The sequence below is a fragment of the Budorcas taxicolor genome, chromosome 6, assembly GCF_023091745.1.
Source record: "Budorcas taxicolor isolate Tak-1 chromosome 6, Takin1.1, whole genome shotgun sequence".
Taxonomy (NCBI): Eukaryota; Metazoa; Chordata; class Mammalia; order Artiodactyla; family Bovidae; genus Budorcas; species Budorcas taxicolor.
Window position 1 is genome coordinate 26,255,534 of NC_068915.1, and position 144,179 is coordinate 26,399,712.

General features: G+C 38.9%; 1 protein-coding gene across 1 annotated transcript; it reads left to right on the top strand.

The window, feature by feature from the left end:
• The first annotated feature begins 20,581 nt into the window (after window positions 1–20,581).
• EIF4E (eukaryotic translation initiation factor 4E) lies at window positions 20,582–60,161 on the top strand. Its single transcript, XM_052641854.1, has 7 exons — window positions 20,582–20,717; window positions 44,782–44,888; window positions 50,219–50,314; window positions 53,111–53,174; window positions 53,876–53,989; window positions 56,652–56,791; window positions 58,880–60,161. The coding sequence occupies exons 1-7, from the start codon at window positions 20,700–20,702 to the stop codon at window positions 58,992–58,994; spliced, it is 654 nt and encodes a 217-aa protein (XP_052497814.1). The 5' UTR covers window positions 20,582–20,699; the 3' UTR covers window positions 58,995–60,161.
• Window positions 60,162–144,179: the final 84,018 nt, after the last annotated feature.

The window sequence follows — 144,179 nt, forward strand, 5'->3', positions numbered from 1 at the left end:
GTAGCCGAAAATAAATAAATAAATAAATTTTTTAAAAAGGAATTGGGACTACCTCATGGCTTTCTAGATGTAGAAAATGGGAGAGAGACTGTCATTGGAGGGATGTTAAGATTTATAGAAAAGACTAACTGGAAAGTGATTTTACTATTAACCAGAATAGAAAATTCAGGAAAAGAAACATGTGTGGTGAGGTACAAGGGAGATTAAGTGCTGTTTTAGGCTCGGCTTGCCTTTGTCAGCATTCCTCTGGAAAGCAATTATCAGGATTAATTTTATAGGGCTGTTTTTGAGTGTTATATACTATTCAATACTATGTGTCAACAATTTTGTAAGCCTGATACAGGGTGGTTCTTGGCTGGCAAGTCAGCTACCCTATTGTGTTCCTGGGCCCTGAATTTGCAAACAATACCCAGTCAAATTTATCTTTCTGGACTTTGCTTTTAATGATGACTGAGAGGCCACTACCAACTCCCACTCCTTTGTTGAATCACAGCAGTTGTTGTTCAGGCAGGATCTATTGCAACTACTTGGTTCTAAGTTTCTTGGGCAAAATCCCAGTCCAGTTGTGCCTCTCTGATTATACCTAAGCCATCTTGATTGATTTTGGTAGTTTCTACTCAGTATTGGGGAAATAGGCTTTGTTTGGGCATTTTCCTCTGACTTATTAAAAAATACTTTGAAACTTACTGAGTCCAAGGAGACCTGTTCTTTTTTTATTTTTTTCAGAATTTTTCTATTTATTTTTCTTCTGATGTATAGTTGATTTACAATGTTGTCTTAGTTTCATGTGTACATCACAGTGATTCAGTTTCATATCTGTATTGTTTTTCAGATTCTTTTCCCTTGTAGTTTATTACAAAGCATTGAGTATAGTTCCCCGTGCTATACAGAAGGTCCTTGCTGGTTATCTGTTCTATGTTTCAGTCGTGTCCAAATCTTTGTGACCCCATGCGCTGTAGCCCACCAGGCTTCTCTGTCCATGGGATTTTTCAGGCAAGAAAAACTGGAATGGGTTGCATTTCCTTCACCAAGGGATCTTCCCAGCCCAGGAATCAAACCCGTGTCTCCTGTGTCTCCTGCACTGCAGTCAGATCCCTTACCCACTGAACCCTCTAGTGTCTAGGTTAATCCCAAACTCGCCAAGGGGGCATGTCCTAATTCCAAACTGTTTAGCTACTGAAGAAGAATTAGAGAAATGGCCCAGTTCACTAACAGTTGTAGTTCAGGGGTGTTATTTTGTCTACTAACAGCAATGATAATCTTGATGGTCCAAATGGAGACAAAATACCTTCTGTGTAGGCCCCAAAGCTATAGCATTTTAACTTATATTTGGGAACACATCCTCCAAAACAAGTGAAAGGTAAAGGGGTAAGGGGGAAAGATTCCTGGGGAGCCACACACTATGCCATGTAGGGCTTGGTTCCTATCCGCAGATGCCCCTTTTCTTCATGGCTAATTTCTGGTGTCCTTCACTGCCAGGGCATCAGTTGAGACAGGCTCAATCCATTAAATAGATGGTAATAAATTGGAATAGTAAAACAGGAGAGGTCAAGGTCTTGGTTCCTTTCTACCCGGGAGACTCCTTTTGCTTTCTATGGAAATTTGCATATGAAGAGGCATTAGGAAGGGCAGGCTTTATCAAGCCACAAAATAAAGGGTAAAGGGTGCCTATATTCTTATATTTACATAACTGAGAGCAGTCACTCCAGCAGTTCCTCTCAGAAAAAGATATGCTCTAAAGGGAAATTCTGTGTTCACACAGAGTAGCAGCTGGCCAATTTTTAAATTTTTTTTTTTTTTGAAAAAAAAATCAAGTTCTACCTAATCAGGCAACATGCTATTCTTCCTCATTCCGTTCTCTCATCATTGATGAGCAAACTCATCATTTCATAACATTCCTTGCTTTTAGATCTTTGAACCACGGACATGTACCCCCTACCCCGTTTTGTTATATTTTAAATTATTGGTTACAGTTCTACCTTAACAATCTAGGTCTTAGAAATATTTGAACTAGTCCTTACCAACTTTCTCTTGCCTCAGATTCCTCTAATTATTTATTTTTCTTTCTTACCTATCTAGAATCCAGATCACTTAGTGACCTTCTATCAGTATCTTGCTCTTCCCAGGTGGTGAAGAACCCACCTGCCAATGCAGGACGTAAGAGGCGTGTGTTTGATCCCTGAGTCAGGAAGATCCCCTGGAGGAAGGCATGGCAACCCACTCCAGTATCCTTGCCTGGAGGATCTCATGGACAGAGGAGCCTGGTGGGCTACAGTCTGTCAGGACACGACTGAACAACTTAGGACATCAGTATCCTATCAACTGCGTCAGTTTGGATTTCATTTCTCTTGCAGATGTTCTTCTCGCAGAGAGTAAACGTCTATTCTTTCTTCATTTCAAATCTACGGAATCAGTTTCTCTTACAGTCTATGGATTCTTTTTTTTTTTTTTTTAATCACAGATGGCACCTCTTTTAGTTTCTGAGTATTTATCATTCCCCTATTTCTGTTGCTTAAAGGACTTTTAAGGAATCTTAGGTCTTCTCTCTTTTCTCTATATTCAAAAGTTTTGGTGCACTACAAATGTAGTCACATTTATAAAAAAATTTCAAACACCGTTTAAGTTAGAAAGTCCTCCCGCAACCTTGATCCCTTCCCCTTGCACATTCTCCAGAAATAACCACTGTTAATATAGTGATATCTATCCCTCTAGATATTTTCAAATTATCTTTCTTTCAAAATGTGCTTTAGTTTTTACTCTTTTATTAGAGATTATACGTTTTATAAGCCTATTTTGGCCAACCTGGATAGTTATTCATCTCTGTATGATATTAAGCTCTTGACTTCTCCTATACTACACACTCTCTTGGTAGCACATCACTCCTCCCTCTTGTCTGTAACCTACTCTTCCCACTCCTCCAACCCTCTGGCTCACACAGTCGTCACATTGTTACACATCCTACCCCTTCCTCTAGGCAGAGTTGACTGGCCCAAGAGTGACTTTATAACCCAAGTTAGAATACCCCAGCACTGCTGAACTTTGTTGATTGCCAGATGTGGGCACCTGACTTAAAACTTACAAGCTTTCACACAGCAAAGGATACCATTTTAAAAACTGAAAGACAACCTATGGAATGGGAGAAAATATTTGCAAATTATGTGACTGACAAGGGCTTAGTCTCCAAAGTATAAAAACAGCTCATATAACTCAACAAAAAAACAATCAACTCAAGCAAAAAAATGAGCTGAACACCTTAAAAGACATTTCTCCAAAGAAGACCTGCAGATGGCCAGTAGGCACATGAAAAGTTGCTCAACATCACTAATTATCAGAGAAATGCAAATCAAAACTATAATGAGGTACCACCTGATACCAGTCAGAATGGCTATCATCAAAAAGTATATAAATAACAAATGCTGCAAAGGGTGTGGAGAAATGGGAACTCTGTTGGTGAGAATGTAAATTTGTGCAGCCACGATAGAAAACAGTATGGAGGTTCCTTAGAAAACTAAAAATAAAGAATTCCCTGGTGGTCCAGTGGTTAAGATTCCAGGCTTTCACTGCCAAGAGCATGGGTTAGATCCCGATTGGGGAACTAAGATCCTGCAAGCCAAAGATTGTGGCAAGAAGGAAAGGAAGGGAGGAAGAAAGAAAACTAAAATAGAATTACCATATGAGCCAGCAATCCCACTCTGAGGCATATATTTGAACAAAACTCTAATTCAAAGAGACACATACACCCATATGTTCATAGCAGCACTGTTCACAACAGCCAAAACATGAAGAGAGCCTAAACGTCCACTGATAGATTAGTGGATAAAGAAGATGTGGACATACATATAATGGAACACTACTCAGCCATAAAAAAGAATGAAATAATGCCATTTGCAGCAACATGGATGCGACTAGAGGTTATCATACTCTGTGAAGTCATAAGTGTTAGTTGCTCAGTTGTGTCCTACTCTTTGCAACCCCATGTAGCCCATCAGGCTCCACTGTCTATGGGATTCTCCAGACAAGAATACTGGAGTCGGATGCCATGCCCTTCTCTAGGGGATCTTCCTGACTCAGGGATCAAACCTGGGTCTCCTGCATTGCAGGCAGATTCTTTACTGTCTGAGCCACCAGGGAAGTCATAAAGAGAAAAGCAAATACCATGTGGGATCACTTATAAAGCGAATCTAAAGTATGGCACAAATGAACCCACTTATTAGATAGACGTATACTCACAGACATAGAGCTCAGACTTGTGATTGCCAGAGTGATGGGGGGTAGGGAGGATGGACTGGGAGTTTGGAGTTGGTATAAATGCAAACTGTTACATTTAGAATGGATAAATGTAACAACAAAGTTCTACTGTACTGTAAATAGAAGGGAACTATATTCAGTCTCCTGGGATAAACCATAATGGAAAAGAATATTTTTTAAAATGTATATATGTGTATAACTGAGTCACTTTGCTGTACAACAGAGATTGGCACAACATTGTAAATCAACTATACTTCAAATTAAAAAAAAAATTCGTGTGCCCCTTGACTAGGCTAAAGAATTCCTAGATAGCTGGTAAAACATTATTTCTAGAAATGTCTGTGAGGGTGTTTCTGGAAGAGATTAGTGTTTGAATGGTATGCCCATTTATGTGGGTGGGCGTCATCCAATCTGCTCAGGGGCTGAATAGAACAAAAAAGTGGAGGAAGGGTGAATTTGCTCTTTATTTGCTTTGAGACATCCATCTTCTCCAGCCTTTGCACTAGGACCCAGACTTAACATCAACTTCTCAATTCTCGGACCTTTGGACGTGGACTGGAACACACAACATTTGCTGCTCTGGTTCTTAGGCCTTCAGAGTAAGAGTGAATTACTCCAGTGGCTTTCCTAATTTTTCAGCTTGCAGACCACAGATTGTGGATCTTCTTGGCCTACATAACTGTGTGAGCTGATTCCTATTATATATATATATATAAATCCCACTCCAATATTCTTGCCTGGAGAATTCCCATGGACAGAGGAGCCTGGCCGGCTATGGTCCATAGAATCGCAGAGTCAGACATGACTGAAGTGACTGAGTATGTGTATATATTCCTGTTTGTATCTCCTATTGATTCTATTTCTCTGGAGAACCCTGACTAATAATCACATAATGTCACTTAGTGGGAAGGTCTGGCCTTCCAGGGTCCAGAATTTGGTGTTGAGGATTGGAGACTATAAGATCAGTTTGTTTAAATGCTGAATTTTTACCAAGCAAAAATAGCAGGGACATTAGAAATAACATTTCAGGATTTTAGCATTTCTAAATATAGATGTAAGTAAGGTATCTATCTAAGTATAATAACATTCAGCCACATTCTCAAACTGTATTATCCTAAATGGAAATAGTAATCCTTCAGGTCATGACATGGGTTATTTACAAGCAATTTCTAAAAAATATGTAAATCACAACTTAAGTTTCCAGATGTGTCATTTTGCAAGTTAATACTTTTCATCTTCATTTACATATTCAGCTTAATATATGTATTCAGAGTGTTATGACAAATTATGCCATTATATCTTTTCTAATTCATTCTTGAATTATAACAAATTATAAACTTCTCCAAATCAATTCAAATGCCAGTACATGTTCTTTTAAGTTTTTTAAAAATATGCTAAATATAGGTGTTCTTCTATACCTGTGTTTCAAACTATAATTATTCAAAATTTCAAACTGTCATCTATGTATATTGATTGTTACTGGTTGGGTTCCCTGGGAAGCAGACTCTGACACAGAGCTTGCGGCAACAAGCCATTCATTAAGTTGAACCTTGGTGGCTCACCATTATGTTGACAGCAGTTTAACCCTTGTGCTGCTTAGATCCACTTCTTCTCATACATTCTGGAACACCTCCTCCCGGATCCAGTAGACCTATTTTTTAGGAGAAATTCAGAAGTGGAAAGAATTACAGCCCTGATGTCAGGGCCATGACTGAGTTCATCTTGCCTCTCCTCCACTATCCGCTGAAGATTCTTGTCATTCTCTGAGAATACCTTTGCTGGTCTCGGCAGTTTGCCTCCTGGTTTGGCTCAGGTCCTTATACTACAAGTCTGATTCCCAGGGAACCACATCTTCTTTGGTACATAATAATTTGTATACTTGTCCATTTGCCACCACAATTGGGCAGGATGTATCAAGAGGTACCCAAGTGGATTTTCTCGGGCACCAAGCATATCTGCCCTTCCGGGTTGGTCATCAGAGTCAGTTACTTCTGACAGAATGATGATTCCTCTCTTTGTCTACTAAGTTGGATTTTGCCGATGATGGAGAAGAAAATGGCAACCCACTCCAGTGTTCTTGCCTGGAGAATCCCAGGGACGGCAGAGCCTGGTGGGCTGCCGTCTGTGGGGTCACACAGAGTTGGATACGACTGAAGCGACTTAGCAGCAGTAGCAGCAGCAGTAGATGGATCAGCCTTGGTAAATGAAATTCATCTTTTTGGGTCCATGTGCAGCCACCATGCATATTCTATTCAAGCACCCACTGGTCAAGCACTGAAGTGGCTGATGACAGAGGCTGACTACTATCAAGTGGCCAAGTCATTTTGTTTCTTAGTTGCTTACATTTCTTCCATGATGGATGCTGTCTGGTGGAGATTAACATAGGATACAAAGATCCTCATATTTTGTGTACACTCTCATCTGTTTATCCATTCTACCCTAGACCTACTCTATTCTAATTTTGTAATCTTCCTTCACCTCTCTGGCCAGTTCGCCAAGCCATTCACCATTGACATGAGTTTATATATGTTCTAACCGTGGGCCACTTACCTTTCCACACAAAGTAAAGGAGCCAGGACACAATGTACCCTTGGGGAGGAAATTCACTCAACACCTTTTTTTTTATTGAGGCCACACTTACGTGGGGCTGTAGTGACTCTTCTCTTTTCAGCTTGCATCCACATATTAAGTTAACCCAGCCATGGTTCAAGCTTGAATCTTTCTCCTCCATAAGCTCTTCCTGGGGAATTTCCCATATAGCCATAGTGAAAATGGAAGGAAAGATGCTGGTGCAACCTGCTTGTGCCCGTTGGTCCTATTTATGCTGAATCCTAGATGTACCACTTTCATCTTGTAATGAATCATTGCTAGCCTGCCTAAGCTTGGACTTGGTGAAGTAGGTCTCACAGAACCCACCTCACCAGGGTAGTTATAACCATATGGTTACTTGGTGTCCAGTAACCATGAGTAAACCCCTTTTGGGACTTCCCTGGTTGTCCAGTGCACTCTGAACTCTCAGTGCAGGGGCACAGGTTTGATCCCTGGTCGAGAAACTAAGATCCCTCCTACCAGACGGTGCAGCCTAAAAAAGCAATAACAAACAAAATAGACCCCTTTCTTCTACCAGGGTCTTATAACAGGCCAGAATTTTTTTTTCAAGAGTAAAATTTTCTGCTGAAAATGTTGTGGCCTTGCTCTAGAACCCTGGAGGCCTGCATTGTGATTATTCCACTGGGGTTTGAAAAAAGTCCGCATACTTTCACCACCATTGACACATCTAACATCATATGTCTTCCAGGCAGTATAGCCCAAGGCCTGATTGCACCGTAGTCTGATACTACTTCAAAGTCCTTTCTCCTCTGGGCCCTACTCAAAGCTAGCAGCCTTTCTTATCTCTTGAACCCACATGTAGAATATGCTGCCTTTAAAGCCTGAAGAGACATATTTGATGTTGGGCTTCCTTTTTCACTGTGGGGAAATGTGAGATACCATGATTGATCCTTTAGTTTGGAAGGCATATCCTGACATGCCCTTGACTAAAAAATTGTATTTTCATGTTTGAAAGAAAACAACAAAATTCTGTAAAGCAATTATCCTTCAATTAAAAAATAAATAAGATTTTTAAAAGTTATATTTTCAGGGACTTACCTGGTGGTCCAGTGGCTGAGACTCTCTGTGCAGGGAGGGGGTGGAAATGGAGCCTGGATTTGACCCCTGGTCAGGGAACTAGGGAGAAGGCAATGGCAACCCACTCCAGTACTCTTGCCTGGCAAATCCCATGGACAGAGGAGCCTGGTAGGCTGCAGTCCATTGGGGTCGCTAGGAGTCAGACATGACTGAGCGACTTCACTTTCACTTTTCATTTTCATGCATTGGAGAAGGCAATGGCAACCCACTCCAGTGTTCTTGCCTGGAGAATCCCAGGGACGGGGGAGCCTGGTGGGCTGCCATCTCTGGGGTCGCACAGAGTCGGACATGACTAAAACGACTTAGCAGCAGCAGCAGCAGCAGGGAACTAGATCCCATGTGCCACAACCTAAGACTCGGCACAGCCTAAATAAATATATGTATTTTAAAAAACTGTATTTTCATAGCAGGCTCCCGAATCTTAGTACATTTTATTCTCCACTCTTTGATTGCACATATGTCCTGTCAAAGTCTCCAATATTGTAGCCCTTTCGTGCTTAACCAGTTTGATTAGAATGATGTCATTGATACAGTGGGTCAATATGATGTTTGCAGGATTTTCAGACATTCAAAACCTCACTGGGGGAATTCCCTGGTTGTCTAGTGGTTATGACTCTGTGCTTTCACTGCCAGGGCCCAGGTTCGTTCCCTGGTCCGGGAAGATTGCACAAGCTGTACAGTGTGGCCAAAAAACAAACAAAACACCTCATGGGATTATACTAATGCTGTTTTTTGTTGTTGTTGTACAGTCACTAAATTGTGTCCCACTCTTTGCAACTTCGTGGACTGCAGAAGGCCAAGTTTTCCTGTCTTTCACTATCTCCCGGAGTTTGCTGAAACTCATGTCCATTGAGTCAGTGGTGCCATCCACTCGTCTCATCCTCTGTTACCCCATTCTCTTCCTGCCCTCAGTCTTTCCCAGCATCAGAGTCTTTTCCAATGAGTTGGCTCTTTACATCAGGTGGCCAAAGTATTGGAGCTTTAGCTTCAGCATCAGTCCTTCCAGTGAATACTCAGGGTTGATTTCCTTTAGGATTGACTGGTTTGACCTCCTTGCAGTCCAAGGGACTCTGAAGAGTCTTTTCCAGCGCCACAATTCAAGAGCACCAATTATATGATGTTTGTTATATTGTATTTAAAATGAAACTATTATAAGATTAAATGCATTTTAAAAAGTTACCAAGGGGTAAAAAAGAAAAAAAATAATCATCAAGCTGAAGAACAGTATAAAATAAAACAATAAAAATAAAATAATTGTTTAAAGAGCTTTTTTTAGTGTGGACCATTTTTAAAGTCTTTATTGAATTTGTTATAATATTGCTTCTGTTTTATGTTTTGGCCCAGAAACAACTGGGATCTTAGCTACCTTGCCCAGGGATGGAACCCACACCCTCCTGCATTGGAAGGGGAAGACCTAACCACTGGACTGCCAGGGAAGTAATAAAATAACTTTTTAAATTCCAGTTTTACTCCAAAATTCCTTAAAATTTTTTTTTCCTTGGCCATGTGTCTTCAGGGCCCTTAGTTCCTCAACCAGAAATCAAACCTGGGCCTTTGGCAATGGAAGCAGGAGTCCTAACCACTGGAAAGCCAGGGAATTCCTTCCTTAAACATTTTGAAGGACAAAAGTTTAATTTATAGATTCAAGCCAATTTAAGCTGTTGTCCCATCCCAGCTTCAAATTAAAAAGCAAGTAGAAACATTCCCCTCTGGAAGTAGGTGTGATTTTTTTTTTAATGAAGCTAAGCACCAGACGTAGACAAAGACTAACAGTTTCGCCAAGAGAACGCACTGGTCATAGCAAACACTCTCATCCAATAACACAAGAGATGACTCTACACATGGACAACACCAGACGGTCAATACTGAAATCATATCGATTATATTCTTTGCAGCCGAAAATGGAGACACTATATACAGTCAGCAAAAACAAGACTGGGAGTTGACTGTGGCTCAGATCATGAACTCCTTATACAAAATTCAGACTTAAATTGAAGAAAGTAGGACAATCCCCTAGGCCATTTGGGTATGACCTAAATAAAACCCCTTATGATTATGCAGTGGAGGTGACAAATAGATTCAAGGGATTCGATCTGATAGAGTGCCTGAAGGAACTATGGACAGAGATTCACAACATTGTACAGGAGGTGGTGATCAAAACCATTCCCAAGAAGAAGAAATGCAAAAAGGCAAGATGGTTGTCTGAGGAGGCCTTACAAATAGCTGAGAAAAGAAGAGATGCTAAAGGCAAAGGAGAAAAGGAAAGATAGATATACCCATTTGAATGCAGAGTTCCAAAGAATAGCAAGAAAAGATAAGAAAGACTTCCTAAGTGAACAATGCAAAGAAATAGAATAAAATGATAGAATGGGAAAGACTAGAGAACTTTTCAGAGAGAAAGAAATGGCAACCCACTCCAGTGTTCTTGCCTGGAGAATCCCAGGGACGGGGGAGCCTGGTGGGCTGCCATCTATGGGGTTGCACAGAGTCGGACATGACTGACATGACTTCGCAGCAGCAGCAGAGAACTTTTCAAGAAAATTAGAGATACCAATGGAACATTTCATGCAAAGATTGGCACAATAAAGGACAGAAATGGTATGAACCTAACAGAAGCAGAAAATACTAGGAAAAGGTGGCAAGAATACACAGAAGAACTATTTAGAAAGAAGTCTTAATGACCCGGATAACCATGATGGTGTGATCACTCACCTGGAGCAGACATCCTGGAATGCGAGGTCAAGTGGGCCTTAGGAAGCAGCACTAGGAACAAAGCTAGTGGAGGTGATGGAATTCCAGCTGAGCTATTTCAGATCCTAAAAGATGGTGCTTTTGAAGTGTTGCACTCAAAATGCCAGAAATTTGAAAAACTCATCAGTGACCACAGGACTGAGAAGGTGTTTTCATTCCAATCCCAAAGAATGGCAGTGCCAAAGAGGATGTTCAAACTACTGCACAGTTGCACTCATTTCACATGCTAGCAAGGTAATGCTCAAAATCCTTCAAGCTAAGCTTCAACAGTACGTGAACAAAGAACTTCCAGATGTGCAATTTGGATTTAGAAAAGGCAGAGGAGCCAGAGATCAAATTGCCATCATCTGTTGGATCATAGAAAAAGCAAGGGAATTTCAGAAAAATATCTACTTCTGTTTCACTGACTATGCTAAAGCCTTTGACTGTGTGGATCACAACAAACTAGGGGAAATTCTTAAAGAGATGGGAATACCAGACTACCTTACCTGCCTCCTGAGAAATCTGTATTCAGGTCAAGAAGCAGCAGTTAGAACTGGACATGGAACAACAGACTGATTCCAAATTGGGAAAGGAGTACATCAAGGCTATATATTGCCACCCTGCTTATTTAACTTATATGCAGAGTACCTCATGCAAAATGCTGGGCTGGATGAAGCTCAAGCTGGAATCAAGATTGCTGTGAGAAATATCAATAACCTTGGATATGCCACCACCCTAATGGCAGAAGGTGAAGAAGAACTAAAGAGCCTCTTGATGAAGGTGAAAGAGCAGAGTGAAAAAGCTGACTTTAAAGCCACTTCGAAAAACTAAGATCATGGCATCAAGTCCTGTCACTTCATGACAAATCAATGGGGAAATGATGGAAACAGTGATAGACTATATTTTATTGGGCTCCACAATCACTGCAGATGGAGACTGCACCCCTGACATTAAAAGATGCTTGCTCCTTGAAGGAAAAGCTATGGAAAACCTAGACAGCATATTAAAAAGCAGAGACATCCCTTTGCCCACAAAGATCTACATAAGTCAAAGCTGTGGTTTTTCCAGTAGTCATGTGTGAATGTGAGAACTGGACTATAAAGAAGGCAGAGCGCCAAAGAATTAATGCTTTTGAACTGTGGTGTTGAAAAAGACTCTTGAGAGTCCTTTGGATGGCAAGGAGATCAAATCAGTCAATATTACAGGAAATCAACCCTGAATATTCATTGGAAGGACTGAAGCTGAAGCTCCAATACTTTGGCCACCTGATGTAAAGAAAGAGCCGACTCATTTAAAAAGACCCTGATGCTGGGAAAAATGGAAGGCAGGAGGAGAAAGGGAGGACATAGGATGAGATGGTTGGATGGCATCACTAACTCAATGGACATGAGTTTGAGCAAACTCTAAGAGACAGTAAAGGACAGGGAAGCCTAGGAGTCCATGGGCTCATTGCAAAAAGTCAGACATGATTTAGCAACTGAGCAACAATGTCTTCTATCAGATATGTGATTTAATCTCCCAAAATAATGATACAGTTAAGTTGTAGTGTGGTACAGTTGACATATAATGTAACATTGCTTTTTAAGACAAAAAAATGTTATTGAGTCACATTTAAATGTTTTCACTCAAATATTTTCAGTCAAGTACTATTGATTGATTTGCTCTTGAAGTATTAATTACATTTAGCTAATCTTTTTTTTTGTTACCTAACAAAACAGTAGTTCCCCTTTAGTTTTTCAGTTTCAACAATGACTGCTGACATTTTCCTATATATTTCTAAAATATATTTCAGAATATAAAAATTAAGCTCTAATAAAGGAATAAGATCATGTTTACTTGCCATCTTATTTTATTGAAAAATAAAATAGATATCCCATTTGACTATGACTATCATATGAACCTATTTTCTTACCTTTCAGGAGGGAAAAACATATAGACATAAATGGAAAAATTTTTAAGCGAGGTCAGATTTTTTTTAAGGTTCCATCTCCATAAATTGCCTCACAATTAAACTAACAGGTTTCATAAATCTGCCTAGCATGGTATTTTTTTTTTTTTTCATTTCCCAGAAGTCCCTTTTTGTAAACTAAGTATATCCAGAGGAAAAGACCCTGATCCTGGGAAAGACTGAAGGCAAGAGAAGAGAGTGGCAGAGGATGATTGGATAGCATTACCAACTCAACGGACATGAACTTGGGAAAACTCCAGGAGATAGTCAGGGACAGGGAGTCCTGGTATGCCGCAGTCCATGGAGTCAAGAAGAGTCGGACACGTCTTAGTGACTGAACAGCAACAACGGCAACATCCAGTCTGCTAGTATGCATATCAGGGTCAAATCCTTTTCCCTTTCTTAAGACCTGATAATCTCAGGCACTGATGTGAGAAAGTGTGGGCCTTTGTTTCCCAACTTTCCATTTCAGAGCTGTGAATGCTGTCACATTTGTACTGAATGCATCCACAGACCTGACAAATGCCCTCCCCAAATACCAAGTCTTTAATAGTGATTTCTCACTTTTTTAAAAAAGATATAAATGGCTTTCTGGGAGTATAATTATGATTATTTTATTTATTTCTACAAAACAGTAATCACGGTTTTCTGTTAACTACTTGAAACATAGAGGGTAATATCTGAGAATTTCTAGTACATCTCCTGTTTTTAAGAATTTAGAGGCAGATGAATTTAAAATTTTATAATTCACAAGTCTCCAAAGATGCTGTTGGAGAAGAACACTTGACAAGCCCTAGGGAGGGTAGCCATCCAGACAGTTCCTGTAGATTGGCACTTCAACAGAGAATCATCACAGTCTGAGGACACATAGAAAATCCAGTCCACAGGGGTAGTTTTGTTTTAGCCAAGCTACTAGAGCATAAGTAAAACAAGCTAAAAAACTTAATGCTATTTTTAAAATGGACTCTGAGCAATGTAACTATTGTGGCCTAGACATTCATGTATCCATATCAACCCTACATATATACAAAACAATACCAGAAGATATGTTTATCATATGGTTGCTTGGTAAATCTGGAATCAAAACAAGGCAATTGTATAGTTGTGGTGTCCCCAAGAAACCGTTCCCATTGGGGGCCAATGGACCAGAGTTCTTATTTTTGTGCCAGGGTACTCTGTGCCCTCAACCCTGAATATTCATTGAAAGGACTGATGCTGAAGCTGAAGCTCCAATACTTGGGCCACCTGATGCGAAAAACTGACTCATTGGAAAAGACCCCGATGCTGGGAAAAATTAAGGGCAAGAGGAGAAGGGGGCACCAGAGGGTGAGATGGTTGGATGGCATCGCTGACTCAATGGACATGAGTTTGAGGAAACTCAGAGAGATAGTGATGGACTGAAAAGCCTGGCATGCTGTAGTTCACAGGGTAGCAAAGAGTCAGACAGGATTTAGCGACTGAACAACAACAACTACTCTGTCCCCAGAACAATGCTAGATCATCAAATTTTGTTATCCTGGATTCTTCTGTTACACATGGCAAGCAGATCAACTTCCACCCATTAATACATTTCTTTCTCTAGGCGAGTTCAGTGTAAGCAGTTAACTCAGGCATGTAGCAATGAAAATGCAGTCATGGATTTTCAGAAAATCCTCTCTGAAGTTCCACCCAAATTTATGAATTTTGGGTGTTTACAATCATGTGGGTTATTTCTATAGACTGCTGATTGCATCCCATACATTTAAATTTTTTTCTAATTTCAATTTTAAAAGGTACATTAAGTGTATTTATAGTAATTGTTGGTACTAAACATGAATTTTTCACATCCTCTTTGCATGTTATTTCTCATTGTTTCCAGTGTCTGACTTTCTTATTAGGCAGTCCAATTACAATCTAGTCAATATCATATATTGTTAATAGCCCTGAAGGCAGAGCTGTGTTTCTGGGAAAGTTATTTAATCTCAGTTTCATTATCTCAGAAAGTTCTTTTGAAGATAAAATGAGGTATCATCAACACATGTAAACTGCTTAACATCATGCCTGGACATAGAAATTTTTTCTATTGCATTATTAGTCCTGAGGCCAGACTTTGGTGAAGTTTTATTTATTTTTTTTAACATGATTAGTCTTTTATTTGATAATTTTAGTTTATAATTCTCCCCATTTTTTAGTTACTTAGTACTTGATTTTTAAAAGTACACATTAAAAAAAATGATTACTCAGAAAATGAGAGTTGAATACAGGACTTTGGAATAAAGAGCTCAGGAACACCAAATAAATGGAGTCTGTTTTTAGTTTAGTTCATGATAATCAAAGATGATTCCGTAACTATGGCCATTTTATCCAGCTCATTCAGGGGGGCTTCTAGTACACCCAAGTGCATGAACTTGATACAGAGGAAGATTTCACAAAGTTTCAGTGATGACTAGAAATATCATAAGGCAATTACAATCTATAAACACCTATTGCTGTCGTTGGACAGAGAAGGCTTCTAGTTTTCCAATTCACACATGGAACCAAGCTCTTGGGTCTTCTCCTTGTCTTCACAGGCCAATAAGAAAAGTTCACAATGGCTGATATTTTTTCTTACAGTTTCAACGAAACCTTAGATTGGATCACATGAAAACACCTTCCCGTATCTTCCAGAACTCCCCAATACTTTCTTTTATTGCATACTCAGCACAGCTCTTGCACTCTTGGGGTGTAAATCCAATTAATGCTCTCCCTATCGTACCAATTCCTCGATCACTTGCCAATTTTTTAACTTGAGCTTCTATGTAATGAGGAGATAAATAATAAAAATGGTCCCCAAGGACACTGTAAGCCATGTATTGAGAGCCTTCGGAGGTTTCTGTAACTTCTTGATCTTCATAACTCTCTACATTGCAAGCTATCTCAATTTTCCCTTCATGAGGAAAAGCCATTGTTTGGACGCCCTTCAGTCCATTCACATTCGAGCCCCGAATGGCACTAGCAATTTCTTTTCCCAGAGCCAAGTCTTGAGAATCTATGGTAACATTGCAGTTCATCACGTATGGGCTAGCGCCGATGCCTGTCAAACCACATCTTCTGGCAGGTGGAGGTCCCAGGTCAGGTTTAAGAGCGCTGAAATCCCTCCTTGTGAACCAGCCCAGCTGCTTCCTTCTCTGGACAAGAGGGCGCTTCTCAGGCAGGTCGGCCTCACCAAAGAGAAACACACTGCAGCCAGGAACACTGAGGACCAGATTCTCAGCGAGGCTTCTGGCCACAGCTCCACATTCTTCCGCTCCGACACCAGAAAGAGGGTAAATGGGAATCAGGTCCACTGCTCCCAGGCAAGGATGGATCCCCTCCTGAATCTCCATATCGATAGACTGGAAGGCTTCCAAGCAGGCAGCCAGAACGGAATTGCCTAACTCATCAGTAGAAGCTGCTATTGTAATGACTGATCTATTGTACTCTGGATCAGAAAATATATTGAGCACTGATACTTCAGGATGTCTCTGTCCATTTCTTTCAAGAAGAGCAGCTTTTGCTATGTTCTCAACAACGTACTTTTTTCTGGCTTCTGAAATGTTTAATAAACAGGCAGCCAAACGGAGTCCCACTCGGCAAGAAGACATGGTGATTTCCTTCTCATGTGAAGTTCATTCCTCTCAATGTCCAGTTTTGGTAGAAGCTTATTAAAACACACCAGAAAACACCTGAAAGTTGAGCCTAGCGAAATGGGAACACCGTTTACTCCAATCTCTCTACCCCATTACTGGAAGCGACCCCCTGCTGCAGCTCTGGTATCACAACTGTTACCATTTTTGCCCGGGGTTCTGGGCTCATTTCCTCTCCTTTGCTCTTCTCAGGCCTTTTTTTTTCTGGTGAAGTTTTAAAAATCAGACTTGGGTTTTTCCCAAATATTGATTAGCAATCTACCTGCAAATCATCAAGGAGCTAATATTTTGCTAGTGGAGACAACAGACAATTAAATAATATTTAGTATAATATTGGGTTTAAAGCAAGGGTTACAAAGTGGTCTGATAAAGCAGTGCAAGGGGATAAATAGTAATATACTTCCTTCAGGGGACAGCACTGGAACAGAGATCTGAATGCAATAAGGGAAGAAGCTAAGTGACTGTCTCTATCATTAGGTGAATGAGTGTTTATTATGCTGCTTGTTAGCTGCACCCTTTCGGTTCTTAGTCACACTTCTTTATATGGGTAGTGAACTATTTATATACCCATGACTTAGGATGGCAAACAGATTTTACAGGCCAGAAAGGAAGTGCCTGGGCGTCCCATGTCCTTTCAATATCCTTCAAATATTACACATTTCCCATTACTAACATAGTACTTCTTGAATTGTCAAGTTTTGTAGTTGAACTTAGTATTAAAAGTTCTTCAAAGAGACCTAGGCATTTTGGAAGACCCTGTTGGAGGAAAGCAGCTCTGGTATGGAGGAAAAAATATCTTAGAGTCGAGAGAACTGGGTTTGGATTCCGGCTCACCATTGCCTGGGTGGACTTGCCTGTGTCCCCTAACTTTACTGAGTCTGTCTGTCTATAAGATGGAGGTGATAATGTTTAATTATGCTTAAAGACAGTGAGTGGGGGTTGGTTCTCTGCATAAAATAATTTTTAAGCATATTATACTATACAAAAAGTAGAAATAAGAAATTTATATTCATGTGATATTTTATCATGGTAATTATAGTTAACATAGAGTGCTTACTATGTTCTAAGAACTATTCTAAGCATGTTAATGGGTTAATTTATTTCTCACACTGATCATGCAAGGTAAATACTATTATTGCCCCATCTAACTCATGACAAAAAATGAGGCAGAAAGAGACAGATATCTCCGTATGGTCACACAGTAAATGGTAGAATGAGGATTATGAACCAAGAAAATTTGACATTGGAGCTCATGCTCACAAATACTAAACTGATTGTAATTTAAAAGATTATTCATCATGTTAGAAGCCATCATTTTAGGTCCTTCCTAAAGTAATATCATTGTAGAAAGTGACAATAGCAATTTAAAAAATAGACTGTCAAGTATAACCAAGTTTGAGAGTGAAAAAAGTGAAAAAAAAAGTGAAACGGTTTTTTAAAAAGTGTTAACTAGAGGTTGATTTAGATTATCTCTAAAATTAATACCCAACATTAAAATATTAAGAGTCATTTACTTTATTATGGAATTTCATATCTTCAGTCTCAAAACCTACTCATTTTAAGACAAATGATTGCTTTGTACTAGTCAGAGTCTAAGAAAGGGATCTAATTTAAATAGACTGTCTAAAATTCCAAGGCCTATTTAAAAAAATTTCTAGACCGTGTTGCAGTAATATTTTTGAGGGATTGATCATGGCAGATGTGATTAGTTTGAACCAGAGTTAAACAGTGCCCAGTAAAACAATGACTTTGGTTATCTAGAAAATCTAAATAAAATTTGAATGACAAAATACATGATAAAAATGATGTGGTTTTTATTATGTATTTTATGAAATTATTTAAAGTCTTTTTACCAAGAGTTAAATCTATAAAGACTAGTAATGTATCAGCTTCAGGAATATACTATGCAAAGAAAAGATCATGACTAATTACAGATGTTAAATGATAACCAATTATTCCAGGCTTTTAAAACAATAGTTTCACTTCACTTCACCATGATACTGTGCTGGGTCATTAGTTATGTATTAATTATATAACCCCAATAAGTATAAAAGTATTTTAATACCATATCCCATAATAAATATCCTGTTATTACGATTTAAGTACAAGCACAATAATGTACTTTTTCTGTGGATTAAAAGATAAAGTATAAAATTTCTGCTCTGTGTATTTCAGGTTGCTAAAACAAAACAACCATACAGATACATAGATTAAAAACCTAATCACCAAGTCTTTGACATGGCAGAATCTGATGGTAATATTAGGCAAAGACATATGAATGTGCCATAAAACACATGCAACAAAGCTCATACAAAATAGAAATTAGCTGCAAAGAATAGGAGTATATACACATATATTGTAGAAGCACTAAGATGATTGATAAAAGTGAGGTGTGTTTTATCAAGAGCAAAGCTAATAAAATGGAAGCTATCATTAAACACAAGTTTTAAAAACATCACTGGTTTTCAATCCCACATGGGGACTAAAATCTCTTTAAATTTTAAATCTCTTTTGTTCTGTTATCTTGTAACACTGGGAAAATAATACATCTATACTATATAGTCAGAGCGGGTAACAGGATACTAATTTTAAACAACAGAAAGTAAGACAGATCAACTGTAATTACTTTGCATAGGCTAAAAGTAGATAGTCTCTGTAAATAGAAATCCATATTATCCATTTATTTTTTCAGAATTCTACTTTAAACCTACTAAAGCTAAACTGACTGGTCAGAAGCTTTCATTAATTGTCTCTGACATCCAGGTAAACCAAAGCATATGAACAGGTCATGGTTTTTGAGTTCTTATTACAGCCTCAATTATGTGTTAGTCAACTCAAGCAACCATTATGTACTCAATAATAGGTATGACACAGTCAAGAACATCAGCAACACTATAAGCAGGCAGGCACAGGCAACCTGCTTATACTTATTTTTCTGGTGTGAACATTCTTAAAAAGCATGGAAAGTATCATTAAACCTTAGAGTAGCACTCTACTAGATATCTTTACCTCTATTTATAACCGTGCAGAGTAACACTGTCTTGAGAAATGACAGCACAGTACCCTACATGGAAAGGAAATGTAGGATGCCATAGTGGGGATGAATTTCTAATTGCCAGTGATTATTGTGAATATAACAATATTTTCCTGAACATTAAAGTCTCTGTGGAGGGTAGCTACAGTTAAAAAGTGGGGGGGGGGGGGGGGGGCTTGTCTTGAAACTTTAAAATTGCGTTGGTGTATATGATAATGAAACAAAATACACAAAAGAAAAAAATTTTAATTGTTTTTAAAAAAAAAAACATTAAGGGAAGCCGCTGATCCTTAGGAAGACACGAGGTTGCTTATAGTGAAGCATTTATAGAGTCCGATGCATCTTCAAAACTGGTTACAATCACTAGCACAGCAAACCCTTGTGAGGTAAGTGTATTATTATCTGTGGTTCATAAATGAAAAAGCTGAGGCACTGACTAAGTCGCTTGCCTAACGAGAATGAGTCAACGTCAAGAGTCATAGTTGACCTAGCCTAACGACTCCTGACGGTCAGTCCAGGGCTTAGTCAGCGGGGGCCGGAGTGGCTTCCCTGGCTGGCACCTGGACTTGGGCTGTTTCCGTTCACGTTAAAGCAGAACAGTGGAAGCGAGAGGACACAACTTGCAAATCATTTTTACTTCCACTCAAGATTTAACCCTGAAGTCTTAATTTCAGGAGTTGAAACAGGAAAAGCTGTCGGGTGCATTCCCCCTCCCCCAACCTGTGGCAAGTGGGTACTGTGGGCGGTTCCGCCACCCCCTTTTCGCAGTGATGGCAATGAGTGACCACCAGTGTTAGCGGAGCCAAGGGACCGGGGAGGGTTGAATAATAGTTGCTCAAACAACTATTCTCCATCACCAACTCTTTTTAAAACTAAGAGAAAATGGTGAGAAGTCAAAAGAAAATTAAATAAACACACAGGCAACTCGTCCTAGGACCTCAACTAAGCAAATGAAGCCTTATTGAGCGTGCTGAGGCTTCGGTTCTCAACCTTCCGGGGAAGATGGGAGGACAGGGCGACAAAGGGCACAGTAGGCATGCCTGGCAGTAAGTGCGACAGCATCTATCCAGGCGGAAGACCAGAGGACTGAAAACCACCCTGCAGAACGCAAGTGTCCGCCGCTCCGAGAACCGCGAACCGTACCCATCGACCACGTGAACAGTTCTTTTTTTTTTTTTTTTAACTTCTTTGCCTAAAAGAAAAAAAAAAGGAGGGAGCGTGAGAGACTTCACTTCCCAGAAGCCTCTCGTTAAACACGCAGCCGCAGTCTTGCGCAGGCGCCGCCAGGGCCAAACGGATACGTCCGTCACGTGAACAGTAGCCGGCCAATCCGGTTTGAATCTCCTTTTTTTCCTCTCACCCCCCTCCCCCTTCAGGAGCGGTTGTGCGATCAGATCGATCTAAGATGGCGACTGTGGAACCGGTGAGTACTGCCTTTGGCCCCCACCCCCACCGGTCCCCGCGCTCGGTCTCCCTTCGGACTGGGGGACCCCGCGGGACGGCGTTCCCGGCGCGCATGCTACCCCTTGCCGCCCCCTCCCCCTCTTCTTGGGCCTGACCTCCCCGCGGACAACTGGGGGCGCCCCGGAGGTTGGCCGCTACGGCGTGTGGAGCACACGTTCTGGTGGGGGCCCGAGAGCTCGGGGAGAGGAGTGGGGGAGGGGCGGCGCGGCGCCTCCGGCGGAGCCTTGAGGGGGCCACGAGGATGGAGGGTGTTCGGGGCCCTGGGCTAGGGTTGTGGGAATTGTGTTTTCGGGATAGGAGGGCGCGGGGCCGGCTCCGAGCAGGCGTCGGGATCCGCAGGGAGGGTGGGCGGCGAGCCGGCCTGGAATGAGATGGAGGAGGGCGCCCCGGGGCAGCCTTTCCCTCTCTCCCTCCCGAGCCCCTCTCTAGCCCAGGGACTCGGGTGCGGCGCGCGTGCCGGGGTTCATTAGACCGGTGGGCCGGGAGGCCGGTGGGCTCGCGTTGCCAGAGGGTGGGTTGGGCGGGAGTGGTGCCGCGGCACGCGCGGAGAAGCTTCGACCTCGCCGAGGGGAGCCGAGAGGGGCGAGCGCATGTTACTCCAGCGCGTCGGAGAGTTGCCGGGGTTGGCGGCAGGGGAGGCGAGAAAGGTTTGGAGTGGGGAGGCGAACCCCGTGCTGCGCGGTAAACCTCTGAGAGGAGGATGAAAGTTGGGGGGTGGTTAGAAGGGGGACCACATTGTCCTCGCCCCTCCGTGCTCGAGACCGGGCTGTCATGGAGGAGGGAAGGGGGAGGAGCGAGGCCTACGGAGAGCTGCTGCCGGTCTGGTTGCCGGCCGGACCGGCTGCATTTCACACGCGCGTGTCTTCCATTCATTCATCCTTCCGCGCTGTGCGCACGCCTCAGAGAATGTGACTGGGTCTAGATCCGTCTGTTCTTCCGAGTCTTTATCGTCTGGAAGATATCACAGAGCAGTTTATTGGAAATAGAAACTTAACTTTTCGAGTTAATTTTCCATTTGATTTTCTCTTTATCCGTTCTACTGGTTTCCCTCCCAATTTAGGTACCATCTTAAACTTCTCTGAAGCAAGTTGATCCCAGAGCACAAAGTTACCGCTCAAAGGAGAGAGTATCTTTGTCATAGTTTGGTTTTGCCTACACTGGCTCACTAAAACTTCCAGGCTTATGTTGCCGTTTTAGGAATGTCGCCATCTAAGTGATAATTTAGAGGCGTAATACATTCACCAGAAAACCTTCGATATCTGGAACTAATTCCAGACCTTCCTTGCCAGATGTTTTCCGTATATCTTTAATGATAGTTTGTGATTTTGATAATGGCTTCCCAATTTGCTTTGACTCTTTAAAGACTTCTATAACTACTTTGAAAACGAGGTATAGAAAGGTCTGTAGAATACAAAAATGCTTATTTTTCATTACATTGATGTGAACTATCCTTAGCTTCCTGCCAGAGTTCAAGGCAGAAAGCTTGATTATTTCTTCTTTTATTGGTACCAGTATGCGTTTATTTTCCTGGAAATTAGATTGACTACAAAACTCTAAGTTGCTGATACAATTAACTGATTTTTAGCACATTGATGTTAAATAGCTAAACGATAAATATGTAAAACCTTAAACTTAAAACCTTTTAATGGGTTATGGTATTACTTACAACTCTTTTGCCCTCTGTACTAGCATCAGTTAAAAGCTTACAGCTGGTAGTAAGGGCAAGGCTAAACCCTCTAAACAAAACAATAATGTATTCTCTGAAGTTTCAGTAATATTTATTTAGGTCCTTTGGATTTTGCAAATCTATGCTATTTTGTTTCAACAGCAGGGAGCAAAACTACAAAGTGTTGAAGGAGTGTTTTCAGTCAGTAAATATTTATAGCCCCTGATATGTTTAGGAGTTTGTACCAGGTGCTCTTGAAGATACAAATTATACAAAATGGGATTCTATACCTTGTTCAGTGTAAACTTTTAGAAGCTTAATTTCTAATGATCCTGGTCAGTGATACAGTATAGTATTCCTTCTAGTTGCTGACCCTTGGGAGATTTGAACACTGCATTTAAATTTGGGGAGTAGGGAACATGAAAATCTGGTTTGTGAAAGTCGAGAGCCAGATTGAAACTATAGCAGTTTGAGGATGCTTGTAAAATACTTTAAAGGGTTCATTTTTAGTGTAAAAAATGCGTTTGTTTTTTTTTTTTTTTTAGTATTTTTAATGTACCCTTGTCCACAGATTAGTCGTTTAGAATTCTTTTTGGCAATTTTAAATAGTGGGTTTTTTTGTTTTTTTTTTAAGCAACTGAATAGTATTTGTTGCAATTGAAGTATCCCTGTAAAATCCTACCAAAAAGTGTGTTTATTCATTGCTATTTCAGTTAGCTTGTGAGTTTCCTTATTCCTTTTTCGTTGGGCATAATCATAAGCACCTAAAGACTCATAGGTTTTTCCTGCTTGTCCCACCTTGGTTGGCATTTGGGGAATTTTTGTCTCTGAAAGTTATGTAAAATATCAGTCATTGTCAATTTGATATTATGTGATTATCAAGTGTGTGTATGTGAGATCAGTTAAATTAAGATGTGTCTTAATGAATCTAAAAAACATGATAAAAATGAACTTACTTTCAAAACAGGAATGGACTCGCACACATAGAAAACAAATTTATGGTTACCAAAGGGGAAAGGGAGGAGGATGGGATAAATTTGGGATTAACAGAAACACACCATGATACATAAAATAGAGCACAGGGACCTGCTTTATAACGCAGGGAACTATATTCGGTGCCTTTTAATAACTATAACGAAAAAGAAGGTAAATGTATAAATGTGTGTGTGTATAGATTTAAAACTTTGCCAGTATACCTCAAATTAGCACAACTTTGTTAATCAACTATACTTAAAAAAAAAAAAAACAACACACACCCACGACAGAACACAGTTCACTTCAGTTGCTCAGTCGTTTTGGACTCTTTGCCAGCCAATGAATCGCAGCACCTCAGGCCTCCCTGTCCATCACCAACTCCCGGAGTTCACTCAGACTCCCATCCATCGAGTCAGTGATGCCATCCAGCTAAGTCATCCTCGGTCGTCCCCTTCTCCTGCCCCCAATCCCTCCCGGCATCAGAGACTTTTCCAATGAGTCAACTCTTTGCATGAGGTGGCCAAAGTGCTGGAGTTTCAGCTTTAGCATCATTCCTTCCAAAGAAATCCCAGGGTTGATCTCCTTCAGAAAGGACTGGTTGGATCTCCTTGCAGTCCAAGGGACTCTCAAGAGTCTTCTCCAACACCACAGTTCAAAAGCACGACAGAACACAGGGACACACAGAAGGATACTGAATGATAATAAATTTGTTAAGAAGGTTGATAGGCAAATTAAAGGAACCATTTCTCTTAACAGGTACTGTGGGAAAACTTTGAACAATACTCTCCTGTTACTCTGTTGGCATTTGAATTATGGCCAGGTCAGAATTAGAGCTTGTGAGTAGATCAAAGTTAGATTTAATATCAGTTGATAAAAATGGCAGGCCATCTTGCCTCCAGTGGGACATTGTTTTGGTAGCTTTTATCTTCGTTCTGTTTTCTTCATTATTGGGTTGTTTTTTTTGACTTGTAATTCTTTTAAAGATAAGATATTTTTATTTCTTTAGTTAAACTTAAGGTATATAATTTTACATGCTTTTACATTGTGTCTTTTCAATTTTTTTAAACTATACCTTAGTTTCATAGGTGGAATCCACTTGGACAGTCAGCTAATCTAATGTTTCCTTTTTATCCCTTAGAAACATGTTTTGCAGAGAGTTTATAAAAAGTAAATCTGAAATTCATGTGGCAAATATGTTATATAAGGTGATGTTTTTTGCTAAACAAAGACTATTGACAAGCAGATCTTGCATATTAATATGGGTGTTTTTGTTTTAAGAAAACATAGTGTTATCAGAGTTCATTCATCAGTCAAAGAAACTTGGTTCTAGTGTTTATATTTTACATTTTACTTTGTTTTTTACTCTGAATTAATATTATGCCTGATTATTTGACTTAGAGAAGTCCAGCTTAGAAACAGATATAGTTTGCACTCCAAAGTTGCAGAGAATAAGATGTTTAATGAATTATGTAACCATAATCCAGGTTGGATAGAAAACTCTACACACAAAAAAAATGTTTGTTAAGTATTCTATTTAATTTATATGAGACTAAGAATATAGAAGTACCTGCAGTCCTGGATGTAACAAGGAACCTGTGAAGTAGTAGTTATAGCAATGGTAATTTCTTCCTCTCCTTCTCTGCTTCTATTGGAAATTTTCTTGCTGTTTTGGAGTTGCTCCATCTTTGTCATAGAGAATTTTTTGAGACGTGGAAATGAGCCTGAATTTACAGTTTAATTTTAATATCTATGTGACCTTGAAATTTCTAAGGCTAGCTGAAAAATGGGAATAAGATAGTGATTTTGATTTTCAAATACAATACTCAGAGATGACAATTTGTCAGTTACGAAGAACTAGATAAAGTTAATATTCCATCGATGTGCTGCATGCAGGTGTATTCATGCATGGGTATGCTTACCTTTTCATCTCTGCTACGAGATTCACATAGCTGACTTTATTTTTCTTTTCTTTGCCATTATTCAGAAATACAAAACTTATTACCCATTCAGTATCTTCTCTTTACAGTAAAAATCAGCAGTGTTCTCTTTAAAAGTTCCTATATGTGTCTAGAGAAAAAAGATGACTTTTGTCTCTTAAGTACTATGTAGTCATTTCTAGTCTTTTACTTCTAGAACCTGAGAATGTGATCAGAAAAATAAGATTTTTTTTTCCCCCAGTTGGAGCTTTTGATACATCTTTCATAGAAACAGTGGGAAGCTGTAGTTTTTGCTCACTGTGTTCACTAAGAGTCTGTGGAATTATAACAGATCTAACCAGCTTTGCATTTCCAGGGCTACAGATTTAAAGTTCTAAGCAACTGACTTAATAGAAATGTTCTTTTAAATAATAGTCTGTAATAGTGAACTTTAACTTAAGCAATCTTTATAGCTTAATAGTTAACACAGCACTTACTGTATGTCAGGCATCTTACTAAGTGCTTTACATATATTCATTTAATTTTTTAGCAGCCTTATGAGGTAGGTATTATTCTTATTTCACAGGTAAGGAAACCAAGGCATGGAGAGATGAAGTAACTTTGTGTGACTAACTTCCCCAAGATCGCACAGCTAAATAAGTGGTGGGGTGGAGTTCAAACTAAAGCAGCCAAGTTCCAGAGTGTGTTAAACGTGACACTGTCTTTCCAACAGGCATATAATGCGTGTTCCTTGTGTGACTTGGAATGATTAATTTGATAAACTTAATAGATATTTTGCTACAGCTCTAAAAGAAAATATGTGGACGTTTGTTTTTAGTTTCTGTTGTACCACAGTGTTTGCTGATATTCAAAGTATAGAATCTTAAGGAAATAGCAACGTGTCCAAAGTCTGAGGACTAAACAAGTTAGTTATACTGTTCATTCTTCAGTAAATGGTCTAGGACTTTGTGGGTTGATTTCTAAAGAAAGGGAATGATCTCTTCCCTTCTCCCCCTTCTGATTTGATTTCTGGACCTTGTCAATTCAAATGATTTGATAGGTGAAATATTTTGCTAGTTGAAACAGTATAGTAAAATTTTTTTTTAATTTGCAAATATAAAATCTGTTCTCAGCTACCTTTGTACTTTTAGTAATTTTGGTGAAAGGTCTGGCAAAGAGTTAAGCAGTTGTTTTGAAAAAGGTTCAGTTATAATATGTTACTCATCTTAAAAGTTGAATTATTTGGTGGAGGTGGTAGTAATATGGCTAAGATTTCTCTGAGTAATCTTTGCAGCAAATTCTTTGCAGTAATCTATAAAGCTAAAATTTCTTTAGTTATGTATTTTAAACTTGTTACTGTAAAATGCTGTGCTTATTACAGTCAATAAGAATTTAATATTTATGTGAACTAAAAAATTGTTATAAAAAATTCTTATGGGGTTTTCCATGGGTCATCTTAGGATAACAGTTTATGTAACCACAAAGTCTGATAACTTAAAGTATTAACTAAGGCAAGAAATACTTCAGTAGAGAGAAAATATACATATTTTCTTGTAGTTTTTAATAAATTTTAATATGTGGATAAATACTTTTTATTGGTGAGATATTCACATTTCAAGTAACTAAAAAAAAAAATTTCTGCCAGGGTCACATAGTTCCTAAGTGAGAGTGCTGGAACTCAAACCCAGGTTCTGTCTACAAGCTTTATTACTGCACTTAGAAAAAACAAACTAAAATTCAACCAACACTCAGAAGTCCAACTCTTTACCTTCAGGAAAAACTCCTACCTTAATGATAGAATTGATTCATAGGTCACACACAAATAAACATAAAATCAAATCTGAAAGGATGTATGGGTGGTGGCATGATGGGATTATGAGTGATACAATTTATTTTTTTGTTTTGAACTTGTACAACTTGTATTCTCAAACAGTATTAGTAAAATCACCCTTGGATCTTGATTTATAGTTAATGTTATTTTAGCTTTTTTAATTACTTTTTCCTTAAAGGTGATGGATCCTTTTAGCAGTCTGCTGGAGCCTGTGACCTCATTATCAGAATATTGTTTTTAAATGCATTAAATAAAATATTAATACTTAGGATTACAAAGGAAAATAATTGAAGTACAGTAAGGATTAAAAGCGTTAACATGAAACATTAAGGATGTGCCTGGCACAGGCCAAGTCCTGTCTTACTGGTGTGGAAAACCTATCTCCTATTCTTTCCAACCACCTAGTTCTCTCCAAAGCATTCAGATGTTAACTGGCTTTTTTGAAGATTCTTCTGAAAAAATGCTGTCCAGGAGAATTTTCTGTGATGATCAAAGATTCTATATTTGTGCTTCCAATACAGTAGCCACTAGCTGCACTGTTCAGCCCTTGAAATAAAACTAATCCAACAAAGAAATGATTTTTAAACTTTAAATGTAATTTTTAAATTTTTAAATGTAATTTTTAAATTAAATGTAATTTAATTCCATATGTAGTAAATGGATACTGAATTGGACAGTGGCTCTGGAATCTAGATATATCCTGGTTTATACAAGGATATATTGTATTACATATTGTATTACACATACTGTATTACAACTTTGTAAGGAATAATGATACAACAAATGTCAGTTTCGTTCGGCAAGTTATTGTTTAATTTTATTCTAGGAAGACATCTTTCTAATTTTTCTTCTATATTCAACTTGCAAAGATAATTATTTGGTCTTGACAAAATTGTCAGATGATCTTGTTTTGCTGTTTAAGAAAATATGTATGTGAATAGCCAGTTGTTGTTTACATTGTCCACAAATCAATTTTTGTACAAAAGAGTATGCAATGAGGTTTGTTCAGGCTGTTCCCATCCAGATGGATCACTTCTAGGGGCAACCAGCAAGGTCAGTTCATATCTTTCTGTGGAGATTTGTATATTCAGTGTCCCTCCCACCCTCACCCCAGATTTCCATCCAAGGATCCAATCAACTGGTCATATTTTGGAGGGCTCTCTGCTTTGCCATTTTATTTAAGGGACTTGAACATCTGTAGATTTTGGTATCTTAGAGGGTCCTGGAACCTATCTGCCACAGATACTGAAGGATATATATATATATATATATATATATATATACTATATTATATATATACACAAGCAAATGTGATATTGACCCTTGAACAACCTGGATTGGAAATGTGGGGCTTCACTTATGTATGGATTTTTTTATTTCACTAAATGCTTTCTATGATACTACATGATCTGCAGTTGAGTCCACAAATGCCAGGTTTTGGCTGAGAAGAGCTGTGTAAAGTTGTGTGTGGATTTTTGACTGTATGGGGTCAGTACCCCTACATTGTTGAAGGGTCAACTGTATATCCTTTACAAAAAATAAGTGATAGCCAACTCCATACACTATTCTGGCCTCTTGTGTTTTTAACTTACTATGTCTTTTAGAGCATTTCATATCAACAATCAAGTTTTCTTTTTTTTTTCTGATGATGTAACATGGTTTGATGTTAAAACATTATATTGAGGAACACTTCTTGGGGTCCAATTAAGGCATATAAGTATATCAAAGTATATAATCCTGAATTGATTATAAGAAGGAATGTGATTGTTAATTTGGGGATGAATTATAGTACCATTTGTGTTTATTGGTTGGGCCGTGTTATCCATACCAGGTAAACTGAGGACTAGGTGATAAATTGAATAGTTAGAAAGGTCGGGGAAGTGAAGTGAAGTCGCTTAGTCGTGTCCAACTCTTTGCGACCCCATGGACTGTAGCCTACCATGCTTCTCTGTCCATGGGATTTTTCACTGGGTCTCCTGCATTGTAGGCAGACGCTTTAGCATCTGAGCCACCAGGGTAACTACTGTGATTATTTGAGAAAGGCAATATAAAATTCAAAGGTGTGGAAGATTGTTAGAGTTATGCCCCCTAAAGAATCATAACCTCCCTGTATCTGTGTAATCATACTTTTGAGGAGTCTACAGCTCCCCCCCTGTCATACACACACATCCCTTACCTCTCACCCTAATTCTATCCCCAGTTTAGCCATGTAACTTACTTTGGAATTCCAACCATTTGCTAGTTAAGTGCTGTGATGAATAACTCTTACCTGTATTCTATACGTGAGGTAGTATATCTGTAGAGTGAATGTTTTGGCAACATAAAGCACTTCTATTACGGCAGTTGGCTATCAGGGTACATTTTTTTTCTTTTTAGAACTCCTTTCTAACTGAGATATTTATGTGTAGAAAAATACACACATGTCTGTAAGTTTTAGAGTAATGAACTGAAGACCCATCATGTAAGACATCATCAGTGCTTCAGCTTCCCTACTCCATGGTCACATTTCATTTCTCTACCTCCTCACCTACTCACTCTCCTGACTTTCATGTTAATCATTTCCTTGATTTTTTTGAACAGTCTAATTATCTTTAGAGTTTAATATTCAGTCTGTGTATCTTTCAGCTGTTTTAATTTTGAAAAACTAAAGACTTAGATGATGTATCAGGAAAGCACAGTATTGCTACTGTAGTTGAATACACCTTCTGGGTTATAGCTTGGTTTCAACTTACTGAAATTTCTACTAGAGTTCCTTTTGGGAATACCAATGGGTAAGATTATGTTCTGGGAAACACAGGACTCTATAGTTACCTGGTGGGGCTGTGAAATGGGCCAGGCAGAGAACCTTCAGTTAAGAAAGAGGTCTCTTGGAATGAGTTGTTCTGTATTTAAGAGTAGGTTAACTTTGGTGTCAAATCCTTAGCTGTTCCAGGGAGTAGGGCACAAAAGAAGGGGAGAAGGAGCTTTGTTAGCCTGTGTTTTAAGTTGAGTTAAGTGTATATAGACACCCAGGTCAGACACATGTCAATCTGTTTTTTAATAGAAGGTAGCATAGTAAGTAAGCCCTTTGGTCATAACAGATGCAAGATGAATGTAGCCTGAATCCCACTGCTCCGGTCTAGACTGTTGTTCTCTATATCTGGTGCACACCTGTCTTGCTTGGATCCCTTTTGACTACGTTCTTGATTTGTCCTCATGACTTCTGTGTTGCAACCCTCCGTTTGCCGAATCTCTTTGCTTCCTCGGATTATGGTTACTTGTTTCACTATGGTGGATCACATCTTCCAGAAAATTTTTGAGAAAAGGTGCATGAGAAAGATTTTTGAAACCATGCATATTGAACATGTAGTTTGGCTGGGTGTAGTCTTTTCTTCAGAATTTTTAAGTCCCATGGTCATTTTCTCTTATAATTGTTAACTCAGGAATCATTCTGATGACTTTTTTTTTTTTTACCGTGACCAGTTCCCTTTCTGTTCACCAAAAACTTGTTGAGTTTCCTTGTCCCCATTTCACAGTGACATACTTTCGTATGAATATTATCTGTTGTGCTGGGTGCTCACTGAACTTTTTAAATATAGCAACTCATATCCATCTCTTCTGAGAGATCTATTGGTGATTTTCCTATGCCCTTTTTCTCTTTGAAAGAGTAAATTATATATTGGAGTCACTGAGTCGTTCATGTCTGCATGCTCTTGTGTGCTCTCTAAATTAAATCTAAATTTTGCTCTCATTTCCCATCTCTTTTTGTTTTGTTTTCTGTGTGTGCTTAGTCGCTCAGTCGTGTCCAACTCTTTGCGACCCCACCAGGCTCCTCCATCTATGGGATTCTCCAGGCAAGAATGCTGGAGTGGGTTGCCATTTCCTTCTCCAGGCGATCATCCCGACCCAGGGATCAAACCCCAGTCTCCTGCATTGCATGTGGATTCTTTACCATCTGAGCCTCCAGGGAAGCCCTGAAATGGAAGTAGAGGCATAAAACATAAGAGACTCTCATCCTTACTCATAAGTGAAATCGGAATTAAAACTACATTGAGATACCATTTTTCTATCATTAAATGGGGAAACTCTGAAATATAATTTTTATTGTACCCATATATCCAGTCCGGTGATAGTGGGTTGCCATGCCTCTCCTCCAAGGGATCTCCCCAGTCTAGCAATTGGAACTGCATCTGTTGTGTCTCCTGCATTGGCAGGCAGGGTCTTTACCACTTCCAACCTTTTCTGTCTCATAATTTAAATTTCCAGATGTTCTCTCTCTCTCTGATCTTCTGAATGCTCATTTTTAGCTTCCTGGAATAACTGTATGCGTGCACAATCTTAACTTTTGGAGGACGTATATAGGTACATATTTTTAAAGGCATGCTCTATCTATCCCTGGCTATTTTCTCCGAGTTGCTTTTTTTCTTTTTATTCAACTCATGGCAACAATCCTAGGGACTTGGATTGGTTGGGTGGGGCTGGGGATGGAGAGACCTAGTTATTTCTGAAACAGCTTTCACTGGATTCTTTTTATTTATTTTTGGCTATGCTGGGTCTTTGTTGCTGCACATGGGCTTTCTCTAGTTGCAGTAAGTGGGGGCTGCTCTTTGTTGTGGGGTGCAGGCTACTCATTGATATGACTTCTCTTGTGGAGCACAGGTTCTAGGCCCACAGACTTCAGTAGTTGGGGTACACGGTTGCCACGCGGCATGTGGGATCTCCCCGGACCAGGGATTGAACCGGTGTTCATTCGTTGCAAGGCAGATTCTTAACCATTGGACCACCAGGGAAGCCCTCACCAAATTCTTTTTAATTTACTCCCTTCACTCCAACTTATAAAGGTGCTGCCAGGAGACTTTAAGGTGTATATTGATAGTTATCACTTGTCCATCTATATTCCACTTTCCTTTTTTTTTTTTCTGATGTTCTCCCCGTGATTGTGGACCTTTTTTTTTTTTTTTTTTAAATTCACTGTAGTTTTAGTGCAGTTTTGACTGGGAACAAAATTAGAATCGTTTATTTATTCAAACATTTAAGTGCTTATATGTGCTACGCACTCTTGAGTGCTTAACTCAGCTCTCCCTTAACCTACGAGATACTGGATTACTGAATAGAAAAGAAATAACTAATACTTACTATGACATTTAAAAAGTAACTTGTTGCATTCTGATTATAGAATATAATGTTAACAATTTTTCTATATAACTGAGCCAAAAATGCCAGGAATAATAACAAACCTAGGAAGTTCTTTGCAGCAATCATATGCTCAAATACCGGAGTCTTTAAGTGCCTAGAAATTATAAATCCTAACAGTTTGCAGGATTCATAAATAAAGTGAGAAATACAGTAGAGGACTTTAATAAGTGAAGAATCATAATTTTCTTTTCGAAGAGTTACTGTTGGAAAGATGTTATTTTTTCCTAAAGTTAATGTGTACATTCCGTATAAACTGAATGAAAATATTTGCTAGTGCAGTGGAAGCTACACTTGATGCTGGGGTTCACAAGCTCGCCTTAGGGCTGCTTTCTTGTGTGGCCTGCTAACTAAGAATGGTTTTTATTTCACAAGATTGTAAAATAAAACAATGAATAAGTGATCAGATTCCCAGCCTAAAATATTTACTCTCTGGCCATTTAAAGAAAAAGTTTGTAAGTTTATTTGAAAGAATAAACAAATGAAAATGGCAGTAAATTTTTGAAAAAGAGGAGAAGAGGGGAGAGAAGAATGTCCCCTGCAAGGAGAAAAACCATTCAACAAAGGTACTTTGAAAAATGTGATGTTGGTGCAAATGGGGAACTGACATCTCTGGAGCAGACTGAGCAGTCCAGAAGTAGACACTATATGTATTTGGGCTTCAGTATTAATTTTGTCATAATAAATTTGGAACATTTAGATATGTATGAAGAAAAAAATAGTCTGTAATCCTAACAATATGTTCTCTGGTTTACTTGTTTGTGGGCTCTCCCCACCCCCCATCCCCATCATGGCTCTCTTTTTGCCTTTTCCTATTCCTTTGACTTTTTTTTAGAGCAATTTTAAGTTCACTACAAAATTGAAAGGAATGTCCAAAGGGTTCTGACATATCTTCTGCCCCAACATGCACAGTCTCCCCTGCAATCAGCGTTCCACGCCAGAGTGGTACATTTGTTAACATTGAATGAACCTACACTGACACATCATTAGTACCTGAAGACTGTAGTTGACATCAGGATTCACTCTTATTGTTGCACATTCTGTAGGTTTGGACACTTGACCTAACCCATTTACCATTATAGTTTCATACAGATTGTTTCACTGCCCAGAAGTGTTCTGTTTATCCCTCCCTCCTCCACAACCCTTACCAACTACAAATCTTTTTACTATCCTTTGTCTTTCGCAGGAATATAGTTGTTATCATATAGTTGTTAAACAGTATGTACCCTTTAAGGATCCTTTCACTTAATAATATGCATTTAAGATTCCTCCATGTCTTTTCACAGCTTGGTATCTTATTTTCTTATTGTAGAATAATATTCTATTGTCTGAAGGTATCACAATGTATTTGGGACTTGTTAAATTTAAACAGTGGCTCCCAGCCCCCTAAAAGTAAAATTCTGTTTATTCAGTCCTGAAATCTTTTTCCACATTTATGTTAGCATAAATTTTATTTATGTTAGCATTTTAAAGTGATTTTTCCAAACTAGTATCATATATCATAAACACTGTGATTTATCTGTTACCTTTGGTTGTATCTTTTTTGGCTCTAGTTTTGCTTACTAATATATAAAGCTCCTATTATCCTGAGAGTTCCTTTGAATAAATACAGAATTAAAAGTATGACTGGGTTAAAGATTATAGATGTTTTTATATTTGGAAGTTTGGGTGGTTCATGAAGTGGAAGGATATAACCAAACTCTCTAACCTGGGGACATTTGAAACAGTGATTACATTACCTGGTTTTTTAATTTTTAAAGAAATACAGGTTACTTCTTTGGAAAGATGATTCAGATACTCAGAATAAAAGGATAAATCTAATACTCTTATTAAAACCATAGTTTTAGTAAGGAATTTTAACGTTGAAATTTAAAATTTTACTATTTAGCATTCAGTTCAGTCGCTCAGTCGTGTCCAACTCTTTGCGACTCCATGGACTGCAGCATGCCAGGCCTCCCTGTCCATCACCAGCTCCTGGAGTTTACACAAAGCTATATCCCCTTGCTATTTAGCATTATCGAATTTAAAATTAACGCATGGAATTTAAAAAGAATTCAACTGCTTGTTTAACTATGACATGTTAAAATTGATCATTTAAACTAACATTTAATCAGTATTGTTACATTTGAGTAACGCTTTTCAAATTAAAAGAAATAAAGTTTTAAAAAAATCTTTTTACTTATTTTTTGCTGTGCTGGATCTTCATTGCTGTGTGCGGGCTTCCTCTAGTTGCAACTTGTGAGGGCTCCTTTCCAGTTGCAGTGCTCAGGCTTCTCCTTGCAGTGGCTACTCTTATTCTAGGGCGTGCATACGCAGGCTCAGTAGTTGTAGCTCATGGTCTCTAGAGCACGGGCTCTCAGTAGTTGTGGCACATGGGCTTAGTTGCCCCGTGAGATGTGAACTGTCCCTAGACTAGAGATAGAACCTGTGTCTACTGTCTTGGCAGGTGGATCCCCAGGGATGTCCAGGAATAAAGTTTAAAAGAAGCAGCGGTTAAATTCTTTATACTGTTTGCCTTTCAAATTATAATTTAAAAACTTTAAAGAATGAATGAAATATAAATTATTACATTACTGGAACCAGTATAATTTTGTGCCGTGTAGGTGCATGTCCTAACATTTTAATATTACTGATTTATTTGAAGCACTAATTTTTACTTTTATATAATGTTCAACTTACATAAATTTCTGCATAGCTATTTTTAAGTTTGTCTTGAATTGGAAGATTGGTATTGATATATACACTACTATGTATAAACTAGATAACTAGTGAGAACCTACTGGATAGAACAGGAAATTCATTGCTCTTTGACAACTTGATTGGAAAATCCAAAAGAGAGAGGATATATATGTATATGTATAGCTGGTTCTGCTTATACATATATCCCTTCTTTTTTAGACAGATTTTATTTTCTTGGGCTCCAAAATCACTGTGGATGGTGACTGCAGCCATAAAATTAAAAGATGCTTGCTGTTTGGAAGGAAAGCTATAACAAACCTAGTGAGTGTATTAAAAAGCAAAGACACCACTTTGCTTTTAGATTCATGTATAGTCAAAGCCATGGTTTTCCCAGTAGTCATGTATGGATATGAGACTTGGATCATAGTGAAGGCTGAAAGTGAAAGTCTCTCAGTCACGTCCAGCTCTTTTTGACAGTCATGGAATTCTCCATGCCAGAATACTGGGGTGGGTAGCTGTTTCCTTCTCCAGGAGAGCTTCCCAACCCAGTGATCAAACCCAGGTCTCCTGCATTGCAGGAGGTTCTTTACCAGCTGACCTCCAGGGAAGCCCTGAAGGCTGAGCGCTGAGGAATTAATGCTTTTGAATTGTGCTGGAGGAGACTCTTGAGAGTCCTTTAGACTGCAAGGAGATCAAACCAGTCAGTCCTAAGAGAAATCAACCCTGAATATTGAAAGGACTGATGCTGAAGCTGAAGCTTCAATACTTCAACCACCTGATGTATAGAGCTGACTCATTTGGAAAAGATCCTGATGCTAGGAAAGATTGAAGGCAAAAGAAGAAGAGAGAGACAAAGGATGAGATGGTTAGATGGCATCACTGATTCAATGGACATGAGTTTGAACAAACTCAAGGAGATCATGAAGGACAAGGAAGCCTGGCATGCTGCAGTTCATGGGGTTGCAAAAAATCAGACATGACTTAGCGACTGAACAATGCAACTATAGTTGATTAACTTTGCTTTACAGCAGAAATTAACATTGTTTTATATTCCAATAAAAACTAAAAAGAATATATGAGTCTTCTGGTTGCCTTTGGTTTAAGTAGCATTAACATTTAAATTTTATTATTAACCTTATTCTAGATCATACATATTTGTTATTTCTTTAGTCTCTACCACACTTTCTGAATTGGTAGACTTGTCCAAGATGTGCAGAATAATTTGGTTGACAAATACTAGTGATATTTTAAGAATTAGTTTATTTTAAATGCCTACAAGTCTTTCTAGTTTTAAAAATTAAGTTCTAGAAGATCAGAAATTCAAGTATGACCTATAGGAATTATTTTATGTAAGTGAAATGTCATTAGATATAGCTTGCTGACTATCCAAAAATACTTATTTTTAGTTATAGCACAGCAAATTGAACTCAAAAATCTAGTGCTAATCTTCAATTTTAGATATTATAACTTGAACAGTTATTAAATTTTACAGTAATTTTGGGACACAATACAGTTTGTGCAAATGGTCACAGCTCTTCCCTCTATCCCTCAGTTTTCAATTTTTTTCATTGTTTAGGTGTCAAATTAGTTTAAAAGAACATTAAAAAGTACTGTTTGGAATCAGAGATAATATATAGGATCTCACAGTCCTTTACATGAAAAAATTATCTGAGCAGTGTTTTAAACTGTAGAAGATTTGTATTTTGCTAAATCAACATTTATTGTTTATCTTTTCTTAGCTTTTTAGTTTGTGGCACAAAGGTATCACCAATTTGATCCTTTGATACAGACAGGGAATACTTGCAAAATCCATAGCTATACTTTTCCTGATGAGTGATGCCAGGTTAGCAGATATTCCTTTACTATGGATAATGTAGTTGAAAACTAACACCCAAAAGTAGTTGGTTTAATTATTTGTGGCAGTTTTTACTGTTTATACCAGATTTTTCATTCCTTATAAGGCAGGTGAGGCTATTTGTTCATGTGTACTAGTTAATTATACTAATTTACATATGGGAGGGTCTGTGGGAAATGCATCTTTGCAAAAAAGAGACCTGGGAACTGAATGTTTGGATAATAAAAGGAAGAGTAAAAGAATCATGAAGTCTGTTTACATATGTTGCTGCTGCTGCTGCTACTGCTGCTGCTAAGTCGCGTCAGTCGTGTCCGACTCGTGCAACCCCATAGATGGCAGCCCACCATGCTTCCCCATCACTGGGATTCTCCAGGCAAGAACACTGGAGTGGGTTGCCATTTCCTTCTCCAATAAGTGAAAGTGAAGTCGCTCAGTCGTGTCTGACTCTTAGCAACCCCATGGACTGCAGCCCACCAGGCTCCTCCATCGATGGGATTTTCCAGGCACGAGTACTGGAGTGGGGTGCCATTGCCTTCTCCGATTTACATATGTTACTTATATCAAATAATAATATTCTTAGAGTTAATTATTTGTATCCATAAAAGAGAGCTTTTATTTATGTTTACCTGTAGCTCTAAGCTATTTTGATCATATAGGTATTTAGTATACTATCTTGCATAATATAAAATCCCTATAATTAATCATTGGCATTTATATAGTTTTTCCTAGTGGAGCGTGTGTGTGTGTGTGTGTGTGTGTGTGTGTGTGTGTGTGTGTGTGTTGGAAGAGTGAAATGTACTATTCGTGTCTTTTGTGGCATGCACTTGGAAGAGAGTGAAGGTGTGGAACCCGAGGCTATGGTATAAAGCATGGTATTAATATATACTGTAGGGTTATACCGCCTGGAACGAGTGTCTTGGTAACCATTCTGGACACTTGGGAGAGTGAACAAGGCCTCTAGTCGTAGTAATTATGCTGAAACAACAAACAGGTAAAACTTAGAGACATGGTATCCCTATTTGTGAATCTTGACAGTCCTGCTATTTATATATATAGACAGTACATGTTAGTGTCCACGGCTTAAGTTTGAAGAGCAGAGAATAATAGTTTCACAGTATTCTGAAGATTGAATATATTGAGATGAAAGTGAAAGTCGCTTAGTGGTGTCTGACTCTTTGTGACCCCACGGACTATATACAGTCCATGGGATTCTCCAGGCCAGAATACTGCAGTGGGTAGCCATTCCCTTCTCCAGGGGATCTTCTCAACCTAGGGATTGAACCCAGGTATCCTGCATTGCAGGCAGATTCTTTACCAGCTTGAGCCACAAGGGAAGCCTTATATTGCTTCCTATAGGCTTCCCTATATTGAGATAATGTATATAAATGTAGCCTATTGCTTGTTAGTAACTGCTTAGTAAGTTACTAAAGCATCTGCCTACAACACGGGAGACCCGGGTTTGATCCCTGTGTGGGAAGATCCTCTGCAGAAGGAAATGGCAGCCCACTCCAGTATTCTTGCCTGGAAAATCCCATGGACAGAGGAGCCTGGCAGGCTGCAGTCCATGGGGTCGCAGAGAGTCGGACACGACTGAGCGACTTACGTATACGTATAACTACTTAGTAAATGTTACCTATCATGTAAAAAAACTCATAGTTTGGTACAAGTGTGAGGATTGGTGTTACCACTTGAAAAATCATAAAGCACTGCTGTCCTTTTCTGTTCTTTGCTTACCCTTCTGTTCATTATTTCATACCTTTAATATGTAGTGCTTTCAGTTTACTGAAGTACTGGGTTAATAAACTGAGAGTTGTTGTTCAGTCACTAAATTGTGTCCGACTCTTTGTGACCCAGTGGACTGCAGCACAGCAGGCTTCCCTGTCCTTCGTTATCTCCTGGAGTTTGCTCAACTTGTGTCCGTTGAGTCAAATGATAAGTTTGTAATACTATACATTAAATTTTTAAAAATTGAAGTATAGTTAATTTACAACGTCCTGTTAGTTTCTGGTGTACAGCCTAGTGATTCAGTTTATGAATATATGTATGTATGTGCATATAATGTTATATATTAATATATGTATGTATGTATGTTTGTATATACTTCTCTGCATTCCACTATAGGTTATTGGAAGATATTAAATATAGCTTCATGTGCTGTATAGTAGGACCTTGTTTATTTTATGTATAGTAGTTTGTATCTGTTAATTGAAAGCTCTTTCCCTCTCCATATTTTTTTTTTTAATTACTTATTTTTGGCTATGCTGGGTCTTTGTTGCTGTGTGCAGGCTTTCTCTAGTTGTGGCGAGTAGTGCACAGGCTTCTCATTGCGGTGGCTTCTCTTGATTCAGGGCACAGGGCTCAAGGGTGTGAGGGCTTCCGTAGTTGGGGCTCGTGAGCTCTAGAGCACGGCGTCTGTAGTTATGGTGCTTGGGCCTAGCTACCCTGCGGCATGTAGGATCTTCCTGGACCAAGGATTGAATCTGAGTCTCCTGCATTGGCAGGTGGATTCCCAACTGCTGGTCCACCAGAGAAGCCCTCTTCTTCAAATATTTTTATTTGAATATCATAAACTCAGCAAATCCAAAACCAGGTTTAATAACTTGTTCTTAAACTGGTTGTCTCTTCTATTCCCTTACTTGTTAGTTGTATTTAATAAATTTGACCTGTCAATTACTGGCTTCCTGAGGCGTTTTACAGTCTTGCTCCAGTGTACTGTTCTAACTCTATCTTTGGTTTCATGAACGCTTACTTTGGACTCCCTGCTTCCTTACTATCTCTAGAGAAAACTCCGTACCATCTCACGGCTTTATTCACCTTTCTACCCACCTGAAATGTGTTATACAGTGGTTTTTCACTTGCAGATTGTCTTTTAGGTTGAAATTGTATTTGATTACTTTAAGAGTAGCCATGGTCTTTAAAATTAGCCTTTCCTGGTTTGTCTGGATAGTTTCAAGATATTTAAAATGTAATTTTCAGTGAAATTTCCTTCTGTGGGGTGACCACCAAGCTGGGTGGTCACCAAGCTGGAGGGATGTTGCAGGACATTGCAATAAGAGAATTCTGTTTTTAAATTGGATGTAGGAAATGCCTTGGCTGTCCAGTCTCTTGGACCGGGGATTGAACCTGGGCCGTGACAATGAAAGCACTGAGTCCTAACCACTGGACTGCCAGGAAATTCCCCCTTTCAGGGTTCTTTTGAAATACGTTACTTCATTGTTTTTTGTTATATGTCTGTAATTAATTTGGCATATGTCTAAGATTGAAGGCAAAAGGAGAAAAGGGTGGCAGAGGATGAGATGGTTAGCATCACCGACTCAATGGACAAGAATTTGAGCAAACTCTGGGAGATAGTGGAGGACAGTGGAGCCTGGTGTGCTGTATAGTCCATGGGGTCACGAGGACTTGGATATGACTTAGCAACTGAACAACAACTATAACTGTAAACTACTTTTTGATCAAAGAATTTAATAATACAGCATGGCCATCATTCTGGACATTACTTCTCATTATATGTACTACCACAGGTTTAAAAGGTATGGGAGGAACTTCCCTGGTGGTCCAGTGGCTAAGATTCTGCATTCCCAGTTCTGGGGGTCTAAGTCTGATGCTTGGTCAAGGAACTAGATCCCACATACTGCAGCTAAGACGTGGTCTAGCCAAAAAAAAAAAAAAGGGATGTTGGAGCTTCCCCGTAGAACAGACCACTGCCATGGAATTAATCATAAAGGTTAAAATAACATCGAACATGGCTATACTTTGGTGTGTTTTCTTGCTTTATCTAAGTTGAAAAAATGCATCCTGGTTATTTATATCAAAGTTAAGAGATTTTAACCAGAAAATAAAACAGGAAGTTGAAAGAATGAACAGAAAATGATTTTATGATGGAGCCTGTCTCAGTAGTCTCAAACAAAAATATTTTCCTTTGCAATAATTTACAACATAGTTGTAGAATCAGGAAGCTTTCAGGGTGAAGGATTGATTGTAAGCTTTTTAAAGCTTTGAATTGTTGTGATAAGTAGATGGCCATAGCACAACATGACCTGAGAAATTTTGTACTGAGAAAATATGTCCTTATAATATTAATGTTTTCATAAGTCATTCCCATCATGAAAATGATTTCTTACTAGATTTGGTCTGTGCCATATTTTTGTAGAATATTTGAGTAATTTTTATTGTGTCATGGAAACAATTGGCTATTAATCATTTATTAGGATTGGAGAAATTCAAATAAGCTTAAAATTTTGAACATCTATCAGACTCTAGATAGTAGCTTAAAAGGCTAAAAAAGACGAATTCCCTGGTGGTCCGGTGGTTAGGACTCTGTACTTCCATTGCAAGGGGCACAGCTTCCATCCCTGGTCAGTGTCGCCAAGGAGGGGAAAAGGCTTATGTTAAAAAACATGTCAAATACTGAAAAGATTGTCTGCAGTTAATAAACATTTTTTTCAAAGCATTTTAGAGTGTTTGTCTTAAAACCTAGCTTGTTTGTGTAAAACTGAAAGCAAAGATGAAAGATTTTAAAATAGTATACTTATTCACACCTACACACATTTATTTAAAGATTAGTAGCTATTTTTATTTCAGTTATAGGAAAACTCCAAAATTGAATATTCTTAATGTAAAGACTAAAATTTCAATTAAAATAGAACTTTCAATTTAAAGGAACATTTTTTAAGGAAGTGAGCGTATTTGGTTTTTGTTCTTAAATGTCTAGAGACTTGATACATCCAAGTCTTCCATCATTCTCCTAATGGTGAAGAGAGCAGAATAGGAGAAAAGAATGTACTTGCTTAGGAAGTGGCATTATGTATCCTCTGAAACTTGTTATTACTCCTTGTGTAATTCATTGTTTTTTAATGTGCTGCTGAGGTATTGATAAAAGATGTAAACTGTGGAATTGTACAATTGTGGATTATAATGAGGATTTTGAATTCATGAGTACATTTTAGTAATCATTGTCCTTAGGTAAATAAGAGAATTTGCAGTATTTCTTAACTTTGAGAGGAAGAGTATCTTTTTTAAAAAAAGTTTTTTGCCATGCTGTATGCATATGGGATCACAGTTCCTCAACCAGGGAATGGCAACCCACTCTAGTATTCTTGCTTGGGGAATCTCGTGGACAGAGGAGCCTGGTGGGCTGCAGTCCATGGGGTCACAAGAGAGTCAGACGCAACAACTAAACAAAGTCAGGACTGTCTGCTAGCCCTGTTATCTGGATCATGTGTATGTTATCTAGGTCTCTTTCTATAGACAGTTAAATCTCTTGATCATCAGTTGCTATAGAAGATTTTTTTTGCATTGTTCCATTGTTTGCTGTGTATTGTTGATAATAATCATAGAGGCTCAGACTTTTCCTGTGAAGAATAGAGTTCAGTCCTTGTGGGGCAGTTAATTTATCAGATTACCTTGATCCTGTCAGGGATTACTTTTAGAATTTGCTAGGCATATAGATTTCTTCTGAAAACTAAGGATTTTCAACCATCCACTCTGGCTGGATCTGAACTTAGTTTTCCAAATGCTGTTCAGCCTCTGAAGTCTTGGCTCAGCTGTTCTCGTCTAGGCCACCCAGAGTTGTACTCTGAACATCTCAGTTTAGGAGTCCCAGCCAAGGATTTGAGACATTTATACATAGATTTTTGAGTCTCACTCCTGCAGCTCCCTTTTCTCTGGTACGCTGTTCCTGAAACCCACCTGCCTTATCAGTCCCTAATTGTTTCCTAGTTTCTCTATTCACTCAGACTGCCCGCGTTTGGAGGCCATCATTAATTTTAAGCTAGTGAAGAATGGCATTTGGTAATGATCATCTATTTGAAGATTTAAATGTGTTGTGATGAGAAAATGCTGGTAAAAATGGTGATATTACGGCATTGGCTACTATATGTAAATTTTAGGGCCTTAACTACTCTGTAAACATTTAAAATTTAAGGAATCAAGCCAGTAAGTTTCTGTTAGGTGTAGCATTGTCATCATTGGCATTACAATTGTGAGCAGAATCGAGATAAAGCCCTTGCTATGAGTAACTTCATAGGCTAGTAAAAAGTAGTTCCTGGAGGTGTCTTTTTGATTAGAAAAATGAATTTTATTTTGTAAAATATGTATCATCTGTCTGCTTTGAAATCTTTTAGATCATACATCTCTGATTTAGAAAATGTTAATGTGACTATGTATCTTTATTGTTTTTCTGGTTCAGTTTAAATCTGATACTCAGACACTTGTTGCAGTGCCCTCTTCTTTTGTATCAACTTGTTTCAGCTTCTGGTCCCTTTTCTTAGCTATCTTTTTGTTGGTGCCAATTTACAGTAGGGTGAAGAGTTGCATAGGTTAATGTGGGGAATATGCATTTTTCTCAGGCTCCATTTTTCCATGCCATTTTTAAATGATGATGATAACTATGTTTCAGTTCAGTTCAGTTGCTCAGTTGTGTCCAACTTTTTGCGACCCCCATGGACTGCAGCACGCCAGGCCTCTGTGTCCATCAGCAACTCCCGGAGTCTACTCAGACTCATGTCCATTGAGTCGGTGATGCCGTCCAACCATTTCATCCTCTGTCATCCCCTTCTCCCGCCTTCAACCTTTCCCAGCATTAGGGTCTTTTCAAATGAGTCAGTTCTCCACATCAGGTGGCCAAAGTATTGGAGTTTCAGCTTCAGCATCAGTCCTTCCAGTGAATATTCAGGACTGATCTCCTTTAGGATTGACCGCTTGGATCTCCTTGCAGTCCAAGGGACTCTCAAGTCTTCTCCAGCAGTTCAAAAGCATCAATTCTTTGGCGCTCAGCTGTCTTTATAGTCCAACTCTCACATCCATACATGACCACTGGAAAAACGATAGCCTTGACTAGACAGACCTTTGTTGGCAAAGGAATGTCTTTGCTTTTTAATATGCTGTCTAGGTTGGTCATAACTTCTCTTTCAAGGAGCAAGCATCTTTTAATTTCATGGCTGCAGTCACCATCTGCAGTGATTTTGGAGCCCAGAAAAATAAAGTCTCTTGCTGTTTCCACATCTGTTTGCCGTGAAGTGATGGGACTGGATGCCATGACCTTATTTTTCTGAATGTTGAGTTTTAAGCCAACTTTTAAACTCTCCTCTTTCACTTTCATCAAGAGGCTCTTTAGTTCTTCACTTTGTGCCGTAAGGGTGGTGTCATCTGCGTATCTGAAGTTACTGATATTTCTCCCAGCAATCTTGATTCCAGCTGTACTTTATCCAGCCCGGCGTTTCTCATGATGTACTCTGCATATAAGTTAAATAAGCAAGGTGGCAATATACAGCCTTGATGTACACCTTTCCCGATTTAGAAGATTTCAATTCAAGCTGGTGTCCAGCTTTTTCCCTTAAGATCGTTTGAAAATGACAGAAGTTGCTCAACTTTATAAAGTTACCATATATCATAACACTGTGACATGAAGGCAAGGATCTGTGTAGTATTGCCTTACTCATTTTATAAAGATTTTTTGTGTGTCATGTAATATAGTTAATTATGCTCTCCAAACTTTAGTTGAACTGGCCCTTCCCACTAACCACCCCTGCCATGCACAGCACTTTAATGGGATGTTAAAGATACTTCATTCTCCTATTTTGCATGGTGTCTAACAATCTTATGTTAAATGTGTAAGTGGAAGATAACAATATATATTTTAAATTTGAGAAACATTTTGCTCTTAATGAAGAGATGCTAGAAGAGTCTGGTGCTTTTCTTAGAGTTTGGCTAGTGGTCTACTTTATCAAATGCTTCTCCTATAATTCATTCTTTAAAAAAATGTTATGGACAGTATTGGTTCAGATTTATTTAGAGTATTGCTGTCATAGAGATTAAGTTTTCACAACATTGTAAATTAACTATATTTCAATAAAAATGTACAAATAAATTTCTTAATGTTATTTCTTCATGTTAAGAAGTTTATAATGTTTAATTATTTTCCCCTAGGAAACCACCCCTACTCCAAATCCCCCACCTACAGAAGAAGAGAAAACAGAATCCAATCAGGAGGTTGCTAACCCAGAACACTATATTAAACACCCTTTACAGAACAGGTAAGCTTTCTGACACATAGATTTTTTGACTTGGGCAACAACATAAATGGTGAATGGGACAGGTTTGGAGGGGAAGGTTAGAATAGACTGGTTTTAGGTATGTTAGGTTGAGGATTCCATTTTCACTTTGATGACCCACATCTGGCATGCAGTTTTATGTGTGAATCTTGAGCTCAGGAAGTGTAACTTTGAATGGTAGTTGAAATCATAGGAGTAAATGAGTTCTCGTAAGTGAATCTGACTCACAACAGAGGCTTGGAATATTAGCACATGGGGATTTTTTGGGGGTAAGAATGGCTATGAAGATAACAGGCGTGGTGCAAAGAGAGAGGGGGTTGGGCAGGGATGAACTGGTAGTTTGGAGTTAACAGATGCAAATTATTATATATATAGAGTGGATAAACAACAAGGTCCTACTGTATAGCCCAGAGAACTATATAGTTAATATCCTATGATAAACCATAATGGAGAAGAATATGAAAATATATATACATATGTATAGCTAAGTCACTTTGCTATACAGCAGAAATTACCATAACATTGTAAATCAACTGTACTTTAATAAAATTTTTTAAGAATGCCTGTGGAAGAGTATAGACATATATACTGCATAAACTAGGGCAGAGTGTTAGTCATGGAAACCAAGAAAATGGTTTAAGGACAAGGTACAGCATATATGCCCCAAAAAGGTCAAATATTCATTGGATTGAACAGTAAGTCTTTGCTAACACTGGAGAAAGTTAGTAGAGTAGATGATAGAAAAAGATTGGTGTAGTTTGAAGAGTGAATAGAAATATACAAGTGTATAGAGCAGGAATAGACAATTTGAAGGAGAAAGTTCAGATGGTCTGTGAAGGAGAAAGAACCTAGGGTATGTGGAGTCTGGATATTGGTTGGTTTGTATTTTAAGAGAAGTTTAGAAGAGGAAAAGAGAGTTTAGGATGAGTTAAGTTTTCATAGTTGCAATGTAGTAGTTTAATACTTTAGTATATGTTTTTTCCTATCTCCACCCTACCACTTCCCAGTATGTGCTTTTACTTAATTATCTTTCTGGTTTATCTGATAAAACGTAACTTTAATTCACTGAGAGCTGATGGTGGGAACACTTAGAAACATTGTAAGAATCTGGAGGAAAGTAAATTGGATAAATTAACTTTCAAGGATCTGTAATTCCTTTCATTCCCCCTCTCCCAGACCCTACAAGCCTATAATTAGGTTTCGTTTATCTGAAAAGTGTGTTGTTCCTTTATGTCCTTTTTTTTCTTCATGATCATTGTAGACCTCCTGAGGTAATAGTCCAAATATGCTTTAGTAGTTTTTTCATAGAAGGTGGGTGATTCAGCGTACCCTCCAGGGAGGAACAAGTCAGTTCTCTAGGTACTGTGGATTGTCAGCCAATGTGTGAAATACCAAAGGTCGAATAGTTGATAAAAGGAAAAAATTCTTCCTCAGGAAAGTTTGTGCCAAACTAATACTAAGTTGGACAATTGATGAGTGGCAGTTTTATACAGTTCATCCTAGCAGTACTAAAACCTTTAAAGTATTTTCCCCCCATCTTTTCAGTGGTATCGTATAAAAAGCTCACTGTCTTCTCTCTGTGAACACAGTTCTTCATGTTGCTGTTATTGTGGGAGATCAAGGCATATATCCGTCATAGCTTAAGATGAAATCTGAGATTCCTGAAAGGTGCCCTTATCAGTGAACAAACTGATTAAATCCTAAAATGAAGTCTGTGAAGATTTTAATTTCTCTATAATTTCTTATTTCTTGTGTAAAATAATATCACATTGAAAACTGTTCTAAGACATTTTTGGTTCTGATTTTGGTAATTTCTTCATTATTTACTTTTTGTAAATAATTTTGTAAGGAATTATGTTTTCTTTAAAATAAAAACCGCTATAGTATTATAAGAACGATTAAATCATTGAGGCTCTAAGTATGCAAAGTTTTAAGTTCTCTGTTTTTCTCTGATACCTTCTTCCTCATTTTGTTTTGCTCCACTCCCCAAAATAGTCTGTTAAAAATTTGGTTTGTATTTTTCCAAAACCTTTCAATGTACATATATGTACTTTTTTAATCTATACAGATTGCAGATTGCCATACTATTGAGTTTTTTAAGTCTTTATTTTAATCCACAGCCTTGTTTTAAATGAATATATAGTCATATTTTATCAGGCTTACATTAATGAGTATGCAGATTTTTTAAAATTTACAAACAGTACTAATGTATGCATCTTTTTTTTTTTTCTTTTTGCACTTGTGTGAATATAGTGGTATATCTATATGGTAAAATTTCCGAGTTCTTAGGTTTAAGACTGCTCATTATCTACCTTTGTAGACACTGCCAAATTATCCTCCTTTATCTGCTTAGACTTACTGATTTCTACATCCTTGGCAACTGGTAACGTCAGTCTTTTAAATTTAATTGCCTGTCAGGTTGGTTCTAGCCTAATTTGCGAAAACAATGTCTTATTGTTTTAAATGTGCATTTCTTCTATTGAAGTTTCAAACAGTTTTGTTCAAGACAATTGCTTATTTGTGTTTTTACCTGTGAGAAGTCTGTTCAGTTCTTATTGTCTGTTATTTTCTTTTTGGTTATCTTTTCAAGTTTATTTCTAAGCATTGTACATTAGGGATGCTAACCGATCCAAGGGGGGATTAGGTTGAAATACACTTCCAAATCATTTGTCTTTTAACATTGTCTAAAGAGTTGTGTTATTTTAAAGGTTTTTTATTTTCATATAATCAAATGCCAACTTTCCTCCATGGTTTCTGGGTTTCATGTCAGTCTTAAGAGAATTTTACCCACACATTTTATCCTTTTTTTTTTTTAACCAACACAATTAACACATCTAATAGTGGCCTAGAAGTCTTCTTGCATGTATATATTATGTTTATTATATTTTTAAAATTATTTATTGTAATTATTTAAATCTCACTTCTTTGGGCTCATGACCCCTTTACATTCTTAAAAATTATTGAGGATTCCACAGTGTTTTACAGGTTATGTAGATTTTCATCTATTTTCATTTGCTATATTAGAAAATAAATCTCAAAGAATATAAAATTACATATGTACTTAACCCATTGCATTTTAATGTAAATGATTTTTATGGAAAAAATTTATTCAAAATAAAAAATACATAATGAGAAGAACAGCATTTTTGTAAATATCTTTAAGTGCCTGGCTTAATAGAAATCAGCTAGGTTTTCATAGCTGGTTCTGCATTTTCAAGTCTTTGGAGATACGTTGTTTCAGAGGAAGTTTAAGGATAAAATATGACCTCAAATATACCATGGTTGGAAAAGGAGAAATTTTAATGGCTTTTTATAATTATGAATATCCTTCCTTTGATACTAGGTTTCTTGCAGGTTAGTTGCAATATAGAATCTGAAACCACATCTAAGAACTTTTTTCTACTCTGTTACTTTAAAATCCATTGATCTGTCTTGCATTTGAAATATATATATCCTTCTTCACTCATGAATACCACTGGTCATTTAGAAAATACTGGTTCAGTGAGTTTGTAGACCTAAATATTGGCATTTTTCATTATATGATATCAAAACAATAACATTATCATTACTAAATGCCTCAGAAATGTACCCAGGTTTTGTTAAATTGTCATGCTCAGTGACACCTGCAGGCTTTCCAAAATTCTGATTTTTCTCCTGAAAGCTTAAATTTTAGCTACATGCTCACTCTGTTCATTTTTCAAGAAGTAACCATGATTGATCAGCCTATTCTTCCAAGTAAAAGTGGTGTTCTTTGAGAAAGCGACTAGTTCTCCTCACAACTCAATGCCTAAGCATTGTCTTTGGTATGCAGAAGTATTTTTTGTGCAGAAAAAACATGTGCACAGATTGAAATTTAATAAAACAAGTATTTTATTACTGCTTCATCAGTGGCATTCTTACAAGAAACTGGCAGTTACTCTTCTGAGAGTTGATTATAATATAGGAACAGTGACAAATGGTAGACATGGGTGCCACTGTATGATTCTCGTTATGTACATCACTGCTAGGTTTACTGTTGTTTTTGCATCATCAGTGAAAATGTTAACACAGTGAAAAATAAAATATCTTAGGATTTTTATGAAATAGTTTTTACTCATCAGTGCTCCTGAAAGGGTCTTAAGATGCCTAAGGGGATTTGTAAACCACATTCTAGAACTGTTGATAGGCACTTATGATGTTTCCAGTTTTCCAAATTTAAGAACGTTATTGTACAGATGTTTTTGCTTAGTCATCCAGTCATTTTCTAGAATAAATCTTTAATGGCTACAATTTTTTTTTTTAATGGAATGGAATTTTATTATTTTCAGTTGAAGTGTAACAATTTCAAATGTACAGCACAGTGATTCAGTATTTGTATGTATTGTGAAATGATCATAATCAACATCTATCACAATACATATTTATAATATATTTTCTTATAATGAGTGCTTTTAAGATTTAGGCTCTTCACAACTTTCACATTTGCAGTGCAGTGTTATGAACTGTATTTACTCTGTTGTACGTTGCATCCCCATGATTTATTTTATAACTGGAAGTTTGTTCCACTTGACCCCCTTCATGCATTTCCTCACCCCTTTGCCTCTGGGAACCACCAGTCTGTTCTCTGTATCAGTGAGCTTGGGGTGGGTTTTTCTCCTTTTTTAAAGTTTTTTTTAGATTTCATGTATAAGCAAAATCATATAGTATTTGCTTTTCCTGTCTAGTGTGTGATTTATTTAACTTGTTACAAAGTCCTATGGTCCATCCATGTTGGAAATAGCAAAATTTCCTTCTCTTTTGTGACTGAATAATCCATTGAATATACACATTCATACATACATACATATTTTCTTTTTTCACTCCTTGATGAACATTTAAGTTGCTTCTGTATCTTAAGCTCTTGTAAAGCTGTACTAATCATGGGAATTCATATATCTTTTTCAAGTTAGTATTTTCATTTTTTCAGATAATATCCAGAAGTGAAATTGCTGGATCAAATGGTAGTTCTGTTTTTTTATTTTTCAGGAAAGACTGAATTAGTTTTAGAAATCCAGGGTACAGTACTTGATACTGTATGTTTAGTAGTTTTTCTGCCTTTGCTTTTTCAAAATATTTTTTTCCTTGATCACGGGTTGGCAAATACAAATTACCAAGTAGGTGTTGAAATGCATCTCATTTTATATGTCTGAAATTATCAAGCATTAATCATGAAGTTATAAAATATATGTCTACTTGGAAAACTCTTCAGACAACATTTTTATTAATAAGTGAACTCACTGCTGCTTTGAACATGGATGTAAAACTTCTGTTGATACTGACTTTCTGTTTTTTAGATGGGCACTCTGGTTTTTTAAAAATGATAAAAGCAAAACTTGGCAAGCAAACCTTCGATTGATCTCTAAGTTTGATACTGTTGAAGACTTTTGGGCGTAAGTAACCATTTTAGGATGTTTGTTTTATTGTGTACATTTTTATTTTAAGTTGTATTTGCAAAAAGAAGGGTAAGGTAAACAGTTGATATTTACTTTTTTGCTTGTTCATCGTCTCACAACTGTTAGAATTGGTGATTATTTCTCAACAGTTTTAGAAAGCTTCCATCTTGTCATCATTTAGCTCTGCCTATTCTCTATTCCTTGTCCTAAGATATCATTCATTGAGAATCCTTTATTGTCACTGGAACTTCTGACAACTTTTAGGACCTTGTCCCCTTTCTTGGTTACCTAGGCAGATTTGCTCTATTTTTATTCCAGAGCTTTCTTAGGAAAAGAATGCTTTTCTTAGCATTTCTGCAGGTTCTTTTTTGTATAAACTGTGGATTTCCTGTGATAAAGATTCTGAGATTTCAAAGGCTGAACTGCTCATAAATCAGGGTTTGTCAAAGAATGACAGTATCTGTGATGATAGATAATTTTATTGCACTTTATAAATAAAACTTAAGAATACTTGAAATATTTTTGAGATTTTGTTTCAGATTTAGCTATATAATTTAATTTAGAGCTATAAAGTTCTGTGCAAGAAGTTTTAGAATATTGATTCTTTAAAACAGTTTATTTAGTTATGTCTTATGAAAAATATTTAGGGAGAAACTGTTGGAGAGCATGAAAGATACAGCTTATTAAAAACATGTTTAAGAGCTGTAAATTATCTAGCAGTTATCTAAGTATTCTAATTTGTTCAGTTCGTGTATTTTGGATCATATCAGTGATGTGATTCCTGTGTTTTAATGTTAATACTTGGGTGTATCACACAGATAATGGTTAGAAAATTATAAATTAATTATGATTTAAAATTTTATACATATGTATACTTCCAGCATATTAGGCATTTAGTGTGCATTTGAATCACTGAAAACAAAGCATAGAATAATTAAAGAAAACTATGTTGAGATCACTTTGGTAAGAAAACTATGTTGAGATCACTTTGGTCACTTTTAATTGAACTTACGGGGGTTGTTTTTTTTTTAATTTAGTGAAAACATTTTTAAAAAATGAACTACATTTGAAACTCCTAGTAATTCATAGGCCTAGTTAAATTATGGTTCTGTTTTGCCCTTCATCAAAACATTGAGTGTTTTTCTTCTCTAATTGTATTTATTCAAGAGTTTTCTGAAGCATAATAGTCTCCAGTATCCTGTGGAGGAGGGGAGAGCAAGAGTTCTGAGCCATTCTCCCAGTGAATAAGATTTGCATTTATCTAAGTTTGTTTGGCTGTCACCAGTTTTACATAATTGTATATTTAAGTGACCTCTAATTAGAACATGACGCCACAGTTTTTAGGTATGTTGTAAGCAATATTATTGCTGAGTGGATTTTTATGCCATAATTGAAAGATAAACCCTTAAGCTTTCTGTCTTTGTCACTTAGTTTCTCCCTTTTGGGGGACAAATTTAATGAAACAGCTATTGAGGTTTGTTTTTTTTTAAATCTAGTCTTGTCTGTAGCATTAGGATTCTATTTAAGTGTGCCATTAACAGATTCTAATTGTAAACTTAGTAAGAGACCTTAGAGCATGATTAAGGAGACAGAAGACAGCAGAAAGAATCGTTGGTCTTTTCTACTTTGAATGCCATTGAAGAATGTCCCTTCCACACTAGACATTAATTGTATAGAAATGGTGGTTCTAATTGTGTAGTTACTGTTAGTATCCATGTCTCTCTTCTTGCCTAGTGGAATCTTGTCAGTGATAATCTAGTTTGGAAAGAGTTACTACTAGATAGAATAACCCAACAAGCTGTATGCTGTCTTAATGCTCTCTCATTCAAATTGGATTTGTTGTTAAACTGTGGGATGTCATCCAAAGAATCCTTGACTCTTTCTTAAAACTCTACTTGAAATACTCACAGACTGGGTTAAAATAGCAGTAAGAAAATCTTAATAAGGGAAATAACCATCCGTGTGGTATTATTGCTAGTCGTATAAGATCATCACTTCTGTATAAAGTACTGGAGACAGGCAAAGCATTCTTACTCTATTGCCAGTTTCATAACAAATTTGCTATGGTAGACTTCAAGATCAAAGGATCCAATCTAGCATTCTGCCTTCAGGCTAGTGGAATACCTAATTCATCCCAAATGTTAATCTGTTACATTGCTATTTGGGAAATAGTTTAGAAATACACATTCTGTGGTTCCAGCCTATATTTAAGGAATTAAAATTCTAAGAAGTAGGATGTAGAACTATTCTGTCTTTAAAAGCTCCCCCAAAGATTATTATGCTTGCTGACTTAAACTAGTAATGGTGTGTAGTGTTTGGGGACTGTTGATCTTTTCCACTCTTTGGTACTTTCACAGATAATAGTAATGTTGACTTAGTTTAGTCATGCAATCCTGATGATCAGGGAGTTTTGTCTTACTTTCTCTAGATTTGTCTTTTTGTGTGTTTAAAATGGCTTATTAGCCTCATGGATTCTTTCATTTACTTAAAGGCATCTGGTACCTCTCTTCTCAGTTTCTTGTAATAATGTGTATATATTAAGTTAACTAATACACCAAAATTGTCAGGATAAAATCACTGAAGATATTTCTAAAAATCATCAGATGTTGATTCTTAAAGCTGACTGTTATTAAGATCTGTTTGGTCTGTTTCAGAAATTGACTCCATAGTGGGAAAAAAGTAAATTGAGTTTTTATCTTGTTTATTTTTATCATATTCTCTGAATGTACATATAAACACCTAAACTCTACACTACATTTTCTATGTTTATAATTGTTCTTTTCTTTTACCTAGTCTGTACAACCATATCCAGTTGTCTAGTAATTTAATGCCTGGCTGTGACTACTCACTTTTTAAGGTATGCTTAATTGGTGACTTCATATATTTATTATAAGACTGGACCATTCAGGTATTCATTAAAATCTTACCATGAACTTAGAAATAGTTACTGTTGTGATGCTTGGAGAATAATTGTACTAGCTTTACCATATTTTAGCATAAGTATATTTTGGCTTCTTTTAGTATAAATAATTGAAATTAAGTGAGAATTTGGCTATGTGGGCACATACTGTGATTGATTTTGAGGAGAGCTTTGATTATCCACTCATTTCTTCTTTATATACTTGAGTAGACCGAAGTGCAGTTTGTCAGGAGTATGTGCGTCCTTGAGATACTTATATGAGTTTTGTCAGCTGTTAGTGGGTGGGACAGTCATTAGCTCTCTGAAGTGGTATAGCTTTCATATGTATTTTTTAGATGTAGAAATGTGTATGGCTTCTAAAAGGTGTCTGTTACTCAGAACCTCCAAAGTATATTACTTTAGAACCTCCAAATTAAGTCAAACCCCAGATTTGATAGCTATTAAGTGCCCTAGTCAAGGCTCTGTTTTTGCAATCCCATGCCTCTGGCTTTAAGTTTTGTGTGCTTTCGCACTACCTCAATAACAGTTTTATGAGTATAAAGTAAACAATTAACACGGTTGTTGCTTACTGTTTTTAGTCATTATCTTAAGTTAAACTAACAGTATTGTCTCATATTGTTGTACCCCTAACCTTGTAGGATGGTATTGAGCCTATGTGGGAAGATGAGAAAAACAAACGAGGAGGACGATGGCTAATTACACTGAACAAACAGCAGAGACGAAGTGACCTCGATCGTTTTTGGCTAGAGACAGTAAGGTTTTAAAATTATAAAGCTGTTTTTGAATACTAAAACTTTGTTGCTGTTGTTCAGTTCAGTTCAGTTCAGTCGCGTCCAACTGTATGCGACCCCATGAATCGCAGCACGCCAGGCCTCCCTGTCCATCACCAACTCCCGGAGTTCACTCAGACTCATGTCCATCGAGTCAGTGATGCCATCCAGCCATCTCATCCTCTGTCGTCCCCTTCTCCTTGTGCCCCCCATCCCTCCCAGCATCAGAGTCTTTTCCAATGAGTCAGCTCTTTGCATGAGGTGGCCAAAGTACTGGAGTTTCAGCTTTAGCATCATTCCTTCCAAAGAAATCCCAGGGCTGATCTCCTTCAGAATGGACTGGTTGGATCTCCTTGCAGTCCAAGGGACTCTCAAGAGTCTTCTCCAACACCACAGTTAAAAGCATCAATTCTTCGGCACTCAGCTTTCTTCACAGTCCAACTCGCACATCCATACATGACCACAGGAAAAACCATAGCCTTTACTAGATGGACCTTAGTCGGCAAAGTAATGTCTCTGCTCTTGAATATGCTGTCTAGGTTGGTCATAACTTTTCTTCCAAGTTGTTGTTGTTATTCAGTTGCTAAGTTGTTTCTGACTCTGTGACCCCATGAACTACAGCACTCCAGGCTTCCCTGTCCTTCACTATCTCCCATAGTTTGTTCAAACTCATGTCCATTGAGTCAGTGACACCATCCAACCATTTCATCCTCTGTTGCCCTCTTCTCCTCTTGCCTTTAATTTTTCCCATCATCAGGGTCTTCTATAATGAGTCAGCTTTTTGCATCATGTATCCAAAGTATTGGCGCCTCAGCAGCAGTCCTTTCAGTGAATAATCAGGGTTGATTTCCTTTAGGATTGATTGGCATGATCTCCTTGCTGTCCACAGGACTCTCTTCAAGAATCTTCTGCAGCACCACAAGAGTCTTCTCCAGCACCGCAGTTGGAAAGCATCAATTCTTCGGTGCTCACCCTTCTTTATAGTCCACCTCTAACATCCATACATGACCACTGGAAAAACTATAGCTTTGATTATATGGACCTTTGTCCGCAAAGTTGATGTCTCTGCTTTTTAATATGTTGTCTAGGTTTGTCTAGGTTTGTCAGGTTGTCTAGGTTTGCCTAGGTTTGTCTAGGTTTCCCAGGAGCAAGTGTCTTTTAATTTCGTGGCTGCAGTGACCGTCCACAGTGATTATGGAGCCCTAGAAAATGAAATCTGACTCGTTTCCCACATTTTCCCCATCTGTTTGCCATGAAGTGATAGGACCAGATGCCATTATTTTCGTTTTTCTAAATGTTGAGCTTTAAGCCAGCTTTTTCACTGTCCTCTTTTACCTTCATCAAGAGGCTCTTCCTCTTCACCTTCTGCCATTAAAGTGGTAGAAAACTTTGTTCCTTTTTCGTTGGTTACTCAAAGAGAAGATAAGGATACCCACTCTAGAAATCTAGACCAGCACTTAATTTTGTTCTACCATGTGAATGAATCTTGTATACTTTTTACATACTAGTACAGTAAAATGCCCTGCTACATATTACAAATCCAGAAAATGATTGGCAGTTGACTGACTTTACACGATAAGGTCATCCTAGTCATTTCATAAAGTTCAGAATTGTGTAAACTTTCACATTTTGTATGATACAAGTTTTTACAGTCCTTAGAGTATTGCTTTGTGTACTCAACTTTTTAGATTCGTGAAGGAAATAGTGAAATTGTAGCTTGATATCATTCAGCTTATATGTTGTGATATAATTTGGAGCTTTTGGTTTCATACGACATTTATTAAATTGAGATAATAGACGTTTTCTCTAGTGAAAGGTTTTAAACCCCAGGCTTTTAAGATCAGGGATTATAGTCTTTTTGTATCTTGAACACTGGTCTGGTCTGTAGTTAGCATATTAAGCGTGCCACATGGCATGCACAGTCTTAGTTCCCTGACCAGGGACCCAACCTGAGCCCCCTGCCCTGGAAGCTTGGAGTCTTAACCACTGGACCACCAGGGAAGTTCCTGGTTAGCACTTACTAAATTGAGCAATAATAAATATTTCAGTAAATGGCTTTTATTGAGGAAAAACTTAATTTTCTTTTGGGAGAGATTATCAGTAAATACCATTTTAGAACTCTATATTAAGTCATTTCAGTTTTGCAAGATGACAAAAGTTGTGGAGACGGATGGTGGTACTGAATATACTTAATGTCACTAAACCTTAAAAATGGTTAAAATGGTAAATTTTATGTTATGTATTTACCGTATATATTTTTTTTAATTAGTGAAAGTTCATGAAAAGAACAGGAACAGGAGGCATTTCATCCATGAGCAGCTTTTTCATTTATTCCATTAAAACTTGTTTACTGGCAAGTGTAGCAGCAGAGCAAATGAATATTAATAATAATTCACCTTTTTTGTGCTCTGACATCAGTTGCCCAGTTTACTGGAAAAGTAGCAAAACTGTTAATGTTTTTGGTATTAAAGAATCAAATTAACAATTTTTTAAAGGCAGGAGGACAAAATTATATATATATATAAAACCCTTCATTTTAAAAACTTTCTTAGCTTTGTATATAAATATATGAGACATTTTGCAACTTAAAGAAGCTGTTTGTAATCTGTTGAATGTAATTTGAAATTGAGTTTTTTCTTTTAAGCTGCTGTGCCTTATTGGAGAATCTTTTGATGACTACAGTGATGATGTATGTGGAGCTGTTGTTAATGTTAGAGCTAAAGGTGATAAAATAGCAATATGGACTACTGAATGTGAAAACAGAGAAGCTGTTACACATATAGGGTAAGTTTTGCTGTTTTTTACTTTTAAAATAGATAACTAAAAGCAGAACTACTTTTTAAAAAATATGTTTATGTAGATCATTATTTTTCTTGTTTTCATGAATACTTTTATAACCTTGAACAGCTGTATTGATATTCTATGTCTGGTTCATCCTTTTTCATTTCTGTAAAATTTCTTTTTCCTATCAATGGAGTATAGAATCACTGGAACACTGTTTTAGCACGTCACATTTTATTTATCAAATGAGAATGTGTCTTTTCCTTAATGTACTTTAAAACCACAGTGCTTATGTATAATACTCAATATGTTGGTGAATATTGGCAAATGGTATATGTGTATTTTGCCACATATGTGTACACTTACATGAAATTTCCATTGAGATATAAGTGACAGTAGCTTGGTTTTGTCCATGCTTAAAACCTACATGTATATATTTTAAAACTTTTTGGCAAATATTACTATTTGCAAAAATTGCTTATCATTTTTTCCCCCTCAAATGTCAGTCAGTGTTAATTTTTACTAAATTTAAGTTAGTAAAATTGAACTTTAAATTTTATATTGAAATTAAGTGTACAGGTCATAGGTCTCAATATGTTTGATTTGCCCCTTTGTATGTTTATTTTTCCAACAGTATGAATTCTGTGAACATAATTCCTTTCTGTATTAAAAGGTGTGGGGATTTTCCAGGTTTCATTTTCCAGAGGGTTTCTATAAGAGAAGATTGATAATTGATTGTCATCATATTCCTGATCTTTTTGTCAGCATTGAATCTTATCGATTGTGAGGATCTCATATTTCTTTGAAAATGCATTAAAGGAATTAGATATGAATTTCTTTCCTTGGGAAGATTTTTAATTGTGTCAGTGTTAACAATTTTTGAAATCTTTATTTAAACATTTGACTTCAGTTTTTCAAGGAAGGATATTTTTCCGCGCGTTTAAGCTGCATGGCTCAGTGCTCTTGCTTTCTGGCATTTTTAGTGATTAAGTATAATTGAAGGTACATTGCATCCTAATGTCTACTTGATATTAATTGTAATTTTAGTTATCACAAAATTATTTTTAAATACCTTATTCTAGGGAAGGTACTGAAATCTTCTGGAGGATACAGTATGAATAAATTTTCCTAGTATACTCGAGGATTCAGTTCCATGAAAATATATATGTATCTTTATTTTTGTTTCGTTTGGTGCTTATTTTAAAATTTTGCTATTCTCAGATACCAGATTTCTAGCCTGACCTATGATGTTCTCAGATTATATGGTGATCTGTGCCCAGTTTTACCTTGTCAGCCTTATCTCTCATATTTACTTTTCTTGCTAGCTGTAGCCACTGAGCTTTATTTTTATTTCTCAGCCTTCAGATGTGCTTAATTAATTCTCTTAGCATTATACTTTTGACCTCATAAATTTTAAAGGGGAGATTTCTTTGATTTCCAGAAGATTAGATCCTTCTTGTTAATGATATTGCAGCCCCTGTACTTACCCTCCTTGATACTCATCATATTTGTCCTTAAAATAGAATCACATATGATTTGAAAATATTACAAATTGCCTTCGAAGTGTTTAATTTTTGAATGTGCTTTCTTGTCAGTAATAGATAAGGTAAATGTAATTGCAGTAACATAAAATATATACTAAAGTTTATATGTAAAATATAATTGAAGCATTTTAGATCAAAAAATTAAAATATGCGCATGTAATTGATTATATACAAATTAATTTTGCATGTGATATAGCTCCACCATATGTATTTGTGATTATTTGTTTGTAAATAATCAAATACTCTAAACTATAAATACCATAACCCCAGGGACTGTCCCTGCTTTGCTTATTATTAATTTATTGATAATTAAATTTAGCAACATTTACCACAGTACTGGTACATAGTAGATTCTCAAATATTGGTTAAGTGATTAACCAAGATTGTAGTGAACAGGAAGAGTATATTTTGTTAAAAGGAAAATGTGCAATTTCTTATTTCACTCTCCAGTTTTTTGTTTTTTTTTTTAAATAAAGAATAGTATTGCTGGATTTGGGGTATATGTTTGAATAAAAATTAATGGCTACTTTTCTTTTTCTTCCTATAGGAGGGTATACAAGGAAAGGTTAGGACTTCCTCCAAAGATAGTGATTGGTTATCAGTCCCATGCAGACACAGCTACTAAGAGCGGCTCCACCACTAAAAATAGGTTTGTTGTTTAAGAAGACACCTTCTGAGTATTCTCATAGGAGACTGCGTCAAGCAATCGAGATTTGGGAGCTGAACCAAAGCCTCTTCAAAAGCAGAGTGGACTGCATTTAAATTTGATTTCCATCTAAATGTTGCTAAGATATAAGAGAAGTCTCATTCGCCTTTGTCTTGTACTTCTGTGTTCATATTTTCTTTTTTTTTTGGCTAGAGTGTCCATTATCTCAATCAAAGAATTACAGTACACATCATCCCCAGAATCCATAAATGTGTTCCTGGCCCACTCTGTAATAGCTTAATAGAAATAACCATTACAGACACATTTGACCCATCTACAATATTAAAAAAAAGAACTTGCATTTCTGTACCTTACAAGAGAATGATTTTGTTTACGTTCCATTGTATGCAGGAGCATATTTTGCTGGTTTGAAAGAGTATGATGCATACAGTTTTCTGGCAATTTTCTTTGATTCTTTTTACAGCATTATCTGTGCTGTACTCTTGCTGATGGCTGCTAGATTTTAATTTATTTGTTTCCCTACTTGATAACATTAGTGATTCTGATCTCAGTTTTTCATTTGTTTTGCTTTAGTTTTTCTTTCTCATGTAACATTGGTGAAGGATCCAGGAATATGACACAAAGGTGGAATAAACATTAATTTTGTGCATTCTTTGGTAATTTTTTTTTAACTTAAAACTACAATGCTTTGCTACAAATTTATGCATTTCATTCAAATCAGTGATCTATGTTTGTGTGATTTCCTAAACTTAATTGTGGATTATAAAAAATGTAACATCATAATTACATTCCTAATTAGAATTAGTATGTCTGTTTTTGTATCTTTATGCTGTATTTTAACACTTTGTATTACTTAGGTTATTTTGCTTTGGTTAAAAAATTGGCTCAAGTAGAAAAGCGGTCCCATTCATATTGAGACAGTGTACAAAACTGTAAATAAAATGTGTACAGTGAATTGTCTTTTAGACAACTAGAATTGTCCTTTTATTTCTCCATCTCTGTAGAAGGAATTTGTATTTCTTATTGCAAGGCAGTCTCTATTGTGTCTTCTCTTGTAGTGTCTTCCACATGAATAGCAGAAGTTTGGAGCATTAGTTTGGTTATTTTGTTTATTTTAATTTTTAATAAATTGAATAGGTAGCATCATATATATGAAATTAAATTGATGTGGCTTTTTTTTTTTAATAAGGCAGTCCTTTAGGCTTAGGTAAATAATGTACTCTTAATATCTTAAAACTCATAAAAATTGGAACCTTGATGCATCACCATTTGATTGGTAGGGATAGTAGTTACAAAACTTGGTTGTTAAGATGTTCTTCTTTAAGTGTCAAAATAATAACATAGGGAAAGACTTGTAGGTGATGGGGGTGTGTGCATTAAGAATTTTGTTAGTGTTGCTGTCTAAAGAGAATTGGAATAAACAGGTTATGAAGACTCATATTTTTAATGATAAACTGGTGTATGGCTTCATGTAAAATTGAAAACTTGATCTACTCTTTAAGCAAATTTGAAAACAGCTTGTTTGTAATGCATAATTGTATATTTCAGACTCGATAAAATGAAATATAACTATTGTAGACAGAAGAGTGAGCTGAACTGTAGGTAGAATAACCATTAGTTGAGAGGAAATTTTGTCTCTAGATGGTGATTATGAATTAATCATTTAAAACTGGTAAGTTTGACAAAAATCCTGTGTAAAATAAACGTGAAATTAATAATACTGATTTTATTGAAGAATTTAAAACAGTTTAAAGGGTACCACAAGCTACCATCTGAGTATTCTCAATACCACAAACACCCCTTGTTCAGTATCCTATAAATACTGTGTCTTTTATATTTATAATCTCAATATATGTACCTAACAACATCTTGTTTAAATTTGGGTGATTGGTTAAGGTGACTTATTGTCTTTTGGTATATGTAGTTTGTGAGCACTTCAAGAGCTTGCTTAAAAGTAACAGTGGTAGTATTAGTATGTTGGCAGTGGGTGGCATTGGAGGAATGTGTCAGAAATCAGTGCTTTATTAAGTCTAGCATGCAGTCCATTTTAAGAAGTATCAGCCTGTGAGAGTCGAGAAATAATGCATTAAATGTACACAGTTCTAAATTGTTAAGAATCCTAATTTATGGCATTTTATTATCCTCATTATCAGCTGAGAATCGCAATTGGTTTTAAGTCTTTTTTTCCAGTGTGTGTGGAATGATTCTGAGTGTCTTTTGGCAAATATCACTTAAATATCACAATAACTTGCAAATATTTATAACTATTAGCATCTTTTCTAAATATAAGATTAGATTGTACATGATTTTCTAATTTACTTTTTCCTTTCTGTTCAACAGGATATTATAGCTTAAATATATTTTCATAATAGATTAATAAAATAACCTTTAGTGGATAATTAGTATTTCATCATAAGGATATGCCATATTTCATTTAACCAATTTAATTGTTAATTCTAGTTCTTCAGAAGGATTTGAGTTATACTATGAAAGAATCAAAAAGTTAAAATCCTTACTTAGTACTTACTGTATGCCAGGCAGTGTTCTAAGCACTTCACATGCACTTTAACCTGCACAATAATCCTTTGATGTAGGTGCTCTTATCCCCTTTTTACAGATGAAGAAACAAACAGTGAGGATTTAAGTCACTTAGTATGGATTTGAGTCCTAGAAATTTTGTTCCAGAAATTCTGTAAAGCACATGAAACAGTCTCAGAGGTGTGGAGCCTACCTCATGGGCTACAGTAAATTGTACCAGATTGTAGTCAGTGTATATAGGTCAGAACATTTTAAATTTTACTTCCTTTGATAATGAAACGTATAAGAGATAGGGAATCCCCTGAGGGTACTCTGTTCACACTCAATTAATCATTTGGCTTTTTTTCCTGAGAACATGGAAACAAAGGTACAGGAGTTTAGAGATACATAGATCAAGTGAATATTTTCATATCCGGTTTTAAGTATCTGTGTCCTGTTATCTTCTAAGATAAATGGCAAAATAAAGTGAAGCTTTCAAGTTGAGATTCTTAAATGCTGAAGTTTGCATTCAAAAGGATAATTTTAATTTACTAAGGCAGTGTGATAATGTGATGTTTTACATTTTAAAATTAAAACAAGTTAATGACAAGTCTCTGTGCTACTTTTTATCTAATTGTTGGATTGGATTGTCTTCATTTACTGAGTAGAAGGGGAAAAGACCTGAATTTTCTCACTCAAGAGTTAGACCCGGATAAATACAAGGTTTCAGATCCAATTGACATTAAGAAACAAAACCCTAGGTAGTGCTAGCAGGTGTCTCTCTAGACCAGTATAGAAACTGAGTATCTAGAAACGTCTACAGAAATCAGATATTGCTGTAACATTGTGTGTGTGGAAGTTGCTTCAGTTGTATCTGACTGTAGCCTACCAGGCTCCTCTGTCCGTGGAATTCAAGCAAGAAGACTTACTGGAAGTGGGTTGCCATGCCCTCCTCCGGGGGCCTTCCGACCCACGAATCACGCCCATGTCTCATGTCTCCTGCATTGGCAAGTGGGTTCTTCACCTCTAGCACAACTCGGGAAGAAGTATGTGATATATATATGTATAAAGTATATTTGTGACAGGAATGTGCATTTTGGGGTTTAAACCTGCTCCTTTATCACATACAGTTGGAGAGACACCACTCTTAGGTTGTCTTCTTCAGTAGCCAGGATCAGCTCATTTGCCCGTCAGTCGCTAAAAACAGCCAGCTTGTTATCTCTACTTTTCGTCTCACAACTAAATGACTTAGTGTGGAAGTTTCAGCCCCAGTCTGTAGCATCTTTCAATAATACTTTTTTATATCTTGCTTACTGTAAATTTCAAAGTAGACATGAGGTAGTCATCCTAACACCTTGGATAGTTTCATATTTTAATATTCATGTGATTATTTTACTGCCAGAAGCAAAAAAACTGAAATGGTGTGAGATGAAATGTGCTATGCCTTTCCCAATTCACAGGAACCAGATTCCATGTTTTTAATCTTGCCCCCTTTTACTTCTGAGCTTATAAATTCTTAATAGTTTTGCACAGAAGTTATGTCCCTACTTTGTCTCAAAAAAATGCACTTTGAGTACCTCAGTTTATTGTGCTGTAGATGCTGGATGTACAGAAGAAAACAAAATAGACTGGTCCCTGCTCTAAACTTTTAAAAGCAGGTATCTATTAAAAATAATTCTATATTTCCATGGTTTCTGCAAATAGCTTGTATTATTGTAATAGAACTAGAGTTTCTGTTACTAGGGATTAGTCTAGAGGTAAATATAAAACACCCTTTCAACACTAACTTACAGCAAGTCTAAATGGATCACACTACGTAGGAGGACTCGACCAAACCCTCGTGTGTAAATTATAGCTTTTGCAAGACTTCTGCTTTACATTGCTGAAATCTGTATGACTGTGCAAGTAGTTTTGTGGATGTGGCTCTTTTTCAGTTATGAAATTGTGCTTTTAAAAAGCTTCGTTGTTTTAGCATACTTTTGAATTTGTTGAAGCATTTTCAGTGTGATTGTGTCTGCTTTGATATGGTTTTGTAGATAACAGTTCTCTGTTCAGCCTTTTTTTTTTTTCCCAATGTTTGACCAGACATAACACATAACCTATTTTGACTACAGAAAGGTAGTCTTTCTACAGAAGGTGACAATTTCCTACCTTCTTCAATCCTACTTTTCTTTTTCAAGGTACCACTCAAATTTCTTATATATGTCTAAGAATTTTCAGTGCATACACCAGGTACGTGTGCCTTTTTTTTGGACCCACATCGTTCGGCATTGCTTTCTCATTTAATAATCTTGGAAAGTTCAGTTTTACATGTCATAACACATATAAAACTTTTATATTCTAGTGATTATATGAATGTATGCCTTGCTGGAGGGCTGGCTTCCTTCCTTGCTTGCTTGTAATTTTTGCGTTTACAGTTTCCCAGTGTAAATTGTAGTCTTGTCTTTGCATAGTATAATTTTTTTGATATGTGCAAAAAAAGCAATTTCCTTTTGTTGTTTAGTTGCTAAGTCGTGTCCAACCCTTTGCAGGTCTGGGCTGAAGCCAGCCAGGCCCCTCTGTCTGTGGGATTTCCCAGGCAAGAATACTGGAGTGGGTTGCCATTTCCTACTCCAGGGGTCTTCCAAAACCAGGGATCAAACCTGCGTCTCATGGCCAGGTAGATTCTCTACCACTAAGCGACTTGGAAATCCCTTTTTTTTAGCACTCACCAGATGGCCCTTAGTCTCTATGCATTCCAAACCCAGATTGTTCTAATGTACATAAAAGGATCATCTTCAGTGTTGTAGTTGTGTTCTGCAGAATGCCGCTTAGCAAGTTTTTCAGTTTTGGTCCTCATGATATTTTTATGATCAATACTGTTTTATTTTCTTCTAATGAGCCAGTGTTGTTTTAAAATAGAAGTAAAATAGTTCTCTAGATTGAACTTCTTCCAAAGGATAAGCATTAAGTTGTTAATTCTGTTTTAGGCCTATAAACATTTAAAAAGCTTGAATCAGCACTGATAACAGGACCGAGTTTTGTTTTGAAGCCTCAGATTGAATTTAACTTTGCAGTTTTTTTTAATTGAGAACATTTCCCAGATTCATCTTTATATTGTTATAAAAAGTTTCTTTCAGCACTTGTTCTGATTTTAAGAATGTTTGTTTTTCATAAGTTCCCATTTCGCACATTTTTTCTCCTTTCAGAAAATCATTATTTACCTTCTCTTCATGCTTTTTTCAAGTGTTGCTATTTTATAAGAATTCTGTCTTTAAATGTTCATATCTTCCATCTTTACTATTCTTAGGTCATGCATACTGTCACTTTGTGACAGTAGCTTCCAAATCTCTGTCCTTAGCCACGACCTTCCTCTTATGTTTCAGATCCATGTTTCTTTGTGCCTACTGAACCTCTTGTCAGGGCAGCAAACTATACCTCATAGGTCATATTTGGCACACGTTCTGTTTTGTAATTGCTGTAAAGTTTTATTAAAATGTGGACTTGCCCGTTTGTTCACGTCTGTTTTTTTTTTTTTCTTCTTTGATGTGTGTTCTGTAATGACAGTTGACTAGTTGTGACTAAGACAGGCATACAAAGTGTAAGGTAATGCTATCGGGACCTTTGTAGAAGTTTGCTGATCCTCACTCTAAACGTTTTTTGGTGACAGTGTCAGTAAATCTAAATGTCTTAACCTGTTTCATTTCCTTTTCACTTCCAGCAGGCCCCTAACCCCATTCCCACCTGATGTCTGCATTAATCCAGTCAACAAAGTGTGATTTGCCTCGATATCTAGTTTTTTCCTCTCTGCTTGTCCTTGAGTCCATTGCAGTTTCTCTTGATTGTCCGTGGTATTGTCTGGCTTCTTAGCTTAAAGACATGCCACTGAGCCTGTTTTACGTTTTCCATGTCCTCAAATGCTCATTGTTTATCTGTATGTTAAGATTTCTTTGACTTTCTGAAAAGCAGCCAAGGTAACCAGAGGTCTGTAACTGGGAAATACTGGAGCTTATGTACTTATTCTAGAATGATGATAATTGGGATTTTAACCATAAAAGTGATTACACAGTAGTTTCTTCATTTAGCAAAGCTTGTACTCAGTCTATTAGGACTGTCTTAATAATACATTTTTTTGTGTTACCTAAAGCACCATGTGGTATGCTTTTCTTGCCTTTATTATAGGAGGTGAAAAAATAAAGATAGAATGTTAGGAAAAATTAAGCCAGAAGTGAGGTTAGCATACAAAATGCATTCCATAAAGCCCATTCTAATCAAATAAAATGGAGAAGCAAGTCCTTCAGTGATGCTGTCATGGTTGGGCAATTGCCTTTTGTGGGACACAATTTTTGTGTTAAGTATCCAGCTGGCTAGATGGTCGAAGACAGGAGTCAGTAGATGCTCCACAGTAAAGGTGAAGACTGCATGGCAACCTGCTCTGGAAAAGTACACACATGCTTTGGTGTCCGATAGCCTCACTTCACATTCTAGTTCTGCAGTCTATTTGATGTATGAACCTAGTCAAGTTAGTTGAGATTTCTAAGCCAGTTTTTGTCATCTCTGAAATGAGTGATACCTATATCAGAGGGCAGTCATGAGACAAGATTGGTTGTATATAGTTCAGTGCTTCAGCTCAGTTCAGTTGTTCAGTCGTGTCCGACTCTCTGCGACCCCATGAATCGCAGCACGCCAGGCCTCCCTGTCCATCACCAACTCCCGGAGTTCACTCAGATTCACGTCCATCAAGTCCGTGATGCCATCCAGCCATCTCATCCTCTGTCATCCCCTTCTCGTGCCCCTAATCCCTCCCAGCATCAGAGTCTTTTCCAATGAGTCAACTCTTTGCATGAGGTGGCCAAAGTACTGGAGTTTCAGCTTTAGCATCATTCCTTCCAAAGAAATCCCAGGGTTGATCTTCAGAATGGACTGGTTGGATCTCCTTGCAGTCCAAGGGACTCTCAAGAGTCTTCTCCAACACCACAGTTCAAAAGCATCAATTCTTCGGTGCTCAGCTCTTTTCACAGTCTAACATCCATACTTGACCACTGGAAAAACCACAGCCTTGACTAGACTAACCTTTGTTGGCAATGTCTGCTTTTCAACATGCTATCTAGGTTGGTCATAATTTTTCTTCCAAGGAGCAAGCATCTTTTAATTTCATGGCTGCAGTCACCATCTGCAGTGATTTTGGAGCCCAAAAAAATAAGTCTGACACTGTTTCCACTGTGTCCCCATCTATTTCCCATGAAGAGATGGGACCGGATTCCATGATCTTCGTTTTCTGAATTTTGAGCTTTAAGCCAACTTTTGCACTCTCCACTTTCACTTTCATCAAGAGGCTCTTTAGTTCCTCTTCACTTTCTGCCATAAGGGTGGTGTCTTCTGCATATCTGAGGTTATTGATATTTTTCCCAGCAGTCTTGATTCCAGCTTGTGCTTCTTCCAATCCAGCATTTCTCATGATGTACTCTGCATATAAGTTAAATAAGCAGGGTGACAAGACTGTATAGTCTTGACGTACTCCTTTTCTTATTTGGAACCAGTCTGTTGTTCCATGTCCAGTTCTAATAATTGCTTCCTGACCTGCATACAGATTTCTCAAGAGGCAGGTCAGGTGGTCTGGTATTTGCATCTCTTTCAGAATTTTCCACAGTTTATTGTGATCCACACAGTCAAAGGCTTTAGATAGTCGATAAAGCAGAAATAGATGTTTTTCGGGAATTCTCTTGCTTTTTCCATGATCCAGCGGATGTTGGCAATTTGATCTCTGGTTCCTCTGTCGTTTTGAAAACCAACTTGAACATCTGAAAGTTCACAGTTCACGAATTGCTGAAGCCTGGCTTGGAGAATTTTGAGCATTACTTTACTAGCATGTGAGATGAGTGCTATTGTGCGGTAGTTTGAGCATTCTTTGGCATTGCCTTTCTTTGGGATTGGAATGAAAACTGACCTTTTCCAGTCCTGTGGCCACTGCTGAGTTTTCCAAATTTGCTGGCATATTGAGTGCAACACTTCCACAGCATCATCTTTCAGGATTTGAAATAGCTCAACTGGAATTTCATCACCTCCACTAGCTTCGTTCATAGTGATGCTTTCTAAGGCCCACTTGACTTCACATTCGAGGATGTCTGGCTCTAGGTGTGTGATCACACCATCATGATTATCTTGGTCGTGAAGATCTTTTTTGTACAGTTCTGTGTATTCTTGCCACCTCTTAATATCTTCTGCTTCTGTTAGGTCCAGACCATTTCTGTCCTTTATCGAGCCCATCTTTGCATGAAATACTGCCTTGGTAGCTCTAATTTTCTTGAAGAGATCTCTCGTTTTTCTCGTTCTGTTGTTTGCCTCTATTTCTTTGCATTGATCGCTGAGGAAGGCTGTCTTATCTCTTCTTGCTATTCTTTCTAACTCCGCATTCAAATGCTTATATTTTTCCTTTTCTCCTTTGCTTTTCGCTTCTCTTCACAGCTATTTGTAAGGCCTCCTCAGACAGCCATTTTGCGTTTTTGCATTTCTTTCCCATGGGGATGGTCTTGATCCCTATCTCCTGTACAATGTTACGAACCTCCATCCATAATTCAACAGGCACTCTATCAGATCTAGTCCCTTAAATCTATTTCTCACTTCCACTGTATAATCATAAGGGATTTGAATGATGCTAAAGCTGAAACCACAGTCAGCTCCTGGTCTTGTTTTTGTTGACTGTATAGAGCCTTCTCCATCTTGGCTGCAAAGAATATAATCAGTCTGATTTCGATGTTGACCATCTGGTGATGTCCATGTGTAGAGTCTTCTCTTGTGTTATTGGAAGGGGAGTTGAAGAGTTCAGTGGTTGATGCAGAGCAAATCTGAAATGAGTTTTAGCTTTTTGTAGGTCTTCCTTAAAAAAACTCCTGCAGTGTACGTCATGCAGTGACTGACACTGTAGTAATTCCAGCTTTTATAGGATTGTTTTTTAATAGCCAGTGTAGGCTGGTAAAATGATGCAAATTGCAATTCCATAAACGAAATTGTGTATGGGGCTTGACCACAGTTTGAGATCCAAGTTTATAATTCAGCCCATTGTATATAGTTACATGGTGTGATGTTCTTAATCTAACAGTTTCGGTTGGATGTGAGTTATGTGTTAACCCCTCAGGGTGGCTATATGTATGTATCAAGTTGTATTATTTAGAATTTCTATTGTTGTAAAGCCATTGTATGGTTTCCTTGGGCTGAATGTCCTTGTATTCTCGTATCAAGGACTCCTGAACTAGGGGAATGGTAGGGGCTGCATACTCATTATCCTCAAGTGAAATTCATAGGTAATATAACTTGCTTACCACTTATTTAAGAAAAAAATTCCCTATCTACAATAATAGAGCTAATAATAGAATAAGAGGGGAAATTAGAGGGAAGTTTCTAGGAAAATAATTTTAGCTCAAATGTAATTATTTAAGGAAAGTAATCAGATATTTGAACACATACCCAGTATCAGTGTGAACATAACTCTAAATGTAAGTTAGCAAATTACTATGAAATGGTAAACAATGCTTAGTTATGTTATAGACAAAAGTATGCCTTTTTTCATGTTATACAAGATATTTCTGGAAAATTCAGTATGTTAAAATTGTGCAGATTATTTGGTGTTACATGTTAGGTAATACAGTTTGATTCAAATTTCAATATTAGAAGTAGACTTTAAAATCTTTTATATGAATGACTGGCAGGGTGTCTGAATGTCATTTGGGATACCCGCTCTTAGGTGTGTACATCTGTGTATTGCTCATCCCTAATAAATCCAGATGTACCTCACCTATAATTGTTACAATCCAAGTGTCCCATAAATTTCTACTGGTTATGGTAGTCAGTGGTACTGTGTCCCTTGAGAACCAATCCTTTTCAAATTTCGCTGTGCACATGAATCAGTGGTCAATCTGAAAGATTATTGCTGGAGTCAGGCCTTAATTCTACATTTCTAAGAAACTCCTAAGTGGATCTTGTGATGATTAATGTGACCCAGGGACCATACTATATGACATAATCTATATCTACAGTGTTCAAAACAATAACTCAGATAATGGGCATTCTGTCATTGCTTTAATAAGTTTCAAATAGCAGTGAGTTTTACTTTCGAGTAGGTATCTGAAGAACTAATAAGTGCTGTACTCAGTATGTCAGCTAATTTGAAAAACTCAGCAGTGTGGCCACAGGACTGGAGAAGTTCAATTTCCATTCCAGTCCCAAAGAAGGGCAATGCCAAAGAATGTTCAAACTACCATACAGTTGTGCTCATTTCACATGATAGGAGGGTTATGCTCAAGATCCTTCAAGTTAGGCTTCAATAGTAACATGAACGGAGAACTTCCAGATACCCAAGTTGAGTTTAGAAAAGAGAGGAACCGGAGATCAAATTCCTAACCTTCATTGAATCATAGAGAAAGCAAGGGAATTCCAGAAAACATGTGCTGCTTCATTGACTACGCTAAACTCTTTGTGTACATCACAACAAACCGGAAAATTGTTAGAGACTGCCTTACCTGTCTCCTGAGAAACCTGCGTGTGCTTCAGGAAGCAACTAGAACTGGACATGTAACTACTGACTGGTTCAAAATGGGGGGAGGGGTATAACAAGACTGAATTCCATCACCCTGTTTGTTTAGTATACATGAAGAGTATGTCATTCGAAATGCCAGGCTAGATGAATCACAAGCTGGAATATCAACAGCCTCTTACAGATAATGCAGATGGTACCACTCTAATGACAGCGAAGAGGAGCTAAAAAGTCTCTTGATTAGGATCAAAGAAGGAAAGCTATGACAAAACTAGGTAGCATATTTAAAAGCAGAGACATTACTTTGCCAACGAAGAGCTTGCTCATTGGAAAACACTCCAATACTGGGAAAGATTGAAGGCAAAAGAAGAGGGCAGCAGAGGATGAGATGGTTAGATAGCATCACTGACTCAGTGGACGTGAATTTGAGCAAACTCCAGTAAACAATGGAGGACAGGGGAGCCTGGCATGCTGCAGTCCATGAGTTCTCAAAAAGTGGAACAGCAACAAGAAATATACTTTAGAAGCAGAGTTTCATATTTTTCTTGTGAAGGTTGAGCTTGATAAAAACATGCCTGAGTGGAATGTCATCAAATCTGCAGATGGGTCTACCTCTACTGAGAGATTGTTCTAAAGCATCAAACAGCATTTGTCAGTATATTTCTTACTGTAGCCTACAATAATATTTTATGTTGTGGCTTTGTTTTATATATGTATATACCAAAAGTTTCACTCAGCTGTATTCTACCATAGGGAATGAAGGCATCTTGAGATTTTTCTATGCTAGTCTATTTTAAAATTTTGGTCTCGGTCCTTTTCAGATAGTCACAATCTGTAGTTTGAAAAAAATACCATGGAAAGTATCCTTAGTAATGTGAACCTATTAAATTTATAAAGCAGTTTATATCAGTTGGCATTTTAAAAAAAGTCTAAATCCTCATTGATGGTTTACACTTGGTTAATTTAATTTTTTTTTTTATTTTACTTTACAATACTGTATTGGTTTTGCCATACATTGACATGAATCCACCACGGGTGTACATGCGTTCCCAAACATGAACCCCCCTCCCAATTTAATTTTTAATTAGAGTCTTAAGTACAAAATACATCCCTAGATAGCTGAATGAGTTATCTTGCCACTTGGCATTGTTAACTCTCAATCAGTTAAATAGTTTAGACATTCTCCAAAGTAATAATGCTGGCTTTGTGCTGATAGGTACTCTGTGGAATGTGGATTTTCAAGACAGCTATTTAAGATCACATGGTTCACGACTGGTAAACCAATCATTTGCAACAACATGGATACTTAATTTGTATAGCCAAAGAGCCTGTATTAGTCTTACCCAAGTGTGGTATCAGCTTCCTAAATTAAAAATTAGAAGGTGGAGGAAATATGTGCATTAGTTTATCACACCATAATTCTAATCTATTAAAGATATTTCTTATTTCAGTGTCCCACAAGTATGAAAGTGCAGATTCAGTCTTTAGTTGTTCAACAATGTTGATTGAGCACCTATTATGTGCCAGCCATTGCTGTTGAATAGACACGAGAACAGAATAGACATGATTCCACCCTGATGATGACCATAATCCGTGAGTTTATATAACGTAAATGTGTGAAAGTACCTTACTAAATGGTTGCTATGTGCCAGACTAGTTTATACTAATAAAACAGAACAAAAATCTCTTCCCCTAATGATGCTTTTGCTCTAATAATAGATTTGTAGATATGTTCACTTTCTACATGTATTTCTAACGGTTTTTGCTTTGTGCAGTTCAATGCAATGTTACTTGATGCAAAAAGATGACAGTTTTCATTGTGCTTTATCATACAGGGAAATGGCTATCTTCCCATTGCAGTAGACATCATTGATGTTACCTGCTCAGAACATTTTGCTTCTAGAACTGTTGCTTCTCTCTACTCCCTGAGGTCCACTTGGCTTTAGGTCTGACTCTTAAATGAATAGATTTGATTTCAGACCAATAAAAGTTATCTATGTATGAACTACAGATAAGCATTTTAAAACTTTTAATTTTGACATAATTTCAAAGTTATAGAAAATTTGCAAGAATAATATAAAGAATTTCCGTATACCCTTCACCCAGATTCATAGATGTTAACATTTTACCCATTTTACCTTATTTTGATTTTTTCGCCATGCCACGGTGCATGCGGGATCTTAGTTCCCCAGTCAGGAATGGAACCCGTACCCCATGCATTAGAAGCGCAGCGTCACTGATAGGGAATTCCTGCCACTTATTTAAAATATGTTTCTAAACCACTTGAGAATAAGCTGATGTCCCACTCTGTCCTAAACACATCAGTGTGTTTCCTAAAATTTTTGGTGTATATTTTCTAAAAACAACATTTTCTTACATAACCACAGTGCAATGATCAAATCAGGAAATAAGGGTTATTATAGTAATATAATCTATAAATTTTATTCAAATTTAGCCATCATTATTTTACTGGACAGTTTCCTTGATACCAAATGAACGCCTCCATTTATACCTTGCATTCAGCTATCAATATTCCTTTAGTCTCTTTATTTGAAACAAGTCCTCAGTCCTCTATGTTTAAGGAGATAACATTTTTGAAAATTATGTGCCAGTATATTGTATAATATCTCTTTCTGGGTTTGAATGTTTGCTCATGATTAGAATCAGGCTATGACCTTAGGGCAAATATGAATAAATACGTTTCTCAGGGCGTCTTAACCAGGGAGCACATGAAGTTTGTTTGATTGCTGGTGTTGGTAACTTTGACTGCTTGATTAAGGTGATGTCTGTGAGTATCTCCATTATAAACCTGTGATTTTTCCTTTGTAGTAGTTAAATCTCTTGTAGCAGAACTTCCTGTTTTTCTATAATTATTCTTAAAGTTTTGATGCCCATTGATGGTCTCATTTTCAGTTACGATTGGCAAGTGGTGATTTTTTTACTTCCGTCATCTCTGTATTCATTAGTTGTCTTCTTATTGTAAGAGCTTTATAGTGCAGACTCAAGATTTTTTTCTTACAGCCAAAAAATAAAAATAAAAATTCTCCCCAGTATTTGATTGCTACTTCTTTTATCAGCGTTTATTTTAAACTATTAGCTTTGCTTTTGTCTTTATAAAATGTATATTTTATTTTTGCTTCTTGCAGTGGATATTTTAAGTTTTCAAAGCATTCTTGTGTTCTTTGCAAATGTTAACTATTCCATGACATGTAATATTTTTAGCCCCTTTTAAGATAACCCTTATGGCAGAAAGTGAAGAGGAACTAAAAAGCCTCTTGATAAAAGTGAAAGAGGAGAGTGAAAAAGTTGGCTTAAAGCTCAACATTAAGAAAACGAAGATCATGGCATCTGGTCCCATCACTTCATGGGAAATAGATGGGGAAACAGTGTCAGACTTTATTTTTTGGGGCTCCAAAATCACTGCAGATGGTGACTGCAGCCATGAAATTAAAAGACGCTTACTCCTTGGAAGGAAAGTTATGACCAACCTAGGTAGCATATTGAAAAGCAGAAACATTACTTTGCCAACAAAGGTCCATCTAGTCAAGGCTATGGTTTTTCCAGTGGTCATGTATGTATGCGAGAGTTGGACTGTGAAGAAAGCTGAGCGCCAAAGAATTGATGCTTTTGAAGTGTGGTGTTGGAGAAGACTCTTGAGAGTCCCTTGGACTGCAAGGAGATCCAACCAGTGCATTCTAAAGGAGATCAGCCCTGGGTGTTCTTCGGAAGGAATGATGCTAAAGCTGAAACTCCAGTACTTTGCCCACCTCATGCAAAGAGTTGATTCATTGGAAAAGACTCTGATGCTGGGAGAGATTGGGGGCAGGAGGAGAAGGGGATGACAGAGGATAAGATGGCTGGATGGCATCACCAACTTGATGGACATGAGTTTGAGTGAACTCCAGGAGTTGGTGATGGACAGGGAGGCCTGGCATGCTGCAATTCATGGGGTCACAAAGAGTCGGACACGACTGAGCGACTGAACTGAACTGAACTGAAAGTTTTACAATTTTCAGTTTTTCAAGAGGCTAGTTAGATTATTTTTACACTGCATTTTCTCAATGAGTAATAATTTTAATAATTTATGCTGTTACATAATCACATTTTCAATATTTAATGTTTATCTCTGACCCCGAAGTCATCACTTTTAAAAATAGTGAAATCAGTTTTATTATTTTGATCTGACTATAAAATAGTTGCTTATTAAAGATTCAAACAATTTAAGCAGGTTATATGAGAACTACTGTTAATGTTTTGATGGTCAAATTTTCATGTATTCATAAACACCCACATATACACAGAACTAGTTAAGATACGGGGCTACAATTGACTCAAATATTTTGCTAAAAGTAATACTAACTATAGAGGTTTATTAATTAAATATAGTATGAAGGCTAGAGGTTGGTGGTTATAGGATTTAGAGCAGTTTATCAAAGTCAAGACTTTGTACTGACTTTTGATTTTCTTGGCTTTCCTTTCATAGTCACAAGATGGCTCTCACAGCTCCAGCCATACTTTCCTCAGATAACTTATGTTCAACAGCAGGAAATAAGCTTCTTCTCCTTATATCCTTCTTTTCAAGGAGAAAAGAAATCTTTCCTAGGAGACCCTAGCAGATTTTTACTTTACATTGATCAGAGTACATGGCCATGCCTCAACCTCAAGAGAGGCTGGGAAAGAGTGCTTCTGGCATTTTCTGCTTCTCTATTGAGAGGTAGAAAGATAGCAATAAAGAATGAAAGGGGAGGGCTGTTGGATGGACAGCCAACAATATCTGTCATATTTGTAACTGTTTATAAGGTGGCCATGTCTTGTGTTTATTTTGGTGTGGACATTTTTTCAAAAGAATTCTTTTCCTTACCAAACTCAAACCGCACATAACTATTATTTAAAATCTATTACCTCAGCCTTCATCATGCTTATTTATGCACACAAATATAGAGAGGAGGTTTCATTGGTTTGTAAAATGAGCTCACATTGTATACATTTATCTGAATATTGCTTTTCTTGATTACTATTTAATACAAATCCTCCTGTCAATGGGCACAGATCTATTTTCAGCTGTTTTAAAGCTTACATGGTCTCTGCTGTCTAGGTACCATGTTTTATCCAACCATATCCTTATTGGTGAGCATTTTTTTCTTGTCTCCAGTTTTTCTCCTCTACAAATAGTATCATTACACACATCCTTCTTATGTATATGTCCTTATATTTTGAAACTTTATTTAGATTATATGGATGCTGACCCATTAAAAGTTAAAGGAGATATTGTCATACATGTGCATAATTTTATATAAATTTTAAAATGTATAAATCCATATGTTCTTCTTTAGAAGAGTTCCATTTTCTTAGCACCTTTACTCATGGTTGTTTGCTCATTGTATGTTTGTTCATTCCACCAACAAATTTTGAGTATTTCTGCCATGTGTCTGGCATTATTCTAGACACTAGATTGAAAAAAAGTTTCTGCTTTCCTGGAGTCTAGAGTCTACTGAGAAAGAGAAGCAATAAGCAAGTACATTACAACGATTATAATAAACAATTCTATAAATATTGCACAAATGCAATAAGAATCAATCAGTTACACTAGGTAACTGATAAATGTAAGGAAGAATAGAGTAAGATAAGCAGAGGAAGCTTTGTGGGAGGAGGATTCTGTATTAAGTGATAAGGGCACCTTTCTGAGCGGTTGACTTTGGAGCAAAGACCTGATGTAAGTGAAGGAGAAAGCCATGATAATATCTTAAGGAGAGAGTGTTTAGGCAGAAGGATCAATGTTTTTTTACATTTGAAGATGCATTTGAAGCTGGACAGTGGCTGAGTGATAGAGAAGAAAGCAAAGAAGAGGTCAGAAGGGGCAGTCTCGACTAAGTTAGGCCTGGTCAGTCATAGGGGCTTCTTTGATAGCTCAGTGGTACATAATCCGCCTGCAGGAGGAAATGGCAACCCACTCCAATATTCTTGCCTGGAAAATATGGACAGAGGAGCCTGGTGAATTACAGGCCCATAGAGTCGTGAAGAGTCAAACACAACTGAGCACGAGCCAGTCAGCCATAGGAAGACCTTGCGTAAGGTGTTAACTGAGGCTCGTCATTCTTGACAGTTTGATAGATGTAATACATCATTGTTTTATTTCTCTGTATATTAGTGTTTTGAAAATATTTTCTTAGGTGTCTTTGGATTGACTCATCTGCCTATTAACATTTACTCTTCTGCATATTTATATTCATAGTCCACTTTCCTGTCAAGTTGCTTTTTTACTGTTGTTTTCAATGAAATTACTTACTTGTTTTGCATTATAGTTTTATAAGTACTGTATTTTCTCATCCACAAATTGTAAACTTTTTTCGAGACACAACTATTTGTGTTGTTGGAGCTTACAGATTTATGATCATTGTACTAGTTGCTTTTTCTATAATGTCTTTTTATTTTGCTTATGACTTAAAAAATTTTTTTAAATTTGTTTTTAAATTTTTCAGCCACATCTTAGTTCCCCGACTAGGGATTGAATCTGTGCCCCCTTCAGTGGAAACACAGAGTCTTAACCACTGGACCACCGGGCAAGTCCCTGCTTAGAAGTTTTAATATTATATTGTACATTGGCTGATGTGAGTAGAGAGAAAAGGTTTCACCACTTACCAGCTTGTGACTTTGGACAAACCTCTCTGCTTTCTTTCCTAATCTATAAAATAAAGGATTATAATAACATCTGTCTCATGGAGTACTATGTATTATACAAGTGTCTGTCATCCTTCATTATTTTAGTGGGAAAAAAAATCCCAGAAGGGAAATATTCAGAAACTCTACCAGCCATCTACACCATCTTAGCAAATACTCAGGAAAAGACTAAAATTTAACTAAGAAAGAAGCTAAACTAATGTTATTTTGTATTGTTAAAAAAGAAAAATCTAACACTGGTCTTTTTCAAGGGGTGGGATAGAAAGATGATTCTTTTTTTCTTTCCCACAATCTTTTTTCCCTTTATCCTAGAAGCGTGTATGATTTTATCCTTGAAATAATCAAGTTTTATGAAGCTAATCTAGATGTGTGGATTTTCTCAAAACAGCCTTAACTGGGGCTCCTGACCTCTTTAATCTACAAGTTTACATTTTCTTTTACAATCTTTTTTGGGTTTTTTTGGCCTTACCTTGTGGCTTGTGGGATCTTAGATGCCCTACAAGGGACTGAACCTGGCTGGGCCCTTGGCAGTGAGAGTGTGGTATGCTAACCACTGAACTGCCAGAATTCCCCATGAATTTGTTCCCCATTGCCTTTCCTTCATCTTTATTTCCTTAATTTCTCCTGGTACTCCATGATGTTTTTATGAGAGATGCCTTTGGATCTGTCCAGCTTAGTTGTCATCTTTGCTCTGGAGTCCCATTTTTTGCATGCTGCTAATGTTTTGAGATAGGCCTCTGACCTGACCTTTAATTAATCGAGGTCTAAACAGTGACCTTTCTCTAATTAAAAAAATTTTTAAATTTAAATCCATGGTTTGTGATCTGTAGTCAGATTTTCTTAAGCACTTTCATTTTGTGTGTTTCAGGTCACTTCTTTGCCCTCCAGTAGCTCTGTTCTTCCTCACTCTGGCTGCTTAATTAGGGGCCTTGTTAGTTCCTTTTGCCTCTGTAGGCTTCCACCCTTGCTCGGGGTTCAAGTCTTGCTGCTGATATACCTGCAACTCTACTAGTTCTGAGAGGCACTGGGTTTTCTGTCTTGCAGTCTGCTGGCACTCAAGCCAGAAGGTTGTTTATCCCCTACTCAGAGCTCTCTGCTTGCCTGAATCCTCAGATTCTGGGAGCAGGAAGGATGCAGTTAGTGAGACATTTCCCCATTTATCCCTAAGAGCCAAACATGTGAAAGGACTGAGACCTGGTCATGCACCCCAAGGCTCTTTCTCTTTCTACAAGACTCCCAGGTTTTGTCAGGCCTGAAAGGGCAAGTCCAGACTTCACTGTCTTCAGAAGAGATCTAAGGAAATTTGAGATCTAACTTATGTACACAACCTGCCCACTTGGGAGAAGTAGTTGGTATTTGGGCTGCAGTTCAAAGAGTTGAGAAGTAGGAAATACATTAACACTGCCATCTTCCCAGAAATTTCCCAGTCTCGAACTCTTAGTTTTGGGTTACTTGTTAGGCATCTCTTTATGTACCTTTTCGAAAAAGGATTCATGATATATTTTCTCAGTCTTTGCATATCTGAAATGATCTTTTGGTTTCTTTTTACATGTTAAAGGAAACTTGAATATATATAAATGGCTAATGATTCTAGAATTGCAGTTTTCTCTGAACACTATAGATACTGCTTAATTATTCTTGGTATGTGAAATTACAGTCAGGCCCACCACTGATGTTTATAGGACCCAAGGCAAGAGGTTGAATGGAGATCCATATGTCTAAATAGTTTAAATGTTTGAATCATAACAAACTTAAAATATCTTCTTACCTTGGCAAATAAAGTTTTATTATAATAAAATAGAAAAAGATGTGCAGTGCTATGGTTTTTATATGACAAAGTATAAAATATCAAAGATGACTGAATTTCATTATTGCACACATCTAGTGTTTAACAGCAGTGTTTGGGTGAGTAATAAAGACATATGCCTTTGAATAATGATTCTGTTTCAGGATTCTCCTTTAGGAACACTGCTTATTTTGATTCTATTCTCTACATATTTATATATTCATTCATTGTTTTTTCTTATCTTTTCCAAATCTAAAAAAATTTTCCCATTTTTCTTACTTTAACTCTAATGAAATCACTGATTATATTCTTATAAGAATTTGCTCACAGTATCTATTGGCAGTGAAGTATAAAAAATGTATTCTAGGTATATAATATTTAAACATTTCATAAAAATGAAATTAAATATTAAAATTATTTTTATATTTTAAAAAGTCTTAAAATATTCAAAATATTAAAATTAGGCAGATATGAATATATTATCTCAATTTTAAATAAAAATTTAAATTAAAATGTTTGGAAACTTTAATGAAATGTAATTAAATAGTTTTATAAATAAAACTCCTTGCAATTCTAATGTTCAATGTCCATCTTGTTGCTAATGTAAAAAATCAGTTACACACTTTACATGTTACTTATTATTTCTACAACTACTTATACAGAAATGTAAGAGTAATAATAAGTTGTTTAACATTGCAAAGTGTTGAACTTTATGTACCTGGTGTGAATGCCTTACTATTTGTGAATCATTGTTATTTTAAAATCTATTCTTATTTAGTCCCTTAACCTAGAATACCTTTGTCAATTTTCCTCCTTAGATTGCCATTAGACGAAACCAGATCAGTTGTCTTCTAGGATGTTGTATATTCTGGATTGCTCTGATTGTTTAACTTAATCCTTTAACTCCCACATTCCTATTAACTGGAGGGTTAGCCCAAAAGTTTGGCTAGAAACACATTAAACGTTTTGTGTTTTGGCAAGAATGCTTCATGGTTAATGTTGTGTATTTAATATTGCATCCCATCAGTGAGCACATAATGTCAAGTTTGTCACTTGGCTGAGATGATAATGCCAGCTCAATCAGTTGTAAGATACATTTTTCCTTTTCAATAAGCAAGTAGTCTGTGGGGTGATACTTGACTCTGTGCCAATATCATCTTCAACAACCTTTTACCCAATGGTTTTAACATCTTGTCTGAATTAATTATTTCACTAAGAATTGCAGAAAGATTTTCCAGTTAAACAATTCCTTCTACATTTATTAGCTGACATTCTTCTGTAAAGAATTTTCCCTCACCAACAAAATATGTTATAGTTCTTCCCCAAAGGTAGGATAAATGTTTAATTCTTTACAGAGTGAAAAAATTGTTATCTATAATGGATGAAGGGGGCATAGGAACAGGAGAAGAACAGAAGAAAGACTTCTCTGAGTATAACTTCTTTTTCCCCTTTTTAAAAAACCATTAAAAAGTTAAACTATAGTTAATTTGTAATATATTAGTTTCAGGTATACAGCAAAGTGATTCAGTTATATATATGTATATATGAGTAACTTTTAATATAGTTTTTATTTTCTCTTACGAATGTGTCATATAGTAAACATTACATTTAGAAGAAATATAAAATGCAAACATCCAAATTTAACTTCAATAATCAAAAGGCCTATTTTTATTTTATTTTGGTAGAATCTACACAGAGAAAAATAAGTATTCCAAGTGAATGTTGAATCTAATACTCTATTTATACATGCTTAATGGAACATATCCCTGAAGAAGGAAATGGTATTCCAGACCAGTGTTTGGGAATCCCTGGGGAATCCCATGGACAAAGGAATGTGTTGAGCTACAGTCCATGGGGTCGCAAAAGAGTCTGACACGACTAAGTGACTAAACAACAGCAACAAAAGGGATATATTCTAAGGACAAAAAGAACCGCAAATGAATTTCGAAATTTCACTAGGTAATTTTATTGCTGATAATAATAGACCCAAGATTTTCACTGCCAGAGAAAAGATACACAAAGATAAACCCAAAAGTCCAGAAAGTCCCTACAATATCAAATATGATAAATATTATTATGAAGTCATTTAAAAATATTTAAGAATTATTTCCTAGTTTTACCCATTGAAAGAACATAAAACTAGTGATACTCCAACTGGTAAAATAAGATTCCCAGGTATATATGATCTCATTCATAAAACTGACATTCTGTGGGAAAACTGTAAAGCTGGTTAATTTAGTGCTCTACTCCTTAGGTGCCTGCATAAGTGGAGAACACACCACACTAACTGAATGCATCACCCAAGTCCTCCTACATTAACGATAAGTAGGTGAAGTGGTCTAGATGCTTTGGAAAACAGTTTCTCAAAATGGTGAATATAGAGTTAATGATTGACCTAGTATGTCCACTTCCAGGTTTATATCCAGGAAAATTACAATGTGCACACCAAAATCTCTACATGGATGTTTGTAGAAGCGTTATTCATTACTTTTCTTATGTTTGATGTTTAACCTGCTCTTCTGAGAGACAACAATAATATAGTCTTACAAGCGAGTATAGTGGTTTTTCTATTTAATTATCAAAAACCAAAATAAAACATCTTGTGAGGAAAATAATATACTCGTATTGGCAGGTGAAGAGAAAAATCTTGGGAAAAAATGTAGCAATTCTGCTAAATCATGACCCCATGTTAACACAGACATAGATCTTTTCCCACCTCTCTCATATCAGAACAGTATAAGTTCCCATGGAAACATTACACTGACTTTTATAGTGAGACAGCAATTTTTGAAAGGTGATTGCACCCCACTCCAGCACTCTTGCCTGGAAAACCTCATGGGCGGAGGAGCTTGGTGGGCTGCAATCCATGGGGTCGCACAGAGTCGGACACAACTGAAGCGAGTTAGCGGCAGTAGCAGCAGCAACCTTAAATGGGCCTCAGTGATACCTCATGGTTGAAGTACATACAGCTCCTTGGTCCATTCACTGTACTACCCTTCTGACTATTTCACACTTCTCTTTTCCCTACTTTCAAATCACTTCCTCTAGCCTCACTCTGCCAGTTTCACTTCCTAATTCTCTGAAAAGATGGAAACAATCAGAAAAGAACTTCCTAGGCTCTCATCACATCTTATCCCACCTTGCACAGGACATTACTCCAGCATTTTCTCTTTATCATTGTCCCTCGCTGCTGAGTTATTCCTGCTGCTGCTCAGTCACTTCAGTCGTGTCCAACTCTGTGCGACCGTATAGACGGCAGCCCACCAGGCTCCCATCCATGGGATTCTCCAGGCAAGAACACTGGAGTGGGTTGCCATTTCCTTCTCCAATGCATGAAAGTGAAAAGTGAAAGTGAAGTCGCTCAGTTGTGTCCAACTCTCAGCAACCTCATGGACTGCAGCCTACCAGGCTCCTCTGTCCATCGGATTTTCCAGGCAAGAGTACTGGAGTGGGGTGCCATTGCCTTCTCCGAGTTATTCCTATCAGCATATGTATATATATATGTTATTTCCCCAGTCCTTTAAGAAATTTCTAACCCCACCTTCTCTGCTACATACTGCCTTGATTCTTTGCTTGGCAGCAAAACTCAAAAGAACTATCTGTATATTCCATAGGACCCATATAAATTTATGGAATACTTCATCTCTCCAGAAGTATCATGCCCATTCCTACTCAACACATCCTCAAAAGGTAATCAATATTCTGACTTCTACTGTTATTTGCTTTGCCTAACCTTAAACTTCATATAAATGCATCATCAGTGTGTACTGTTGTGACAACTTTCACTTAATACAATGTCTGTAGTCTTCATTCATTTTGTTGCAAATATCGATAGGTTTGGGGTTTTTTAATTAAATTATTGTGTAGTATTCCATGTGAGACTACCGTATTTGATTCATTCTTCTGTTGATGGACATATGGGTGGCTTCTATTTTGACTATTTTGAATAATGCCACTGTGAACATTCTTAAAAATATATTCTGATAGAAAGGTGCACTCATTTTTTGTGGGTATGTATCTAAGGGTAGAATTGCTACTTTGAGGGGTAGGTGTATGTTTCATTTTACTACATAGTATCATCAATTTTTCTATTGCCTAACTATTTTCCGAAGTGTTTGAAATAATTTACCTTACCATAAGTAATATATGAGAGTTCCAACTATTGCCTCTTATCCTTATATTATTTGACAGTAATAGTCCTTTAAATTTTAGTCACTCTGTAATCTCATTGTACTCTATTATTTCTGTGACAAATAATTAAACACCATTTCATTTGCTTGTTGGCCTTTTGAATGGCCTCTTTTGTGACAGACCTCTTCAGGACTTTTACCTATTTAAAAAAAAATTGAGTTATGGTCATTTTCTTACTGATTTGGATATGTTGAATTTATATCATGAAGATCTCTGTGTCTGTGATTTGCCTTTTTTTCCTTGCTTAATTTTGTTTTTTGATGAGTATAGTTCTTAATTTTAATGAAGTCAGCCTTTTATGGTTAGTGTTTTGTGTGTTCTACTTAAGACTGTCACAAGGAAACTTTCTTGTTTTGGTCTAAAGGCTTTATTCTTTTACAGATTTACAATTGTGATGTATCTCAAATTAAATTTTACATGTCACGTTTGGTAGGGATCAAGTTATGTTTTGGTCTCTAAAATGTTCCAATACCCCTTACTGAGAAACCATTCATTTCCTCATCAGCTCAGCTCAGCTCAGCTGCTCAGTCGTGTCTGACTCTGCGACCCCATGAATCGCAGCATGCCAGGCCTCCCTGTCCATCACCAGCTCCCGGAGTTCACCCAAACTCATGTGCATCGAGTCAGTCATGTGCATCCAGCCATCTCATCCTCTGTCGTCCCCTTCTCCTCTTGCCCCCAATCCCTCAAAGCATCAGGGTCTTTTCCAATGAGTCAACTCTTCGCATGAGGTGGCCAAAGTACTGGAGTTTCAGCTTTAGCATCATTCCCTCCAAAGAAATCCCAGGACTGGTCTCCTTTAGAATGGACTGGTTGGATCTCCTTGCAGTCCAAGGGACTCTCAAGAGTCTTCTCCAACACCACAGTTCAAAAGCATCAATTCTTTGGTGCTCATCTTTCTTCACAGTCCAACTCTCACATCCATACATGACCACCGGAAAAATCATTTCCTCTTAGACCTGCCCTAATTAACCTAGGTCTTTTTTCGACTATTCTGTTCCATTGGTCTGTTTGTATATCTTGTGCCAGTCCCACACTATCTTAATTACTATAACTTTGTTCTCATTCTTGAATTCAAATATGTTCTTTTCAAGCTTAATTGGGCTCTTCTGGTTCTGATTTTTTTGATACCTTAAAGTAATACATATTTATGCACCCAATGTGGATAAGACCCAATTTAGGTTATCAGCAATCAGTTGATAGAAAAAATCCCTATATGGTGCTTGAGCAAATATTTTGAAAAACTTTAGATGGCAAAATCTCACCACTAGTATGTTAAGTTTCCTTAATACATCTGTTCTCATTCCTTCCTTCTCCCTATTCCTATGATGTATAGAAATGTACCAGGTTTTACAGTGAGGGTGAAGTTATTGCTTTATACCGGATCCTTGATGTTCATTTTGAGACTAGTGGTAAGAAGAGAAGGATTAAGAATGATTACCTATGACAAAAGCACAGAAGAAAGATAGGTAACAAATTCCCAGCTTTATCCCATGTATTATCATTGATACCACAAAAGGATTTATTAAATAATGTATTGAGAAACTTTACATTTATACCAGCGGTTCTCAACTAGGGAGTGATTGTTACCTCCTGGGGGATGTCTGACAATGTCTAGAGACATTCTTTTGGTCATGATTGGAGCAGGAAGTGGGAGGGTGAGGAAGGTCCTTCTGACTTCTAGTGGGTCCTGGCCAAGAATGTAAGAGCAACTGCACCAGACAAGAAAGGATTACCCAGCCGCAAAATGTCAGCCTGCAGAAATTAACAAACCCTGCTCTGGATCTGCATCTTTCTCCAAAAGAAAGATCTTTGAGTCAGTACCTCACCCATTTAACTCTGCTATGGTATATGTAAATAAAGTTAAAGACAGCAATCAGGCAGTGTGCGCCTTGATGAGTGAATATGCTGCAGAAGGATGGAGAGGTAGGATTTAAATGTTAAGATAAATCACATCCAGATAACTGGAGAACAAAATCAAGAACAGAAGGAGGACATGGTAGCAATGTGAACTAGGGGGGTCATAGCATCCCCCAACCCCAACACAACCATGGAGATTAAAGTTGGCAAACTGTCTCGCACCTTGGGGATAACTGTTCTCTCCTGACATAATTGTTTTGTGGAAGGGGATGGAGACATACCACCCTACTCTCAGGTATTCAGAGAGAAATGGTTTTTTTTGATAGCTACAATTTGAAGCCAGAGACTACATGTCTACATGTCGTTTTTTAACAGTCACATATTTTTCCTGCTCTTCTGCTCCTGCTCTTTCACTGGTTGCTTCTCTCTCCTAGAGTTTAGAGTCCCAGGTTTTGGAACCACCAATGTATTTTTTCTCTTCTATTGGGTCATTTATATTAGCATATAAACACAACCTTTGTCAGCAAAGGTCTGTCTAGTCAAAGCTATGATTTTTCCAGAGTCATGTATGGATGTGAGAGCTGGGGCATAAAGGAGACTGAGCACTGAAGAACTGATGCCTTTCAGCTGTGGTGCTGGACAAGACTCCTGAGAGTCCGTTGGACTGCAAGATCAAACCAGTCAATCCCTAAAGGAAGTCAGTCCTGAATATTCACTGGAAGGACTGATGCTGAAGCTGAAGCTCCAATACTCTGTCCACCTGATGTAAAGAGCCAAGTCATTAGAAAAGACCCGGATGCTGGGAAAGGTTGAAGGCAGGAGGAGAAGGGGACAACAGAGAACAATATTGCTGGATGGCATCACTGACCCACTGGACATGAGTTTAAGTAAGTTCCGGGAGATGGTGAAGGACAGGGAAGCCTGGCGTGCTACAGTCCGTGGGGTCTCAAAGAGTCGGACACGACTGAGGGACTGAACAACAGCAACATAATTACAGCACTATTATGTCTGCCAACTGAAAACATTAAACTTTTGCTTGAATCATTCTCTGTTCCCCTTTTCAGCAAAGCTCAGAAAGGTTGTGTTTACTCATTGTATCCAATTTCTTTCTTCAAATTTTTCCTGAAGTCACTTCAGTAAGACTCAGCCTGGACTTCCCTGGCAGTCTAATGATTAGGACTCCACAGTTACATTGCAGAGGGCATGGGTTTGATCCCTGATCAGGGAACTGGGAAACCACATGCCACATGGTGTGACCAAAATAAATAATAAGGCTCAGCTTACATTCTGACTTATCTCTCTACTTCCATCCTCGATCCTGTACGTTCAGTACTCTGTGTTGTATTTCCAGATCTATTTCTTTCCATAGTGCTCAGCAACTTCTAAAATTGTTGTTTACTTATTCAACATTTATTGATCACCTACTGTGTGCCAGGCATAGTAGCAGTTGCTGGGGATATATCAGTGAACAAAATGGACAAAGATATCTTACTTCATATAGCTTATATTTCATAGGGAGGAGACAAGATAAACATAAGGAACTCATATGGCTTAAAAAAAACCAAATGAACAGTGGATGATCATCAGAATAACTGTTTTGTTGTTCAGTTGCTCAGTTGTGTCTGATTCTTTGTGACCCCATGGACTGCAGCACACCACGCTTCCCTGTCCTTCACCACCTGCCGGAGCTTGCTCAAACTCACATCCATCGAGGCGGTGATGCCATCCAACCATCTCATTCTCTGAAATCCCCTTCTCCTGCCTTCGATCTTTCCCAGCGTCAGAGTCTTTTCCAATGAGTCGACGCTTCACATCAGGTGGCCAAAGTATTGGAGCTCTAGAATAGCAATTGAAAAAACCCCACTGATCTTGGTCTCACTTTAGACGTACTAAATCAGAACCATTAGGGTGTGGCCTAGGACCTATATTTTTTAAAACTCTAGTTTATTCAGAACATTGGGATAAATGTTTTAAAGTATAATTATGTGTCAGAACCAAGGATAATGGCACATTTGTTCTTTAACAATTTATTCACATTATACTTATATCTTGATAGAGAGGGAAAAAGAGACCTCTCCTCGTGGCTCAGATGGTAAAGAATCCACCTGCAATGTGGGAGACCTGGGTTCAATCCCTAGGTTGGGAAGATCGCCTGGAGGAGGACATGGCAACCCATTCCAATATTCTTGCCTGGAGAATCCCCATGGACAGAAGAGCCTGGCAGGCTACACTCCATGGGGTCACAAAGAGTCTGAGTGACTAAGCACAGCAACACATGGGGAGTATGGTAAGTATTCTAAAACTTAGGTTTCTGGATGATTTTCTCCTGAGCCAGGGCTTTTTCCACTGGATGGGTATTATTTGGGAAAATAGTCATTAGGGAAGTAGTGAGGGCAGACCATCATTCAGGAAAAGGAATCAAAACTTTCAGAGTCTGGGTAAGAGGCAATGATCTTATGGTTAAAGTAATGAAAAAGATGGGGCTTCCCTGGTGGCTCAGCAGTAAAGAATCCACCTGCAGTGCAGGAGACCAGGGTCCAGTCCCGGGGTTGGGAAGATCCCCTGGAGAAGGGAAAAGCTACCCACTCCAGTATTCTGGCCTGGAGAATTCCATGGACAGAAGAGCCTGGCAGGCTATAGTCCATAGGGTCACAAAAAGTCAGATACTACTGAAGAAACTGAGCATGCAGTGAAAAAGATCCATGATGGGGAGAGAAATGTTTTGCAGAAGTGCCTCTCAGCAATTGCGTTGGGAGCAAGGTATATGAAACTTGGTATTAGTTATCTATTTAGTAAAAAAAAAAGACTCCAAAACTTATTGAGGTAAAAACAAACATTTGTTATTGCATTGTTTCTATGGGTTAGGAGTAAAGGAGTGGCTTAATTGGTGGTTTAGCTTGAGATGTCTTATGAGGTTGCAGGCAAAATATTGGCTGTAGTTGTGGTCATCTGACATTTCACTGAGGTTGAAGGATCCATTGCCAAGATAATTCATTTCTATGCCTGTTGGCAGGAGACTTCCAACACAGTAATTCTTCACCGCGTAACCCTCTCTATTGAGCTGCTTGTGTGACCTGCAACTACAACATCTCTCATGACGTAGGCTTAGAAATCTGCCCTCTTACTATTTGCAATGTCTTATGGCTATCCTCCCATCGGAAGAAGACCCAGTTCCCCCCGCACTCAGTCTCTCCCATCAGGAAGGTTCCATGAGCCTCTTATCCTTCTCCATCCGAGGGCAGACAGACTGAAAGCCACAATTACAGGAAACTAACCAATCTGATCACATGGACCACAGCCTTGTCTAACTCAGTGAAACTATGAGCCATGCCATGTAGGGCCACCCAAGACAGATGGGTCATGGCGGAGAGTTCTGACAAAACGTGGTCCACTGGAGAAGAGAAAGGCAAACCACTCCAGTATTCTTGCCTTGAGAACCCCATGAACAGTATGAAAAGGCAAAAAGATAGGACACTGAAAGATGAACTCCCCAGGTCAGTAGTTGCCCAATATGCCACTGGAGATCAGTGGAGAAATAACTCCAGAAAGAATGAAGAAATGGAGCCAAAGCAAAAACAACACCCAGTTGTGGATGTGACTGGTGATGGAAGTAAAGTCTGATGCTATAAAGAGCAATGTTACATAGGAACCTGGAATATTAGGTCCATGAATCAAGGCCAATTGGAAGTGGTCAAACAGGAGATGGCAAGAGTGAACATCGACATTTTAGGAATCAGCAAACTAAAATGGACTGGAATCGGTGAATTTAACTCAGTTGACCATTATATCTATTACTATGGGCAAGAATCCCTTAGAAGAAATGGAGTAGCCATCATAATCAACAAAAGAATATGAAATGCAGTACTTGGATGCAATCTCAAAAATGACAGAAGATCTCTGTTCATTTCCAAGGCAAACCATTCAATATCCCAGTAATCCAAGTTTATACCCTGACCAGTAATGCTGAAGAAGCTGAAGTTAAGCAGTTCTATGAAGACCTACAAAACTTTCCAGAACGAACACCCCAAAAGATGTCCTTTTCATTATAGGGGACTGGAATGCAAAAGTAGGAAGTCAAAAATTATCTGGAGTAACAGGCAAACTTGGCCTTGGAGTACAGAATGAAGCAGGGTAAAGGCTAATAGAATTTTGCCAAGAGAACACACTGGTCATAGCAAACACTCTTCCAACAACAGAAGAGAAGACTCTACACATGGACATCACCAGATGGTCAACAGCGAAATCAGATTGATAATATTCTTTGCAGCCAAAGATGGTGAAGCTCTATACAGTCATCAAAAACAAGAATGGGAGCTGACTGTGACTCAGACCATGAACTCTTAATTGCCAAATTCACACTTAAAATGAAAAAAGTAAGGAAAATCACTAGACCATTCAGATATGACCTAAAATCAAATCCTTTACGATTATACAGTGTAAGTGACAAATAGATTCAAGGGATTAGATCTGATAGACAGAATGCCTGAAGAACTATGGATGGAGGTTTGTGACATAGTACAGGAGGCAGGGATGAAGATCATCCCCAAGGAAAAGAAGTGCAAAAAGGCCATATGGTTGTCTGAGGAAGTCTTACAAATAGCTGTGAATAGAAGGGAAGTGAAAGGTAAAGGAGAAAAGGAAAGATATATCCAATTGAATGCAGAGTTCCAAAGAATAGCAAGGAGAGATAAGAAATACTTCCTCAGTAATCAATGCAAAGAAATAGAGGGAAACAAAACAATGGGAAAGACTAGGGATCTCTTCAAGAAAATTAGAGATACCGAGGGAACATTTCATGCAAAGATGGGCTCGATAAAGGACAGAAAAGGGATGGACCTAACAGAAGCAAAAGATATTAAGAAGAGGTGGTATCAATATACAGAACAACTATACAAAAAAGATCTTCACCACCCAGATAATCACAATGGTGTGATCACTCACCTGGAGCCAGACATCCTGGAATGTGAAGTCAAGTGGGCCTTTGGAAGCATCACTATGAACAAAGCTAGTGAAGGTGATGGAATTCCAGTGGAGCTATTTCAAATCCTAAAAGATGATGCTGCACTCAAGATGCCAGCAAATTTGGAAAACTCAGCAGTGGCCACAGGACTGGAAAAGGTCAGTTTTCATTCCAATCCCAAAGAAAGGCAATGCCAAAGAATGCTCACAGTACTACACAACTGCACTCATCTCACATGCTAGTAAAGTGATGCTCAAAATTCTCCAAGCCAATCTTCAACAGTACATGAACCATAAACTTCCACATGTTCAAGCTGGATTTAGAGAAGTAGAAAAGGCAGAGGAACCGGAGATCAAATTGCCAACATCCTCTGGATCATCGAAAAAGCAAGAGAGTTCCAGAAAAACATCTGCTTTATTGACTATGCCAAAGCCTTTGAGTGTGTGGACCACAACAAACTGTGGAAAATTCTGAAAGAGATGGGAATCCCATACCACCTGATCTGCCTCTTGAGAAATCTGTATGCTGGTCGGGAAGCAACAGTTAGAACTGGACATGGAACAACAGACTGGTTCCAAATAGGAAAAGGAGTACGTCAAGGCTGTATATTGTCACCCTGCTTATTTAACTTCTATGCAGAGTACATCATGAGAAACGCTGGGCTGGAAGAAGCACAAGCTGCAATCAAGATTGCCAGGAGAAAGATCAATAACCTCAGATATGCAGATGACACCACCCTTATGGCAGAAAGTGAAGAGGAACGAAAAAGCCTCTTGATGAAAATGAAAGAGGAGAGTGAAAAAGTTGGCTTAAAGCTCAACATTCAGAAAATAAAGATCATGGCATCTGGTCCCATCTCTTCATGGCAAATAGATGAAGAAACAGTGGAAACAGTGAGAGACTTTATTTTGGGGGCTCCAAAATCACTGCAGATGGTGACTGTAGCCATGAAATTAAAAGATACTTGCTCCTTGAAAGAAAAGATAACCTACCCAGACAGCATATTAAAAAGCATAGACATTATTTTGCCAACAAAGGTCTGTATAGTCAAAGCTCTAATTTTTCCAGTGGTCATGTATGGATGTGAGAGTTGGACTATAAAGAAAGCTGAGCACTGAAGAATTGATGCTTTTGAAGTGTGGTGTTGGAGAAGACTCTTGAGAGTCCCTTGGACTGCAAGGAAATCAGTCCTGAATATTCATTGAAAGGACTGATACTGAAGCTGAAACTCCAATACTTTGGGCACCTGATGCGAAGAACTGATGCATTTGAAAAGACCCTGATGCTGGGAAAGATTGAAGGCAGGAGGAGAAGGGGACAACAGAGGATGAGATGGTTGCATGGCATCACTGACTCAATGGACATGAGTTTGAGAAAGCTCTGAGAATTGGTGATGGACAGGGGAGCCTGGCGTGCTGCAGTCCATGGGGTCGCAGAGAGTCGGACATGACTGAGCAACTGAACTGAACAGTAGAAAAACACAAAAAGATGATAAAATAACCTCAGCAACTTGTCTGTGCCTTTAGAGTTTTCCTATAGGAGACTGAAGTGATATGAGCCTTCTCTTCTCCTTAAGATCACCCAAGTAGTCTCTTATAGGACAACTAGAAACCATACCACAATAATGTGGGCTTCCCTGGTGGCTCAGACGGTAAAGAACCCTCCTGGAATGTGGATTCGATCCCTGGGTTGGGAACATCCCCTAGAGGAGGGCATGGCAACCCACTCCAGTATTCTTGCCTGGAGAATTCCCATGGACAGAGGAGCCTGGCAGGCTACACCCCATGGGAGGTCACAAAGACTAAGCACAGTACGATAAAGCAATAATAATCTATGCTGCCGGGGGCCAGCGTGAGGAACTCCGCCCATGGCAAAGGTCATGAGGAAGGAGGCTTGGCATATGCAAAGGCGTGATCAAGCCTCAGGAAACCCCCTGTTCCCAAGCATCTAACCCCAAAACCAGACTCTGTTTCATGCTCTCACCTACACCTCTGACTTTACGGGGGGCTCTCCCCCATAACTGTTTCTCTCAGAGAAGGAATAAATGTGCAGCTCTAAGGCAATAAAAATTCTTGGGCGTGACAAGAGTGTTTCAGCTTACGGACTCCTCTGAAGGTTATCTAGCCCACCTGTATAGGTTTGTCCAGCCACATGTGATTGTTTACAGCCTCCCAATCTGAGAGGCATGAGATATTTTAGACTTACTAAAGGCAAATTCTTTGGGGGAGTTGGAAATTATTAGTATAGTGGGTTGGTTAGGAATTATATTGGTGATGGATTTTTCATTTGTTGTGTCAATAATTGCTGCTAATTCCCTGCTCTGGGTGGGACAAGGATGTCTCAGGTCAAACTTCTCTGCTGACAGACTAGCTTGTGTGACAGGATTATCCATACTCCTGCCACATGATTGTTTACTACCTCTTAACCATAAACAGCACAGAGAGTTTTGGAGTATTTTGAGAGTCTTAATTAGCATAGGGCTTTTTCTTCTTGTTGAGTCAATGATTGCCGCCAGGCCTCCATATCCTTAGGCACCTGGGAATATATTAATCAATGTATTTGGAATATAGAAAAGGAAATAAAGTAGTTTTTAAGGTTAGCAATACTAGACTTTTTGAGTTAATGAATTTTCTCTTTTGTAATAGATCACTGTACTTTGTTATAAATCACTGTGTCCTTGCTATGCAAAAATGTAACTTCATCACTATCTTAAGACTAAATAGATCTTAAGGGGAACATGGGTGAAAGGATTTTCGTTTGTTGGGTTGATGTTTGCTGCTAAATCTCCATGTTCCCTGCCCTTATAATGAATATAACTAGCATATAGGAGAAATAAGTATTAACCTTTAAGATTAATCATGTTAACCTTGGGTTAAATAAATTCCTTTCTTGATTGGAACTCACTACACCCTCACCCTATAGGAATGTAACTTTATTTGGAGGGTGGTGCCTGGTTTAAGAAAAAACACCCTTGGAAGAAATAAGTTTTTTGTTTATCAGAAAGAAAGGATCATAAAATGTCAGCAGGTCTCACTCATGGCCAGAAGATGATGTAATATCCCTAAGACCTTTTTTTTATACATTTATGTGAAGCACCTGATTTTGATAAAGGTCAGGACAGCTGACCCCCCGCATGACTCTGTATTCATCCCTATGTGTAACAAGGTATATAAGCAAACCCCAAAATAAAGAAATCGGATCAGTTTCTGGAAAGACTGATTCCCCCATGTCGCTTCTTTCTTGCTCCCGTTTTTCTGGCTGAATTCCCATCTGGAGCATGGATGCTATTCCACGTAATCCAAGTTATTCAGCCTCTTTTTCTCCACTAATCTTCCTACTACACTATCCATTTCTAATCTCTCTATATTTGTGATTAAATATGTATTTTTCCAAAGATGCCGACGCCGTCCCCCCACCTTTGAATCACCCTGGATCCACCGGGGCTGGACCCCAGCACTATGGCCTCACTGGATTCATACCAGGAATGCAAGGAAAGTTACTAAAACAAAAATAATAAGTAAACAGATTAATAAAGGAGAGAGTCGTAGGAGTACCTCTGCAGATCTATACAGGCATTTTTATAAAATTTGACATCTATTATTGATTAAAAAAATACGCTAACAGCATAAGAGATTGGTAGAGATTTCCTTAACATATTATAAAAGAATTCATGTATAGGCTGGATTGGGCTTTATCTTAGAGGTTCTGGAGAAGAATCCTCTTTCAGCCTTTTCAGGTTGTTGGCAGCATTCTGCTCCTTGCGGTTACAGAACTGATTCCCATTTCCTTGCTGGCCATCAGCTGGGGGCTGCTCTCAGCTTCCAGAGACTGTTCATATTCCTTACCACATGGTCCACTCCATTTTCAAAGGCAGGAAACTCATGTCCAATCCTTCACACATTTGGAATCTCTCTGACTCCCATTTATATTACCAGCTGAAGAAAATTCTATCCTTTTATATGGCTCATGTGATTAGGTTGCTGCTGCTGCTGCGGCTAAGTCACTTCAGTAGTGTCCAACTCTGTGCGACCCCATAGATGGCAGCCGACGAGGCTCCCCCATCCCTGGGATTCTCCAGGCAAGAACACTGGAGTGGGTTGCCATTTCCTTCTTGAATGCGTGAAAGTGAAAAGTGAAAGTGAAGTCGCTCAGTCGTCTCCAATCCTCAGCAACCCCATGGACTGCAGCCTTCCAGGCTCCTCCATCCATAGGATTTTCCAGGCAAGAGTACTGGAGTGGGGTGCCATTGCCTTCTCCGTGTGATTAGGTTAAGCCCACTTATATCCTCTCTCTGTCTTAAGGTCAAGTGACTAGTACACTTAATTGCACCTGCCAAATCCTTTTGCTATGTAGCCTGTATAATCATGGGGAAAACGTTAAAGGGCAGAGACCATAGAGACCATTAGAATTATGCCTGCAACAGAAGTTTAGAGGAGCAAGGATGGGATTCTGAAGGTGGAATGCATAAATGTGCAATAAACAGAGAAGTAACATGAGGCTATAAAGAAATTTTAACACACTCTTCCTCTGAAATTTAAATATAGTCACAGTTGGGAAAAAATTGTTCTTATAAAGAGAAAGCATTAAAAGAAAAAAAGATGGATTGTAAGTTACAAATATTAAATTACATATTTTTGGAATAAAGAGTCACTAACCACTTCTGTCATTAATTATATAAATTATATGAAGACTATTCTGAAGTTCTATTCTCTAACCATTAAAAGATTTTTATGAGGAATCATTTGGAGATGTGTTTTGCAAAAAACATTTACAAAGCTTTCTCTTCTTTTCTATTTTGAGTATTTTTTTATTTTTGAAGTATAGTTGATGTATAGTGTTGTCTAAGTTACAGGTGTACGATGTGGTGATTCATAATTTTAAAAGGTTATATAGTTCGTTTATGGTTTTTATATAATAGTGGCTATATTCCCTGTGCTGTATCCTTATACCTTATTTTCTATTGAAGTAGAGTTGACTTACAGTGTTTCCAGCATACAGCAAGTGATTCAGTTTTATATGTATATGTAATTATATAAATAGATTCTTTTTCAGATTCTTTTCCATTTAGGTTATTACAAGATATTGAATATAGTTCCTCGTGTTCCTCGTAGCTTATTTTATACACAATAGTTTGTACCTCTCAATCCCCTGGATCTATCCTGTCCCTTACAAAGCTTTCCTAATGACTGCGTAGTACTCGTGTGTGCTCAGTTGCTCAGTTGTGTCTGGTTCTGCAACGCTATGGACTGTAGCCTGCCAGACTCCCCTGTCCATGAGATTTCCCACGCAAAAGTACTCGAGTGGGTTGCCATTTCCTTCCCCAGGGAATCTTCCCAGCCCAGGGATCGAACCCGCATCTCCTGTGTCTCCTGCATTGCCAGTGGATTCTTTATTGCTGAGCCACTGGGGAAGCCCTATCTCTTTAAACACAGAGAAAAGAACTATCGAGTTTGAAGTATGTTTATTTTTCTTTTCTTAATCCACTGGTACAAAATGGGTTACTGAGTCCTTTTTCAAGAGACTGCTGAAAACTACTCAGATGTATTATAATTAACCATCTCACAATATTCCAAAATAACAGGAACTGTGTGACTAATTCTAGTCTCATAGGAGATGCTAACGCTATATATGGAGAAGGCAATGGCACTCCACTCCAGTACTCTTGCCTGGAAAATCCCATGGATGGAGGAGCCTGGTGGGCTGCAGTTCATGGGGTCACTAAGAGTCGGACACGACTGAGCGACTTCACTTTCACTTTTCACTGTCATGCACTGGAGAAGGAAATGGCAACCCACTCCAGTGTTCTTGCCTGGAGAATCCCAGGGACGGGGGAGCCTGGTGGGCTGCCATCTATGGGGTCACACAGAGTCGGACACGACCGAAGCAACTTAGCAGCAGCAATGCTATATAACAATTATTCAAACATTTTTAAAGTATTTTTTAAAATTGAGGTTTATCAAAGTTTAGAAATTTATAAATGGAAAGGCTATTAGGGATTACTAAATAAGCATGTGGAGTGCTTACACTGTATAGTGTGTTATTCTGAATTCGAAGGATCTCTTGTTAGGTCAATGTCAAGAATAACCTATGACACAGAGTACCCAAGTTCATGCTTTCTCAATCCATTACATGTGGATCCTTAGATACAGAGGGCTTCAGTGTTTTACTTAGAAGCTAACATCTTTGTCTTCTCTTTTCATACATTAAAACATAATCTGAATAACAGTAGCCTGAGGAAAAAGTAATTTTCCTACACCATCCACCAATTATAAGCCTCCCTACTTCCTTATCTATGCACACACTTCCACGTTTTAAGAAATGTTCTGATAACATCAACTGGAAAGGAATGGAAATTGGTAGGAACACACTTTGTATCCACTTAAGTTTTCTGTTTCATTTTCATAACAAGATTTCCATAATAATTTCCAAACTTTTTATGAGGTAGAACAAAGGCAGCGTGTCATAATAGAAAGTGCCCTGTGTTAGATCCAGGGAACCTGGGTTTCTAGTCCTGATTGCTGAGGTTTTCTTGGGCAATCTTGACCAAGTCTCAACTTTTCTCTGGTCCTAATTTTTCAACCAATAAAATATTAATAGCTTGAATTAGATAATTATTTCTCAGAGTGTGTTTCATTCATGAATGTTCAATGCTAAAGAAAGTCTGGGAAAACTGTATTAAGCCAGCCTGAAGGGATTTTTTGTTTTTAGTGCAGAACTTCTTAGAACCTTTAATGTGCCAATGTGTACTGTGAATTTCCAAGGGGGAAATAAATTATTCAGGATTTTCTAAACTTGCCTGACTATACAACTCTTGTATTGAGAGCACTTAATAGAAACACTGTTGAGAAATGCTGAACCAAGAAATTTCTGAATTTTTGTACAGTACTGTGATTCTATAATGATACCCAAGCCATTGTTCTAATCCTTTAGGGACCACATTCACATCTCAGTGTTGGACTTAAGGTCTGCTGTCTCAGAAATTTGTCCAGGGAGTAAGGGATGCGGGTAAACAGACTTAAAGCTTTTTATGTTGTAGACTCGAATACTGAAACATGTCAGAAGGAATATGTAGAGACTTATGCTGTTACTGTCATTATTACCATTTATGGATAAAATACAATTTTTCTGACCATAGGAATGAAAAGTTTTAGACCTTACATTAATGTTTTGCTCTGACTTTACTGAAGTTGTTGAAATAAAAGTAAATTGTTTAGTTTTTTTTTAAAAGATGATTGTTAAAACTATTCAAGCAAAAAAAAAATTTATGAAGCTAGAAATCTTTAACAACAAATAGACTATTTTTCTATTTCTTAAAAAATTTTTTGTCTTTTGAACCTTTTATTTTGTATTGGGTATAGCCAATTAACAGTGTTGTTTGCTCAATGTCATGTGACAGCCTGGATGGGAGGGGGGCTTTGAGAGAGAACGGATACATGTATGTGTATGGCTGAGTCCCTTAGCTCTTCACCTGAAACTATTACAATATAATAACAAATAGACTTTTAAATAGCAAACAGACTTTTCATTAACTCGTCCTGCCTAATTTTTTGAGGAGTGACATGTTTGCACATCATTTACAATTTAAAAGGATTATTTTTACACCTGCTTAGCTGCTCCACTGTTATTTTTGATATTCATTTGAAGTATGTTTTCAACTATAATGATATCTGTTTTGAACACATTTTATTGACACTGGATTCAACTTCCTGTGGAGCCTCTTTGGCAGACATTTTAGAACAATGTTTTTCAGGTTATTGTATTTCATGGGTCAGTAAGATACATATTTCTAAAATTGGGCAAGGAAGTTTCCCAACTTTTTAATTTTGCAAATAGGGCAAAATAAAAGCAACTAGCAAAAATAGTAAATAGAAAAAAATAGTAAGGAAGAATAGTTTTTATTAAGTGCTTTTCAATGAAAGAGTTGTATAATGAGGCAAGTTTAGAAGATCCTTAATAATGTATTTCCCCCCATGGAAGTTTAAAAGTCACTAGCAAGAGGCCCCCTAAAAACAAACAAAGAAAAAGGGCACCAGCATCTACTATCTCCATAAGATGAAAGAAGGCCATTTTAATATCACAAATTTAGAAAATCATAACATCAGAATGAAAGAGTTATTTCAATTTTAGTTTCCTAAGAAGTTAGCTGCACTGGACTCTTTTTCCTCAGTGGTCTACCCTGCAGTGGCAGGGAATGGGGAAGAAGGTTTCTTGTTCACCCATATGGACAGGAACAACTTTATCACAAACTCCTTTGGTCCAGGGATCAATTACAGTTTCTGATAGCTGTGAGGGGCAGGAAGCCTGGGGGACTGCTGTTTAGCTGCTCAGTCATGTCTGACTCTTTGTGACCCCATGGTCTATAGCCCACCAGGCTCCTCTGTCCATAGCAGTCTCCTGAGGTCCTGGTAAATCTATGTGCGTGGGTGAGGCAGTGGTTCAGCAGCTGCTTCTATGCTGCAGGGTTTGAGAGAAGAGGCGGGAAGGCAGGGCAGGATGGGTGTCCTAAATGTCCTTTTTGAATTTGATATGTTAAATGCCTCTCACCATTGCCTTAGCCTTTGCCTGCTCAGCAAGGAAGCACTTTGAGTCAATTATTCTCTGAAATATTATTTTCAGTGCCACTGAGAGTTGGTGACATTTTCCTTGGCTGCGTCTCATGACCTATTTATAATATGTGTTTTAAAAATATGCCTGGTTTGACAATTCAGTGTCTGTTGAAAACATGGAAACATGAGTAGAAAAGGGTATGAAAAGTAACAAAACATACACAAGCCTAATGTATAGTTTTAGCATTAAGAGTCGTACTAAAATCTTGACCTCCCTGGTCCCAGATAGCAGAATCAAGGTGAAAGCTACTGAGCTGTATTTCCATTTCTCCATTGGGTCTGCGTCCAAGAGGCAAAGATGAGGTCATTTTGAAGAGGCACAAGCTGGGGATCAGCACAAGCCTGTTTGTGTTTGCACTGGCAAGACACCATTATATGTGACCAGCCCCACCTCATCGGGGGAGGAGACGTGCCCCTGAGATAATGGAAAAGACATTCTTTAACATCAGAAATACTGGTCAGCATGAGCTTTCCACCCAGACTGTCCTCAGGGCTATGTGCCCATCCTGTATGAGCCCCAGATGCTGGGGAGGTGTTTACTGATGGCATTGCATCCCTTTCCACATCCACAATTCTTCACAGATCAAGTCTGTCCCTGTCCTCTTGAACCCTACAGTCTCCTGATGGGCAAACAATCTATTTCATGCAAAAGAACCAAGAACATGGTTGGAGAGATCATAATTTCTGGGTGTGTCACTTGCTTTGGAGAAAATTTTTCCATCTAATTAGGTTAAATTCCATTCCTTTCATCAGTTGTGAAGCAGATGATACATGAATTCAGTCTTGTTTCTTCTATCACCTTCTATGCAGCTCTCAATTATCTGCCCAGAATCAAATAGAGATGCTTTTGTTTACTTTTATTTTATTTGAATGGGGAATATAAATCCTATGGTTTAAAATTTGAAAATACAAAAGTACTTGGTTTCCTTCAATCCATGTCTCTTAGCCACCTAGTTTTGTTGATGTTGTTTAGTCTCTAAGTCATGCCCAACTCTTGTGACCCCATGGGCTTTAGCTTGCCAGGCTCCTCTGTCCATGGGATTTCCCAGGCAAGAACACTGGAGTGGGTTACCATTTCCTTTCCCAGGGGATCTTCCCAACCCAGGGATCAAACCCATATCTCCTGCAAGTGGATTCTTTACTGCTGAACTAGTACCTATTCCTAGTTAGTAGTTTCTGGTCTACCCTGCTGTGGCAGGGAATGGGGAAGAAGGTTTCTTGTTCACCCACAAGATTTACATGAAGAGGGTTTATTTCTAACTCTCCTGTCCTTTGACTCTATCTTGTGCTTCTTCCTAAGAATGGAGTGGACTACATGATTGATGAGTTTAAGAACAAATCGGTATGTGGAGTTCAGTCCTTGCCTTCAAGGGAAGGAAAGCCAAGATGACTCCAGCAAAGACTTTTTCCTCCTCAACTCCATGTTGGAAAATGTACAGGGTGGCTCTCACCTCATAAGCTCAGAGAGGCTTATGAGGGCCCAGCTTAAGTGGATGAGATTGCTTGCTTCTGGTTTCAGTATCGAGTAACCCTACTGTTGACATGTTTCTGAGTTTCATTCTCTGATATTAGCTTTGACGATAATGAAGATAATGTTTTGGATTCCTTTGCCACTTTTTGTTTCCTATCAGCCACAACATATAGACTATATCTAGAGATATAGACACAAGTAAATTCTTTCTTCCTTTCTTTGAAAAATAAGTGGTGGTATGCTAAGCACACTGTTTTCTATCTAGGAGATTATTTATTATCAGTATATAAAGAATATTCTCATTTTTCTCTATGAATGCATAGAATTCCTTTGTGTGGAAGAATCATTATTGATTTAATCAGTCCCCTATTAATGAATATTTAGACTAATCCTAATCTTTTGATATTATTTATATGCTATATAGTAAATGACCTTATATGTATGTCATCTTGCTTCCCTGCAAATATTACCTAGTTGACAAAATTCTACAATTAGTATTGCTAGGTCAAAAATCTGCATGTGCATTTGATGTATTTCTGGTCTTTGAAATTAGTCTCTTGAGTAGTCTACCTGGTCATAAAACATTACTCAACTGTGGCTTTCTAATAAAATTTAATATCCAGTTCAGTTCAGTTCAGTTCAGTCGCTCAGTTGTGTCTGACTCTTTGTGACTCCATGAATCGCAGCACGCCAGGCCTCCCTGTCTATCACCAACTCCCGGAGTCTACTCAAACTTATGTCCATAGAGTCGGTGATGCCATCCAGCCATCTCATCCTCTGTCATCCCCTTCTCCTCTTGCCCCCAATCCCTCCCAGAATCAGGGCCTTTTCCAATGAGTCACCTCTTCACATCAGGTGGCCAAAATACTGGAGTTTCAGCTTTAGCATCAGTCCTTTCAATGAACACCCAGGACTGATCTCCTTTAGAATGGACTGGTTGGATCTCCTTGCAGTCCAAGGGACTCTCAAGAGTCTTCTCCAACACCACACTTCAAAAGCATCAATTCTTCGGTGCTCAGCTTTCTTCATAGTCCAACTCTCACATCCACACATGACCACTGGAAAAACCATAGCCTTGGCTAGACGGACCTTTGTTGGCAAAGTAATGTTTCTGCTTTTCAATATGCTATCTAGGTTGGTCATACTTTCCTTCCAAGGAGTAAGCGTCTTTTAATTTCATGGCTGCAATCACCATCTGCAGCAATTTTGGAGCCCCCCAAAATAAAGTCTGACACTGTTTCCGCTGTTTTCCCATCTATTTGCCATGAAGTGACGGGACCGGATGCCATGATCTTCGTTTTCTGAATGTTGAGCTTTAAGCCAACTTTTTCACTCTCCTCTTTCACTTTCATCAAGAGGCTTTTAGTTCCTCTTCACTTTCTGCTATAAGGGTGGTGTCATCTGCATATCTGAGGTTATTGATCTTTCTCCCTGCAATCTTGATTGCAGCTTGTGCTTCTTCCAGCCCAGCGTTTCTCATGATGTACTCTGCATAGAAGTTAAATAAGCAGGGTGACAATGTACAGCCTTGACGTACTCCTTTTCCTATTTGGAGCCAGTCTGTTGTTCCATATCCAGTTCTAACTGTTGCTTCCTGACCTGAATATAGTTTTCTCAAGAGGCAGATCAGAAGGTATTCCCATCTCTTTCAGAATTTTCCACAGTTTATTGTGATCCACACAGTCAAAGGCTTTGGATAGTCAATAAAGCAGAAATAGGTATTTTTCTGGAACTCCCTTGCTTTTTCGATGATCCAGTGGATGTTGGCAATTTGATCTCTGGTTCCTCTGCCTTTTCTCAAACCAGCTTGAACATCTGGATGTTCACAGTTCATGTATTGCTGAAGCCTGGCTTGGAGAATTTTGAGCATTACTTTACTAGCATGTGAGATGAGTGCAATTGTGCAATAGTTTGAGCATTCTTTGGCATTGCCTTTCTTTCAGATTGGAATGAAAACTGACCTTTTCCAGTCCTGTGGCCACTGCTGAGTTTTCCGAATTTGCTGGCATATTAGGTGCAGCACTTTCACAGCATCATCTTTCAGGATTTGAAATAGCTCTACTGGAATTCCATCACCTCCACTAGCTTTGTTTTAGTGATGCTATCTAAGGCCCACTTGACTTCACATTCCAGGACATCTGGCTCTAGGTGAGTGATCACACGATCGTGATTATCTGGGTCGTGAATATGGTATTTAAAAAAAGATTTCCTACTGTTTTTCCTATTTGTATTTTGAGATTGCATTGAATTTTTGTACTTACTTGAGGGGAACATCTTTTTAAATTTTTATTTATTTTTGGCATCACTGTGTGGGGCTTTTCTCTAGTTTCAGGGAACGGGGCTACCAGTCAGGGGGCTACTGTCTCGTTGCTGTGCGCAGGCTTCTCATGCAGTGGCTTCTCTTGTTGCAGAGCATGGGCTCTAGGGCACTCAAGCTTCAGCAGCTGTGGCACACAGGCTTAGTTGCCCTGAGACATGTGGGATCTTCCCAGATCATGGATTGAACACAAGATCGAACCCAACTCCTGAACTGGCAGGCGGATTCTTTACCACCAAGCCACCAGGGAAGCCCAGGAGAACATCTTAATGAAATACTTCTGCCTATGATATTCTTTTAGTTATTTAAGATTCTTCTTGTATCCCTTGGTAAAGTTTTATTTATAGAGATTGTGAACATTTCTTATATTTATTACCAAATATTTGTTATTTTAAATCTTTAAAAAGTTTTTTGTTTTTTATTTTAAAAAATTCAAACTTATAGGGAAGTTGGAAAATAATACAAAGAGTTCTCATATTCCCTTACCAGTTTCACCGATATTCAACATTTTGCCACATTTACTTTATTATTGTCTTTCTTGATGTCATTTTTTTCCCTGAAGTTTTTGGGGATACATTGTGATTATCTTGTCCCATACTTCTTTAATTTTGTTCAAGGTAATAATGTGCTAGGGCTTCCCAGGTGGTTCAGTGGTAAAGAATCCAACTGCCAAGCAGGGGAGGTGGGTTTGATCCCTGAATTGGGAAGATCCCCTGGAGAAGGGAATGGCAACCCACTCCAGTATTCTTGCCTGGAGAATCCCATGGACACAGGAGCCTGGCAGTCTATGGGTCACAAAAGAGTCTGACACAACTCAGCAACTAAAGAACAACAACAGCAATACTATTGTTCAATCTGAAGCCCATATTCCAACTTGTCAGTTGTCCCAATATTGTCGTTTGTAGCAACTTTTTTCTTTCCTGAGACAGGATCCACCTAGTCCAGGATCATGAATCGCATCAGTTGTCATGACTCTTCACCTTCCTTCCAGTGAACGGTCCCTCAGTCTTGGTCTTTCATGAGGATGACGTGTTTGAAGAACATAGGTCAGTTGATTTATACTTTGGGTTTGTCTGCTGTTTCCTCAAGGTTCCAGTTAGGATATGAACTTTTGGCTGAAAATAACACAAATACTACTGTATTCTCAGGGTTTCATATTCAGAGGCTCATTTATGTTCATTGTTTCTTATTTTGGTGATATTAATTTCAATCATTATTTCACCTATATCCTCTAATTAGTTAATGTATGCATACATGTGTTTCTGCACATCTTGTGAGCAGAGGCACTGCCTGCCTCTGTCTGGATACTCTTCTTTTCAAGTTGTAGTGAACAACTTGGAAAATAGAGATGGTGCCATTCTTTGTAGCAGAGGAAAATTTCATTTACTGTCCAGTATTGTGACTTTTGAAAGGAATCTGTATTACATATTTGGCCTTCTGGACCCTTTCAGTCTGAGAATAGTACAGTTTTCATCACAAAAGCCATTCAACAATAGGCTAATTTTCAAGAAATTCAATGGACCTTTCATGTTCCCTACTGTCTACAGGTGTCTGGTATTGTTGAGTGTTGGAATGACCCCCAAAAACTTCTGCTCAAAAATATTTCTGATTCTATCTCCTTTACCTTTCTGCTCCACATACCTTAATAAGGCCGTTGAGTCACTGAATGTAGCTGTCCCCAGAAAAGGATCATTTCCTATCGGTGTGCTCCTGGGTGAAGAGCAGGGATGGAGGATTATATAGACTTACCTGGACTCTATCCTGACCATTTCTAGGCATGATGCACTCTTTCTTTCCCCTAACAGCAATCCTGGCCCAGCCTGAGTGGTACACCCTCTAAGTGGCAGCCCTGCCCCAAAGCGGGCACGGAGGATAAACTTAATCTGGTTCAGGTACTCGGGTTCTCTTTGGACTGAAAAGGTCTTAAATTGTAGGATAATGGCTACCTAGTTGAGCACACTATTCATCAGGTCCCTGTGCAGACCAGAGTGGAGGACATACGAGTCTTTGTAAATTTTACTTTTTAAAATTTACCTTAATTAATGTTGTTTTGCTGTGCTGGGTCTTCGTTGCTTTGGGTGGGTTTGTCTAGTTGCAGGAAGTGGGGGCTACTCTTCATTGAGGTAGGTGTGCAGGTTTCTCATTGTGGTGGTTTCTCTTGTTGTGGAGCACAGATTCTAAGCCCGTGGGCTTCAGCAGTTATGGCACATGGGCTTAACTGCTCCTTGGCATGTGGAATCTTCCCAGACCAGGGATCGAACCCATGTCCCCTGTATTAGCTTATCTACCGTGCCCCCAGGGAACTCTCTGTAAATTTTATTTTAAGATGGCCTTGTCCATCTTACACCTGATCTTTCCAGACAAAATATCTGAGTACAAGTAGAGTATGACTGGAAAGAAGATGAAGTTATAGCTGCTGGACTGGGACACAAAGATTTTGTTGCAATGGAGAGAAAACAACAACCCAGCCTCTAAAGGAACACCTTAGGGCCCAGTGGTATGGAGGAGGGAAAGACCTTAAGTGACCTTTTTCTTTCAGAATCATCTCTGGCACTTTGCTCATGAAAGCCTCAAAAATGCTCTGTTGTGGCTCCCAAACTGTCACAAGTACCTTGACTAATTGACTGCTGGGTCTGTCATCTCCCACCAGATACAAGGGAAGCCAAGAAAGTGTGATGTCCTAAAAGGCAAGTAAAAAAAGTGTTTCAAGAAGTATGGAAAGAATCAGCTGTGCAAATGCTGCTGCCAGTGTAAGAGGAGGACTTAGAACTGGTCACTGTTACGGTAATATAGAGGCCACTGGTCATATCGTCTCTTACAGTTTCAGTGATAGAGACCTGGCAGTGAGAAAGAAATGCTAAGGAGAGATGGGTGTTTCTCAAGTTTTCGAGGATGTGGGGAAGAAATGAAAGCTAAATTCTCATCTTCCCTGGTGGGAAGTGAATAGATGATATATAACTCCACTATTTTGATTAGATCAATATTCAGAGTTTAATTTATTATGACTATGTAAGCTTTATATGTAGATGAAACAGGTGTTAAACTATGATTATTTTTCCTTTGCTGTCCAAGTTTTTGCAGAATGCAAAAGGAATTGGTATCTAGTCTACAAGTGGAGAATTTGACCCTAGAATTAGTTTTCTAATGTACTTTCTACTACTGAAACTCTAAACTCTCCACCACTGTCTAAATCTCTTTTCAAAACTTTCATAAGGGTTAGATAGTCCCACACATTAACAAAATTGGTTCATCCACTGAAATCAAAAAGAAGGCAGAATGCATGCCTCTAGGTGAAGGTAAGTTGGTAGATTTGTTGGAAGGATCTTGAGAAAGTTATTTTATGATTGCAGCTGTTTTCTCAATGGAATAAGAAGCAAATTCATCAGTGAGAGTGAGAAAGGTCAAGGGGTGAGAAATTTAAGAAGAGAGAGGAAAGTGTGAACAGTTGTGGAGGAAACCAGGAGAGTAAATAGACAAGCAGATGAAATTTGGTTTCCCAGGCATACTGGGGGCCCTCTTGAGGCTTGTGATCACCAGTTTAAAGTGATGCCTCTCAGCATGCCCTGTGCTTTCTTTCTAGGCATGTTCAAGTGCTCAGATTTTGGAACAGAGTAGGCAGAGCATTAGATCAGGGATGTATTAATAACTTTGCCAGACAAGCACAGCAAAAGGCAGAAGGGATGGGAGTGGAGGTGTTATGCAAGAGAATGGTGATAATGATGATGATGAACCATGGCATCTAAGCTGGATAAGGAAGGAAATGCAGATGTCAAGGGGTGACTGGACCATCACCAGGTAGTGGAGTGGAGGGAGTGGATACTCTGGGGAAGGCAAAGAATTGTTGGAGTAATGTTAAGGGAATGAAACGAAATAAAAGATTTGAAGATAATTTGAGGTTGTTGGGAATGACAGTGTCTAGATATAACCATGAATGAGGTCGGGGGTGGGGGAAAGTGGTGGAATCCAGCAGTCACTTGATCTGTAGAGCAAACAACAGTGATGACATGTAAAGAACACTTTACTGGTGGTACTAACTCCATCTACTTTAATGAAGAATTTTGTTATGGCTTATCTTAGGAGAACCAAATGAACATAGCACACTGCTATGGATAAGGTAGCTGAAGGGAAAAAAAGCAAGGTCCACCTAAATAAATATCACTCTAAGTACTCAAAACTATTTTAAAAATACCTGTTCAGTTCAGTTCAGTCACTCAGTCGTGTCCGATTCTTTGCAACCCCATGGACTGGAGCACGCCAGGCCTCCCAGTCCATCATCAACTCCTGGAGTTTACCCAAACTCATGTCAGTTGAGTCGGTGATGCCATCCAACCATCTCATCCTCTATCGTCCCCTTCTCCTCCTGCCCTCAATCTTTCCCAGCATCAGGGTCTTTTCAAATGAGTCAGCTCTTGGCATCAGGTTGCCAAAGTATTGGAGTTGCAGCTTCAATATCAGAACTTCCAGTAAACACCCAGGACTGATCTCCTTTAGGATGGACTGGTTGGATCTCCTTGCAGTCCAATGGACACTCAAGAGTCTTCTCCAGCACCACAGTTCAAAAGCATCAATTCTTTTGGTGCTCAGCTTTCTTCACAGTCCAACTCCCACATCCATACATGACCACTGGAAAAACCACAGCCTTGACTAGATGGACCTTTGTTGACAAAGTAATGTCTCTGCTTTTTAATATGCTGTCTAGGGTGGTCATAACTTTCCTTCCAAGGAGTAAGTGTCTTTTAATTTCATGGCTGCAATCACCATCTGCAGTGATTTTGGAGCCCCCAAAATAAAATCTGTCACTGTTTCCACTGTTTCTCCATCTATTTCCCAGGGAGTGATGGGACCAGATGCCATGATCTTAAGTTTCTGAATGTTGAGCTTTAAGCCAACTTTTTCACTCTCCTCTTTTACTTTCATCAAGAGCCTCTTTAGTTCTTCACTTTCTGCCATAAGGTGGTGTCATCTGCAAATCTGAGGTTATTGATATTTCCCCCGGCAATTTTGATTCCAGCTTGTGCTTCATCCAGCCCAGCATTTTGCATGATGTACTCCGCATAGAAGTTAAATAAGCAGGGTGACAATATACAGCCTTGACATACTCCTTTTCCTATTTGGAACCAGTCTGTTGTTACATGTCCAGTTCTAACTGCTGCTTCCTGACCTACATACAGGTTTCTCAAGAGGCAGGTCAGATGGTCTGGTATTCCCATCTCTTTCAGAATTTTCCACAGTTTACTGTGATCCACACAGTCAAAGGCTTTGACATAGTCAATAAAGCAGAAATAGATGTTTTTCTGGAACTCTCTTGCTTTTTCCATGATCCAGTGGATGTTGGCAATTTGATCTCTGGTTCCTCTGCCTTTTCTAAATCCAGCTTGAACATCTGGAAGTTCACGGTTCACATATTGCTGAAGCCTGGCCTGGAGAATTTTGAGCATTACTTTACTAGCGTGTGAGATGAGTGCAATTGTGTGGTAGTTTGAGCATTGTTTGGCATTGCCTTTCTTTGGGATAGGAATGAAAACTGACCTTTTCCAGTCCTGTGGCCACTGCTGAGTTTTCCAAATTTGCTAGCATATTGAGTGCAGCACTTTCACAGCATCATCTTTTAGGATTTGAAAGAGCTCAACTGGAACTCCATCACCTCCACTAGGTTTGTTCGTAGTGATGCTTCCTAAGGCCCACTTGGCCTCGCATTCCAGGATGTCTGGCTTTAGGTGAGTGATCACACCATTGTGATTATCTGGGTCTGAAGATATTTTTTGCATAGTTCTTCTGTGTATTCTTGCCACCTCTTTTTAATATCTTCTGCTTCTGTTAAGTCCATCCCTTTTCTATCCTTTATTGAGCCTATCTTTGAATGAAATGTTCCCTTGGTTTCTCTAATTTTCTTGAAGAGATCTCTAGTCTTTCCCATTCTATTGTTTTCCTCTATTTCTTTGCACTGGTAACTGAGGAAGGCTTTCTTATCTCTCCTTGCTATTCTTTGGAACTCTGCATTCAGTTGGGTATATCTTTCCTTTTCTCCTTTGCTTTTGGCTTCTCTTCTTTTCACAGATATTTGTATGGCCTCCTCAGACAGCCGTTTTGCTTTTTTGCGTTTCTTCATCTTAGGGATGGTCTTGCTCCCTGTCTCTTGTACAATGTCACGAACCTCCATCCATAGTTCATCAGGCACTCTGTCTATCAGATCTAGTCCCTTAAATTTATTTCTCACTTGCACTGTATAATCATAAGGGATTTGATTTAGGTCATACCTGAATGGTCTAGTGGTTTTCCCTACTTTCTTCAATTTAAATCTGAATTTGGCAATAAGGAGTTCATGATCCGAGCCACAGTCAACTCCAGGTCTTTTTTTTGCTGACTGTATAGAGCTGTAAATATCCATTAATGGATTAAATAGATAAATAGAATGTGTTATATCTATAAATTGAAATATCACTTGGCAATAAAAAGGAATCAAATTTTGATACATGTTGGGCTTCCCTGGTGGCTCAGATTGTAAAGAATCTACATGCTTCAAAGCAGATATACCTTGAAGACGTTACGCTAAGTGAAAGAAATCATTCACAAACCACCTCATATCATATGATTCTGTTTATATGAAATGTCTAGGGTAGATGAATCTATGGATCGGTAGGTAGGCAGGAAATAGGTAGGTGAGTTCCTAAGGCTGGAGGAGGGAGGGTGAGGGGGCATGTTGGGTGATTGTTAATGGGCATGATGAACTCTGTGACTATACCAGAATCCCCTGATTGTGCACTTTCAATGGATGAACCACCTGTATGCTGTGTGCATTGCATCTCAATAAGTATGTTATTTTTAGAAATGAGAAATAAATCTTCAAATAATCAGCAATTGAGTAACACATATGAAGAAACTGAGTTTTAAGCGATTTGCTTAAAGGCCATTGCTTAGAGCCAAGATTTAAACCGGGGTAAACTGGGGTCGTCAGCTCTGAGATCAGACTCCTGACTTCATAGCACACTGTGAATCGACTTGCCAATTTCATTTTCTATTTCATATTTCATACCTTTGAGTAGAATAACTATCCTCAGTGAGAATATTCTGGCGAAGGGCTGAGGAGGGACTGTGAATGTGGTAAGGGGACTATTCTCTAAATTTTGAATTGTTTCTTTTAGTGTGTGATTGTGTATGAGTGTTCTGTGGGTTTGAGGTCTTTTGTATTCAGTATATTGTGTTTTTTCCTTTATGAATTCAACAAAAAGTTTTGGGCATCTGTAATATGCCAGAAACCATCTCCTGTAAGAGAAATTACTGGTGCCTACCTACTCCTTCCTCCTAGAAATTTCGGGAGAACTCGGCTTGTACCTGTTGATAACTGTACTTGAACTACCAATTCATAGTCTTGAGTTCTGCAACTTATAAACCAATTTTCTAAACCTATATGAAATGAATCTCTCCTAAGTAGTCTTTTAAAACTGTTTCTAGTAAAGAGAGTATACTTAAAACTGTCCAATGGTAGTTTTTTTCCTTTTGTTGAATAAGAGTGGGTTGGTTATTTTCAGCATTTGAATTGCTTTTTATGGAAATGCCGTGGGTTTTAGCACTATTAGCATTATTAAATACAGTGTAATCTACTTGTACATGTGTACAAGATCCAATAACCAGATGGTGGTTTAGTTGCTAAGTTGTGTCCTACTCTTTGGAACCCCATGGCTCCTCTGTCCATGGGATTTCCCAGGAAGAATACTGGAATGTGTTGCTGTTTCCTTCTGCAGGGGATCTTCCCAGACCAGGGATCGAACCTGGGTCTCCTGCATTGCAAGCGAATTCTTTACAACTGAGCCACCAGGGAGTTCCTCAATAACCAGAAGTCTCTACTTGTCTATATCTATTGATACAACTTTTTAAGATTATAAACTTATTCTATGGTTAACAAGATGATAAAATCATAGGAACTGATGGCACCTTAAAAATGCTCCAGTCCATTTCTTCTGTATCATGGTTGAGGAAACTGAGGTTCAGAGAAACTGGGATTTGCTGTGAGCATCTGCCCTCTGGGACAGTCTATTGTCTTCACTGACCATTATTTTAAAATTTCAACAGCATGGTATGACAAAGGCGTTTGTGATGAATGGTTCCATCTTTTCTACCAAGAGAAGTTTAGGTGAGGAAACTGGATCAACACAATGGATTGGAGCTATACTTTTTCTTTACACTGTACAAGATTTTGAGAAAATATCAGTTGTGAATATCAAATAAAAGGGGTTAGGCTGAAAAATCCCCAAACACCCTTTTTGGCGCAGCCATTATTTACTTTCATTATAAATTGTGTTTATTAAGAGTTATTCTTAGTTAATCTTACTCCCATCTCCCAAATTTATTTTATTGTTTTCCCAGTACAAAAATAACACACATGCTCATTACAGGAAAATTAGACAAACAAAAAAATTATATAGAACATTGATAATCCCACATTTTTTAGAGTCATCCACTTTCTAGTTTGTTTCATATATTTTTAGTATACAAATATATTATATAAGTGAGATTATACTATAAGTTGCTTTTTAAATTTAATTATAAGTTTTGAGAATCTTTCCATGCTTAGCAGTATATTTTTCTGCCTATTGGGGTTTTTGTTGATTTGCTTTTATGTTAGAAAAATACCTCCAAGGGAGCATTCTTATATTCAGCAGATACTGATTAATCACCTGCTATGTGCTATGCCGGCCCAAGGAGGATACAATAGTGAACAGGACAGATATAGTCCTTATATCCTACAGGGGAACACAAGCAATATAAAGTAGATACAAAATAATTGATAGTTTAAGATAAATGAAGTCAATAAGAAGTGAGCTCCAGTAGAGTCAGAAGGCACCAGTTTTAGGGAGAGTGATCAGGAGAAGCCTCTGAAGACATGCATGACACAGACAGGAGGAGGAGGAGAAGTTTCCAGATATAAATAGCATGCACAGTCATGTGACAAGCATTCCAGGGTGAAGCACTTCACTGCCAAAGCCCTGAGTGCTGGGAAGAACTTAATTCATCAAATTCAGTCAGGGAAGGGACTTCTCTGGTGATCCAGTGGCCAAGTCACCATGCTCCCAAAGTAGGTGCGTGAGTTTGATCCCTGGTGCCCTGGTGGGGGAACTAGATCTCATATGCTTCAACTAAAAGTCCTGAATACTGAAAGTAAGATCCAGCACAGCGCCCCCTGCCGCCCCTCCACCCCCGTCCCTATTTTTCAATCAGGGAAAAAAGCGCAGGAACTGAAAAAATGATTTAAGGTGCCATTCCATGCATTCATTGTGTGGATTTAGACAAAATCATTTTGTCTGTTTCAGCCTTAACAATACTGAGTGGATGGTAGGGAAGCATCCTTCTAGGCTTAAGATGAGACAGAACCCATGTCAGAACTTAAAAGTCAGTCCAGGACTCTCTACTCTTGATACATGTGTCACCTTGTTCAGATGGACTCAAATCTGAATCCCTAATCAGTGAAACAGAGCAGAAAGAGCATGTAAGACGAAGGCTGGCCGGGTCTGAATCTGAGCTACATACTAGTGTAATCATGGACAGATTATTTAGTCCTTTAAATCTCAGCCTTCTCGTGTATAAGGCAGCAAGCGCGCTTCCTGCCTCCTGTGGCTCTTGTGGAGATGAAAGAAGATGAGGTGGGTGAGCACTCAGCACAGGCCCTGGCGCGTAGCGGGCGCTCCAGAAGTTCGTACCAGATTCGTCAGAGAATTCAGTGTTAGATCACATCTATCTCTGTGTGTGTTAGTTGCTCAATCGTGTCCGACTCTTTGCGACCCTGTAGTCTGTGGCCCTCCAAGCTCCTCTGTCCATGGAATTCTCCAGGCAAGAACACTGGAGTGGGTTGTCATTCCCTGCTTCAGAGGATCTTCCCAACCCAGGGATCGCACACAGGTTTCCTACACTGCAGGCAGATTCTTTACCATGTGAACCACCAGGAATCTCTTAAACTTTCTATACATTTGTTTCTGAGGTAATTGAGGTTATTAGAAGAAAGTTAGCACTTACATGAATATGCTTGGAAACACAGGGTATTTTGTTTTGGTGGTATTTTAAAGCTGAACGGTCATAATGTTTTAGAAGCTGAGCCCCTCCCTCACAGAGAGTTCGTAATTCCTGGTCTGTATTTCTGCTTGGCTCAGAAGTATTCCTGTCCTACTTTTGCAGCTTTGGTCATTTCTAATTTTTTTCTCCTGAATCTAGTCTCTTTCTTCTAAACAGTATACCCTTCAGTTCAGTTCAATTCAGTTCACACACTCAGTCGTGTCTGACTCTTTGCGACCCCATAGACTGCAGCACGCCAGGCTTCTTTGTCCATCACCAACTCCCAGAGCCTACTCATAAACAGTATAACCTTCAAGTTAACAAACAAAAAACAAATGACAATGCCGACCACATTTGAAGGAGCAGAAATGCTTATCAAATATGCTGCAGTGTCCTCAGGAACCTGGGGGCACTTTCCCCGTGGAGGGCCTGGGATCGCTGTGGTTACTGAGCACACACGTGGACCGGGAGAGCTTCACAGGCACACATAACATTGTGCATTCAAGTTCGTGTTGTTTGCTGCCTTTTGAAAAGCATAAGCACTTTCCTTTTTGAAAGTGAGCATGCGTATATAATGAGGTTTCCCAGGTGGCTCAGTGGTAAAGAATCTACCTGCCAATACAGGAGACACAGGAGACTCGGGTCCAATTTCTGGGTTGGGAATATCCCCTGGAGTAGGAAATGGCAACCCACTCCAGTATTCTTGTCTGGAAAATTCCACTGACAGAGAGGCCTGGCAGGCTACAGTCCATGGGGTTGCAAAGAGTTAGTTGCGACTGAGCATGCAGGCATATATAGTACATCTGTTTGTTGGTCTTTCTTGTCTTTTTGGTTTGGTTTGGTTTTTAATCAGACATTAATCAATGAATCTTCTCCTTGGGGAAAAAAAATCATCTTCCACGCTTTAAAAATCAATTTAGTCACAGGAAATATAAAATAACTAACCCCCATTCATAGGCAATAACTCTGCCTTGAACTAATAATATAGACAAAGGGGATTTTCCTTTTCTGGTGCTGAATACTTCAGTAATTCCTTACACTTCTTTCCTCATTCACCCAAAGCACTTCTGCTTTATTTATTTATTTTTAAAATTTTTGTTGGAGTATAGTTGTTTACAGAATTGTGTTAGTTTCTGCTGTACAGCAAAGTGAATCAGTTATACATGTATACATATGCACTCTTTCATTTTTATTTATTTTTTGGCTGTTCCATGGGGCATATGGGATCTTAGTTCCCCAATCAGGAATTGAATCAGTGACCCCTGAGGTGGAAGCAAGGAGTCTTAACCACTAGACCATCAGGGAAGGCTCTGTCTACTCTTTTTTAGATTATATTCCCATATAGGCCATTATAGAGTATTGAGTAGAGTTCCCTGTGCTCTACAATATGTCCTTATTAGTTATCTAATGTATATATGACTTCCCTGGTGGCTCAGACGGTAAAGCATCTGCCTACAATGAGAGAGACCTGGGTTTGATCTCTGGGTCGGGAAGATTCCCTGGAGAAGGAAATGGCAACCCAGTACTCTTGCCTGGAGAATCCCATGGATGGAGGAGCCTGGTGGGCTACAGTCCACGGGGTCGCAAAGAGTCGGACACGACTGAGAGACTTCACTGTCACTGTCTTTTCGTTTTCAGTGTATATATGTCAACCCCGATCTCCGAGTTTATCCCACTCCATTTCCCCCCTGGGCTTCCTAGGTGGCACACTGGTAAAGAATCCACCTGCCATTGCAGAGGACTCAGGTACTCAGGTTTGATCCCTGGGTCAGGAAGATCCCCTGGAGAAGGAAACGGCAACCTGCTCCAGTATTCTTCCTTGGAAAATTCCCTGGACAGAGGAGCCTGGTGGGCTATAATCCATGGAGTCTCAGAGAATCGGACATGACTGAGCACACACACACACACCATTTCCCCCCGTCATAAATTTGTTTTCTGTATCTGAAAGCACCCCTGCTTTATTTTAGGGAGGGGGAGAACTAATATTTAAAGGACATTTGTAGTTTTTATTGACCCCAGCTAATCAAAGAATCATGTGAACTAGCCCATACTTTATTTCTTCACAAAAACATACACACACACACACACACACACACACGGAGAACATGAAAGCTATAAAACATCAACATTTTGAGAGACAGGAAGATGAAGAATCTAGACAAAAAGGGGTTGAAATGGACAGTGAGGAGAAGACAGAGAGGTCTCACTATTTCTCAGTGTGGAAGAGAGAGGGTGTTAAGAAAGACAGCATGGTGGGAGAGAGTCATGGCCAACGACAAGAAAATGCAGAGACAGAAGAGAGTGGGAAAGAAGGAAAAAGGAAACACAGGGAAAGCAAATTAGACCAGTACTTGATCTGATTTTGAGTCACTGATATAGCTTTCACCAGCTGTTCCCTTGTTTGGCAGGGGGGGTCTCCTAGCTTCAGTGCAGGATACCCATGGTCCCAAAATGCTGCTTGTGTTTTTAACTTCTATACTTATTTCTCTGATTGCTCTAAACTTCAGTTTTAAACAGCTTCCTAAATAGAAATTATCTGCAAAATGTGTTGTCATTAGTATAGTAATATCTTGATCTGGTCTCTGGAGCTCAAGGTTTTTTGTTCTTTCAAGCTAGAGTTCAGATTTTTTAACCTGGAATCTAAGGACTTACCTGATTGATCTCTGCTCAACCTCCCTTGTTACCCTAGCAAATGTCAGCTACTTTGGCAAGGACAAGCTGCTTTTTCTCCTGCTGACTTTGTGCCATTCCCTCCTTTCAGGAATCGGCTTCCTTTCCCCCTCCTCCTTTGGGGTCTTGTCCCAAACTCATGTCTTCCATGATTTCTGATCATTCCAGCCTAAGGCACTCTTTTTCTCCACTGAGATCTTGTAACATTTATGATTTGTAGCATTAATCTGGTGCTTGACCACATATGACATCATCTTGCTAGTGCTAACTGAATTGTAGCTCCCTAAAGACAAGATTTTGGAGAAGGAAATGGCAAACCACTCCAGTGTTCTTGCCTGGAGAATCCCAGGGATGGGGGAGCCTGGTGGGCTGCCGTCTATGGGGTTGCACAAAGTCGGACACGACTGAAGTGACTTAGCCCCAGCAAAGACAAGGTTAGGTCTTATTTGTTTTATAAGATAACACCCAGAAAAGTATTCTGTCAGACAATCAGAATCCACTGGAGTGTACCTTGGCCACATTTATAAATGACCCTAGTCTCAGTTTGTTCATCTGTAAAATGGAAATAATAATAATTTCCCTACGAGGGTGAGATTTAAGTGAGATTGAAACAAATCGCAGAGTGTTAGCACATAAAATTGGTTCTAAAGTACTAATTTTTATAATAATAGTTTCTATTAATGTTATTAACTTAACAATTGATTAAGAGTTTATTTGCCATCATTACTGTGATAATCCCTGTCATTTGATCAGAGAAAACACATAATTAAAAAGCCTTCTTTTTTTCTTAATTCTAGAGTTTCATTTCTTTGTCCTTTCTTTAGATTTCAGATGCTTTCTCTAGTTGGTCAGTTGGTGGTCATTCAACAGGCTTTGACAAGGTCCATTTTGTATGCTGGTGGTGCCTATACCAAACCACCTGTCAGAAATTTTAGCAAAAATTGTGATCCAATATACCCACTATATTGATAAGCTCTCTTCATTAAAATAGAAAAATAACTTAATCTATCAATTAGATTAGCTAATTGATCATCTCTAGCCTCATGTATCTGGGAGATGTACAGGTAACTTCATCTTCAGGTACAGCTAGATCAAGGATGAAATGATGCTATCGAGGCTCATTCTTGCTCTGCTGTCCTGTAGTTGGCCTCATATCTTTTCATTGCAGACAAGCTTTCTCCATTCAGTTAGAGAAGATATCTTCTGGCAGCTCCAAGTTTACTGTTTTAGCTTCATCAGAGTTCTGTAGCTCTCACCATGTAGCTTGGACATCCTGGACTAATACAATGCTCTCATTGGTCATGCTTGAGTCATATGCCTATTCGTATATTTTGTGGGCTGGTTCCACAGGAACCAGATGGATCAAGAGTAAGGAAGTGGTGATAGTTCAAAGGAAAATCTACCAGGTGAAGGAGGAATGGATACCTGCTGTTGCTGCTAAGTCGCTTCAGTTGTGTCTGACTCTGTGCAATCCCATAGATGGCAGCCCACCAGGCTCCTCTGTCCTTGGGATTTTCCAGGCAAGAGTACTGGAGTGGGTTGCCATTGCCTTCTCCAGAATGGATACCTATCAGGCCTCAACTTCAGGTGTTCATCACAATCACCTGTTACACCTGTAGTCATTTATATTTCTGCTTAGTGGCAATTACTCTTCACTTTTTGGAATATGGGAAGAGCCTCATCCAGAGTTCTTGGCGTAACAGGGTTCCGGTTAACATCTAGCATTTTGTTAATGAGACAAAGAACAAAAAAAGACCTTTTCCTGTGTCTCTGTTTCTCACCCTACCTCTTCACGGAGGCCAAGTGGGAAGGAATCCAGAGATTATTATGCAGAGGGTAGAAGAGAAGATGAACCTGACACGGGCCATCTGGGCTCTGCTTTCCCCCATAGACTGCCGGGCCTGTTTCTTCCCATCTCTGTTCTGAGAAAGCAAGAGTTTTACGGCTTCCATGGCAACCATCAACCTGGTCCGTTTAACCAGCAGTACTTTCATTTCCCAGGTCAGGGACGACTGGGTCCTTTTCGCACATTCTCATACACAGTCAGGGCCGTTGCCACAGCTACATCATAGAGTTTCCTCCTCGGCTGAATTATGGTCAGATTTTACCACCATTAGCCCTGCCTTGAAGCTTCCCTGACCTGGGTTTCATGTCATTTCCTCCTGCCAAAGAAACGGTTGTTCTAGGTGGGGCTCTCTTTCCTTCAGCACCTGTGAAGGCAGGCAGACATATCAGTGTCCCTTACTGTGCTGTGAGAGGATCTTCATCAGTGACACCATGTGCATTTTGTTCATTACTTTCTTACAGAGCTTTTATGTTCTGATCCTCTTTTCTAATCATATCATTTTCCAGAGAATTGGGAAATCGGGTAATCTCCTTTCTCTCATCAATGAAAAAAACACTCTAAAACATTGGTTCTTTGTATTTACAAAAAAAAAAAATTACATGCACTATTTGTTGTGGGTCTTTGTTGCTCAATCCTCACGCCTGGTATTCTGTTCCATTTGCCATGGAAATGGGAAGTACTCTATGTAGCTATGGAAATGGTGATCTACTGTTTTCAGCTGTATTAACAGCCCATTCTGATATGAGTAACTGTAACAAGCCTGTAGCTCTTCCCTGGTGGATTGGTGGTAAAGAACTTGCCTTCCAATGCAGGACACATGGGTTTGATCCCTGGGCTGGGAAGAACCCCTGGAGAAGGAAATGGCAACCCACTCTAGTATTCTTGCTTGGGAAATTCCCTTGACAGAGGAGCCTGACCCCATTCCATGGGGTCACAAAAGAGTTGGATATGACTTGTGACTAAACAACAAAAACAAGCCAGTAGTTTTCTAAATCAGTGGTCAAAGCTAAACCATCTTCCATTAGTTGTTTTATATAAAAAGACACTTACTCCTAGGAAGAAAAGCTATTACCAGCCTAGACAGCATATTAAAAAGCAGAGACATTACTTTGCCAACAAAGGTCCATCTAATCAAAGCTCTGGTTTTTCCAGTAGTCATGTATGGATGTGAGAGTTGGACTGTAAAGAAAGCTGAGCACTGAAGAACTGATGCTTTTGAACTGTGGTGTTGGAGAAGACTCTTGAGAGTCCCTTGGACTGCAAGGAGATCAGATCAGTCAAAGGAATGGTTAAGATCAAACCTAAAGGAAATCAGTCCTGAATATTTATTGGAGGGACTGATGCTGAAGCTGAAGCTCCAATACTTTGGCCACCTGATGCAAAGAACTGACTCATTTGAAAAGACCCTGATACTGGGAAAGATTGAAGGCAGGAGGAGAAGGGGACGACAGAGGATGAGATGGTTGGATAGCATCACCGACTCAATGGACATGAGTTTGAGCAAGTACTGGACGCTGGGGGTAGGCAGGGAAGCCTGGCATGCTACAGTCCATGGAGTCACAAAGAGAGACATGACTGAGCGATTGAACTGAGTTGAACTGATTAATAGGTATGACCTGTGTTTATCCTGGAACTCACACTCAGTGAAGGGAGAGGATCTTTGCCATTTCCCGCATTACCTTCTGTAGGGACGTGACTTGCACTGGCCCTACCTAAAGCAGGTGCCCAATAATTGCCAATCAAGATGCTGGCACTTTGGCTCTCCACTTGGTGCTTTCGTTTCTCTATAAATAGCATATGTGTCATATGACATGTCTTCCTCCTGTCTTTGGAGAAAAGTGGTGAAGATAGTTCATAGTATGGCTTGAATCTTATTTTTCTTATTTTATTAATTTAAAGAATACAACTAAGTAGGTTTTAGTGTATTCACAAAGTTGTATTACATCAAATTCCAGAAAATTTTCATCTCTCTCAAAAGAAGCTGTACCCACTATCTGTCATTCCCCATTTCCCATCTTTCCTAGCCTCTGGAAATCACCATTTTACTTTGTTTCTCTATGGATATGTCTATTCTGGACATTTTGTAGACATGGAATCACATACTATGTAGATTTTTGTGTATAACTCCTTTCACTTACCATGTTTTCAAGGTTCATCCACGTATTCAGTTCAGTTCAGTTCAGTTGCTCAGTCGTGTCCGACTCTTTGAGACCCCATGAATTGCAGCACGCCAGGCCTCCCTGTCCATCACCAACTCCCGGAGTTCACTCAGACTCACGTCCATCGAGTCAGTGATGCCATCCAGCCATCTCATCCTCTGTCGTCCCCTTCTCCTGCCCCTAACCCCTCCCAGCATCAGAGTCTTTTCCAATGAGTCAACTCTTCGCATAAGGTGGCCAAAGTACTGGAGTTTCCATGTATCAATACTTCATTCTCTCTTATAGCTGAGAATAATACTCCATTATATGGATATACTACATTTAGTTTATCCATTCATCAGTTGATGGATATTTGGATTGTTTCCATGGTTCAGCTATTATGAATAATGCTATGAACTCCTGTGTACAATTTTTGTGTGGACAGACATTTTCAGTTCTCCTGGGTATATACCCAGGAGTGGTATTGCTAGGTCATACAGTAGCTCCATGTTTAACTTTTTGAGGAACTGCCAAATTATTTCCTATTACATTATCAAATATTTAAAAAATTATAGCTATACATTTGAGTTTAGTGTACTTTATTGAATGCATGTTAAACTCCATTTGACAAAATTCTATGCAATGATGTTAGTTTAGAACGAAAGGCACTTTCATGCTTTGCTAGTGATGATTTGTTGCAAATTATCTAGAAAGCAATATGGCTAGTTATCAAGAGCATTAATAATGTTCAAATACTTTATCCTTGGATTTCCACCTCTAAAATATGATGAAAGTTTACACACAAAGACACGCCTTATATGAATGAAAACCTGGAGCACAGAAATGCACAATAGACTAATGCTTACAAGTATTATGATAAATCTGCTTGGTACGATTTTTAAGAATCTATCAAATATTAGTTTACCAAGCTTTTAAGTGATGGAACATGTTTTGAGAATAAACAACATACAAAGTTATAATTCTGGAAGAAACACAATTTTATATTAAAATACATAGGAAAAGAAAATAAATGATTATGGCAGAGTAATTATTGCTGCTGTTGTGTCTAGATGTTGAAGTTAGGGTCATTAGGGTTTTTTTAAACTTCTTTATAATTTTTAGTACATTCCATATTTTCTATATTAATACTCAGTAGTTTAATAATCTATAATAAAACTGATAAGTAAGTAAACAAAAAATTAACACCCAGTTTCTAGAATCCTCTATTTCCTGTTATCTTTTCTGCTAGACTCTTAAGCATCTTGCAAGGTGCCAGTCAAAGGTCACCTCATCTGTGGAAATCATCCTAGAACCTTGGGAACAGTTAGTCACTCTCTCCTTTGTGTTTGTCAACTCCTTGCATGGAGCTTTCCCCTTCAGATATCACAGTGACGTGACTGTCTCTCCCACTAGACTGAGGATAAGGAGCCAGGTTTTGCCATCTTGTGTCTGTGGTATCCAGGACAGCATCTGGTATAAAATAGATACTTACTTCATCATTATTATGGCTGTTAACCGGCTTAGTTCACTATCCCCTCATGCTCATGCTTTAGATACACATCCCAGGTGATAGTCCCAAGAAACCAAAGAGCTAGAAGCCACGGGGCAAAGATATTTCTCAGCTCCATCGAGGACTGACTTGATGTTTTCCTGCTCATGGTCACATGATCCAAGGTGAGTGTCATTTCTGTCCCTGGCAGAAGAAATATCATCTTCTGAAACAGAATGAATAATTTGTGGCTGATTTCTGCTATAGCTGAACTCTGATCTTTTCCATAGTGAATGGATTAGACTACTCTAAATAAAATCAATAAAAAACTTTTAGGTGAAAACATCATCATGCCTTAGGTCTCCTCACTGGCAATCTTAATATCTAGTCCTGAGAGTAGCCTTTTTGGACTCAGCTCTGTAAAGTAGATGGGCCTAGATTTTCTTACTCCAGGAATACCCAGTAAGAAACTTTCTCACATGTGTTATGCTAATGAGTCAGTTACAAAATGCATTAGCTATGTGGCAAAATGAGATCCAAAGCTGGATGATGGTTTCTCATCCAACTTTGAATCTCAACTTTTCATCCAAAGTTAGAGGCTGTTTTTTTCTCCTAAAAGTGAAAACCAGGTAAAAAAATGAGGTAAAATATACACAATACTGAATGACATGAGGCCAAAGTGAATGATTTCATATCCAAATTCTATGCCTGTGTACAACCCAATGACAGTGGACTCTCTTTTCCCTTTGTGAAGGTTAATTTCATATGTCAGCTTGGCTAGGTCATAGTATTCAGATACTTGGTTAAACATTCTAGAAGCTTCTGTGAAGGTATTTTTTTTAGTGAGATTAACATTTTAATCTTTATGTGGTGTATACACACACACACACACACACACACACACACACAGTGGAATATTACTCAGCCACAGAAAAGAATGAAATTTTGCTATTTGCAACAACACAGATGGACTTGGAGGGCATTATGTTAAGTGATATAAGACAAAGAAAGACAAATGCTGTATGATATCATTTATATGTGGAATCTAAAAAATACAGCAAACCAGTGAATATAACAACAAAGAAGCAGACTCATAGATTTAGAGAATAAACTGGTAGTTGCCAGTGGGGAGAGGCAATATAGGGGTAGAGGTTTAAAAGGTATAAACTATTAAGTACTAAATAAGCTCCAAGGATATATTGTACAACACAGGGAACACAGCAAATATTTTATAATGAGTATAAATGGAAATGTTGAGTTTCAAGCCAGCTTTTTTCATTCTCCTCTTTTACCCTCACCAAGAGGCTGTTTAGTTCCTCTTCACTTTCTACCATTAGAGTGGTATCATCTACATAGAAAATTCTGAAAGAGATGGGAATATCAGACCACCTTACCTATCTCCTGAGAAACCTGTATGCAGGTCAAGAAGCATTAGTTAGAACCGGACTTGGAACAACGGACTGGTTCCAAATTGGGAAAGGAGTACGTCAAGGCTGTATATTGTCACCTTGCTTACTTAACTTATGTGCAGAGAACATCATATGAAATGCTGGGCTGGATGAATCACAAGCTGGAATCAAGATTGTTGGGAGAAATATCAACAACCTCAGATATAACTTGTAACATATATATGTTATGTCTGTATACTTCAATTAAAAAATTAAGAAAAGTATTTAAAAAATGTAAATCTTTAATAACCTTCCACAGATTACCTTCCACAGCATAGATGGCTCTCATCTAAACAGATGAAGGCCTTAATAGGAGAAGACTGACGTTCCCAAGCAAGAAGGCATTCTGCCTGCAGACTGCTTTTAGACTCAAATTGCAATTCCTCCCTGAGTCTCCAGTCTGCCAGCCTACCCTGCAGATTTTGGACTTGCCAGGCCTCCAAATCATGTGAGCTGATTTCTTAAAATAAATCTCTATATATATACACGTGATGTTCCTTCTGTTTCTCTGGATAACCCTGTCTAATACACCCTCATACAGCTGAATTGTGAGTCAAGCAAAACCCCTACTATTGTGGTGTCCTACTATTGGGAAATAAATTTAATAAAGTTGTGTAAACTAATTTCAAGCTGTGGATGAAAGGAGAGTATAATCCTTAATTATTAATGAGGACATTGACCTCTTCAAGAATGTGAAGCCCTTTTCCTGAGGATCCCGGATTCCTTTAGTAGAGAATACTATTTGGAAGCTAAGACCTGTGTGCTGGATTTGGTCATTTCCATTGGGCAATTGCTACCCCCAAGCCCTTTCAGGGAAGAGAATTAGGAAATTTATATATAAACATATGTTTACAATTATGTTTATTTATCTATCTATATATATTGAAGACCATGTGTTCACATTAATATCTCCAATTCCAATCCAATAAAACAAAATTTATTCTAATTTTCTCCCTTTCCATGTTTGTAGCTCCCTTCTCTGAGAGTGAGAAACTTGACTCCCATTATCCCTAATGTAAATACTTATTTGATCAAGTCTCCTCATCCTGTCCAGGCTCTCACACCCTGCTTTCGGCTATAGCAATTCCTCTTTACACCTTTGTCAAATGCCTACCTTTCTTGGCTCCTTATAATGGTTTTGAACTGAACTGTTCAGAAAAGAAAGGGAAGGTAGATAGATGGTGGGAAGCTGCTATATTGCTTAGGGAGCTCAGCTGGGTGTTCTGTGGTGACCTAGAGGGGCGGGCTGAGGGCATGGGAGAAGGTCCAAGAGGGAGGGGATATATGTATACATACAGCTGATTCATTTTGTTATATAGCAGAAACTAGCACAACATTGTAAAGCAGTTATACTCCAGTGAAAAATAATAAATGGGAAAAAAAGGGAAGAGAAGTGAAAGAGGACGTGAAAAATAGTAGCCAATTTTTGTTAAAAGTGCATCATGGGCAAGGGATTATGCTGGGTGCTGTTTGGGATACAAACAATCATATTAGTAAAATACATCAGAGCTTATAGATTTAGCAGTCAGCTGGACTAGGTTATACTCCAATATCAAGCAGCTCCTACGTCTCAGAGGCTTAAGACCGCAAAGGTCTATTTCTCACTCACATGTTGTGTCCTTCGTGTCTCTGTTCTATTTTGTCTTTATTCCAGGATGAGGCTAAAGGAGCAAACCATTCCTGAGATGTGCTAATCTGGAGATGGTCTTGCAGTAGACGAAATAGCAAGATGATTGGAACCACTTGATGGGTCTTGAACTTTCTGATTGGAAGTGGCCTTTGCCATTTCTGCTCACATTTCACTGACCAGTGTAAGTTGTAAGACCAGACTTGGCATTATTGGGGCAAGGAGGTACAAACCTTCTACAGAGAGAGGAAGTGAATATTTGAAAAATATAATGCAATAAACCACATGGATCTGTGGATCTATACCCTTAACTAGCAGGCACAATATAATACAGGAAAATGCCTACTCCATTTGACCCCGTTTTGCATTAAGATGGGGGGGGGGGGCGGGGAAAGATAGCAAACTGAAAGGTATAGCCCTTATGTGATCAAGATATTTTGTGGTCTTGAAGAAAAAATGATTCCAGGTGAAAGGGAGAAATAGATAAAACTGGCAGTAAAGACTCTTGCCTGGGTAGGATAGAGAGAGGACCTAAGAAAAGCAGCATGTTCTTCAAGATCTGGAGAAGGAACATAATATGTAACATTCCTGAGGAGGTTGGTGTTCAGCTTAATAATCTAGGTTTGCACTCTCCTCTCACCACAGACCCTAAAGGGGTCTGTGGAGTTTTATCAGATTCATTTCCCAGCAGGGGAGTTCCAGAGGAGTGTTTCTTGCAATTTGTTCATAACAGGGGAAGAAAGAACCCACTGTCACTGGACTGGACTGGATGTATAGATACAATAAAAATTATATTTCAGAGTTTCCCCATTTAATATTTGAAAAGTAGTATCTCAGTGTAGTTTTAATTCAGATTTCACTTATTATGAGTAAGGATGAGAGTCTCTTATGTTTTATGCCTCTACTTCCATTTCAGGGCCTCTCTGGTGGCTCAGATAGTAAAGAATCTGCATGCAATGCAGGAGACTGGGGTTCGATCCCTGGTTGGGGAAGATCCCCTGGAGAAGGAAATGGCAACCCACTCCATACTCTTGCCTGGAGAATCCCATGGACAGAGGGGACTGGTGGGTTATAGTCCATGGGGCTGCAAAAGAGTCAGACACGACTGAGTGACTAGCACACACACTTCCATTTCAGTGGGTGTGTTTTTATTTATTTGTTGTTCAGTTGCTCAGTCATGTCTGACTCTTTCTGACCCCCATGGATCGCAGCATGACAGGCTTCCCCGTCCTTCACTATCTCCCAGAGCTTGCTCAAACTCATGTCCATATGACTGTTTTTTCCTGTTGGGCTTTGAGTCTTTTTCTAACTTATTTCTAGGAAAGGTTGAGAAGGATTTTTTTGATCTGGGCTGCAATGAGGAATTATGCCAGAACTGAGCCAGGAAGGGATGGGACACAGTCCTTGGGATGTATTACCCAGTCTGTGGGGAAGGCGTATTGATCACAAGCGGGAAGCCTCAGCTGTTTCCAGTATTTGGGAAATAGCACCTCGTCCCAGGGTGGGGCTTAGGGCTTGTGTGGCCTGGAAGAAGTGCAGTCCCACCCTGGGCAAAGAGAAGTTCTGTCAGGTTTCCTAGGAGTAGACTCTGAGATGGCTGTTCCTTTTCCAGCAATTTTTTTGAGTCCTTTCTGGAGAAGATGAGTGAAAGAACCAGGATGGGTGAAAGGAGGAAAACTAAGCAGGAATGTGGTCTCTGTGGGAGAAGAGGGCAAGCTCTAGAGGAGGAATCACACCTCAAAGCCAGCCATCCCCCCACAGCAGAGACTTACTCTTTCCTCCCTATGTCGGTAAGTCCTTGGCAAGGGGAAAATATGTAATATGGTACAATAAGATTACCAGTAAAACACATATTTGGCCAAACCAAACATACATTATTGGAAATGAAGTATCACCGGGTTGCACTGAAATAGTAATTTATGAGTGCATGTAAAAGTAAATTCAGATTTCAAATCCACCTGGTAGGCAGGTTTGGCCTGTATGTTTTATCGGCAGCACTAGAAGTATATACTGTTAAATGTGTTTGAGATTTTACTTTGAAGGATACGTGCAAACAAATATAGCTCTATATACATGAGCCTGGTTTCTGGCACCATTGTGCAATTACAGAAAAATATACATGTTAAATTGCTGTATCTAAGTAAAAAATATTGCCAAGGTTTGTATAAATCTTACTACCCAACCTTCACTGCAAGATCTGAAAGTGAAATAAATTCAGAATTTCATTTAAAAAAAAAAAGGTGGGGAGGGTACCAGGTCAAAATGGTTTGGGTGTGGCAGAGGACAGAACGTAGGAGAAGGGCACAGCTGTGGGTCATTAGCCATCCCCACCCAACCTCCACTCGCAGCAGCTGAGGGCTGGTGCAGTTGCCCCTAAAGGGCATCTGGGCGGGGCCCCAACAGCTTCCCTTCACATATTGTAGGATCTGGAGTTCCTCCTAGAATTCTGCATTATCTCCCAATGTGCAGGTCCAAGTGTGCACTTGAATGTCCCCTAAAAATGTTCTCAAACAGCAAGTGAGAGGGCGTTCAACAAAACCTAATGGATACAGCCCAGAAACATACCTGGGAAACTCATGTATCATGAGTTAGATGATTGTCAGTTAGATTTGTAGTTCCATTGGCTAGGATAATCATTTGTTATCTCCAGCCAGATACTCTGCTGGGACCCAAGTGTTAGTTGATGAACGTTTTGATTATTGAGTCCCAGCTGTGAATTGCCAGCAGCTTGACTCTTCAAATATATCACACTGTTACAGGCGGTAATGGCTCCGATGATGGTGGCAGAGTGTAGCCCAAGCAAATATTTGTAATTGACAATGAATGTGTGAGCAGGATGCTAATGAATGGACGTGCTGATTATTTTTCCCTGTCACTAACATTAGCTCTTGTTGGGTTTAACTGTCAATCAGATGCTGTAGATTAGAATGCTGGCCAAGATCCACAGTGGGGAAGAACATAAGAAAATTTGCAAATTGTGTAACGTTTGATAAGTCTATTGCTAAATATGAATTGCTTGTGGATGTTAGCAGGAGGTCGTGGCTTCGTTATAGACCTAAACGCAAAACATTTAGATTTATAAGTACAGTGAGATTTCTGAAGGCTTTCATTTTAGAACAGGAAGCCAAGCTGATGACATTTTGTTGGATTCAGGTGGATGCCTTGAACTAAACAGTGAACTTTCAGATTAGATGTATCCACAAAACACATGTTTTGTTCTCTTCGGTTTCCTTTCTTGTTATAAACATCAGCATTCAGTTTTTTATTATAACGTCTGATGTCCTTTATGTATACTTGCATATCTTTGGTGGGTTTGTTGGTAACATTGTCTGTGTATTCTTGGTGGTCTTAGCATTATCATTATCATTCATGACAGTGACCATTATTTCCAGCAGAGTTTGTATTCGTGGGCTTAGCTTGTGATGCTTTTTGTGTTTGAATGTAAAAGCTGCCGCATCTGTCTTGCCTTCAATGTCATGTGTTAGCTCTTAGTGACGGGGCCCTGAATGACCAGGTGTGGGGTGTGCTGCCCGGGCAGGAGTGTCCCTTGTAGCTATGACATGACACACAGACCCTGAGCTTAACCTGTTCCTCGTGGGTGACTTAGTGGACCTTTGGTCCTCCAGCGACCCTCCCGACCTGCTTATTCGATGGGTTGTCTCTTCGTACATCAGTGGGTCACAAAGGGGCCATTGAATGTCAGAAGCAGGTGTGGTGACAATGTACATAGGGGGGCTTGTAAGGAGTGACACTCTGGGGACTCTCTCCTTTGTGAATCTGCCAGGTCCCCTTTGGAACCTTCTTCATCTCAGCAGCAGGACTTACCTTTAAGGCGTTTTAAAAGGCTCGCTTATCAAGAGTGAGAAGAGGGCAAATGGAACCAGCAGCTGTGTTCACGGATAGGGTAAAGTGGGCTTTTGATCACAGCTTTGCCCAGAAGAATAGCTGCACAGGGATGTGTGTACCTTACTGTTTTCAAACTCAGACACAGCTGTGGAGCTTTGCTTTAAGACGGAGCGTGCTGCCTTCCCCTTCAGTCACTCTGTGTGTTCCTCCAGAAACTTAGAACAGCAGCGGCAGGCAACATTTCACATCGTGGCAGCTCAAGGGCTCATTTACTGAGAACATACTCTGTGCCAGGCACTGTGGCAAGGAAAATGCTTATCCAATCCTTCTAGCCATTCAGTGTTGCACTAAAGATACTAGGAGTATGCGCCTTCAGTATCCTTCCTTTGCCGTCTAGAAGGTAGAAGCTTGTAGGAATTTAAATAAGTTTGCTGAGGTCACACAGTTAGCAAGAGAGGAGCTGGAATTCCACCCCAACCTTCCTGACATCAAAACCCTTGGTCTTAACCACTAGGCTAACTGCTCCCACAGTCCATGCCTGCATGGCTGGCAGCATCCTGCTCTGTGTCTGGGTGGGGGCAGTGCCTGGTGGTCTGCTCTGATAGAGGACCACTTAGGATTATACCTTTTTCATAATTTGTCATCATAGGACTTGGACTGGCATATTTATTCAGGAGGAGCTCAGGACTTGTTGTCCTCGTCTTCTACTCTGTAAATTTAGGCTGATTCCAGAGTCTGTTCTGTCCCTTTCCCAACCCCTGGGATCAATTTCTCAGCCCTGCCACAGGCTACTAGACGAGGCTCAGGTCAGGCCATGTCCTCAGACTTCTTATCCCCCACCTTCCCAGTGGAGCCCAAATCCTTCCAGACTATTCTCTCCATTGCTGCCAACGTGTTGCTCCACTGTGGGACTTGCTGGTTATTCTCCACTGAGTGGAAATTGGAGCCATAGTTTGTTTTTGTTTTTTTACTTTCCTTCTCTTGGGTCCAGAGAGCATGCTGTTGCTTTTCTTATCTCCTTTGTGCTGCCCAGGCCTACTTCTCACCACTTCTGCCATTGCTACCCTATTCTAAATTGTCTCCACTACAGCAATGGCCTTTAACTGGTCTTTTAAAAATTTTTATTTATTTATTGGAGCATAATTGTTTACAATGTTGTTTTAGTTTCCGCTGTACAGTAATGTGAATCAGCTATTGGGAGTGTGTGCATGCATGCTCTGCCGTGTCTGACTCTTTGTGACCCCATGGACTGTAGCTCCTCAATCAGCTATAAGTATACATATATCACCTCCCACTTGAGCTTCCCTCGCACTCCTCATCCCACCCCTCTAGGTCATCGCAGAGCACTGAGCTGAGCCCCGTGTGCTATACAGCAGGTTCCCGCTAGCTATTTATGTTACACGTGTATAGATGTCAGTCCTAAGCTCCCAATTCATCCCACCCTTCTCTTCCCGCTCTGTGTCCGCAAGTGGGTTCCCTACATCTGCGTCGCTATTCCTGCCCTGGAGCTGTGCTCATCTGTACCATCTTCTAGATTTCACATACATGTGTTAATATATGATGATTCCTTGTCTTTTTCTGACTTACTTAACTCTGTGTGACAGACTCTAGCTCCACCCACATCTCTACAAATGACCCCACTTCGTTCTTTTTTATGACCGAGTAATATTCCGCTGTATATACCTACCACATCTTTACCCATTCATCTGCCATTGGCCGCTTAGGTTGTCTCTATGTCCTGGCTATTGTAGACAGTGCTGTGGTGAATATTGGGTTACATCTTTCTGCTTCTACTCTTACTCTCCTGTATGAGTTATCTGCTGTTGTATAACAAGTTATCCCAAACCATGGTAGCAAAAACAACATACAGTGTTATACAGTTTCTGTGAGTCAGGAAACAGGAGAGCCACTGAGCTGGCTGCCTCCAGCTCAATGCTTCTCGTTAAGCTGCAGCCCACCTGTGGGTCAGGGCTGCAGTTACCTCAAGACAGGACTGGGCGGAAGGATCTGCTTCCAAGGTCACTCACCTGGCTGTCACAGGCTTCAGATCCCATGGGCTTTGGGCTGTGGGCCACTGTCCTGGTCACCTGGTGTGGACACCTCCATCAGGTGACTTGCAGTATGGCAGCTGGCTTCCCCCAGAGTGAGTGATCTGCGAGAGGGAGAGGGCAAGAGCAAGCAAGAGAGAATGCTCCGGGTGGAAGCCACAGTCTTTTTGCTGCCTAATCTCTGAAGGGTCATCCCACTACTTCTGTCATATCCTATTTATTACATGCGAGTCCCTAAGTGCAGCCTTCTTCCCCGTCTTCACGGGGAGGCATTATAGAAGGGCGGGGACACAGAAGGTGGGGGTCATTTGGGGTCATCTAAGAGTCTGCCTACCACATCCCCTATGGTCTCCTCTCCACCTGACAGCCAGAGACTGCATTTTAAACACTTGATATTTTGAGATAATTACAGATTCCAAAGATTGTCTTTTTCGTGTGTGTTTTAATTTTGGCATCTGAAGCTATGTAAAGGTACACTTACAAATTTCATGAGACAGTTGTACACACTCAGTAAAGCGAAAACTGTGCAATATCACTTAGTATCTAAAATCAGGAACATACTTTTCAATTGTTTAAACACAATCCAAGAATTAAAAGCAAAATCAGAATCCATCTGGTCATACTGATCGTCAATTAAAAATGCCACCACTTACTATTTGATAAAACATTCAGTATCTAGGATCAGATCTAGTAGGGGATATGGAAAGGTCTCTTGAGTAGCTATGGGACCAACCAAAGGTGGGTACAACCAGGTCTAGAACAGCAAGTAAGGTTCCACCACAGTTCCTGTAGCTTTCACTCTTTTCCTTGGTCAGTTAGAAGTGAACAGTGAGAATTAAATATTTTATCTTTTCACACACACAAGGTATGTTGTGAAAGCATGTGAAGTGAAGTCACTCAGTCGTGTCCAACTCTGTGTGACCCCATGGACTGCAGCCTACCATGCTCCTCCATCCATAGGATTTTCCAGGCAAGAGTACTGGAGTGGGTTGCCATTTCCTTCTCCAGGGGATCTTCCCAACCCAGGTATCGAACCCAGGTCTCCCGCATTGTAGGCAGATGCTTTAACCTCTGAGCCACCAGGGAAGTCATAGTTGCCTATAAACATGTGCTGTGCTAAGTCACTTCATTTGTGTCCGGCTCTTTACGACCCCATAGACTGTAGCCCTCCAGGCTCCTCTGTCTATGGGGATTCTCCAGGCAAGAATATTGGAGTGGGTTGCCATGCCTTCCTGCAGGGGATCTTCCTGACCCAGGGATCAAAACCATGCCTCTTCAGCCTCCTGCACTGGGAGGCTGATTCTTTACCACTAGCGCCACCTGGAAGCCCCAGTAGTACTGCTAGACTGTGCTGACTGCCTTCAGAGCTTGAAGGAGACACCTTAATGAAGGCCGTGAGGGTAGCAGAAAACTTCCTGAAAGAGCTCATACCTGTGCTGAACACTGAAAGGTACACTAGGAGTTACTTAACAAGATGAGAGGGTGAGGAAATGTTCTAGGCAAGAAATAAAAACAGGTGCCAAAGCACAGAAGTGAGAGAGAACCATTTAAAGGAATGTTTATATCTTAAGAAGTTTAAAAAATGATGCATAAATGTATATAGCAAAAGCATTCATCATCTCTGACCCTGGAAAGATCAATTATGTCTTTTATATTACAAACAAAAACAGCTTTAGTTTTTTTTTAAATCCCTTATCCAATAATACTTGAAAAGGAAAATAGAAATTATTTATTTTTACTCTCAACATGTCTATGAAAAGAATTAAGTTAAAAAACTAAGAACACTGAAATACCCAAGTCTAGAATGAATGCAAATATTTTGTCACATAAAATATTATCTTTAAGGGTACGTTTGATAATAAAGGCTATACATGCAGTTTTAAAATCTATAAATACAAAAGGCATTTTTGTATTTTGACCACAAAAGATGTCATTTTAAAATGTAAATCATTTTACATATCATGTCAGCCACCTGCTCAAAATCTGTCAATGGCTTCCCAGGGTCCAAAGTCCTTATCATGACCCACGAAATCCTTTAGGAATCTCCGCAATTTTTCCAACCCCCTTTTCTTCCACTCTCCCCAGTGCTTCCTTCCTTTCTGGGACAGGCCTCCATTATTTCTGTCAAACCTACTCCATCTCAGAGCCTTGACCTTGCTGTTCTCTCTGTACAGGACCCACCTCCTGGAGGAACCACAGGCTCCATTCAGATCTCTTTGGAAGTGGCCACTCCTCAGGTGCCACCCCTTGCCACCCTAATGGAAACCACCCTTGGTTCCCTCTCCCTTGTGTGTGTAAGTCACTCAGTCATGTCCAACTCTTTGCGACCCCATGGACTGTAGCCCTCCAGGCTCTTCTGTCCATGGGATTCTCCAGGCAAGAGTACTGGAGTAGGTAGCCGTTCTTTTCTCCAGGGCTCTTCCTGACCCAGGGATCGAACCTGTGTCACCTGCATTGCAGGAAGATTCTTTAACATCCGAGCCACCTTTTTCTGCGTCATATACAGCTGACTTGACTTGTATATCTCTTGTATCCTCCAGTAGAATATTTAACTCCCAGAGTGCAGGACTTGGTTTTGTATTTGCCTAGGACAATGTCCTCTGTGCCTAGGACAATGCCTTGCCATAAACAGGTGACAAATATAATGTGTCCCTCTGGATTGAATCATGTGGAAGTGATTAAGTTCATATACACCAAAAGACAAAGGAGGAATAAAATGATTTCCATGATGTCCTTACCCTGTGCCCACAGGCCATCTTCTCTCCTTGGACTAGCAGTTTAGTCACTCCAGTCCACCAAGACCAACAAGGAGATTTTATCTCAAGATGTCTGAATTTGGATGCTGTCCTGCTAGGGTGTTGAAAATCCAGAGTCTGAATGGCTAATTTATGGGGAAACTGTTTTCAATCTCTTTCAATTTCCTTTGTTTCAGAATGAGAAACAGTACCCCTTCTCTTGGGAGCTCCTTAGTGAGGGGTAACACCTTTTACGGCTGAGAGAGTGGAGGCAGAAAACACGGGCTGATGGAGATATCAGCTGGGGCAACAGGGAACCAAAAGGTCAGTCTTGTGGGCATTTGTTGTAAGCACCATAACTTCACTGCAAGCCTCCTGCACAGTGATAGAGGGAAAAACCAAAGGCTGAATGGTTTCTGTTATTGTCTTTACTTCAGTAATGAAACATTTTAGTGGAGAGTTTCTGATACACCTTTTAGTATGTCAGGCTTTTATCCTGGACTCTGTCCTAACTTGTGAGGAGATGCTGGAGGATAGTGCAAGGGCTGGTAAAGAGAGAGACTGTATGATTTTTATCATCGTATGGTGAGGGAAAAAAAGGGCTCTCCTGTGTCAAGGAGGAGCCTTTGCTTTATACACATTGCAGCTGAGAAATTGACAGGAAAGGGAAAGGAGCCTATGGCTGCTATCGTTTTATGGAATTTTTCTTCCTTTAAAATGACAGAATATTTTATATAGCCCATGGATTATTTTTTTCTGAGTAGCACCTGAATGTGAGAAACATCACTATGGAGTAAATAGAATAATCTCTGTGGAATAAATTGTGTGTCAGCATTTTCATTTTCTAGGCCTGGTGGACTTTCAGAGGCCTTTTCTTTTTTTAAAATTTCTCTTTCTTCTCAAAGCCATAACATTAGAAAACAGCTGCTCCATTGTATCCAGAAATCAATTAAAATAGAGAATACTAATTTGTCTTAGTCTCTATTTTCTCACCTTTAAAATGGGATTGGATACTTGAAACTAATGTAATATTGTGAATTGACTATAGTTCACTTTAAAAAATGGGCTTGATAGTCACACTGTATATGATTATCAGGAAGATTAGACAGTATACCCACAGCTCTACATGCAAGAGTTTTATAAATAGCGGTTCTTCCATAGATTGTTCTCATCATTGTTTTAATATTATTGTTAGAAGGAAGAAGACTAAAGGGTTTAAATCATAGCCTTAAACAGCAATTTAAGGAAGGAGTAATTCCAAAGACTAAATGACCAAAGAGAAAGCGAATTGGTAGTGATTTTGAATCAGTTTGTACAACTTTCAGCTGTAACCCAGTAAAGTATTGCTTTCCTTCTATTATTCAATAGTTAAATATGAAAGATAATTAATTGGTGTGCTTTTCAACTTTTTGCTTAATGTGTGTTAGTCACTCACTCATGTCCGACTCTTTGTGACCCCATGGATTGTAGCCTGCCAGGCTCCTCTGTCCATGGGATTCTCCAGGCAAGAATACCGGAGTGGGCTGCCAAGCCCTTCTCCAGGGGATCTTCCTGACTCAGAGATCAAACCCAGGTCTCCTGCATTGCTGGCAGATTCTTTGCTGTTTGAGCCACCAGCGAAGCCTTTTACTTAATGCTTTAAAAAACAAATTTTACTTAAAAATAGATTTTGTATTAACATGTTTCAAAATTCAAATGCCTCAAAGGGTGTATAGCAATCATTCTTCTGTCCTCTTATGTCCTCATGCCTGTCTGGAGGCAGCCATGCTACTGATTTCCTAATAGCCTAATTCTATACAAAAACTTGTATATATTTCCTCCTCCACACAAACTGAAGCACAAAATAGCACTTGCCTTTCTGCATCTTTCTTTTTTCCACTTAGAAAATTTTACCCACAATGATCCTCATTTTTTATGGTTATGTGTAATTCTTTGCATGGATGAACAAACTTTACATCTTCCATTAATGACCATCAGGTTGTTTCAGTCTGTTGCTATCACAGAGAGTGTTGCAGTGAATAATCTTGTGAATATCTCATTTCTCGAAAGTGCAAGGATACCTGAAGGATGAAGTCACAGAGGAAGAATACTGATGGGAATGACCAAGTGCACTCCAGAGCACTCACATCAGTCTTTCCCTTCATCAGCCATGTGTGAACAGGCCTCTTTCCCCCCCACACCAGCTCGGTGCCATACCAGGTGTTCTTCACCTTTGCTATTTTGATGGGTAACCCTTTAATTTGCATTTCTCTTGTTATGAGTATAATTGAACATCTAAAATATATGCTTAAGAACCTTTTCTACAGACTGTTGGTCCTCTCCTTTGCCCATTTCTCTACTGGGCTATTGGTAAATGGGATATTAAAGGTTAGAGTGAACTGAATAGTGGGAAGAAAGAGTTCTTTTTTTTTTAAGATTTTTTTTGATGTGGACCATTTTAGAAGTTACAACAAATACAATATTTCGGTTTTGGTTTTTTTGGCCACGAGGCATATGGGATCTGAGCTCCCTGCTCAAGGATCAAACTGGCAACCCCGGCACTGGAAGTTGAACACTCAACCGCTGGACCACCAGGGAAGGCCCATGAAATTTATCTTAACATTGATGGACTATATTCAAATTCTGCTCCAATCTTTTATCAGTTATGTAAACACTTTTGTGCTTCAGTTTCCTCATTTCTAAACTGATGATAACAATTGGTTCTTCACAGCACTCTAGGAAGGATTAAAAGAGATAACTAATGAAACACATTTAGTGTTTATTTAACCCTTCGTAGGTGCTCAATACATCCGGTTTTTCCTTCTTTGACTTATGAAGATTACAATAAATGTTTTCATATTCCTAAGGCGTCACATATAAGTTATCTGGGGAAAGAAGAAGGAAGAGAGGGAAAAAAAGGCATGGAGAGGAAGGAATCAAGGGCAGGACAAAGAAGACATATTTCTTGGCTTGAGCATCTTCAGTCCCTTTATATCTTGTTGCCCAGTATGCTTCTAAAACACTTGTTCCTCTGAAGATGATCAGGGAATACAGGCTAATTTTAATATTATCACAAGCAAACCATAATTAAGTAAGTAAATCTGCCCAGATGCTCATTCTGTGTTACAAAGTCAGTATGTAGTGTGGCTTTAAAAAGCCGCTTGCAACTTGGCATTATCTGGGGAGGGGCGGTTCTTGGGGCCTCACACAGAATCTTATAGTCAGCTCTCCAGAATGTTTGCTATACTGACACAGAGCATTATTTCTTTTTGTTCGCAAAATAGCAAGAATGTCATCTTCTCGACTTTTCCTCTGGGCAGATGTGAGTAACTCTCCTGTGTATCACTGTGCCTAGCTCAGTGCCAAGCGCACAGGAGAGGCTGAATCAAAATGCATAATGGACTGAACCTGTGCTTTTGAAATTTAATACGAGTCAAGGTTAAAACTCCAAATGAAGAATTACAAACATCTATGACCTTCAGAAAGGACAGTGACGCACTCTTCTTCTCTGTATCCATTTAAATGCCAGTTTTGTCTGGAGAGCCGTGGGTTTCAGTGTTTTTTAGTTCACCACATTCTATTTTTATTTCAGATTTCCTCTCTCTGACTCACCAAATGTGATCTGCTGTACATTCATTTGAAATAAAATTAATTGTAAATCTGTTTTGTGAATTCCTTAATATCTCATGAGGTAAATGGAGAGCCTGGAAGGTGTTATGAAACTTCATGGAAAATCACACTCTGGAGACCCCAGGATGTGATATTTTGATAGCACCATAGACAGTGAATGCTGAGGAGGACTTCCACATATTTTCTCTATTCCTAAGCATTTAAAACCTAGACAGCATATTAGAAAGCAGAGATATTACTTCGCCAACAAAGGTCCATCTAGCCAAGCTGTGGTTCTTCCATTAGTCATGTATGGATGTGAAAGTTGGACCATAAAGAAAGCTGAGCACCTAAGAATTGACGCTTTCAAATTGTGGTGTTGGAGAAGACTGTCGAGAGTCCCTTGGATAGCAAGATCAAACCAGTCAATCCCAAAGGAAACCAACCCTGAATATTCATTGGAAGGACTGATGCTAAATCTCCAGTACTTTGGCCACCTGATACAAAGAGCTGACTCACTGGAAAAGACTCATGCTGGGAAAGATTGAGGGCAGGAGGAGAAGGGGGAGACAGAGGATGAGATAGTTGGATGGCATCATCAACTCAATGAACATGAGTTTGAACAAACTCTGGGAAATAGTGAAGGATAAGGAAGCCTGGCATGCTGCAGTTCATGGGGTCACAAAGAGTCAGACAGGACTTAGTGACTAACCAACAACAAAGCATTTAAAAATCAGTTGCTCTGTTCTCTGTAGGCCTAGGTCATAGTTTCATATGAGTGAACGTGGCCTGTGCTTCAGCCATGTAAGTTCTCCAAGCTAAGGATAAGAGGGGCTCAGAAGCCCCACCTTTACTTGCTGACACTGGAGGGTATGAGCTCTGTGGTTCACTTTAGAAAGAGGACACGCATTGCTGCAAAAAGCTCATCTGGGCTTCTGCCAACTTGTCTCCTGGCCTGTGGAGAGCTGCTTCTCTCTGTGTGTGCTGAAAAGCCACTTGCAGACCCCTCCTCTTTGCTTGTGCCCCCTGCCTTTGTGGGGTGGGTGAAGCCGGGGTGGGGGGAGGTAGGGAGGAGGGATCAGGAGGCTCCTCATCGTGCCGGTGCACTCAGTTCTCTGAGGTCAGAGAGGCTGCAGGAATGAGCCCCCAATCTCTTCCTGTTTTAATACACTTTAGCCTTAGGAATACTTGTCAGACTTGGCAGGAAGGTCACATGTATAGAGAACATTCCTGTCTGGGCTCTGAGCCTGCCAGTGGAGCCCAGAGTGCCAAGTGAGATCACATTCAGTCCTCAACTCCAAAGATTTGCTGTTTGCTCATCGGACCCTTTGTCCCTCCTTTCCCCTTTCTCATTTTTATCCAAAATGGACAATCCTTGCTGTTTTCTTCAGGGAATGTGCCATAGAGTGAGCAAAGGCTAAAGCCCTGATGATTTTTGCCTCTTGCTAGCTGATTTGGTAAAGAAGTGTGGGCCTCAAGTTCATGGTACCACTAGTTTGTGATACAGCCTCAAGATACCCCTGTTTCTGGGCCCTGGAACCATGGGGAATTGAGTTAGCAGTGTCAGCCTGATTCAGTTTTTGGGCTTGAACATACGCTTCAGGATTGGAGCTTAGCAGAAGCTCTCACAAGGAAGAGCTTGCCAGGAGTTGGAGAGTGACTCAGCAGGGGCTCAGGAAGCTCAGTGCTAAACACTGAAGACCTGGCTTGTCAGTCGCAGAGATTATCTGAAGGAGTAGGCGAAGCTACAGGGATTGAGGAAAGGAATGAGGTAGTTCAGGCTGACAAACTGCTTCAGTCTCCTTGTTTCCTTCTTGCGAGTTGTAGTTTCAAAATCAGCAACAAAATTTGAGAGGTGTACATGTAATATTCAAGTGTTATACAGTTGACGTTATTGTTTGTATTTGTGTAACTTGGACTGCAAGGAGATCCAACCAGTCCATTCTGAAGGAGATCAGCTCTGGGAGTTCTTTGGAGGGAATGATGTTAAAGCTGAAACTCCAGTACTTTGGCCACCTCATGTGAAGAGTTGGCTCATTGGAAAAGACTTTGATGCTGGGAGGGATTGGGGGGTGGGAGAAGAAGGGGACGACAGAGGATGAGATGGCTGGATGGCATCACTGACTCGATGGAAGTGGGTCTGAGTGAACTCCGGGAGATGGTGATGGAAAGGGAGGCCTGGCGTGCTGCGATTCATGGGGTCGCAAAGAGTCAGACACGACTGAGTGACTGAACTGAACTGAACTTGTTTGTTGGGTGACATGAATTCAGTAGGATGCAGTCAAGAGACAGCTCAATTTTTCCCCCTACTGGTGCCCATAATCTCACTTGGTCAGACCTCTGTCCAAAGTGTCTTGAATGCATCTAGGGTAGCAATGAAGTTCTTTAGTTTCTTGTTAACTTATTGGGGTCTCATATCATTTATAATAGCATTTCAGTAGTTCCTCTTGTGTTTTTCAAATATTCATCATATCAAATAAAAATAGTGAAGGTTTAAGTTTTTCCTTTCTAACATTTATGCTTTTAATTTCATTTTCTTTCCTAAGTGTGTCTATTCCAATGTAGTGTTAAATGAGAATATTGATAATGGATATTCTTGTCATGTGGTTTTGAAAAGCATAACTGAGGCTACAGTAAAATGCATGCTTTGATATAATGCAGCTATCAACATAAACTGCTCACATCTAGTCGTCTCTCTTTTAAGAATCTATTCACATTAGAGATTCAGACAATTTATTATTTATCCAGTTCTTCATAGTAGTATTATTTATCAGGTTCATTATAGTAGTATTTATAATGATGAAAAATTAGAAGAAATCTAAAATTAAATCTAAATTAACACTGAATTATGGTATATTCATATGATGAAATAGGGCTGAATTATTTATTAGCACATAACAAATTACCCCAAAACTTAGTGGCTTAAAATAATATTTATTATCTCACACAATTTCTGTGGGTAACGAACCCAGGGACATCTTAGCTGGATGGCTCTGCCCCAGGATATATCATGAGATTTTAGTCAAGTTGTTGGCCAGGCCTGTGGTCATCCGAAAGCTTGACCGGAGCTGTAGGTTCTGCTTTGCCAGTGGCTCCCACGCATGCTTGAAGAGGTAGTGCTGGTTGTTGGCTGCAGGTCTCGATTCCTCACCTCATGGACCTCTCCAGAGGTCTAGAGCTGTTCTCTGCAGCAAGTGATCCACAGGAGAGCAAAGTTGAAACAGCATCTTTTTTGAAGTCATGCTCTGCTTGTTTTCAAATATTCTATGTGTTGCACAGATCAGTCCTATTCATGGTGGTAGGGCCCTCAATAGGGACATGAAACCAGGAGGCAGGATTACTGGAGGTCATTGGAAAGGCTGGTCACTACAGTCTGAGCCCTGGCCTCCAATGATTCTCACCCTCACACATGTGAAATACAATCACCCTTTGACAAGGTCCTCGAAAGTTTCCTCCTGTTTCAGCATCAGTTCCAAGTCTAGAGCCTCACCAGCTAAGTCAGGTGCCAGGGGCGGATGAAGCTCTTCCAGAATAATTTCTTCAGTATATAGTTCCTATGAAATGGAGTATTTCCTATCATACCAATAAACAAGGATGGCACAGCCGTGAGGGATTCCAGCCCTCCAAAGGTGAATTTCTGAGCCCAGGAAAAACAATACCTGCTCTCCCACAGAGTCAACCACACCCCACGGTGAGCATTGGCCCCAGATAGCTGAGATGCATATGAAAGGAATGAGTCTCGCATCTTCCCATACATAGAAAATCGCTAAATTCCTTAACTTGAGGTATCTGGCTTCCTTAATTAAGGAATTAATTAAGGAATAATCTTTTGATGTTCAAACTGCTTGCCCGTTATTACAAGTTTACCTTTCTCCTCCCCGCAGCCTCCTCAGAACAGTTCTCTCAGGATTTCTTCAGCTGCTGTCTCCTGGGCTTGAAGTCCTAAAAATTCCCACCAAATAAAACATAACTCTCAACTGCTGCTGCTGCTCCTAAGCCGCTTCAGTCATGTCCGACTCTGTGCGACCCCATAGATGGCAGCCCACCAGGCTCCCCCATCCCTGGGATTCTCCAGGCAAGAACACTGGCGTGGGTTGCCATTTCCTTCTCCAATGCAGGAAAGTGAAAAGTGAAAGTGAAGTTGCTCAGTCGTGTCCGACTCTTTGCGACCCCATGGACTGCAGCCCAGCAGGCTCCTCCGCCCATGGGATTTTCCAGGCAAGAGTACTGGAGTGGGGTGCCATTTAAGCCAGCATTCCAAGTACAGTTCAAGTACAGTTCCTCTCAATCTGAAGACATGTGGATTACAGAGTCAAGTTACCTGCGCCCTCCCACACCTGATATATACTGGTGGGATAGCCTCTAAATAATATTACAGATACTCCCATTCAAAATGAGGACAACAGGAGGCACACAGTAGTCACTGCTTCATAGAAATCCTAATATCCAGCTAAGTAAATATGGAAAATTTCCTTAAATAGGACTTGGGTCCACTCTTTTCTGGGAATGATTCTCTATAGCTCCCGGTTCTACCCTCTGAGCTCTTAGTTCTGCCCTCTGATTCATCCTTCCTGTTCCATTAAAGGTAACCCATGATTTGCAGCTTAGAGATAGTCTTACCCTACTTCCTGCCTCTCAAAGTTTGACCGTCTGAAGGTCTCTTTTCGCGTTGTATGGTTTCTGTCTATGCAGTCCACCCTGATGATGTTTCTGCCAATATTAATTAAAAAAAAATACAACTCTGTAGGTTACCTGCAACAGGGTAGTTAAGTGGGGTTTATTCCATTAGTTAAAAACCACACCATAAATCTCTTCAAGATAAGCCCTTTTCTACCTTGGGCTGTTGAAACTACAGAGGGACAATGTCCATAAACTTTCAGAAGCCCTAGAGTTCTCTGAAGTACTACCTTAGATTTTCCTTAATCACTAAATGAGATTTTTACAGTCACAACCTCAACTTCATCTTTAGACCATGTTTTCTTGGAAGAGCCCTGGATTTGATCTTTGCCTGGAAGCTATTTTTACAATTTTAGCATTTTCTGTCATCTGGAAAGTTTCAGAAGCAGAAAGTCTTGACTCCTTTTTATTGAATAATTCTTCCTTCAGCTTATCTCTCCTCTTACTTTTTGCTATAAGAAACCAAGCAGTACTTTCAACACTGCCTGGAAATCTTAGCTAGATCACTTAGCTCATTAGATATATTCCTCCCCCCGCCCTCCATATTTTTGCATATGACATTTGCTAAATTTCCTGTCATATCTAACAGGAATCTCTCATCTTTTAGTTCCCAGTAATATTTTCCAGATTTTCCTGAGTCCTTACCAATGGCATCCTTGGAGGTCATCAGGCTTCTGCTAACTTCTGAGTCTTCCCTGTCATAAAGGCACCCCCACATTTTAGCTGTTTTGTTATGATAGTGCCCACATCTGATACCAAAGTGATAATTATTTATATGCAACATTATTCCAAAATGTAGATATTTAAAATGATAAATATTAACTCCCACAGTTTCTGTGGATCTGGAACCCAGGAGCAGATTAGCTTGGTGGTTCTGTCTCGGTCTCTCACGTGGTTACGATCAGGGTGTCAACCAGGGCTGCAGTCATCCAAGAATGTGACTAAGTGGGAGGATCTACTTCCATGGTGACAAACTCAAATGTTAGTACCTAGCAAACTGGTGCTGGTTGTTGGCAGGAAACCTCAAATCCTCCCCACCTGCACCTCTCCGCAGTGGATGACTGGAGCCCTCATTACATGTCCCCTGGCTTCTCCTATACTGAGCCAAACCAAAAGAGGTTTGAAAACTGCAACATCTTTTATGACATAGTCTTGGAAATCAAACTTTTTCTGAAGTATCTTATTGGTTATGCCGGTCACCTCTGCTCAATGTGAAAAAGTACCGCGTAGGGTCATGAACACCAGGAGGCCGTAATCACTGGGGTCATCTTGGAGGCTGGCTACCACATGTTTTATATAATTATGTTAGATATCTAAAATAAAGTATTTGAAAAACCTTAATAATTGGTTAAATGAAAGAAATTCTTTTAATTTATTAAAAATAACTTTTACATTATTATCTGGATATGCTTCTTCATGCAGAAAAGATAGAGCAGAAGGAAAACAAAAATCTTAGCATTATTTATTTCTAGGTGAGTGGATTGTGAATTTTAAAGTTTTGTTGTTGTTGTTGTTTTTTTACTTTTTTGTGTATCCTTGAAACACAACACTAGTGTATATAAATAATTTTATAATGGACAAACTCATGAATTTTGAGGGTACAAATTAGAATAATGATTTATAATTTTTGTTCCTTTAAGAAACAAACAATATCATCTTCTCTTAGTTTAAAAATGAAAATTTCTACCCTCTTTAAAAAAATTAATGATAACTTTAAATGGTTGGAGCTGTTAACTTCCAGTTTGGCAATTGATGATTTATTAAAAGAAAAATCGGGAGTTCCCTAGTGATCCAGTGATTAGGGCTCTATGCTTCCACTGCAGGGGGCACAGGTTTGATCCCTAGTCAGGGAACCAAGAACACACAAGATTTGAGGTTAGGCAAAAAAAAAAAAATTTTTTTTAATTGTACTGCCAAATTTTAAGTTAATATTTGTACTGCTGCTGCTGCTGCTGCTGCGTTGCTTCAGTCATGTCCGACTCTGTGCAACCCCATAGACGGCAGCCCACCAGGCTCCCCCATCCCTGGGATTCTCTAGGCAAGAATACTGGAGTGGGTTGCATACATAAATCATGTGTGTATGCATGCATACATGAGTGTGTTCAATAGTAAAAGGGAGGAAAAGACTTCTTTAAAGGTCATTCCTGCAAGTCATTGCTCAGTAAAATATTCTTTGGACTATTTAAATTCAATACTAATTTTCAAGTACAAACTTTTAGATTTTCTCTTTCATTTGAACACCTGCCTCCACAATTTCTTCTAAAAAGATGAAGTTTAAAGATTCCTGTAAGATTATTTGAAATAGAAAGACAAAGCAAAGTTTAAAATCAAGTTGTAGGTGAACTTCTGAAAATACACCAGGCTTTAGATTTTTTTGAAGCTCTTTCTGAAAACTAATGCAGAAGTTATTTTCTTTCCTTTGGGTGTGAGGACAGTCCATATTCATGAAAGAGCTCAGGATGCTGGAAGCCTTTCCTAATGAGTCTGTATCCACTTATATCAGAGCCACTGTGGCTGTTTGTAAAGTTTCATTGTACAAAGGTGTCCACTGAGGGCTGGTGGTGCTGAAATTCCAGCTCATATGTCCTTGTCCAGCAGTGAGGGGAAATGGGGCTTTCCCCCTGCTGTTTCACAAAATGTCTCCAGATGGGCTAAGAGTGAATTCTATCACTCCTTTGTATTATGAGCCCTAGGAAAACTTAGGCATTTTATTCGAATTACCAAAAATGATACTAAAATATAGGGAGTGAGTAGAGACTGAGGTGGAGAAGGTAATGGCACCCCACTCCAGTACTGTTGCCCGGAAAATCCCAGGGACGGGGGAGCCTGGTGGGCTGCAGTCCATGGGGTCACTAGGAGTCGGACACGACTGAGCGACTTCACTTTCACTTTTCACTTTCATGCATTGGAGAAGGAAATGGCAACCCACTCCGGTGTTCTTGCCTGGAGAATCCCAGGGACGGGGGAGCCTGGTGGGCTGCCGTCTCTGGGGTCGCACAGAGTTGGACACGACTAAAGCGACTTAGCGGCAGCAGCAGAGGCTGAAGGAAGATAAAAATGTTAAGGATTTAGTAGCCAATTATAATAGGTTCATGAACTCACATGGAGTATGAAAAAAAATGTTCAAAATTTTCAGTATCATTTTATTTGGTTTCATCTTTCCCCATTGCCCATCTTTTGAATAGAATGTACTGGAAGAGTAGGAGGGGACAATTTCTTTTTCTTTCAGGTGCTACTTGTCTTTCCATTTTCATGCTACCAAAGCAGGGTTCAGTACAACAGAAATAGAAAGAAAGTCTCAGAAGAGACTTCCTACCAGTCTGCTAGGAAGCAACCTTTTTCCCTTATTTCCATGAGAACAAGAATTTGTCGGGATCTGTAGACACCACAGAAATCCATGACTCTGCTGTTGCCGCCCTCTGTCTGTGTCCAAGGAAATGGATTTCAAATCCTTCTTCCATTTGATAAAGGAAACATACTGGCCACTTCTTTTCCATGCCTTTCTGACTGCTATTCTTTCACTGACTACCATGTTATTTTATATTATTTTTGGTCATGGTTCTCCTTAGAGTCCGAGCACTCTAGTTCTAGTCTGTAACTGGAAAGTCCACAGACATCATCTAGCCCAAACCAAATACATAGCATGTGAGGGAAAGGAGTTCTGGAGTAGTGACACTGAGGCCAAGATAGGTTAGAACTCAGGTTTGCAGCTCCCAGCCCAGAATGTTTCATATCCACTTTGCTTTCTCCTTGTAGTATGTCCATTTCAGTAAATACTGAAGTAACAGCCTGCATTTCTCCTCTCACCAGCTATTTGGGGCACAGACATCATGCACCCCTAGGCACAGGTGCCTCAGCCCGTGTTTACTCCTTCAGCCGTAAACAGCTCTTCTTATGTAAATTATTAGCACCAAGGGCTGCCTACTACTCAACAGTTATGTTTAGATGTGTTTGAATCCCATTTGGGCCATAAGTCAGACATCAGCTATAATATCCTGTAATAGCACATAATATTTTATCTGTTTGGAAATCTCATTACAGGTAGACCTTGTTTTATTATGCTTTGTTTTATCATGCTTCACAGATACTGTGGTTTTTTGTTTTAGTTTTTTACAAATTGAAGGTTGGT

What these genes read in the sequence shown, in the direction of transcription:
- EIF4E (XM_052641854.1), top strand. An exon ending in ACTGTTGAAGACTTTTGGGC is followed by an intron (nt 50,315 to 53,110) that starts GTAAGTAACCAT and finishes TCTTTTACCTAG; the next exon opens with TCTGTACAACCATATCCAGT. An exon ending in GAAGCTGTTACACATATAGG is followed by an intron (nt 56,792 to 58,879) that starts GTAAGTTTTGCT and finishes TTCTTCCTATAG; the next exon opens with GAGGGTATACAAGGAAAGGT.